Source organism: Micromys minutus (genome assembly GCF_963924665.1).
Source record: "Micromys minutus genome assembly, chromosome: 11".
NCBI classification, from domain to species: domain Eukaryota; kingdom Metazoa; phylum Chordata; class Mammalia; order Rodentia; family Muridae; genus Micromys; species Micromys minutus.
The window spans coordinates 21,552,081-21,694,287 of record NC_137980.1 but is presented as its reverse complement, the minus strand read 5'-3'; the positions used below and the strand labels follow the sequence as shown (position 1 = coordinate 21,694,287).

Below are 142,207 nucleotides of genomic sequence, written 5' to 3'. Positions count from 1 at the left end.
GCCATCATGTGGGTGCTGGGAATTGAACTTAGGACCTCTGGAATAGCAGTCAATGTGTGTGTGTGTGTGTGTGTGTGTGTGTGTGTGTGTGTGTGTGTATGTGTGTGTGTGTGTTTGTGTTGTTTTTAACCTAACAGAACTAAAACAAGCTTCAAGAAGTAAACTTTTAGAGATACAAACAGAGAAGAACAAACAGAAAGAGAATGTGGACAAGATGGAGAATTCTGAAATGATAAAGACCATGAAAAAAAATCTACAAATGGAGATAAAGATCACTACAGTTATTCAGCATGCATTCCAGGTAACATTTTTATAAATTAAGAACAGAAGTTACTGGACATGATAGTACATAATTGGAACACTTGGGAGAGAAAGGCAGAGGATCAGGAGTTTAAGGCTAGCCTGGGCTACATTAGACCCTACCTCAGTAAAACAGAAACAGGAAGGAGAGTTGCTTTGTTGATTAGGAGCACTGGTACTCCTCCAGAGGACCCGGGTTCAATTCTCAGTACCTATATTGCAGCTCACAGCTATGCATGTAACTAGTCCCAGGAGATCTAATCTCTTCTGGCTTCCCATGGCAATAGGCCTGGTGAGCAGAAGGCATGTAAATTAAAAAGAAAAACAAACAAGAAAACATAAAATTAAATAATTTAAAAAAGACAAAAAACAATCAAAAAAAGTCCATCCGCCCCCCCAGGCTTTCTCTGTATAGCCCAGGCTGTACAGAGATCTGCCTGCCTGACTGCTGTGATTAAAGGTATGTGCACCACCACCAGCAAGTGTCCTTCTATAGGCCAACATTTTTAATATTTTTGTACATAACAGCATAATACATATTCTCTAAAGTTTATCTAAATATTATTGAAGTAAGTAATTTACTATCATTTAGCCACATTTATCAGAACATGACCAAAATTTTCATTAATCATGATCCTAATGATTTTATCATCCACTCATTGTCTGTCACAGAAAATCTTTCCACTGTTTCAGAGGCTTAAACTTTGATGAACTAAATTCTTCTATTCATCTCTTTTGAAAATAAACATTGGCTCAGCGGTTAGGACCTCTGATTGGTCTTCTAGAGGGCCCAAGTTCAATTCTCAGCACCAGCTAGAGGCTTACACTGTAACTCCAGTTTAGGGGAACCCAGCACCCTCATATAGACTTACATGTGGGCAAAACACCAATGAGCATGAAATTACAAAAAGAAAACATTAGTTATAGTTAAGTTACTGCTTCACCACAGAGGGATGAGTGTGCAAAGAAACATTGCAAAGCTAGTCCTGACCTCAGGCAGCAGCACTTTCCTGTAGTCTGGGTAGCAGCACAAGTATTCTTAGAACCTACAGGTGAAGGCTGGAAACTTCATTCAGCATTATAGGAAGCAAGGCTGCCGCCCTGTTGATAGTGGGAAGCTGAGAATGGAGCACACTTTGTCCTGGTGCTCACAGTGCTGCAGACTGGTAGGTGCTCAGTACACATCAGAGGCTGTCAGTGCGAGCACGCTGGGTTCATAGCTCAGTCGGTAGTATTCATGTGACAGGCACAAGACCGTGAGCCCCAGCACACGTGTACTGTACAGGACGGCAGGTCCTTGTAACCCTAGCACTGGAGTAAGTGAAGGCAAGGAAAGTCTGAAGTTCAAGGTTCTCCTCAGCTGCAGAATTGATGCACAGCAAGTTCAGGGCCAACCTAGGCTACATGAAATTGTCTAGGAAAAAAATCAGAAAAGGATTTGCTAAAATCTTGTTAAATTAAGTACTTAGAATTTTTTTTTAATTACAGGGCCTTATTTTGGGGAGTAAAATCAACTGGGCAGAGGATCCTGCCCTCAGAGAGACTGTGCTACAGCTGGAGAAGAACCTCACCACACTGTAATTAGAATCCTACCTTGGCACTTTAAAGTTGGGTTTGTGCCCAAACTGTCGTTTAAATAGGAGAGGCCATGGGAAGTGTAAATAGTGGTTTTGGAACCATTTTTGCTGCTTTAATTTGGGGATTTTGAGTTGGTGATATGACAAGGAATCTTTTGTTTTAAATGTGTTCATTAAAGTGACTGTCATAGCCTTGGAAAGAAGCATCTGGTCCTGCTGCCACAGAAATTGGACATCTTTGCAAACGTTTTCCTGGCAGTCCCTTATGGAACATGCTTATGCATCTGTGCACTGCTTTGTCAGCCAAAAATTAGAAAAGCATCCGAAACGTAAAGTTGTGTTTGTTAAGTAAGGTTGTTACTTTTCCCCTTCTCTACTTAGCATGCATTTTACTTTTATAAGCTAAAGAATAAAAAGAATAAATGTTACTGTCTTGTTAACTAAAAAAGAAAACTTGCATTACTGGAGAGATTACCCAGTGGTTAGAGCACTGACTGCTCTTCCAGAGGACCCAGGTTCAGTTCCCAGCATCCACATAGCTGCTCACAACCACCTGGAACTCCAGTTCCGGGGAATCTGACTCCCGCTTCTGGCCACAGCCAGGCACCAGGCATACATGCAGAGCACATATATACATGCATGCAAAACACACATACATATAAAAAACAAATCTATTTAAAATTAAAAATTGCCATTTTATAGACTTCACGTTCGATTTTTGGATAACTCAAGAGTACTATTTGGAGGTTATGATGGTTAGTGTCTTAATTAGAGCTTTACTGCTATAAACAGACACCATGACCAAGGCAACTCTTATAAGGACAACATTTAATTGGGGGCTGGCTTACAGGTTCAAAGGTTCAGACCATGATCATCAAGATGGGAACATGGCAGCATCCAGGCAGGCATGGTGCAGGCAGAGCTGAGAGTTCTACATCTTTACCTGAAGGCTATTAGAATACTGGCTTCCAGTCAGCTAAAATGAGGATCTTATAGCCCACACCCACAGTGACACATCTACTTCAATGGGGCCACACCTTTAAATTGTGCTACTTCCTGGGCCAAGCATACACAAACCACCATAGTTCCTGTTAATTATCTGCCTATCAAAATCTACAACCTTCTGGGAGATGAGTCTGTGGCATTCCAGTTGGGGGTTATCTTGATTGCCTTAATCACAGTGATAAGACCTGCCCACTGTGGGTGGCACCATTCCCTGGCTAGGATCCTAGATGAGAGTAGAGAAAGGGAGCTGAGCAGCAGCATGTATCATTGCTGCTTTGACTTTCCCAGCTGTATCTCGATCTGTAAGCTAAAATTCTTCCTTTTATGTTTACTTTCTGTGGCTCTGACAAAAGAACAGTAACTTAGAAATGTATGGTACAATGGCACACACCTTTAATCCCAGCACTCAGGAGGCAGAGACAGACAGATCTCTGACTTGAGGTCAGCATGGTCTATGTAGCTAATGCCAGTGAAACCCTGCCTCAGAAAGGAAGAAAGAAAAGGGAGTTTTGCTGTTTAATCTGAAGTGATCCCATAGGGTCATGTTTTGAACACCCAGTCATTAGCTTGTGGCTATTTTTATGGCCGTAGTGCTTTTAAATGGTGGGTTCTGACTGTGGCTATCACTCAGAAGTATTACCCATGCTTGGCATGTACAAGGTCCTGGGTTGGACCTCCAGCACTGAGGGGAAGGGGGGCTTGCCAAAGGAGCCACTAGGAGTGGACTTCAGCCTGCTGCTTTCTATTAACTGCCTCTGCCATGAGAAGCACGTGCTCCTGAGTCACAGAGGAGCTCTTCCTGCTGCCTTCCTGCTGAAGTCACTGCTAGATGTTCTGTGTGGCAGTAAGAATGAGAAGGGTTGAGTTCTTAACATTTCTTTGTGCTCAGAACCTTAGAAGGGAAAGTTTGTTTGGGCTGATAGTTTCCATGGGGAAACAGAACTGCTCAAGAAGTAAGAAAGAGCAAGGGTTCAGCCCCACTGGGACTCCCATCTGACCAGTTCCAAACCTCCCAATAGTTCCATAGACTAATGACCAAGTCTTTAATGCATTAGCTTTTGAGGGGCACTTCAGATCTGAACCTTAGCAATACTCGTTTTTGGTTTTTTCTCAAGCAGTTTCATGTAGCCCAGACTGTCCTTGAACTCACTCTAACTAAAGCTGACCTTGAATTCCTGATCTTTCTGCCTCTACCCACTGAATGCTACAGTTCCATGTACCTGCATATCTGATATGCCAGCATCTTTCTAGTCAAATACAGAGATGAACTCAATTGGAAAATAAGTTAAAAGATATATTCAATAAATGATATCACTTGAAATATATTAATTTTTTTGTGTGGTAGGAGCTTTTTTTTTTTTTTTTTGAGATGGGGTGCTCTGTGTAGTCCCAGCTGACCTGGAACTTTCTCTTAGAACAGGCTGGCCTCCAATTTACGGAGATCCACCTGACTCTGCCTCCCAAGGGCTGGGATTAAAGGGATGTCCTATCAGGCCCAGCTCTATCTGTTCTTTAGATTAACAAAACATAATGGTTTGCCTAAGTTCAAATTCTGAATACTTCTGTTTCATTTTTATAAATCATCTTTCTGTTTATTTATTTATTTATTTAGCCATAGTGTATTGTCTATAGGTTGCTCTACCTTAAGTTCAAACATTATTTTGGAAAATCGGGAATCACATTAAACACAGCAATAAATAAATCTTTCCCTTTTTTTTTTTTGTTGTTGTTGTTGTTGTTGTTGTTTGTGGTGTGGAGCCCAAGACCTTGCCTATCATAAGCAAGCTATGTATCACTGAACTACACCCAGCCCTGATACATGCTCTGTCAGTCAATCTCAGTATCAGCAAGAAAGTTCCACCTTTTCCTAGGATTTTATTATTTCAGGAATTTCTTACTTGATGCTAAGAAATATATTAGCTTTTCCCACAGCCACTGGAATTAAGAACCCCAGTCTCAGTAGCTCATGACAGACATGTATATTTCTGTCTTCGTCAGCTCATCTGGCCACTTAGGACTTGAGCTGAAAGAGCAGCTACAATCTGAAGTATGCCACACAGGAACTTCCAAAATTAAGTCCAGTTACATGAGCGAAAGGCCACCATACAAGAACTACACAAGCAAAACGAAGGCTGCTTAGGGGAAGTGGACTAAGCACCAGTCACAGAAATAGACGTCTTATAATTTTTTTTATTTTTAAAAACAATTCTTTTTCTGGGCAGTTGTGGCGCACACCTTTGATCCCAGCACTGGGGAAGTAAAGGCAGGCAAATCTCTGAGTTTGAGGCCAGGCTGGTCTACAGAGCAAGTTCAGGACAGCTAGGGCTACACAGAGGAATCATTTTGAAGAAAAAAACTATGTGTGTGTGTATATGAGTTTGCATATCCCATGTGTATGCAACAGTCTGTAGAACCCAAAAGAGGTGTCAGTAGCTTCAGACAGCTATGAGTTATCTATCACGTGCTGGGAGCCAGACCTAGGTCCTCTGTGACAGCAACCAGTGTTCTTAACTGATGAGACATCTCTCTAGCCCCAGAAAATGTATTCTAAGTTTCTGAAGCATGGAAGGAAAATGAGCTTTTATTAAGGGGAAGTTTTCTGAATTTGAGACTAACCTGGTCTACATATCTAAGCGACAGGCCAACCAGTTGGGATTACATAGTGAGGCCCCCTCTCAAAAATAAAAATAAAATAAAGTTAAGTGATTCATCTCTCACAGAGGCCAGACAAGGCAGCCCAACTAGTAGAACATAGCCCATGTGCAGGCAGCAGTTTTTGGGATAGACCCCATTCCAATTGTTGGGACCCACATGAAAACCGAGCTACATAACTGCTGCATATATACAGGGAGGCCTAGGTCTAGCCCATGTATGTTCTTTGGTTGGTGGTTCAGACTCTGAGAGCCCCAAGGGTCCAGGTTAGTTGACTCTATTGGTCTTCCTGTGAAGTCCTTATCCCCTTTGGAGCCCACAAACCTTCCTCCTATTCTTCCATAAGAGTCTCCAAACTCTGCACTGTTTGGCTATGGGTGTCTGTGTCTGTCTGCGTCAGCTGCTAGGTGGAGCCTCAGAATGAGAATCTTACAGCATAGTTTTCATTAGGAAACTTGCAGTCTATCTGTACACAAACTAAAGACAGCCTAGAGTAGGGTCTTACATTGCTGGCAGTTTTCACTGTAAGAACTTGTGTACCTGGCTTCTGATATCATTTATTGCGTCCCTCTACATAGAGCAGAAGCAGGAATGCCAACTGCTAACACTTCAGCGTGGTTATTGAAGAGGATGCTCCAGTAGAAGGAATGTGGTTTAAGTGTATGTAAAAGAAGGGGCTGGTGGGCAATTCATACATAAGGATGATAGGAGAATGCACCCTAGAAATAAGCCACCAATCAAAAAAGGATCCAGAGCAAAGCAGGCAGTTGGACAGAGGAGAGCAGCTAGAGCAGGCAGTCTGATGGGGGAGGGTAGCCGGTGCCATCAGGTTAGTGGGTGAGCAGCTAGCTCTAGCAGGACACAAAACTTTGCACTTTTCCCTCCCCAGTAATTCCTCCATCCCCTGACACCACACACTGCTAACCCATTAACCTGGGGAACTTGCAACTTAAAGCCAGACACCTCCATGGTAGCATCTTAAAATGTTATACTACTCAACACCAATTGTGACTTTTTATCAAGAAATATTAATTTTCAAATGAAAATAACAAAAAGACAAAGAATGAAGTCAAGAGACCTAGTAGGTGGGTGGGAAAGACCAAGGGACACATTCAGGGTATACTAAAATGCCAATTCAAAGATACTGAAGAATGTTCAAGTGACATCTGTTATGCAAAGTCAGGGCCTTGGATGGGGAAACCTACCACCGTGATTCATGTGTCAAAACAAACACAGTGCTTCCTCCACAGGAGATTAAAAAACAAAAAAACACAGCTTATTCAAAGCCAAATGAGTGACCATAGCCACTAACTCAGGATGCCCTATAACACATTCCACTGTGATGGTGGTAGGTGAACTTTTATAGTCACAGGACTAAAGACACCCTAAATTAATGCCATTGCCAAATACCTTAGGTAGGATGTCGGATGGCCAGCAGCTAAGGCGAAATCTCTGCAGTTGTGAAATGTCCTTTGTAACCTCATGTATTTGGACCATGGACCTCCAGCTGATGGTGCTATTTTGGAGAGTTGTGGAATTTTAATATATGTTTTTAATTTAATATGTATGAATGTTTCGCTTGCATGTATGTGTCATTGAAGTTCAGAAGATGTCATCAAAGCCCGTGGAACTGGAGTTATGAATGATTGTGAACTACCATGGTGATGCTGGGAAATAAACCCAAGTCCTCTGCAATAGCAGCCAGTGCTCATAACCACTGAGGCAAGTTGTGGCATTTTTCAGGAGATAAAACTTTATGGAAGACCTGAATTATGAGGCCAGCCCTTGGGGTTTTATAGTCTGCTTCTACTCCTTAGGGTTTTCTGGTTCCTGCCTTCAAATGACATGTCACCAACGCCTTACACTCCCTCTGCCATGCCTTCCTTGTGAGTAAGAACTATATTCCCTCAACAACCCTTCCTCATTGTGATTCCTTCTTTTCAGGCATTCGGTCAGAGCAACAAGAAAATTCACTAATTCAGGTGCTATCTGATGACATGCTTAGCTTTGGGGTTAGTCATTGCTAGTGGTCCAATAATTTAGCTAATTAATGCATTCCAAAGATTTTACCTAGTAGTTAAAAACAAGTTATTTCAGATAAGAAATGGATGATAATAGCTACTTAGAGGACCGTATTAGTTAGGGTTTTACTTCTGTGAGCAGACACCATGACCAAGGCAACTCATAAGGACATTTTTACTGGGGTTGGCTTACAGGTTCAGAGGTTCAGTCCATTATCATCAAGGTGGGACATGGCACAACCCAGGCAAGCATGGTGTAGGAGGAGCTGAGAGTTCTACATCTTGTTCCAAAGACAAACAGGAGAAGACTGTCTTCCAGGGAGCTAGAATGAGGGTCTTAAAGCCCATGTCCACAGTGACACACTTCCTCCAACAAGGCTACATCTACTCCAACAAGGCAACACCTCCTAATAGTGCCACTCCCTGGGCTGAGAATATACAAACCATCACAAGAACTAAAAATAGCCTTGTATAATTTTAGCTCTTGGTCTACAGCATTCCAACTCTCCACAAGTCATAGAGGCTCTGACCAACCAGGCTGCAGAGCCTTGAACTTGGTGTGACTTTTGAAGGAAAGTCCAGTTCATACCAGAGATAGATCATCTAAATGGATGCTTCCAAAGATTCAAAGACCTGACTTCTCAGACCTTTGAACTCTCAGCCAAAGAGCTGCTATCCTTTAAAAGCTAGTGCCCATCCCCTACCCTTTCTTTTGGCACACAGCTGGCCAGAGGCCAGTTAATCAGACATGCCATCCAAACCTGTGGCCAAGTCTGATAACAAGACTCCTGTTGCATCCTGACCCAGATGTTTTCTAAAGAGCACTGAGAGTTAGCTGACATCACAGACAGGAGACAGAAGATGCCTACAGAGCTAGATTTTAAGAATGTTTTATTTAGAGAAGCTGTAGCATGGGACTGTATTAAAGGGTGGTTTGTGTGGGCCTTGGAATACACGATTTAACATTCTGCCAATAACACTAAGGTTTGGTGCATACTCACTGATACAGTGGCTTCTATAAACCCAAAGAAATTATCCAACACTGACCTAAACAAAAGCACCTGGATTGTTGTAGCAAGTGTGGAAGAAGGGACTGAAAAGCCTAGAGCTTTTCATGGGTCAAATGACCCTTTCACAGGAGTTATATATCAGATATCTTGCATATCGTATGTTTATATTACGATTCATAACACTAACAAAGTTACAGTTATAAAGTAGAAACAAAAAAACAGTTTGAAGGTTGGGGGTCACCTCAACATGAGGAACTGTATTAAAGGGTTGTAATGTCAGGAAGGTTGAGAACCACTAGTCTAGAGAATGCTAGGGTTGGTTGGGAATGCCCACCTAGCATGCACAAGGCCCTAGCACCATGTAAGCCAGGTTTGATGAGGCATACCTATAATCCCAGCACTCAAGAGGAGCAGAAGGGAGGATCAAAAAACCAAAGCCGTGCTCACTCACTTGCATAGCAAGTTTGAGACCATTCTAGGCTACACAACACTCTGTCAAAAGAAACAAAGAAAGAACAAACAAAGAAAGCCCCGGGAGGTAGTTGTTGAGTTTGAGCATGGCTGCCCTTCTAAAGATCTGAGTTTTATTTCCAGCACATAGCCATGCATAACTCCAATTCCAGGAGGACCTAGTGCCCTCTTCTGACCTCCATGGGCACCAGGCACACAAAAGGACCACAGGTATAACAGGCACAGCTCACATGATGGAAGTACCATTCTTCTGTAGTTCCTCTTCAAACTGCTCTTGCTAACTGAGGTGTGTCAACCCAGGATATGTTTTTGTTTGTTTGTTTGTTTGTTTAAAGCCTTTCTAACCCTGAGAAAGGCTTGGGAGTGCATGGGTTCAAAAACCTAGTATGGTAGCCAGCTAACTAGTAAAGACTTTCTATTAGCTTAAATATGCGTACGAGTAGTCTTCTCTGGGGGACACCTCACAACACAGACATTCATGAAGGTAAGTCATTCACACTCAATTTTTAAAAGATTTATTTATATGAGTACACTGTAGCTGTCTTCAGATACACCAGGAGAGGCATCGGATCCCATTACAGATGATTGTGAGCCACCATGTGGCTGCTGGGAATTGAGCTCGGGACCTCTAGAAGAGCAGCTGAGCCATCCAGAGCAAAGCACAGCTCTTGCTCCAAAGAGAAAGTAACCATGGCCAGAGAACATCAATTTGGGTTGCCCTGGATAATGTGTTCCATGGTGAAGTCACAGAAACTTCTATAGTTATGGGGGGAGGGGTGTCAGAAACTGTTTGTCAGATACACTGGTGAGAACATCAGGGAGGTTGTTCCAGCAAAGTGGGGGAAAAGAGGCTTTGCTAAAAATGGCAATTTTTAGCCTTGGTGGAAACTTCTGTGCTAGAGTATTACATTCACAGAGTCTTGTCTCATAGTCACAAATGTTTCCTCAGATACAGGGGTTCATAATGTTATGCAGGAGGTTAGCTCTGGGAAGAACTAACCAACAGGGCAGACACATGCACAGGAACTCACAAAATGGGTGGGCCAGCAAAAGGCCCTGAAACCGGGTTCAGAGATAATGGTGGTGGTTGGCTGGTGATAAAGATATAAAGATAGTGACCAGTCAAGTACAGACAGGCCAGCTCAGGCCAAGAAATAAGCTGTCAGGTCCGTGCTCGGCAAGATTGAAGCAACTTTAAGATCTCCCATGTGCAGAGAACTGTTATCCTTCCTCTAATAAAATCTTCACTTGTGGGCAGACTTAAATCCTAGGCATATTCTTGCATCTTATACATCTACCTATATATAACAAGCTGAATTCTGGGTTAAACCAGCTTCTGAGAAACACATACCCCTCTCCTAGAAGAACCAGCTTAAGGCAGGGGAAGAACAGAGAAAAAATATAGAGCCCACGTCAGCCAGGGTAGAGGCTGTTGCTGCTGGTCTCAGGGGAGGGTACATTTATTTATTTATTTTTTTGTGTATGTATGTTGTGTGTGTGTGTGTGTGTGTGTGTGTGTGTGTATACACATGCCATAGCATGCCTTCAGAATCAGAAGACAGATTTTCTCTTCTACCACAGGGGACCTGGGGGTGGGACTGAACCCAGCTCATCAGACTTGGTGGCAAGGACCATTTCTCATCTCACCCTCCACAAGCCTATGCTTTTTTTTAAAGATTGGATTTCTGTTTCTTTGCTAATTGTGACTCAGCTCTTGACAGCTGCTCTACTATTGTGTCGAGTCTGAATTTTACAACCCAAACTGCTGCTGGGTGGAGACCACCGGGAAACTACCGACTTCTCTATAAACAATTAGTTCTCAATATGCAGGTCTCTCTGGAACCCTTTGGCAAACCTCTACCTCCAAAAATAGTTACATTACAACTTATAACAGTAGCAAAATTACAGTTTGGATGCGAAACTAATTTTATGGTTAGGGGTCACCCACAGCATGAGGAGCTGTGTTAAAGAGCACAGCATTAGCAAGGTTGAGAACCACTGCTATAAACAGTAATAAGTGGCTACCACGGGGATTAATAACAGCCCAATATAGTTTGGGCTCCCGTGCGCACTTTGTGTCTGTCCCATTGGTCAGTCCTTCCCAGAGCTAACCTCTTGCATAACATTACCAACCTCTATCTGAGGCAACATCTGCAGCATTCCGTTTCTTCACAGCCCTGAAGCCCTGGTGTCAAGCCAAGTGCATACCCTTAAACACAGATGTGGTAGGCAACTTCAGTTTACATCATCATACAGAAAAAGAACATGGAGTAGTTTTCCCTGGCTGACTGAACTTGTAGCCGTGAGTTAGGGTGACCTCTCACTGCTTTCCTCCCTAAGGTCTCTGGCCATAAATTAAACTTAGGATGTCTCGGAATTATTTCCCATTACAGACAACCCAGACTATGAGAATATGGAGAGGACAGCCATGACAGGCCCAAGTCCCACCTTCTGCCACCAGTTCTTCTGCTCAGCAGACCAGGCAGATAGTGGAGACGTCACACTCGTTGTATTGGGGATGGTTGTCCCAGGGGGGTGACTGAGTGAATGACTGCAGCCTTTCTAGGGCATTGGGCAGGACCTTTGTTCTTTCTAGCAGAGCTCCAGTAAGGTAGTTACTATGTCTAACCTCTGCTGAGAGTTAGAGACCAGCCTGGACCAGTAAGTGCCAAACTAGCCTGACCTACCATGTGAGACCCTGTCCAGTGTGGTAATACACACCTGTAATCCCAGGACTTGGGAGGTAGAGGCAGGATGATCAGAAGTTCAAGGTCATGCTTGGCTACATAGCAAATTTGAGGACAGCCTGGGTTACATGAGACTTTTTCTCAAAAAGATAAGGAAGGGCTGGAGAGATGGCTCAGTGGTTAACAGTGCTGACTGATATTCCAGAGGTCCTGAGTTCAAATCCCAGCAACCACATGGTGGCTCACAACCATCTGTAATGGGATCTGATGCCCTCTTCTGGTGTGTCTGAAGACAGGTACAGTGTACTTATATAATAAATAAATCTCAAAAACAAAACAAAACAAGAAACCAAAATAAAACAAAACAAAGAATGAAAAAATTATTTAAAAAAAGATAAGGAACATCTGAAGTGTAAATACACAGTATATACAATTAAAAAAAAAAAAAGGAAAGGAGGGAGGGAGGGAGGGAGGAAGGAAGGAGGGAGGGAGGGAGGAAGAAAGGAAGGAAGGAAGGGGAGCCAGCCAGCACAAACAGCTTTGTGTAGAGTAAACTCCCTTGACCTCTTATTCCTTTTCTCCATGTTTTCTCTGTTCCCAGTGTAACTGTCACCCGGAGACAGGCGACTGACCTCTAGGTTACAGCAGCCAGGTCCACACAGTGAGTCCAGGGCCTGCCAGGGCTATGTAGCTTGACACTGTCTCAAGGAAAACAAAGCAGCCCCACTCAGAGCTCAGATCCTTTCCATGGCCAGAACTAGCCAGCACTGCGCTTACCCCTGCAGCATGGTATCCAACACTGAATTGGGTCAAAGTACAAGGCTGAGTCAAGGGCGAGCGCCCAAACTCTGCCAATGCTTGGCTCAACTCTGCTCTCAAAGGAGAAAGTCTTTGCTTTCCATTTACGAGATCCAGCTGGGTGAACCCAAGGCTTATAACATGAACTACCCTCCCATGTCTTGTCTGGGAGATTGTGAAACCCCACCCCTTCTTCTCCCAGGACAGAGGGCCTGCTCTTAGTCCTATAGTCCTAAAGAGGCAGGGTAGAGGGTAGGGGAGGGAGGGATGGAGAGAGGGAGGAGGGTGAGGAAGGAAGAGAAGGAGGGAGGGAGGGAGGGAGAGAGAGAACACTAGCATGAGTTAGAGGTCAACCTCACACAGAATTCCACCTTGCTTTGGAGACAGGGTCTCTGGTCTAAGCTGGTTTGTTTCCTAGCACGAGATTTACGTATGCACAGGACCATGCCTGCTCTTTTAACAAGTTGTAGGAACTTGAAGTGGAGTTTTCATGCTTACATAGCAAATACTGGCTGAGCTAGTTCTTGGCCCGGGGATGGGGGGCATATATATATATGTGTGTGTGTGTGTGTGTGTGTGTGTGTGTGTGTGTGTGTGTGTGTGTGTGTGTATTTACTTTTTAAAGTGTTTTTATGTTTTAAATTTTTATCTGTATTGGTGTGTTGCCTGCATATGTGTCTGTGCACCATGTTTATGCCTCTGTCCTGAGAATCAGAGGAGTTAAAGACAGTTGTAAGCATCCATGTGGATGCTGGGAATCAAACCCAGGTCCTCTGGAAGTGCAACTAGTGCCCTCAACTGCTGAGTCATCCCTTCTACCCCCAGAAATATCTATGACTGGCTGGCTCACAGACGGATCACCACTGGTTTTATTATAGAATTTAGGATATCAGAAGTGTTTGGAGTCAACACTCTTGACATTTTGCCTTCCTTTTCTGATTCACGGGAGAAGAAGTAAAAGGAAGGCGATCTTTAGGATCCGGCTGCTGTCTGCTCTTTTGTGCTGTCCTCACAAAGACCTTCTCAAATAGCCTGGTGGAAATCACATACCTTAAACTCACCTTGCCTTGCCCCAGCCCACCCCGGCCCACTCTCTCTAAACAGGGTCTCAAGGTCTCACTATCCATCCAGACTGGCTTTGAATTCAAGATCTTCCTGCTGAAGCGTCATCGGGTTGCTTCACTACACACAGTTTAAGTGTTGGTTCGCCTTAAGGTTCTTCCTATATAAAATATTTCCATGTTTGTGGTGTTCCAACAGACAGAAAGAAGCAGATCTCTCTGTGTGTTTGAGGCTAGTTGGTCTACATAGCATGTTCCAGGCCAGCTAGGGGTATATAGAAGGCCCTTCCAACGTAGGAGGATGTTTGTAAGACAGAGGCCTATGAGTTGGTACTTAGAACAGCACTTCTATCAGGGACTCTGTGCAGTTTCCAGCGCGCACACACATGATCACACACACATGTGATCACACACGTGATCACACACATGTGATCACACACGTGATCACACACACATGATCACACACATGCGCAATCACACGCGATCACACACATGTGATCACACACGTGATCACACACACATGATCACACGTAATCACACGCGCGATCACACGTGATCACACACGCGATCACACGTGATCACACACGTGATCACACACACACGTGGTCACACACACATGATCACACACACACACACACACACACATGACCATTTGCCAGCTCCAGGAGATCTCACGCTGTCCTCTGACCTCCACTGGCACAGCATGCATATGATGCACATACATGCACGTAGGCAAATCACTAACATACATAAGACAAAAATAAATATAAATTCACTCTAAAAACACATATCCCATGGGGCTGGAGAGGTGGCGGTTAAGAGCACTGACTGCTCTTCCAGAGGTCCTGAGTTCAATTCCCAGCAACCACATGGTGGCTCACAACCATCTGTAATGGGATCTGATGCCCTCCTCTGGTGTGTCTGAAGACAGCCACAGTGTACTTACATATAATAAATAAATAAATCTTTAAAAATAAATAAAAACACATATCCCTCTACCCTTGAGGAAAAGGCATTCTAATCCTTACCTAATTTATACATCAGTAACTCCAGAAGTTCTAAGCTATTACTTATATCACTAGTTGTCTATGGAAGGGATGTTTCCATTATTTTGGGGCCTATGGGAATGCTTGAGGATGATCCTCAGCCAATTAACAGCCTTCTACCTCAGCCTCTTTGTTTACTGCCAGCCTTCACCAGTGCTCCAAGATTGTACCCCCAGTTTACTTCCCAGACCTTATTGCCCAAACCCGCTTCAAGATAGTTAGGCTGGCCGCCAACCGAACTGCAGGTTCAGTGAGAAACCGTTCAGTGGACACTTCGCTCTCAGGGAACACCTCTCTATGTTCAGTCCACAGGAAGCAGAGGGAGCAGAGGACAACGTGCTGAGTGTGGTTCCCCTTCCACTACGTAGATCCTAACTGGTTATTTTCACTGGGTTTTGCCACAGACGCCTTTATCCGATGAGCCATACTACTGGCCCTGGTTTTGGTTTTGAAACAGGATCTCAAGTTGCCCACACTGACTTTGACACACCCTGTAGTTGGCATTAGCCTTGAACTTCTGACCCTTCTGCTACCACCTCCCAGAGACTGGAATTATAGGTATATGTCGTTAGCTACATTCTTTTTATTTGGTGCTATTAGGGATAGAACTCAAAAACAAGTGCTATAGTACTAAGTTATATTTGTATCCTCTAAATACATTTTGACTGTCTTTTGGGCTTGGTTTATGTGTGTTTGTACTTACATGAGTGTACTTTTGCTATTTCAGTTAGATGAGCTGATTAACAAGTCTTTTGAATCAGTTTGGTTTTGCCCCCACTCCCCACAGTAATAGAGTTACAGATTCAAGCCCTCATGCCTGGCTTTGTGTGTGCGTGGCATATGTGTGGTGTGGGCGTCCCTCCTGAGGCCAGAGGAGGATTTCTGCCTTCGTTTTGTCACTCTTTGCTTTACTACTTTGAGACAGGGTTTCTCACTGAACCTGCAGTTAGGTTGGCGGCCAACTAGCTCCACTGATCTGATCTTCCAAATCTACACAGCCCCAGTGATCTGATTTCCAAACCTACACAGCACTGCGGCTATAAGAAAGGAAGATGCAAAACACACTCATTTCACACTATGTAAGGGTGAAAGAAAAAGTGCCCTGACTTAACGTTACGAGCCAAAGGACTTCCAGAAATGCTGCCGAGTTCATTTTGAATTGGCTATTTACTGCTTGGCATGGGGCCTACCCTTACGAGTGGTCTGTTTCCCTGGTGAGACTTCCTTGAAGAAAATTGATTTTTCATTTGCAAGTGGCTATTAATTGGAGATAGTTTCTGGGTTGGGGATGAGAGTCCACATACACTTTTTCAGCTCGAGGACCCCATCTGGTGCGTATCCTGTGCATGCTACCACTGTCTTTTAAAGTTTATAAGTGTGCCAGCCCTGTTGTATCTAGATGGCCTTGATTCTCTGGAGTCCTCCATCCATCCCCTCTGTCTCTCAACACTTTTTTTCTCTTACTCTTTTGCAGAGTTCCCTGAGCCCTGAGGGGGAGGCTGAGTGTTCCAAGGTCTTTCACGATGCATATTGCCAAGGCTGTGGATCTAGGTATTTGTTCCCATCTGCTGCAGGAGACTTCTCTGAGGATGGCTAAGCAAGGGAGGGAATCTATGTAATTCCCAAGTCTTAATGAAATTGTTAGTGTTAGGAAGTCAAAAGAGGTGGTTTCAGATTAAACTTTGGACTGTGTTAAAATTACAAACGAGCTATCGAGGAGGAAAAAGGTTCTAGATAATTTGAGATGATGAACTAAATAGTTCAACCGGTTGCTGCACAACGTTGTAATTGAACGAGGCAGAGGTGAGTGCCTGGGCGGGAAGAGGGGCGGGGCGGGCGCAGAGGGGTGGAGCTACTCTTATAGCTCCTCCGTGACATCACACAGGCTCCGCCCCCACGCAGCCTACTCCCGATACTTCTGCGGCTCGCCTGCGCCCCGGAAGCTGCCCCTGCTCGGGGGTCACGATGGGCAGCAAGATGGCTTCCGCCACCAGGGTCGTGCAGGTAAAACCTGGACCGCTCCGGCGATTGGAAGGGAGGAGGGATGGTCCAGACACAGCGGCAGCGCCGGGAGGAAAGGCGGTGCCAGAGAATGCGTCGCGACCGCGGCCCTGAGCAGGGCCAGCGGGTGTGTGTGTCTGAGAATGGAACCTCTGGCTGCAGGTGGCCGGGAGTAAATAGAGTCTGGTACCTAGGGTTCGAGGCCCGCGGCGAGTGGTGGCCCCTGGTAGTGTCGGCTCGTTCCCGTCGGAGGTCGGAGGATTCCCCAGCACCTCATTAGCCCTAGTAGTCCGCGGACTACGCTGCTCCAGCAGTTCGGCCAATCGCCGTTTAATATTGTCCGTGATGTTCGCCAGCCAGCCAATCCGGAGGAAGGCCTTAGCGGGGCGGGGAAGGAAGCAAATTCTGGATCTGACCTAGTGTCCCTTCAAGGACTTGGGAAAGGCCGGATAACCGGCACCTTGAGCTGCTTCCTCACCTTCAAGCTGGTTAGGTCTGATCTTTTCAGGCTTTTGGCTAGAGATGCGGGAATGAGTAAAATACCATACTATTTACGTTTATTACTATTATGTGTGTTTCAGGGTTGATGTACTAAGCCTTTCTCCACTGTGCTTAGATAGGCAGCTGTGGTAACATTGCTAATCCACGCATCAGTTACTAACTCTTGACAGCGTTTGTATCTGCTTCTCGAACTGTGGTCTCTAAATAGGAGACGTAAAAATTCAGGAGTAAGGACACAGCCTTTTGTAATCAAAGAGTTTTAAAGATTCTGAACATGGAGTATTTTCTGATTAATCTTCCTTTTGATATGTGCTTTTTTTTATTTTTCCTTTTGCACAAACACACTTTCTCTCGAAGTTGTCTGAATGATGACCCTAGACCTTTGGAACCATTGCAATGAATAATCCTCTGTTACTCATTCCGTTGCTAGGCACTGAGCATTGAGTACAATTCCGCAAGTACAGAATAGCTGACCAAAGCCTGCTATCCATCCTATATAACCTCATACATAATAATGCATATATAGCTCAGTCTGGAGTGGGTAAAGGAGCAGACATGGTGGGCAAACACCATTAATCCCAGCACTCGGGGCAGAGGCGGGCTGATCTCTGTGAGGTAGAGGCCAGGGTGGTTTACCGAGTGAGATACAGCCAGAGTTCCGTAGTAAAACTATGTCTCCAAAAAAAAAAAAAAAAAAGTTAGTGTGTATGTAGGAATTGATATAGCAAAAGAATGCAGCCGACCTCTGAGCTACACATAGCACTTGTTACAAAAAGATTGACAGTACCAAATGGTGACATGGGCAGAAGGCTTTGAGACTCATATAGTATTTACTGCTAATTTATTATCTAAGAGCATCTTTATCTACAAAGCAACTTGTCAGAAAATGTTCTGTGAAAACTGAAGAGATAGCTCAGTGGGTAACATGCTTCTGCATTGGCCCGAGGTCCGATCCCAACCCCATGTGAACACAGGCTGTAGAAGCAGCCTAGAGCGTGAGAGGTGGAGGCTGGCGGGGTCTAGAGCTCATTGGCTTGCTAGACTGGTGAATGAGTGAGTTGTTGCTTCGGGGTGACTGAAGGAGATCCCGTGTTGACTTTTGAGCTCCTCCTGCATGGACACACCACATATGCACATAATTACATACAGACACAGATGCACACACATGTGAATCTCTGAGTTTGAAGCCAGCCTGGTCTGCATGAGTTCCAGGACATCCAAGGGCCATGTAGAGACTCCCTTCTTAAAGAAAAGAAATAAAGGTGTTATTTTCAGGCTGGCATTGATGGCTCAGGGATGAAGGGGACTTGTTTCTGATGGCCTTCCTTTGGTCACAGGGCGGAAGGAGGGAACCAACTCCTGGAAGCTTATCCTCTGACTTCCACATACACACACAAAATAAGCAAAAACACTTTATACATTTCTGTAAATAAAGGAAAAAGCTTAAATGAAGATTCAGCCATTTTAATAGACTCGGGAATTACAGATGTTCTCAGCTAATTTATATCTGGCTACAGTTTTTCCAGTGTTTACACTGTGGAGCCAGAACAAGTGTTTTGTTGCTATTTGTGTCTTTTAATTCTTACTGGCCTTAACTGTAGTAAGATTTTGCTTTCTCAGTTCTAACCAGTAACAACAGTTAATAATACGTTGAAATCTTGTTCAATAGAAAGAGCTGTATATGCCTCTGAATAGAAGGATGATTGAGTAATGCCATGCTTTTTTTTCTTTCCTTCAGGGGGCTGAGTATGAGCTATACTTTAGAATAGTATGGCAGTTGTTTTTGTTGCCTTTACTCAAATATAAATTTTGGAATTTTTTTTTAATCGGACAGCAGTGCTGGAGAGATGGCTCAGCGGTTAAGAGCACTGGCTGATCTTCCAGAGGTTCTGAGTTCAGTTCCCAGCCGCCACATGGTGGCTCACGACCTGTAATGGAATCTGATGCCCTCTTCCAAGTGTGTGTCTGAAGACAACTACAGTGTACTCATATTAATAAAAATAAATAAATCTTAAAGATAGGCACATTAAGTCTTCTTAATGGTTTAAAAAAGTTGGACAACAAATAGAGCAGATTTGTTTTTGTGGGTTATTTTGGTTGGGTTTTTTTTTGGGGGGGGGGTTGTTTGTTTGTTTTGTTTTTTAGCAGGTTGTGTAACTCTGGCTGTCCTTGAACTTACTATGTTGTCCAGGTTGGCTTTGAACTCAAGGAGATCCACCTGCCTCTGCCCTCCTGACTGCTGGGAATAAAGGTGTATGCCACCACTGCCTGTCTTAGAGCAGGTGTTTTTAATTGCCCAGTGTTTGTCATTGGAACAGTTGAGTAGTAACAGAATACAGGAAATCATACTAGATAAAAATCAGGAAATTTCTATAGTTACTTCTTTACCATTCTGTAAGTCAGGCAGCTCAAGGTCACATGTCTTCACTGTTTTTACTTGCTTACTTTTTAGTTTAATTATGTATGTATGTATGTTTGTCTGTATGTATGAGCCTAGAGTAGGCATCTGATCCCCTGGAGCTGGAGTTACAGGTACTTGTGAGCTGCCTGCTGTGGGTGCTGGGAACCAAACTTGGGTTCTCTGCAAAAGCAGAAAGTGGTCTTTGAGCATCTGTCCATACAGTTCACTGCGGATTTTGTTTTTGAAGATTTTACTTATTATTGTGATGTGTATGGAGGTCTGAGGACAGCTTTTGGGAGTCAGTTCTCTCTTTCCACTGTGGTCTCCAACTTGTCAGGCTTGCTTGGCAAGTGCTTTTGTTTAATTATGTGTATGTGTGTATGACATTCTTGTGAGTGCTAGTACCCAAGGAGGCCAGAGGTGTCACATCTCACTGGAGGTACGGGCAATTGTAAACCGTCCTGATGTAGGTGCTGGGAATTGAACTCGGGTCCTCTGCTAGAGCAGTACAGTACATGCTCTGGACAGAATGAATCATCTCTCTACTCCCGAGCAGTGGTTTATTTTAATGAAGGTGTTTAATTATGAGGACTAGTGTATTGTTGCTTTTGTAGTTAATGAAGTCATGTTTTTCCACATCTTATTTTCCTTCAGATAGTGAAACCACATGCTCCACTAATAAAGTTCCCTAACAGAAGAGACAAACCTAAACTCAGTGGTAAGTTTTCGTTCAGATATTTTTTAAACGTACCCATCATATTTAGAATGAATATGAGAGACAGTATTTCTCAACTTTATAATCGTGTAGGTTGTTGTGATTTAGTTCAAAATATTACCCAAGTAGTATACAAGTCATTGACTTTGCTGGGGTGGGTATAGAGTCTTACTATATATCCTGGCTGTTCTGAAACTAGCTCTGTAGACCAGGCTGGCCTTGAACTCACAAAGCTCCTCTGCTTCGAAGTGCTGAGATTATATAATTACTATATCCAGCTAGCAATTAACTTTTTATTATCCCTGTTACATTTATTTGTTTTATCTTGTTGTAGTTTTAAATAAATAAAAATATATGAGTAGAAATGTTTTTCCTGCATGTATGTATTGGTACAACATACATGCCTGGTGTCCACAGAGCTCCTAAGAGGGCAGTAGATCCCTGGAACTGGAATCATAGTTGGTTTTAAGTCACTGTGTGGGACCTGGGAATCAAACACAGGTCTTGGCAGCCAGTGCCTTTAATCACTGAGCCATCTCATAGTCCCTAAAGAGAAACTGGGAGACAGGCTGGGATGATGTTGATGCTGGGAATCAAACTTGTGTCCTTCAGGAGATGAATGTGACCTCCAATGACTGAGCTGTCTCTGGTAGTCATTTACTTCTTTTAAAACTTTTCTCACTTTATTTGTTCAGTGTGTGTGTGTGTGTGTGTGTGTGTGTGTGTGTGTGTGTGTTAGTACAGTAGAACTTAAGTGTGCACTTGTTACAGTGCATGTATAGAGACCAGGATGGCTTGTAGGAGGAGCCAGTGCTCTCCTCCTACCGCAGGAGTATCAGGGATCAGACTCAGGTTGTCAGGCTTGGTGGCAAGTACCTTTATCTTCCAAGCCATCTCATCAGTCCTAATTTACTTTCTTTAATCTACGCTGCCAGGCATGGATGGAGGCACCCACGTCTAGTCCTGGTTACTCAGGAAGCTGAGGCAGGAGGATCAGCTGAACCCAGGAATTTACGGCCAACTTGGCCAACAATGTGAGAACTCATCATACTGAAAACAAACAGCTGCAGCTGTGCCTCAGTGACTGTTTGCCTCGATTGTACACAAGTGCCTGGGTCCATATACATACATGTTTATGTGTGTGCATATATTACACGTATATATTTTTAGTAGTTCATGAATTGTTTGAAGCCATGTATAGTGGTGCATACCTATAATTTTGCACTCAGAAGGTTGAGGAGGACGAGGATTGTTAAAGCAAATTGAGGAATGGCATGATTTATTTATTTAAATAAAGTTTTGTTTTTTTAATGTATATGGGCATTTTTATTGGATATCTTATTCATTTACATTTCAGATTCGTGTATGGGTATTTTGTCTGAATGTGTGTCTGTGAACTGCATATATGCCTGGTACAGAAGAGAGTGTTGGGTCCTCTGGAGCTGGAGTTACCGACAGCTTGAATTCCCCTGTGGTTGCTGGGAATTAAGCCTCCTTCTTCTAGAAGAGTCAAGTGCTCTTCTGAGCCATCTGCCAGCCCCATTGACCTGTTATAAAAGATGATAAATCAAAAAATAACATTTAAAGATGCCTGGATAATTTTCTAATTAGTATTGTTGTATTTAATTTCAGCCTCAGAAGCTTTGGGATCTGCTGGACAAGGCCCCCACTCCTCTGTAATTTCACAGCATTCAAAAGGAAATATGTCCCCAGATTTACTGATGCATCAGGGGCCACCAGACACTGCAGAAATAATAAAATCATTACCTCAGAAGTACAGGAGGAAACCTATGTCTCAAGAGGAAATGGAATTTATCCAGGTATGTTGTTGCACTCTAGCACAAGATTGTGCAGAGTGCCTGTGACATTTGGGGTTTGCAATGTCCTCCTTTTGTTTTGTCAAATGGGATCATAACTAAGGGAGATGAAGAGAGAGGCCGGGCAGGGCTGCCAGGCACAAACCACAGTTGGGACCATCAGTAAGTATGGAGGACATGGGAAGAAATAAAACCATACAGAGGGTTTGAGATATAGCTCATTAGTAGAACTCCTGCCTAGCATGTGCCAAATGCTGGGTTCAGTCCCCACAAAACATAAAACCATATGAACAAAAGCCCCTTTGGGTAGGGGATTAGTAACTTTTCAAAGTCTAAAGGGCTTCTGAGACCATGGATAAATTTGAGGGTAAATGATGTCATCAATTATCCTTTTTTTTTTTTTTTTTTGAGACAAGTTCTCTTTATACTGCTCTGGCTGTCCTGGAATTTGCTAAGAAGACCAGGCTAGCCTCAGACTTGGAGATCTGCCTTCCTCCCCTTCCCATATGCTAGGATTAAAGAATGCACCACTGCACCCAGCTTTACCATCAGTATTGAGTCCTTTCTAGATCTGAATTTACAACAGTTACCCATAAGTGCCTCCAAAGCGTGTTAAATCTAGATTTTCCCCTTCTGAGAGGGTTTTTCTATGTAGCCTTGGTGATGATCCTGGAACTTGCTCTGTAGACCAGGCTGGCCTCAAATTCAGAGATTCATCTGCCTCTGCCTCTGTAATACTCGAAGTAGAATTAAAGGTGTGAGTCACCACTGCCTGGCTTTTTTTTTTTTTTTTTTTTTTTTAAATCAAGGGCTGGAGAGATAGATGGCTCGGTGCTTAAGAGCACTGTTTTTTTCTTCCAGGGGACCTGGGTTCAATTCCCAGCACCCACAAGGGAGCGCACAACTGTCTGTGACTCTAATTCCAGGGTATCTGATGCCCTCTCATCTGATATTTTACTGACATAAAAATAAAATTAAATAAATTATTAAAGAATCATAATCAGTTTTTAAAAAATGAAAAGCTGTCTGGGATTGGTGACTCACAACTAATCTTCACTCAGAAGGCTGAGGGGAGGATTTGCCATGATTTCTCAGAGGCCAGTCTGGGCTATGTACTGAATTCTAAGCCAGCTGGGTTATGGAGTGAGACCTGTCTCAGACAGCCAGAGCTGGAAGATCACCTCTTACTATGCAAACAATGGCCAGTTTTGTACTGACCTCGTTGCTTTATGCTTCTCTTTTCAGCGCGGGGGTCCAGAGTGATCGCTGTGGCTGCTGCTTGTCACCAGACAGAAGGATTAGCTTTACAATAAAGGACTTCCACAATGTCAAATGAAAAGTCATATATTAAGCAACCTTAATAAATATTCTGTAAGCAGAATGAAGTATAGAAACTCCAGGTGGTCACATGTATCTCCTACATTGTGTATCTTGGTCAGCTTCCCCACGAGCTGACCTGGACACTTATTAAAGTCTACATTTTTAAATGCTAGCCTGTTTACTTACTCTTGATTATGAAGTATTACCAGTGCTAAGCTATTAAAAGCACATAGTATCTAATAAATCTCCCCTTTTCTGTTTGTTTAGATGTAAAGATAATTTATGGAGCATAATTACTGTCATAAGGAAGTTTTTCTTTTCCCTGAAATTAGATGGTTAGTGAGATATTAAGATTTATTTTATTTATTGTAAATGCATACTTACTCTATCTGCATGTACCCCTGCGTGCCATAAGAGGGCGTCAGATCACATTATAGATGGTTCTGAGCCATCGTGTGGTTATTGGGAATTGAACTCAGGACCTCTGGAAGAGCCACTAGTGCTTCTAACTGCAGAGCCATCTCCCCAGCCTGAGTACCCGATTTTTTCATTCACAAGGTTATCTGAGTATAATGATGTAACCATAAGTAATAAAAATGCAAAGTCACTTAAGCTATCCAGCAGTGTTTGAGTGGGTTCTATGATACAGGAGGAAACTGTGCAGAGAGAAGTTTAAGTCATTCATCTAGTGTTTGAACACTGGTCGGCCAGCACTCAGAAGCAGGCCACTTCTACCTTATACTAGCATCTTTTTTCTTGTATCTATTTTATGTATGTTGGTACTCTGTGTGCAAGTGCACGTGTGTGCCAAAAGAAGGCATCTGATCCCATTGCAGATAGAGCCACCGTGTGGTTGCTGCAAAGTGGACTGAGGACCTCTGGAAGAATGGGCAATGCTTCTAGCTGCTGAGACATCTCTCTACCCTATAGTAGCATCTTAATAGTCCCCTTAGTCATTGTCTTCTGTTGCTATCTCAAACATATCTTTTAAGACTCCTAATTTTTAGAAACCTCAATTTCAAAGAAAGAAAAAATAGCCATATTGACAGCTATTCCGACTCAGAACTTTGGGGTTAGCCTATTAGTGGGTTTTTTATGTGCTAGGGGTTAATTGGTAACACTCTGGTGAAGCCATCTATTTTACCATGATATACCAACAAGCCTTCTTGATTTTCCTTGATCTTTCTGTGTATAATGTGGTCTATTAGCAGCCAAAGCAAACCTTTTAAAATATCATCTGGGGCTAGAGAGGTAAAACTACTACCATTAAGCCTGAAGACCTGACTTAGACTGTCACTGTGGTTTACCCACCATAATCAATAATCCCAATAAATAAAATATAATAAAGATTTAATCTGATTCTATTGTTAACATTCAGTGGACATCCAGTGACATTTGCACTGGCCTATCTTTTTTTTAAGATTTATTTATTTATTATATATAAGTACACTGTAGCTGTCTTCAGATGCACCAGAAGAGGACATCAGATCCCATTACAGATGGTTGTGAGCCACCATGTGGTTGCTGGAATCTGAACTCAGGACCTCTGGAATATCAGTCAGTGCTCTAACCACTGAGCCATCTCTCCAGCCCAATTCATTAGTTTCTAATCTCATAAGACCAAAGGCCTATTCCATAGTATTCAGTAGAACTTGGTTTTGTTTCCCTGGTCCCGTTTCTTCATAAATCAACCTTTAAGAACTTGAGGGTGGAATGGGGAGAGGGACCCGACTGGAAGAAGTGGGGAAGCGATCAGGATATAAAGTAAGTCAATAAATTAGTGGGGAGGGGGGAATGGATACACAAAAAGAAAAACAAAACAAATGGGTCTCTTTAAGAGGAGTTTGGGTGTCCATAAGAGACACAGCAACGCAAAGCAAGACCAGTGTAAGGATAAGCTTTCCGCAGTCCTACACTTCAGGTAAATTCCGAACTCAGAATCACCATGTCAGAACGCTGACCTATCCTTTGAAGTGAAGAATAGTCAAAACCAGTAACAAATGGACAGCTGACCCTTGTCTAGGACAACACAGAGCCTCCAGCCACGGTGCGCACGTGGCAGCGAGGGAAGGCACGGTTCACAGCCCCGCTCAGCTTCCGTAGGACTGGCCCCGCTCACAGCGGAAGTATGGGCGGGGCCAGTAGATTGTGTGCGTCCAGTGAACGGAAGTAGCTGTTGGGAGTTTTCAGACGCTTTAAATTCCTGGGGGGTGGAGGGCTTAGTTTAGCTGCTGGAGTCTGGCTTCTCACTCGCATGGCTGTGGACGTGAAGTCTCGAGCGAAGCGCTATGAGAAACTGGACTTCCTCGGAGAGGGGCAGGTGAGGCCTTGGGTTGTGTCGGCCCGCGCGGCCGTTTTTGCGCAGGCACAGCCTGGCTACCGCCGGCTGGTGCCCCTTGTCACCATCCGTGAGCTCCTCCCTTCTGGAGAAGAGGCCTCCAGACCTTGTAGCCAGGTTGCGAGTCCCCTCCAGGGTTTCTTTGTTCTTAAAAATAGGGGGGGAGGGGAGGAAATCCAAAACCAACCACTTGATAAAGACCTCTCACTGTTTTTCTTTCTAGTTTGCTACGGTCTATAAGGCCAGAGATAAGAACACCAACCAAATCGTCGCCATTAAGAAAGTGAGTTAACCTTTTTATGTTGTTTTCTCTCCAGTCTTTGTGCCTTGCTTGCCACGTAGCCCTTGCTGGCACGGAGCTCGCTGTTTAGACCCGCCTGTCCTAGAAGTTCCTGCTAGCCATACCTTTCTGGTTTTGGGGTGTTTTTGCAGGCCAAGCGTGGTCCACCACGCCAGACAACTCTTAAGAGAAAAATGCGTCAACAGTCGATTGGTGGCGGTCCGTCCGTGAGACAGTCTTGCTATGTGGTCCAGATTGGTTTCCAACTCTTGGAAATCCTGCCTCTGCCTCCAGAGTGCTACAGACAGGGACCATCTTTTGCTTCATTTTACTTCCTACAGTCACATTCTGTGGGAGTTACACGAACTCTATAGGCAACTGTATTTATTAATGTCTTGTGTTTCAAGATGGAACTCGAGCTGAACCAGTTTTTGTTCAAATAATATGTTAAAACGTTTTCTTCTATAAAAGTTGGTTGTTGGCTAATGAGGCAAGTATGGCAGGCGTCTTCAGTCCCTTTGGGTGGCCTGATCTTTCCAGGCCACTGGTTGTTAGATCTGTTATCTGTGCAGAAAAGTTTTCATCGGCATTAACAATACTGATAATAGTGTATTTTCTAAAAATATTTAAGTATTTTTAAATTTTAAATTCATTAACAGCACTTCTGATATAATTAATTTCCTGAGTGCCAAACACTTTGACTTACTCCCCCCCCCCCCCCAGCCTCACCTAACCTCCAAATAGACTGTAAAATAGGTAAAGGTGTCCGTGCTCCACCTTTGAGGTGCCTTGAAGCCAGTTGGGTGACTTCAGGATCTCATAGCTAGTAATGCAGAGGCCTTAGCACAGAGCTGCTGGTTGTTGTTCCTTCCTCTACTGAAAACTGTAGCCAGCTCCTCATATAACTCAGGGCCTGTTGTGGTTGAGCTCTGTGTTCCTCTGTTACTTGGAATCTGTCGTTTTCTTTGTAATGGCGTAACTCCTTTAAAGTGTGGATGATCATGATTGCATCTGGCGGCCTCCCAAGTACTCCTTCTCATTCATTTAGTATTTGGTTTGCTGTCTTTTCAGGGATTTCTGCAATTATCTTTGTTTTTAGTAAGGAATTATTGTGCTTGTGAGCCACAGCACATGTGTTGAATCCAGGACAATAGCAGTTCTTGTTCTCTTTCTGCCTTGTGGGTTCCAGGGTTTGGTGGCAAGTGCCTTCACCAAGTAAGCCATCTTGCTGGCCCCTGTTTATTTTTTCACTCCTCATATTCTTGTTTTCTAGCTTGTGCTCTGTAATCTACTGCCATAACTCAGTCTTTTGTCAAACTCATTGATTCTCTTGACTGGACGTTGTGGCTACTCCAAAGGCTTAGGCAAGAGAATCAAATGGCAGCATTTCCCAGCACTAGGGAAGTGGAGATAGGTAAATCCCAGAGGCTGGCTCCATGCAGTGTATCCTACATGGTTGAATGCCTTGTGAGACACTTTCTCACAAGAGCAAGGTGGACAGTGTCTGAGGAAGGCCTTGGCAGTGTTTTAAAAAATATTTTAGCTAATGTAAGCATGGCAAATAGTAGTCACTTAAATCTATATGATAAAGGAAGAACTTCATGGGATTCTATTTTTATTATGTGTCTATTTTGAGTTCTTTGCCATGTAAATTTCACAATCAATTGTCACTGTCTTATATTTTGTGCTGTAATAAGTGGCCTACTCTTAAATAGAAAGTTCTCTTTGTAGTGTACAGTTAGAAGAGTTTTCTTAAGGAAGAATAGTCTTACAGAGGTGATCTTTTTAGTAATCGACAGCCTTGTATGAAGAATAACTAGCACAGTGTTCTTTGGTATAGTCATTGCTTTCTGTAGTTCCTGGTGCTTATTCAATGTCAGCTGTTTTCTTGTATCTGTCCCATTTTGTAAGTTTGCTTTGTGAAAAATGTAGGATTATCAACATATTGCCAGCTATACATGCTATTTTCTGTTTATGTTACTTTTTTCTCCCAACTATACTAAATTGAAGAAATTTGGGGGAAATTGATTAGCATACCTACAGTTATCTGGTCCGTATTTAACTTGAAAAGATGGAAGGAGATCTGATTGTGGTGATTATCACATGCAATCCTAGCATTTCAGAGGCTAAGATGAAAATGTCAAATTAAGGCTGACCTGGACCACATATTGCAAAACCCTTTCTCAAAACCAAAGCAAAGCAAAACAAACAAGAAACCCCCAAAACACAAACTTAAAATTTTAAAAAAGGATAAGGTGAGTGATAGTGGTGTACTCCTTAAACCTCAGCGCTTGGGAGGCAGAGGCAGGTGGATCTTTGAGGCTAGCCTGGTCTACAGATTGAAATCCAGGACAGCCAGTGCTACACAAAGAAGCCCCGTGTCTTAGGGTTTTACTGCTGTAAACAGACAGCGTGGCCAAGGCAGGTCTTATAAATGACACTATTTAATTAGGGCTGGCTTACAGATTCTGAGGTTCAGTCCATTATCAAGTCAGGAACATGGCAGCATCCAGGCAGGCGTGGTGCAAGCAGAGCTGAGAGTTTTTCATCTTCATCTGGAGGCTGCTCGTGGAAGACTCACTTCCAGGCAGTTAGGACAAGGGTCTTAAAGCCCACACTCACAGTGACACGCCTACTTTAACAAGGCCACACCTACACTAACAGGGGCACACCTTCTAATAGTGCCACTCACTGGGCTGAGCGTATACAAACCGCCACATACTGTCCCAAAAAACAAAAGTGGTGGTTAGGGGTGGGATGGGGGGTAGGGAATATAAAGGAGACATTTTGTGCCTATACAGGTACCGCATGCTCTGGAGGTCAGAGAGTAACTTGGGGGAGTTCTGAATTCCAAATTGTGGGCTCAGGATATTAACCTCGGATTGTAGAGTTTGGCCTCAAGTTGGTTTATCAGCTGAGCATTCCTTCGGGTCCAAGATATTTATTATTGGTAATGTCAGTTGTTTGCAAGTTTAGTTCAGAAACTTAGTGTAGAAACTTGATTCCTCTTTGGTCTTGCTAACCATGTTCTGATTTCTGGTGGTCCTCATGAGCTACATATTGCTACATGTTTTTACTGTAGTTAATTTGTTTTGTTTTGTTTTTTTCTTTTTTTTAAAAGACAGAGTCTAGAACTCAGTATGTAAACCCTGGGTAACCTCAAACTCAGAGATCTGCTTCCCTGATTTATAAGAGTTAAGACGTAAAGAAATGTACCTCCAGTCCCAGCTGTCTTGATTTATTTGATACAGAATCTTGCTGTATAGCCCAGGCTTCGCCTCCTAGGTATTGGGACTACAGGCATGCACCACCATGTCAGTCCTGCTTGTAGCTAAGCTTTTGTGCATATAGATTATACATTAATTTCAAACATTTTGAATTTTTAACTGGTTTTATTTATAAATTTTTTTTTAAAGATTTATTTATTTATTTATTTATTTATTTATATAAGTACACTGCCACTGTCTTCAGACACACCAGAAGAGGGCATCAGATCCCATGACAGGTGGTTATGAACCACTGTCTGGTTGCTGGAAATTGAACTCAGGACCTCTGGAAGAGCAGTCAGTGCTCTTAACCACTGAGCCATCTCTCCAGCCCTTATAAAACTTTTACTACTTTATGTGTATCAGTGTTTTTTTTCATGCCTGTCTGCATACCACTTGTATGCCTGGTGCCATCCAAGGTCATAAGTGGCATTGGATCCCACTAGAACTGGCAGTTGCAAGCTGCTTTGTGGATGCTGAGAATTGAACCTAGATCCTTTGGAAGCAGTCAGTGTTCTCAACCCTTGCACCATTTCCATCCTCTACACAATGTTAATATATGTCTTGGTTTTTTTTTCTCCTTCATTCTCTCCCAGATCAAACTTGGACACAGGTCAGAAGCTAAAGATGGTAAGTATTACATATAATTTGATCACACGGGAGATGTTCTGATTTGAGGAGTGAGGAAAATGTCAGAGTTCAGCAGAGTTAGTGCAGTATCTTTAGAGACCCATTGGGGTCCTGTAACAGATTTTTACATTACAAGTCATAACAGAAGCAAAGCTACAGTTATAAAATAGCAACAAAAACAATGCCATGGTTGGGAGTTATTACAACATGAGAAACTGTGTTAAAGGGCCACAGCATTAGGAAGGTGAGAAGTACTGTACTAGAGAATAAAGTGAGTCCAGTTAGAAGCATCATGTAAACACCACGAGGAGCACTGAGATCGTGAGTGTGTGTGCGTGGAGGGCAGTGTGGGTGAGCACCTTGTCTGGACACCCTCACTGCTGCTTTGCATGTTGTAGATCATTGCTGTTTTGCATTTCTGGTGTTCTACTTGCTTTGAGAAATTCAAGGGTGCATGTTCCTAGAAGAACACAAAGTTTCTGTAAAATGGACACATTGGGAAAAGATTTATTTCTTATTCTCAAGCCTCTTAGAATGTCAGGTCCTGTTTAGCCATCAAGTAATAGCTATTATGAAAAAGTCATCATCTGAGAAAGTGCCAGCACTGTTAAAATGTAGATTTCTATCATTCATATTGAAAAAAATGGTTTTGTTAGTGCTGATTTACTATTAGCACACAGTCTTTCTCTAATGTTTGTAGGACAAGAGAAAAGGCCCTATTACCACATATTTGTTACATGTCTGTATATGCTATTGTAATCTCAGAATGATATACTAGAGAGGTAAGTACTTTGCCACTTCTCATATACTCTGTTAAGCTACCTTAAAACAATGAGGAGAAAACTTCTCATAAAAATAATTAAAGTTACTCTTTCTGTGTATGTAAAACTGTTTATTTTTCTGAATGACTTTTTCTAAACAATACATTTGTAAAAGGTTTGGGACTTCAGAATTTTTGTTTATTTTTTATATTCTTTTTCTATAGGTATAAATAGAACAGCCTTAAGGGAGATAAAGCTCTTACAGGAACTAAGTCATCCAAATATAATTGGTGTGAGTATAATCTAAGCTGTTTGCCCTTTGGGATCGTCCATATTCTAAACATGGTGGATATTGATCAGAGGCTCATAGTAGATTGATGTGGATAACCTTGCAGACAGTTGAAGGTTGATTAGCTTGAGGTGTATTTTCTATCCCACTCTTGCTGTGAGTGGTCTTTGCATTATGCATATAAATGAGGTAATAAATCAAATGTTCTCATACAGGCTAATTTTGTCAGAAATGATTTTGAATCCAGTAGTTAAAAGTAGCAGTTTACATTTAAATTGAGAACCTTTTTGCCTGTGTGAGGCCTGGAGTGTTTCATTTAAGTCACTGTGATTAGCACCAGAACTGCACATACGGATCATGCGCCTGGCAAGAGGTTTGTTACGAATTTTGCTTAGGAATTTTTGTTTGTTTTTGTTTTGTTCAGACAGGGTTTCTCTGTGTCCCTGGCTGGCCTGGAACTCACTCTGTAGACCCAGCTGACCTGGAACTCAAAGATTTGTTTGTTTCTTCCTCCCCAGTGCTGGAACCAAAGGCGTGTGCCACATGACAAGAATTTTTTTTAAACATTAAAACTTGTTTTTTTTTTTCCTTAAATTTGAGTGTGTAATATGCATGTTTGTTTATACATTTTGTCTATGCATGTGTATTTGGAGACCTGAGGTTTATATAAAATATATTTTCTATTACTCATTGAGGCAGAGTCTTGGTCAAACCCAGAGCTCAGTAACATGGACAGATTTTTTTTTAGCTAACTTGCACTAGAGAACTGTCTTGACCGTCCAAGGCTGGAGGTACAGGCACAGCACTCTTTTTACCTGGCATTTTCATGACTTCTGAAATCTGAACTTCAGTTAGTCCTTATGTTTGTGTGGAGGGGCTTTTACTGCTGAGCCATATCCCCAGTTCCAGGAATTTTTTTTCAACTAGAAACCAAGGTGGAATTTTCTTCTTCCTTTTTCGAGACAGGGTTTCTCTGTGCAGCCCTGGCTGTCCTTGAACTTGCTCTGTAGACCAGGCTGGCCTGGGACTGAGTTCCTCCTGCCTTTGCCTCCCAAGTGCTGGGACTATAGGCATGGATCACCACTGCCAAGAGCTGCGAAACTTTCATTAATTTATTTATTCTAATTCTCGAATTTTAGGGAGAGGACTTTTTAAGTTTTTAATAAGTTTGTTAAATGGGTTAATATTATTGCACCTGAGAATGCTGATTCCTGTTAAAAAAAATGGGGCAAATGTTAAATTTAATGAAGGATTCTCAGGTTCACAGGAAATTGCCAACAGTTTAAAAACTTAAGCCAGGCAGCCCACATTTGTATTATTTATTTATAATCACATGAGAGGTGGAGGCAGAGGTTGGAGGATTGAGCTGAAGGCCAGCCTGGACTACATACATAGCAAGTTCTGGATCAGCATGACATAAAGTGATATCTCAAAACTCCAAGGACTGGTGGCTGTATCTTAGTGGTAGAACATTTGCCTAGCACGATGAAGGCCCTGGATTTACCAGTAGTATGTTAGGGAAAAGCAAACTTAATTTTTAGAAATTACTTCAACAATGAATTCTAATATTATTAAATAGAGAATAACATTTTCTTTTCTTTTTTTTTTGGCAGCTTCTTGATGCATTTGGACATAAATCTAACATTAGCCTTGTCTTTGACTTTATGGAAACTGACCTAGAGGTAAGATAGAATTCCTAGATACTTATTCCTCTACTGAGTAAAAGAGGAGAGGGATCTGCATGGTTATTCTGCTTTGAGAAAATACTACTGCACAAAAAATGCCTAATTTTGCAGAAGTCAAAGAGATCTCTAAGTATTATGTATAAAGACTTAGATTTTATTTACATTTTACCAAGTTCCCTTTAACTTAATTAGTGCACATTAGACTTGACAATTTTACATTCATCCCCATATTATCAAAGGTTAATGTCTTCTTTCAAAAGACCAAGTTTCTTTGTAAAAGTTGCAGCCTTAATTAAGTCTCCAAATTACTAATAGTCCAAGGATTTAAAACTAAAATTCTTTTATACATTGCTGGTTTGAATCCAAATTTTATACTCTCTTTGGAAAGCAGTATAGTTTGTTATAAAATTAAAGACTTGTTTACTATCAGATCAAAGGTAAAAGGAATTTTTATGACAGCATCAAGCAGTCAATAGAATGCACTAAATATAGACCAGTAACACTGCTCTATCTTACTCCACAGTCCCCACACCAGCACCACTAATTCACCAGTACTGTAGTGTGTGTAATAATACAGTAGTGTTACAGTCATCAGTAACAATTGTGTGCTCTAGCAACGACTGTTTGTATTTATCCAAGAGAAAAACACTTGGTGTGTGTGGGTGTTCAGTAAAACTAGAAATAGCTAAAATGGGCTTTATCTAGAAGATACTCACAGTCACCTATACAAGAAAGTATTACACTGGAATAATAAGTCTGACAACAAACTGGCAAACTCTGTCCCTCTGTTGCCTTCAGTCATGGGCATACATTTTCACTCTACTTTCCCAGTTTCAAGACATACAGCTTTAGTCTAATAACCCCTGTAAGGAAATGCTTGGTCCCTTTAGTTCTACCACAATTGCTTGTGTTTCTTCTTTCCTTCCTTTCTTTCTTTTTTTTTTTTTTTGAGACAGCGTTTCTCTTATAGCCTTGGCTGTCCTGGAAGTCACGGCCAGGATGGCCTTGAACTCAGAAATCTGTCTGTCTCTGCCTCCCAGGTGCTGGGATTAAAAGCATGCACCACCACTAGGCAGCATTACTTGGGTTTCTTGACTGGTATTAAGTTTTAGGTCATGTGTCTGTTTTTGAGCAGCCTTTCTCCTGCCAAGAGGCTCAGGTAGAGATCAAGTCAGTCTTCCTTACCTTGTGAGCCAAGCTGGGATGATGTGGCTTCCCGAAGTATGCACTTGTTAGAAGGGGCAAGTGAAACCCACAGGTACTTAATCCTTCTAAGCCAGAGTTGTAGGGAACACAGTATTGCTTTCTCCCCAAACCAATGATGCTTTTCTTTAACCACCTAATTCTGGAAAGTCACACAGTGCCTTTTAAAGGAGAGTTGGATAATCTACCATAGAAATTCTTGAGTATGAATGCATTAAATCTGTAAGTTATTTGTTAGAGTTCATTTGGAGTAATGAAACAGCTGTATATTGCCTGTCTACTTTATAGGTTATAATAAAGGATAACAGTCTTGTTTTGACACCATCCCACATTAAAGCCTACATGTTGATGACTCTTCAAGGCTTAGAATATTTGCATCAGCATTGGATTCTACATAGGGTAAGATTCTAAAGATGGTCCATCTTTCTCTGAGAGGTCTTACGTTGTATTCCAGGATTGCCTGGAGTTTGCCTTGCAGCTCAGTTGGCCTCAAATTTATGATTCTTCTGCTTTGACTCCTGAAGGCCAAAAAGTTGTGTGCATGTTTCACAACACCTGACTTTTAATGTTGCTGCTTATATTTGATTAAACTTCTTGTCAGTGGTTAGTTGGGGTTTTGTTTCACTTATTTTAAGTGCATGTGTCTGAGTGTGAAAGTGAGTGCAGGTGCAGGACTGTAGTTTGCAGAACTCAGATGCCAACTCTCAGGAGTCAGTTTTTCTGCCACTTTGTGTGGTTTGTGAATCAAATTAAGGTCATTAAGTTTACTGCAAATGGCATTACTTGATGGGCCACCTTGCCAGTCAGTGGTTGCTTTTGTTTTGACTATAACACCTCCCCCTGTACCTTAGGCTGGCTCTGTGCTCACGATGATTACAGGTGTGTGCCATTATGTCCATTTTGATCTTGTCTAAGGTCCCCCACCCACCCACCCACCCTTTGGTTTTTAAGACAGAACTCAATCTGTAGACCAGGTTGGCTCTGCCTCCCAATTGTTGGGATTAAAGGCATGCATTACACATGGCTTTGTTCTCTGAATTTTAAAGTTAACTGGTGCTGGCCATAGCTCAGTTGGTAAAGTGAATGACCAACGTATATGAAGCTCTGTTTTCAGTCCTCAACACCACATTTGGTAAACCCTTAACCCCTCACTCTGGGGTAGAGGCAGAAGCATCTGGAGTTCAAGGTCATCTTTTGATGACATACTGAATTCAAAGCCAGACTAGGCTACCCTGTTTTAAATACTTAACTAAATAAATAAAGCAGGCTAACTAAATGTATCCCTATGTTGTTTTCCTCTAATCCTGCTTGATTTTGTTTTGTTAACTGCTTGATACAGGATCTGAAACCAAACAACTTGTTGTTAGATGAGAATGGAGTTCTGAAACTGGCAGATTTTGGTCTGGCTAAATCATTTGGGAGCCCCAATAGGGCTTACACACATCAAGTTGTGACCAGGTAAGAACACACAAAGGAGCAGTCTTCTCTGAAGACCTATTCAGAACTCAGGAGTGAGTCACTGGTGGTATGTCCTCAGAGTACAGCCCTTTTAATGTCTACTTTACCACAGCTCTTTCTGTGGTAAAAAATCTGACTCAGTCCTTCAACTGGATATTTTTACGGAGCTAAGTATTGAGCCTTGTGGATTGTCTATACGCAAGTGAGGTCAGGTGAAATCTTAGATGAGGCTGGAGCATATGGTTGGGCAGATTTATAACAGGAAATCCTCAACCCCCAAAATGCCCACACAAAGAACTCAAAACTCATTTGATATAAGTGTAAGCTACACATCTAGATGGCACAAATGTGCTCTACATTATTCTATAATATATATAGTTACCTGTGGCTTTTTAGGCCACATGGATCTGGTTTGTCTCCTATAGATTCCATCTTGTCTTGTCTCTCCCCCTCTCTGTCTCTTTGCTCCCTCACTAAAACTTTCAGCTCTGCCTTCTTTTTCCACTGCCCAACCATATGCTCTAGCCTTATCTGACTTACTGGATATCTAACTTAGGATATAACATGGGGGTCTTGGGCTTGATAGGCAAATGTTTTATTTCTTTTGTGTACATGGGAGTGGGAGCACTTGTGTGATTGGAAGCCAAAGGGACAGCTTTAAGTGTGGTTTCTTGAGAGCTGTCTGCATTGTGTGTGTGTGTGTGTGTGTGTGTGTGTTCAAGTATATGGGTGCTTATATTTGGTGGCTGAAAGTTGAAATCAAATGTGTTCAGTCTCTCTCCATCTTACATATGGAGTCTCACAGACCCAAAGCTTGCTGATTGAGTCAGTTTAACTACCTAGCTTGCTCTGGGCATGCCTGTCTCCCTGAGCATAGGACACCAAGGACAATAAGGTAGAAGCTGCAGAATATGCTAAGCTTGTCAAGAGGATGAAGAAGGTCAAAGATGCCAGGAACAGATTGTTAGTAGACATAGGCTGTCCTCCCAGAGAGCATGCTTCTAAATCTGAGTTCGCCCAAAAATGTGGATAAGAGCAGCAGCTTAGGGGCCAGACACAGTGTCACACCTGAAATACTCAGCACCTAGAATTCAAGGTGGGCCTTAACAATAGTGATCTTGAGACCAACTGTGTAAGACAGTTTCCAAAAATATATAAAAATAAGGGTAGGGAAGAACGAGTGAGCAAGAAATGGACATAGGTGGCTTTTAGAGAAGTAATATGTTAGCATGTTAATGGGAAGTCAAGTAAAGAGAAAATTTATGACAGAAAAGTAGAGAGAATTTCAGCATTTATATTCTTGAGAACTGGAAAGGCAGGGGCTGTGGGACTCATGGTGAGTGGTAGGATCTAAAACATTGAATGATACTTTATCTTTCACAAATTAGGCTTCCTGGGCATGATGGCCCACACCTTTAATTCCAACACTCAGAAGGCAGAGGCATGCAGATCTCAGTTCTGAGCCACCCTGGCCTACAGAGTGAGTTCTAGAAAAGCCAGGGACACACAGAAACCTAAAAGTATCTTTTATTTGCCTGATGAAATTCTGGAGGCTTATTGTCTCCGTCTGCTAATGTAGGCTTAGGCCCAGAATATTCTCAGCTTCTAAGGCTGCTGAAAAGCTCGCCCCTTCCTAGTTTTCTTATCTCTGGCTGGCTGGTTCAGTTCAACTGTTCTGGCTCAAACTCCTCTTCAAGCTGATTCAGTCTGGCTTCTGCCTTGTTCTCTGACTGAATTGCTCTGCTTGTCCTCATACTAACTCTGGCAACCTGTTCTAATCTGGCTTCCCATTCCCTGGCTTGTTCTGCTTCACCTGTGTCCAGCTTGTTTTCTCTACAGTTTGTCTCTACACTGTCAGAGTAAAGCTGCCTCCTGTCCTCTCCTAAGTAGCTTCCCTTTTCTCTCTTGTAAGAGGTGGGCATATCCTATTCTGTCAAATCTCTGAGTCATCTCTTTGCCCCTCAGCACCTTTCAAACATGGGTGTTTCCTTTTACCAACTAACTTTACCTTCATTGTTTGGGATTAAAGGGTTTACTAAGGCTGAGCCACACCACAACTAGAAACAGTTTTTCCTTGTAAACAACACAGTCTTGGACTTTACAGTGTGATCACTGTAACCCTGATAAACAGAAACCCTGTCTTGTAAAACAAATAAATTGGATTGTCGTATGACATTGTTTCTTTTTGTTCTCAGATGGTACCGGGCCCCTGAGTTATTGTTTGGAGCTAGGATGTATGGAGTGGGAGTGGACATGTGGGCTGTTGGATGTATATTAGCAGAATTGCTTCTAAGGGTAAGTCCTAAATTCATGTACACCTTTTAAGTATTCTTGATATATAGTTATCATAATTGTCTGGGTCACCTTTTTATCATAATCCCTATAGCAAGAAAATTGACAAGCGAAGTCAAGTTTGTTAAATAAAAGTTTGACAGATATGATGACATATAATCCTGGCATATGGGAGGCTGAGGCCGGAGGATCACTGAGTTCAAGATTATATACATAGTAAAACTGTCTCACAAAACGGAAACAGCCTCAGCTTTTTGGGAGGAAAAAGCAGAAAAGTTAAGAGTTTGGGGCAAATTATATAGTTAGTTTCACATCATTATGATAAAATGCTCGACAAGTCACATTAAGGAAGGGTGGGTTGTTTTGGCTCACAGCCATGAGTCATAAGTCGTAGTCCATAAATCAGAGAAGCCATGGCAACAGGATCTTGATTCGAGGCTCTTTGTCACATCCCATCCCCAGTCAGGAAGCAGAGGCAAATGCTGGTGCACCGCTCACTTTTGTTTAGTTCAGGGTCTCAGCCCCTATAATTGTTCTACCATGTTATGGTGTATCTTCTCTCTTTAAGTACCACCATTTAGAAACTGCCTAACAGTTTTGCTCAGAGGCTTGTTTCTGTGGTGATTGGCTTTAAATTCTATCAGGCTAACAAGATTAGGCATTACAGAGGTTGGAAAGATAACTTACTCAGTTGGTAAAATACTTTCTGCACAAGTATTAGACATTTCTGAATTCTTTTTGTTAGAGCTTGTACAAACTCTGGGTCCACACATAATTTGTTCAGGAACATTTAAGTACAATGCAAGGTGTGGTGGCTAACACCTGTAATCCAAGGATTTGGGAGGGTGAGGCAGAGAGAATCCCCTAGAATTTGAAGTTTGCCTGTATTACAGAGTGGGAATATTCCATTTAATCCCCCACCCTCTTTCCACACTCACAGCTGTAGTGGGATGGGAATAAGGAAGGCCTGGCTAATAAGTGAACTAATGTCTAACAATAAGCAACAGTCACTATTGCCTACCACTTGAGATTATCCAGGGCTGAAATCCATATTTCTGTTGAAAGAGACAGTTGAGGGTTGGATGTCTCTTCTAGTAACTTGCCAAAAACATGCTTTTGAAGGGCTGGACTACTGGCTCAGCACCTAAGAGGGCCCAAGTTCGAATCCCAACACCTGGTACAACCACCTGTAACTCCACATCCAGGGAATTTGATACCCTCTTCTGGATTCCAAGCTAGAAGATGACACAAACATGGTACACAGGCATACATGTAAGCAAATGCTCATACATAAGAAATAATAAACTACCCAGATCTCTTTTTACAGAAAGGGCAAAGGTGAAGGTGAGTTTGGAATGAAAAAACAATAAGTTGATAATGGAAATCAGTGCTTTTAACAGCTGTTAAAGTTGTTTGTGTATGTAAGCTCTCTCTAGGGTTTTTTTTATTACAAATTCTATAGCTTTTTTTTTTTTTTTTTTTTTTTTTTTTTTTTAATGTAACTACTCTCACTAACAATCTTGAAATGTCTGTTTCTATTTTCAGGTTCCTTTTTTGCCTGGAGATTCAGACCTTGATCAGCTAACGAGAATATTTGAAACTCTGGGTACACCAACTGAAGAACAGTGGCCTGTAAGTCTTTATGCATTTTCGTGGAAATGTACTTACAATGCTATAAGGTTATTTTGTTATGTGAATGCGGCCCTATGTGCACTGACCAAGACCCATGCAGGACAAGTGCTCTACCACTGAATTAACTTAAAAACTTGGGACTTCCAGCAGATACCTTGAATTACCACAGAGGTCCATCTACCTCTGGTCCTTAGTACTGGAATGTGTGCCACTAGTGCTAGGCATATTTAATGACTGAGAATACATTCTGTCTTTCTCTTGGCTTTTTATTTGTTTGAGACAGGGTTTCTCTCGGTAGCCTGGGTGTCCTGAACTCTTTGTAGACTAGGCTCACCTTGAACTCAAAGATCTGCCTGCCTCTGTCTTCAGTGCTAGAATTAAAAGTATGAGCCGCCACCACCAGCCTAATAATACCTTCATTTATGGACATTTATGTTATTAATACCTAGGTTAAGTATGTATATTTGTTAGATTATATGCACAATTATTTCCAGCTTTATGATCATTTTATTCCAACAATTCCCAGCTACTAAGAAAATGAGGCTAGAGGATTGCTTGAGCTCAAGAGTTTTAAGTGTGCCTGAGCAAGACACGTCTCTTTCAAAAAAAGATGACTAATCTGTTATCAGTCTATGTGGAGGCACAAGCCTTTTGATCCTAGCAATCAGAGGTTTGAGGCAAGCTACAGGACAACCAGGAGGTCCTGCACAAGCTGGCTCTTGCAAGCAAGTTCAGCATCTCATCTACAGTTTGCAGGGGAAATAGAACAGTCAGAGCCATACTGTGTATCCCAGACCAGGTTCCTAGAAACCTTAACTCCTTTAAGGCCCAGGCTCCAGCCCCAGAATTGATGTCTGCCTCTGAGCAAGGATGCACAACTAACACTCTTAAAGATTTATTTATGTATATGAGCACACCATTTCTGTCTTTAGACACACCAGAAGAGGGCATTGGATCCTGTTACAGATGGTTGTGAACCACCATATGGTTGCTAGGAATTGAACTCAGGACCTCTGGAATATCAGTCAGTGCTCTTAACTGCTGAGCCATTTATCCAGCCCCCTTACTTAGATTCTTAAAGTTAAAAAGCCTTTGGCTGTTTTTTTTTTTAAGATTTATTTATTTGTTTGTTTGTTTGTTTGTTTATTATGCATACACTGTAGCTGTCTTCAGACATACCAGAGGAGGGCATCAGATCCCATTACAGGTGGCTGTGAGCCACCATGTGGTTGCTGGGATTTGAACTCGGGGCCTCTGGAAGACCAGTCAGTGCTCTTAACCTCTGAGCCATCTCTCCAGCCCCACCTTTGGCTTTTTATTCCCATTGTAGCCCCAAGTTCTGAGGAGCAAATAAATGTGAAGAAAATGAATTCTGAGGGCCTGTGGGCGTGGTTTAGTAGTTAGGAGAGTTAGGAGTACTTACTACCCAACCATGAGGGCCTGAATTTGAATATTTAGCAACCATTAAAAAAAAAAAATAGTACAGCATGCCTTAACAACTCCACTGCAGTGGGGACCAGGCAGGAGTTGCTGCTGGCTTGCTGGTGCCAGCCTAACTCCAGGTTCAGTCAGATACATAGGCATACACACACCACACAGGTTCTTGCATTCCTCTCACCAAAAAAGATAGGAAAGCAGACATTTTAAGCAGGATTTTTATCTTGTTAAAACTAAAACATTTCTGAAGCTAAAGTTAATATCTAAGGAATTTTTTTTTGTTTCATTTCTTAATTTCCTAAATGAAGTTTTGGTTTTGGTGTATTTGGGGTTTGGTTTTCTTGTTTGTTTGACTGACTGACTGACTGACTAGTGCGTGCCTACTGCTTCCTGCCTGGTCTCTGGAGTGGTGGGATCCAGGAAGGCGTGACCATGCATGTCTGAGCTGTGCTCTGTGCTGGTGTCCACATGGTGCCGTGCTGCTTGGTGAAAAGACTTGACAGAACTCCTTCATGCCTTTTCAGAAGTGCTTGGCAGACACTTGTGGTTCCGTGTGCTCCACTGATCCCTCTGTCTCTCCATCACTGTCACACAGTATGAATTAAAGTTACTGTTAGGTCTTAACACATGTACATGTAAGACTTAACACTTTTTTCTTTTCAACTAACTAGACCTTTACCTCTCTTTATAAGATTCAGAATAATTTGTTTGCATGTGTAATATGTCAAGATTTTAACATACAAAATACTGTTTCTTGGAGAATCAGTTCTTTTTTTGTGTTGAATATTTCAAACCATGAGCCTATTTCTCATATTTTATATAGATGTTTATTTCATCAGCATTCTATAGCTTTCAGTCCATGAGCCTCTCTACACATTTTGTTAGACTTCTATGTGTGTATTTTTCCTTTGGAACGATTAAGTATTATCTTTTCTGTTCTTGTATTCACATGTTAGTTGCAAGTATGTAGAACTATGAATTTTAAATATATTTATGTTACATCGTATACCCTTTACATATTACCAGTTCTAATTTGTTTTTCTCTATAAGTAGTTTTTTTAGGATTTTCTACACAGACTGTCTTAACAGGCCACATTTTGTTTCTTTATTCCATTTCTGTGTCTTTGGATACTTTACTTAAATTTGAATCATTTTTTTCAGGACATGTGTAGTCTCCCAGACTATGTGACGTTTAAGAGTTTCCCTGGGATCCCACTGCAGCACATCTTCATTGCAGCTGGTGATGACTTGCTCGACCTCATACAAGGCTTGTTCTTATTTAACCCATGCACTAGAATTACAGCTTCACAGGTATGTCTGTTAGAAATCTTAAAAATTTTAATATCTTTTAAATGCCAGGAAGATGTATATCTTTTGTATATATATTTGTGTCCTTTCCTGAAGGACTATAAACACTGTGTTGGCTGGTATTAAATTTTGTTATGCATATACTTCTAAGAGTTCACATTGCTTAGGAGTATGTGTGTTTTTATTCCACTTAAATATATCAGATGAATTTTTAAAATTTTATGTGTATAGATATTTTGGTTGCCTGTATGTTTCTACACCATGTATGTACAGTATCCATAAAGGCCGGAAGAAGGCATCAGATCCCTTAGAGTTACAGAAGGTTAAAGGGTGGGTGCTGGGAACCAAACCTAGGTCCTGTGGAGGAGCAGCCATTGCTCCTCACTGCTGAACCGTCTCTCCAGCCCGCTTCATTTGAACTCTATTTTGAGTCAGTCAGGACCTTCTGTAGCTCAAGCTGGCCTTGATTTCAGTATGTAGTTGAAAATGATACCTACCTAACCAACCTCCCTCCCTCCCTCCCTCCCTCCCTTCCTTCCTCCCTTCCTTTCAGTGGTAGGTGGTGGGTGGTGAAGCAGGATTTCTCTGTGTAGCCCAGGTTGGCCTGGAACTCAGAGATCTGCCTGCTTCTGCCTCCCAAGTGCTTAAAGTTGAAAGTGTGAGCTGCTACCACCTGACACTCCTCTTCCCCCAGTTTGTCACATTTGGGTTTTTAATAAATTTTTTGGGTTTTTTTTTTTTTTTTTTTTTTTTGCTTTTAGGGTTGGTTGGTTTGGTTGGTTGGTTGGTTTTTAGAGAGTGTACTTGTTTCTCCATGTAACTCTGACTGTCCTAGAAATCACTTTGTTGACCAGGCTGGCCTCAAACTCGTAGATCCACCTGCCTCTGCCTTCTGAACACTAAGATTAAAGGTGGTGCCACCACTGATGGATTGGTTTTGGTTTGTTTGTTTGTTTATGGAAGAGGTGGGTGCAGAGAAACTGGAAGGAGTTGGGGAAGGGGAAATAATATAATCAAAATATATACTTCAAATTTTTTTATAAATAAAAATACCCTGATCTTGGAGAGAGAGTCTAGAATAAATAAACTACTGTGGCTGTTGGACAGTACTGGTATATTATGAATAGGGTTAGTTGACAGACTTGTTATTTGAGAGGAAAACCTTTTTTTTTTTTTTAAATGTATTTATTTTATGCATGTGGGTACACTGTAGCTGTCTTCAGACACACCAGAAGAGGGCCTCAGATCTCATTACAGATGGCTGTGAGTCACCATGTGGTTGCTGGGATTTGAACTCAGGACCTCTGGAAGAACAGTCAGTGCTCTTAACCGCTGAGCTTTCTCTCCAGCCCCCGGAAAACCTTTTTAAATTGTAAATTCTAGAATATTATACCCAAACAAATTTTCACCCATTCACAGTAGATTATTGTATTTGTAATTTATTGGTTCTGGTATGAGCTTTGTGGAGAGTGCCACTCCCACTAAACCCCCAAGTAACAGCATCAGCCAGTTGTATGATACTGGATGTCTATTTATGTATTATATCCAAATACTTGATGCTAATTTTTTGTTTGGGGCTATCTAGGATATTTACATACTATTTTTAAAATTTTCTACACATAGTACAAACATTTAAAGCATTCCTTTTAAGCTGGGCGTGGTGGTACCTGGCTGTAATCCTAGCACTCAGAAACAAGTAGGTCAGCTATAAGTTACCGACCAGCCCAGCCAGTGCCACACAGCAGTGCTCACTTTCGGGTTCTTTTCTTTGAAAAGGCGCTGAAGACCAAGTACTTCAGTAATCGGCCGGGACCAACACCTGGATGCCAGCTTCCAAGACCAAACTGTCCAGTGGAAGCCTTAAAGGAACAGTCGAATCCAACCATGGCAACGAAACGGAAAAGAGCAGAGGCCTTAGAACAAGGTAAAGATCCCCACTGATGAAAAACAGAAATGAAATGTCATCAGGAAGCTCTAAATGGCTCGTGTGTAGCTAGCAACTGGAAGCCAGTTAAGAAGTGAAGCCGAGGAGCTGTTTAAGCCTTATGAGATAGAGTGCAGGATCCTGTCCTCTGTAGCTGAGGACAGGAGGCACTTTTAAGTATGCCTGAGAGTTCTGAGAGCTGTCTATGTGTGGCTGTGTGAACATGTACCTTATGTGTGTGGAGGCCAGAAGAGGCTTCAGATCCACAGACAGCATTCGTCTAGGAACCATAAAGAGTAGAAGTCCTCTTCATCACTGAGCCAACTTTCTAGCCCTCCCCTTCCCCGCTACCCTTAGGATACAGGGTCCCACTATGTATCCGTGACTGGCCTGAAACTTACTAGTTAGATGAATCTGGCCTTTTTGAACTTTGCCTCTTAAATGCTAGAATTAAACATATTTAGCACACCCCCCGGTTTTGTTTTAACTTCGTTATTTTTTAAGTGTTTTGTTGTTTATTTTTATGTGCATGAGTATTTTATTTGCATGTATGTCTGTACCACATGTGTGCAGTCCCTGTGAAGGCCAGAAAAGGGCATCAGATTCCTGGGACTGGAGTTACAGGTGCTTCATGCACTGTGTGATTGCTGGCAATTGAACCAGGGTCCTGTGGGAGAGCAGTGGGTGCTCTTAACTCTGGAGCCAGTTCTGCCCTCCGCCAGCAGCTCTTACTGTTAATGTTAACCGCCTACAGGTCAGACCGTGATGGGTGCAGGAGTGAACAGCCCTTTTGTTTCACTTTCAGGAATATTGCCCAAGAAGCTCATTTTTTAGGTTCAGCGAACAATGGACAGTTTCACTGCTGAAAGAAATAATCCAAAGCCGAATAATGGAGAAAACAGTGAATTTTAAGTGCTATAGAAGAGAACTTGTAAATATTCTACAGATGTAAAATATGTAAAACTATGGGTTATTTTTATTAAATGTATTTTAAAATAAAATATTTGTGATTTATGACTAGATACAAGAATAACTTGAGTTCTCTACAGTGTAGTTCACAGTGCATTAGGAGAGACTAAACATGCAATCACTGGTTATTCTGCAGCTCTGGATGATATACCACTTTAAGATCCTTAGGGACAGTACTGAAAACAGAAAAATACTCTTAGCAGTTTTGCAGGTACTTAGCCCTACTTACTACCCAGAGTAAATAGCCTTGAAAAGATCACACTGACCCCTCCCTTGATGACCTCCACCATGAATTCACTGTGATCTTCCTGCATGTACAGCCAGGACCTTGACATTTTTCATTCCATTCCTTTTTACCCTCCCTAAGGAAAAGGCTCGAGGAGATTTGTGTTTTTCTTTCCATGGTTTTGTACTGTTACCTTCAGAGAACTCACCTTATGCAGCCTATGCCTTTGACCCTATCATGTATAGGCAAATGGATCTCTAAAAATTTGAGGACAGCCTGGTCTACATACTGAGCTCCAGGCTAACCAGAGCTGCATAGTAAGATCCTGTCTCTTAGGCTTAAATAAAAAGGCATACATAAACAAAAACCCTACTATAGCTCATACTATTGTTTTCTGTTTTGTACTTAGAAACTTTCTTTCTATATTAATAGATATTAATCTAGTTGACTTAATTACCATATGATAATATATTATGTAAGTAATGTTATTTACCTGTGCTTTGTTTGTGGACTGTTAATTTTCTATTGTGTAAATTTTATCATGAAAATAGCATGAATCGCCAGGCATAGTGGTGGTTTGTCTATGTCCAAATTTGGAAGGCAGAGGCAGGCGGGTTCTGAGCTCAAAGCCAGCCTAGACTTCAGAGTGAACTCCAGGGCTACATAGTAAGAGTCTCAAGGAAAAGAGCACACGTTTGGGTGTAGCTTGGTTGGTAGTGCATGTCCTAGCGTATATGAGCACCTGGCACTGTAAACAACACACTAAAGGTGACATAAAGCTCAACTCCTTTACAAGTGTCAAGTAAACCTGAGTCTCATGGTTTATGTAAAAAATTATGATTGATATAAAATTTATAGAAGAAAATCTTTACAATCTATGTAGTATCCATTTACATGGGGCCAGCCAGGTTTGGCTGCTCATGCCTATAATTCCACACTTGTTAGGCTGAGTCATGACTGCCTCAGATTAAAGGCCAGCCCAATTACAAGTAGTTCTCTGCCAGTCTGCCCTCAAAGTGAACTGCACCCATCTCAGAAAGCAAAACAAAAATAAAGTTTTTGGCATAGGAGCCTCACAGAGACAACACAGAAAACCAGTTAAGAGTCAGCTCCTTCACTGGATGTGCTAGGCAGAGGCAGACATAGATATTGGTGAGTTTGAGGATATCCTGGTCTAAAAAGCAAGCTCTCCGGCAGCCAAGGATATATCATGAGACCCCCATCTCATGAATAACACCAGCTGCTTATTTATTATATTGGGAAAGAATAGTGAGTAAAGAAAAAGCTCTGAGGCAGAATGGCTTGGTCCAGAAAGTTCGTTAAAAAGGGAGCCAGCCAGGGAAATGCAGATTAACAGGTTTGGTCATGCAAACTCATCAGTGTGCTCATCCTTGGTGCTGAAGATGCATCTTTTTATGTGGAAGAGTGCTTTGCCTGCTTGTCCATCTGTGTCACCAGTGTGTTGGTACTACAAGGCCAGAAGGCACAGTCTCCCAAAACCGCAGTTCCGTCATTGTGCTTTAGGTAAACCTGGGTCATCTGGGAGAGCCACAGTGAGCCATCTCTCCACCCATCCGTCATCTAGTGCTTTTAAGAACTACAGAATGAGTGATCTTTACCCTTGTGTGTCTGATGAGCATGCATGTGTGCACTCGTGCCACCGCATGTACAGAAGTTGATGGACAACCTTGTGTCTTTTTATCCTCCACTGCTTTTGAGGGAATATGCCACTTCTTGCCCAGGCTTGCTGACGCATGAGCTTCCAGAGACCCTTTGACCTTACCGTAGAGCCCCGGGACTTCAGGCATATGCTATTGCTCCTAGCTTGGTTTGGGTTCTTGGGTTTGGTGGCAAGTGTGTTAGAGCCATCATCCTTTCTCTAGGAGGAATCTTTATACTCACTGGTGTGTAAGTGTCTTTGGCAGAGTAGTGTGTTACTAACTTCTCCATCGCTGTCTCAGTTGCTATGACACAACACCCTGACATAAGCACCATAAGGAAAAAGGCCACCTTTTTTGCCTTAGGATACCATCAGAATTCAGTGCATCATGGTAGAGAAGACTCTGTAGCAGGCTGGCTGGTCTCACTGTATATGTACTCAGATGCAGAAAAGGAACAGCCTCAAAGACTACCCCAGACACAGTGACACTCCAGCCTAGGGGGAACATTTCACATTCAAACTACAACAAAGGCTTTAGGAAAAATCTGCTACCAAGCTCACAGTGTTTGTTGTTTTGGAGGGCTGGCCTGGAACTCAGAGATAGCCCATAGCTCAGGCTTTTGGTGCTGTTATCTCTCGGCTTAATTCTTTCTTCCCTACATGCCTTGAAGGTTATCTCAGGCTAGCCTTGAACCTGCCCTAAGGACCTAGCTCCAGAATAGTTAGGATGACAGGCATGGTCCATCACTCTAGTGCTTGTTTTTTGGTTTTGTTTGTGGTTGTGGTTGTTTGTTTTCGCTTTTAAGACAGGGTTTCTCTGTGTATCTTTGGCTAACCTAGAACTTACTCTGTAGATGAGGTTGGCCTCAAACTCGAGATCTGAATGCTGGGATTAAAGGCCTATGCTACCACTGCCTGGCTTAACTCTTGGTTTTTTAATGTAGCTCACATTTCTTTTATTGTGAGGGTCTTTCTACAAATTAGCAATGATTATGATTTTCAAATCTGACTTTCTCATGAGCCACTGTTGCTAAAACACCTTCAGTTGGGGAGTTAGAAACAATGTTTACCCTCCTACAGTCTAAAGGACAAACAGTGAGATTCCAGAGTTCACACTGGGGAACCCAATGAGCTTATTTATTAGTAAGGTTTTTACAAAGCAATGGATGAGTTTATAAGCAGGTAACCTTAAAGTAGCCACAGCAGAAAGTCTGTGTAGGTAGAATCCCCTCCTCTTGTTCCCTACTTAGAAATAAGCTGTCCCTCCCACAGACCCTAAGGCCATGAGCAATTAGGGCAGAACTGCATAGGCACTGGTGACTGGATACTCACTTGAAGGTCCCATGACCCACCCCAGCGCCCCCTTCCAAGAGCACAATCAAGCCCAGCTGTAGTGTAGGCGATGTCAGCTTGGCATAGAGGAGAGTGCTATGCAGCAGCTACTAAGAGAAATTCTGTTAAAGAGATAAAAGGGGTCTGGAGTTCAGTTCCCAGCACTGACATAGGGCAGCTCCCAACTGCTAAAAGCCAAGATGACGGTGCCGAAAGAACTTGTCACAGTTAAATGTGGCTGACATACTTCCGATAGGTTTTCAGGTGTGGTTGTCCTATGTTGCTTAGGCTGCCCTAGACCTTATGATCTCCTGTTTCCTAAGAGCTAGGATTACAGGTGCAGCTCCTAGCTTCTTCCTCGCTGTGTTTTAGTGATTACATTATACAATACATAGCCCGATCTCTGGGCATACTAAGCCGATATTTTAAATTTTTTGTTATTAGTGTGTATGTGCATAAACGTATGCATTCAGTGTGCACACGCACTGTAGAATGTAAAGAGAAGGATCAAACGCAGGTGGTCATGCTTGTCAGCACACACCTCTGTCAGCTGAGCCATCTCACTGCACACTTAGTTTTTAATGTATTCTGGGTTTCAAACAGGGTCTCTACAATATATAGCCCAAGGTGGCCTCAAACTCTGCCTCCCAAGTGGGATCACAGGCATGCGCTACCACGCCAGGCTACTAACGGGGTTTTATATTGCTTAGAGTCTTAATAACACGACACCTGTACTAGCCTTAACACATCTGTCTGTAGCTCCTGCTTGTGTGCAGGGTAAGATCCTGGCTGGATCAGATTTGATCTTTGCAGATTTTTTTAACCTTAAAAAAAAAAAACCTAAACTATAAAACACATGCCTTTTGTGCTTATAATTGTTTTTCTTTGATCTGTAGTGTTTTTCAGTAGAAAAATGTTGATGCTTGACAGTGACCCTCTGTTCCCTTCATCTATCCCCTACCTTCTACACTCTCTACCCCTGAACTTGTGTGGGTAGTCTTAGTGACTCTTCTGTTGTACACGTGTACTTGATATGTTAATGTCTTCCCTGGATAAATAGGACATTTCTCATGTATGGAGCCCATCCTTGGAGGTTTGTACAATGTTTCATTTAATAACCCAAATAGAAGGAGGACCAGATAATCTTTTTTTTTTTTTTTTACTAATAATCACATACTCACATACCACCACTCCTAGCTTTATGTAGGAGGAGGCCACAGTGAAGTTTGGAGGTCAGAGGATGACTCTTGGGAGTTGGTTCTCCCCAACCTTATAGATGCTGGGGATGAAAGTCAAGTCATCCTGTTTGACAGCAGGAACCTTTATTCACTGAATCACACCACCAGCTCTATTTTTGTTTTTTGAGACAGTTTTTAGCATCCAGGCTGTCCTAAGACTTGCAACCCTGAAGTATCCTGAGTGTTGGGTTTGCATATGTAATACCATATGCAACAGAAAAATTACTTCCTGTAAGTGTGTTTGCGCATGCATGCGCACATGTATACCAGAAGTCAGCCTTAGGTGTTCTTTGAGTCAGGGTTAGTAAGGTCTAGGGCTCTCCTACTAGGCTAGGCTGGCTGCCCTAGAAGCCTCAGGGATTCACCTGCCTCTGCATCTCCAGCAATCAGGTTACAACCGTACTTCAACTGTACCTGGCTTTTTATGTGGCTGCTGAGGACCAAACTCAGCCTCATCCTTGCATGGCAGACACTTTACCAACCCAGCTCCATAAATTTTTCCCAAGATTAAATATTTGTTTATAAAATTAACATTGAAACTCTCAAAGTATGGAAATTCATTTATAAAAAAATGTCAGCACAAATACTAATACATATCTTGTAAGATGTGTTAAAGGTTGCTTTCTTAAGCTGCATACTAAAATTAAACAGGAGGGATGTGATCAAAACACATATTAATACATGTATTAAGATATAATGAAACTACTTTGTAAATTACTATGCTAATAAGTTTTTAAAACATCTTGAAAGCATATAGCTTCTTAATATTGACATTTATGTAGTTGTTTTCTGTTTGGCAACAGTCTCTTAATGTAACCTAGCTACCCCTCAAATTCATAGTAGTCCTCCTGCCTCAGCCTCCCAAGTGCTGAGATTTACAAACATGAGCCTCCAGACAAAGTCTGTGCAATGCTGAACATCAAAGCCGAGGCTTGTTTTACTCTGTTCAAGACAGGATTTCCTTGTGAAGCATTTATCCTGGAATTCACTCTGTAGACCAGGCTGGCCTCAAAGTCAGAGAGCTGCCTGCCTCTGCCTCCTCAGTGCCAGGGTTAAAGGCACACACCACCGTGTGATGTATCGAGGCCTTTGCACACTAACTGAATGTCTACCTCTGAGCTCCATTTCCAGCTCCAAAATCTGATTTCTAGCATCTCTAATTCTAATTTCAAGTGGTTTACTTGTAAAATATATTTGATGGTAAAGAACAGGATCTTTTAAGAGTTTGTGAGCAGTCTGAAACTTTGTGAGGCTGCTGTTTTGAACAAATGCAGCCCACAGACTCAGAAACACGGACATTTGCATGTACTGGATCACACAGACCACAGAGTGCTGAAGCACCCTGCCAGGCAGTTTTGAATGGGAAAGTCTGGCTCGTGGGAATTTTTTCTTCGTTCTTTTTTGAGGCAGTGTCTTTGTCTTCCAGTGCCCGAGCAAGCATGTAACTAACCTTTCTTTGATGAGCAAGTGCTTCTTCTTTATCATTCAACTGTAAACACACAAGTTAGAAATGGACCAGTTAGTAAGTCATGGGATAGATGCAGAAACTGAGTTTTACGTTTCATCAAAATACTTCATCCTAAATGTTAGATTAATAGTATTTTAAAATAATCTTGACTTGAGTGCTGGGGGATTTAAGTTGACTCTTAAATTGACTTTGTATTCATGTTTATATATGTGAGTGCTGTGGACTTTGTGTTACGATTGAAGAACAACTTGCTGGAGTCTGTTCCTTTCCTTCTACTGGGTGGGTCCTGGGTTCGAACTCAAGTTGTCTGGCTTGGCAGCAGGCTCTTTACCTACTGAGCTATCTCACTAGCTGAAATTATGCTTTCCCTCCTCCCACGATAGGGTTTTTGGTGTAGCAGCCCTGGCTGTTCTGAAATTCCGTTTTGTAGACTGGGCTGGCCTCAGTCTGTTTCATTTATCTCCTGACTGCTGGGATTAAAGCTTATGCCACCACTGCCTGGCTTGTGCTGCATTTTTAAAAAAATTTTATATATGTGTGTATGTGCCATGTGTGTGCAGGTATGGAAGGCCAGAAGAGGGTGTCAGATCTCCTAACTATTCACAGGTGGCTGTGAGCCACGCAATGCTGATGCTGGGAACTCAGGTCTTCTAGAAGAGAAGTGCTCTCAACTAAAGTCTCTCCATCCCCAGGACTTTTTAAGGGGTGAGGGGTCAGTAACGAGGAAGCTCATCAGGTAAAGCACCAGGTAAGCCAGGTGCAGAGCCCTTGGAACTACGTAGAAGTGGAAGGAAAAGCTTAATCCACAGAGTTGTCCTCTGACTCCGTGTGCTGTGGCATGCATGCCCACGTGAACTTCATACATACAGGAACAATAAATATTTAACAATTCAACAAGTTAGTGTTACTTGTATTTAGTCCTATAAATCAACTAGAGACTGGGAAGGTTGTATGTAATCCCAGCATGTACTTATTTCTGAAAGAATATTTAAAGCTGTATCTAAAATTGTTTTTTTGTATTTATATACAAATAAATAAGCCATCAGAGTTAAAGTGTGTTTGCTCAAAGTACTTGAGTCAGTGTCTTACTTTAACCGCTGTCTGTGGAAGGGCTGTGTTAATGATTTAAGGATATTGTGACAAACACTCCAATGCCCGGAGCTACATGAATGCAAACAGCTGAACTGGTTGGAATGAGTGACTCACTCCTCCCCCTCAGATGTGAACTTTAAACCTGCACAGGAAGGGGTCTGCATGGCAGTAGAGACAGTTGGCGGGGAGATGGTAGAGAGTGGTACCTGGTGGAGAAGAGGACTTCAGAGACAAGCACAGTTTAGGATAGGAGGTGCCTGGATTAGCAACCAGGGGAGGGGGGCCTCACAAAAAGCAAGCAAAGGTCCTGTACTAACCGAATCTATTAGCATCTTAAAGACGTCTTGCAGATTGTCTTGGTCTTGAGCAGTCTTGGAACTGTTTTCTGAAGGGAGCATCCCCAGCAGTCTTTGCCCTAAGGTCTTCTTTCTCCTTTGTGCTGGATATCCTAAGGTTCAATAAGAGAATCTAGCTGAGAAAAATACACTCGCTGATTACAGTATACCAGTATCCATGAGCCAAGACTAATTTAACTCCTACGTCAGTCCAGAGGTAATTCTCACAAAACCACAAGGACCACTGTGGCAGGTGGTACTGGGAACTCGATGCTCAGGCCCCAGCTCATTTAGAAACCCAGGTCTAAAAGTGACATTTCCCTGTTTTCAGTGCCAGTTACTACCCATATACCCATGCCCAGCACCGCATGGGCCTGACAGAAGGGAGCCTTCACCTACTGAGCTGTGCTCAGTCTCCAACACTTGCTAAATTTAAAATGAGTAACAACTACATGAAAAATCTCGGTCATATCTCTGTCCAGTGCTCCACTCAACTTCATTATATCCCAAAGCAACTAAAACCCCCCATTCTTGCCACACGCGCCCCAGGTACCATCCTCTGCCAGGCGTTGCCTGTTGATCCACGCTGCCACTCTCCCACACATATCTCCTCGTGCCAGCCTCAGCGCCTGCTCATTTTTCCTCGTTAATTGTTGCTCGAAAGCAATTCTAAACGCATCTGCCGTTATGTGCGCTTCCTCCTTACTCTTCTGCAGAGTTTCCACCTGAAAGCATCAGAGAGCATCAGGGATGAAGCTGGAACGCTTTGCAGGTGGATCTCTATTCCTCCCCTCTAGTCCGTCTACTTTGTTTAGATCGGCGCTTTCCCATTCCCCCAGCACTCAGGCCTCGTGACTCTACTCCCTGCCAATCCAGCTCTTGAAACTCTTGGTCTGTTTGTCCTGCCCAAATCCTGGAGAAGGAAGAAGGAAGGACACTTTTTTTTTTTTCTGTTGCTGTCTTCAGACACACCAGAAGAAGACATCAGATCTCATTGCAGATGGTTTTAAGCCCATCATGCGGTTGCTGGGATTTGAACTCGGGACCTGTGGAAGAGTGCTCTTAATCACTGAGCCATCTCTCCAGCAGCTGAACCTCAAAGAGTCTGATCTATGTGATTATGTGCTGTACTTAAGGGGTAGCTAATGTTTAGCAGTTAGCCTTCCTGTGTGCTCAAAAGGCTTTAGATTCCTTATCTTCAAAAAGCTAAAACTGGATGGGTATAGTACATCATGACATTATCCCAACACTCAGGAGGCAGAAGCAGACAGATCTTTGAGTCTGAGGCCAGCCTGGTCTACAGAACAGCCAGAACTACAAAGAGAAACTCTGTCTCAGAAAGCCAAAAAGAAAAAGAAGTAAAATCTTTTAGAACTATGCTAAATCACACATTTGGTTATAAACATTCATAATTAAAGTCCAATTATAAGGGCAACTATCAGTTGATTAAATTCCTGGCCTGTTGATGCTAAACATGTCTTTCCTCCACAGTGGTTAGCATTCCGATGAGGGAACTGAGGCCTATTCTGCCCAAAGCCACTCAGACAGCAACCCATGGATGGCGCTAAAGCGCTCCAGTATGCATCCAGTTCAGTGCATAAAGGTTCCTTGTTCATCTATCCACTACCCAGTGTTTACTTATCAACTGATTTGGGGACCATGTATAAATGAGGAAGTATGACTTTAAGCACTGTTAACTACACAGGTAGACAGACAGAGCTCTAGATGGCTTCAGATTTCATGCAATGTACCATGCACATTTTGGAACCAGATAAAGGAAATCTAGTGCACAAGTTAATGCTGTCATATAACTCCTAAGATGAAATCCATTACCTCAAATACTGCCATTCTATTGCTAATAAAGAAACTGAACTAAAGCCTCTGCTGTTAGGCTGATGTGATACATACCTCATGTCTGAGCTGAAGAACCAGTTTCCGAGTGGATGCTGCCATTTTGGCACAAGAACAGGGGCTCCCTCCAGGACCATGACACAGGCAGGCTCCAAGGACTGCAAGCTTGAAACCAGAAGGATTGCCTGTTACCAAGTGCTACCAAGTGTCACGTTGCCTTAACCACATATAAATGGCCCTCCACATGCTACTCATGTCTCTGAGCCTAAAAAAGTGTGTGTATAATATTTTATATCTAATTATAATAAATATATTATAAATGATGTGTATAATATATACTTTTAAAGATGAGATGAGGGGTTCATGGTCTGAGTGGAAATGACCACAGATGAAGCTACAAGGACTTCCAAGAATTTCACCTTCCTTCCTTCTCGTTCTCCAGTAGTTTTGAATGTGCAGCAAGAATTTAGCCTAACCAAGTAGTTGATAGTAACTAACAGTTACCATGTGTGCTTCCTGTGACACATGGCCCTTAGAGCCTGCATTCACTGTGTCCCTTCCCCCTGACTGTGCCCCTGGGGATAGCAACCATCCTTCCACTCTTAAAAAAAAAAAAAAAAAAAAAAAAAGGCAATGTGGTCGTGCTCTATATTTTAAAATATTTCTTGGGAAATGACTGTGGTGAAGTTACCTGTATCCCTGCCCCTCAAAACTTGACCAAGGCTCACAGTAAAGAAACAGTCATTCTTGGTTGACCATTGTAATTCAAAGGAAAGCAAGAACCTTGTATTTTTCAATCATTTTAACAGCTATGCACACATTTTACAGGAATCGTCTTTGTATTTTAAAGTTTCATAAGGAATTTACTATAAAGTTATCTAAATCCAGTCTGCCTAGGTGTAAACGACTAACTATATGACAGGGAATGACTCCCCTCATTTTTCTCTCACACCATGTGTGATGTAGCACTTGAGCCAGAATGTAAGGGTTAATGTGTCAAGATACTAAGGACACTGCAATGCTTGTTTTGGTAACAGGTCCCCCCCCCCCACCCCCAGGTTCTCCAATGAATGGAAGGCATGCTGCTTGTAAATCCCAAGTCCCTTTGTCCCTCACTAGCACTGCAAGTCACAGACAACATGTCAGCAGATGTTTGATCTGAACTTGGGGAAGCTGCAGGCTCCCTTGATGCGGTGGGAAGCTCACTGAACCCATCCTGCCTTAGCCCGATGACACCTCTTAGCTGCCCTTCAGTGAAGAGAATGTAAGTCCTTGGAAAGAGCCAGCTACACCCAGCAGTGACGCTTGGCCCAAGCACCACATGCTGTGACTTAACAAAAACCCAGTGTGGTGCAAACAGCTTCCCATTCCCCAGAGTCCAGCAATTGCAACTCTCAGGCACGGTAGAAAGAGTTAGCAAGAAGCAACCTGGGCAACCCCGTGGGTCTCGTGCGCCCTAGTCTGAGTAGCTAAGTATGTTGCTGGCCTAGAACAGGCAGCAGGGAAAACAGACCATGTCCCCCCCATTCACCTTTCCTAGGTGCACATGTACCTCGAGACCCGATAACTCTGTAAAGCCGCTCTCTTCCTGACCCATGTTCTCCTGAGCCATCTTCTGCTGTTTGATATCAAGCATGGCGAGGACCTCCAAGTACCGCTGATTCAAAACTAGGAAGGGCCACATGCGACAGTGTTAGCTCTGAGGCTCGGACTACACCGTTCTATCAGTGCCATACACTCGTTTCTTCTAAAGAACACGTGTCAGACATTACCCACAAGACTGGGCTCCAGAGAACCTATCTGTTCTTAACTGTGTGAGCCATCTCTCCAGCTCTGTAATAGGGGAAACTTCTAATGGGGAAACCTCTTAACTTTGCCATCCAGACCGGTTAGTTTGCTCTAGGGAAGTTTGTAGACTTTTGGGGGGGGGGGCTCATTTTGTAACCAGGCTGGCCTGGACCTCACAGTGCTCCACCATCTGAGTGCTGGGATTAAAGACATGTGCCACCACCAGTCAGTGAAATTTTTTTTAAGGGAGCATGTAAGGTAAATTATTTTGAGCCTTTGAAGACTGCTGTGGGAATCTTTTTAGAATAAGAATTCCAGTACCAGTGGGACCGGAAGGGATGATACACTTGTGAACCAAAGCCAGGACAGTTCCTGAAAGGCATCATGCTAGGTCTAGTCTGCATTCTCATTGATACTCTAAAAGCACAAGGAGGGCAGTCGGTCAAGGGTGGGCATGTGAGCAGGAACAGAGGTGGTTGTTAAAGGCCACAGTCCCTTGTTTCAGCTCTTCCTCCAGGTCACTCTGTTCAGGCAGCAAGTGAAGTTATGTCTGCCACATAGGCAGCACAAGCCATGCTTTAAAGCACTAATAGAAAAAGAAGCACTGTGCTACAAACTTGCCTTTTCCTATTTCAGACAATGAGGGGACTAGAGTGAGATCTGTATACTGTATTCATGTCAAATGTGCAAGTTATCCAAATGCAGGGCTGGAGAGATGGCTCAGGGGTTAAGAACATTGACTGCTCTTCCAGAGGTCCTGAGTTCAATTCCCAACAACCACTTGGTGGCTCCCAACCATCTGTAATGAGATCTGATGCCCTCTTCTGGTGTGTCTGAAGAAATAGACAATGTACTCACATATATAAAATAAATAAATCTTTTTAAAAAGTCACCCAAATTCCATTAGATTTTTTTTTTCTTTTAAGAACTCTCAAGTCAGGCGTGGTAGCACACAGTTTTAATTCCAGTATTCGGGAGGCAGAGAGACAGATCTCTACAGACTAACTGCCAGGGCAGCCAGGGCTACACAGAGAAACCCTGTCTCCAATTAAAAAACAAAATCAAGGGGGCTGGAGAGATGGTTCAGTGGTTAAGAGCACTGACTGCTCTTCCAGAGGTCCTGAGTTCAATTCCCAACAACCACATGGTGGCTCACAACCATCTGTAATGGGATCTGATGCCCTCTTCTGGCCTGCAGTTAGAGCACTCTTATACATAAAATAAATAATTAAAAACAAACAAAAAAACAAAATTTCCTAGGAGACCCTCTGACTACAACAGGAAAAAGGGATTCTGCTTTCTAATGGAGAAGAGAAAATACTATCCCTCTCAATCCAAAGCGAGTGTAACGGGTGGTGTGCGGTTTGGGCAGCCTCTGCCCTAATCTCCTGTAGCACAGGTAGCTGCTGCAGGCTCAGGCATATCTGCATCCAGATCTCATCTGGGGGCTGCATGAGTTCAAAGAGCTGCTAAGCCACAGGATCTGGCTCTGGGTTGGTTTTGTTCCCTTCAAACCACCACGTGATAATCTCTGCTGAGGAGAGGAGATTGGCATCTTTTCTTAAAAATCTGTAAGGAAATTAATGCCACCATGGCTCTTCTCAGTGCTCATAACATGACTCATTATATAAGGGATTTGTAACATACCAAGTTTATAAGTCTGAGCTCACACATGCATACACAAACACACCCACACACACTTAGTTTCTCTTAACAGCATGTTCTGCCATTTTAGTTTGCTATTCGGAGAGAGGTTCTTACTTACTCCGTAGTCCTGATTGGCCTAAAATTCACTGTAGAGCCCAGACATTCTCAAACTCATGGCAATCCTCTTGCCTCAGCCTCTCAAATGATGGGCTTAGAGGTTGCCCCACTTCCCTAGCCTGTTATATTGAACCGGGTCAGAGGGGATACTAGAAAGAAGCCGATTCAGGACACAGCCTTCACTTGAAATATCAGAGGATCATAGGAATAGTTGAGACTCTAACTGCACAGCGCATCAGTACCACATTTACTTATTTAAACTATTTCTGTGTTCTTGTTTTCCCAGACAGGGTTTCTCTGTGTAGCCCCAACTGTCCTGGAACTCAATGTAGACCCAGGCTGGCCTTGAACTCAAAGATCCATCCACCTGCCTCTGCCTCCCAAGTGCTGGAATTAAAGATGTGCACCACCACCATCTGGTTTAAGGATACTTTATTTTTTGAAAATTTCAGACATTTACATGACGTACTGGTTGGTTCACATCCACTTCCTGTTCCCTCCACGAGCCCCTCCCAACTGCCACTGGTTGTTGGTTTCTTGAGACAAGGTCTCCCTACGTAGCCTTTGGCTCACTTTGTAGTCCAGGTTGACCTCAAACTCATAGAGATCCACCTGCCTCTGTCCATGAATGCTGGAACTAAGGGTGAGCACCACCACGGCTGACTGACTGTTTATTTTCAAATGACTAAGTTTATGTTGTATGGGTTTCCCCTTCATAGTCTTATTTAGGAAATCAAAAAGAAAACCCTAAAGCAGATAAAAATTTTCAATGATGCATTTCTTTTTTTTTTTTTTAAGATTTATTTATTATATATGAGTACACTGTAGCTGTCTTCAGACACACCAGAAGAGGGCATCAGATCCCATTACAGATGGTTGTGAGCCACTATGTGGTTGCTGGGATTAAAATTCAGGACCTCTGGAAGAGCATTCAGTGCTCTTAACCACTGAGCCATCTCTCCAGCCCGTGTTTCTTTCTTTCTTTCTTTCTTTCTTTCTTTCTTTCTTTCTTTCTTTCTTTCTTTCTTTTCTTTAAATGATATTTCACTTTGTCTGTATTGACAAGAGTGTTTTTGGCACAGTATACTTTATATATGCTGACCCAAAGAATCATTAAGATACAGTACTCACCAGCATTTTCAGACTTGAGCATCTTTATCTCTTCTGTTCTCAACTTCATATTCTCTCTGAGGACTGCATTGTCACAGTTTAGCCTGGAAAAAAAAAAAAAAACTAAATCATTAAAATAGTAACACCTCCTCTCTGAGCAAAAATATCTTTAATTTCTACATGTTACTACATTTTTTGTTGAAGGCACAGAAGTGCACATTTTGTCAAAGGATACTTTGTGGGTCTCTCTCAGTGGGTCTTCAGATCAAACTCAGGATGCTGGGCTTGGTGGCAAGTGTGTTTATCTATTGATCAATCTTACCTTCAGCTTATACGCTTAAAGCTTTTATAGACTTAGTTGAGAAAGAAGCAGAACCAGAATTCGTATTCATTCAATTCTCATTCACATTGATACAGTTTTAATTCAACTTAATAACTATTTGTAGGTCCAGGAATAGAACTAGTGAAGTAAGCTGGCAGGGGTGCTGAAGGTGGGAGGGATGCTGATGATGGGAGGGATGTTGATGATGGAGGGATGTTGATGATGGAGGGGATACTGATGATGGGAGGGATGCTGATGATAGCAGGGGTGCAGATGATGGGAAACTATGGGCAGGGGAAAACATTTGAGACATTGCTATACCTCCTGCTCAGTGTTGCTTTAATCTTTTTTTTAAGATTTATTTATTTATTTATTTATTTATTTATTTATTTAATGTATATGAGTACACTGTAGCTGTCTTCAGACACACCAGAAGAGGGCATTGGATTCCATTACAGATGGTTGTGAGCCGCCATGTGGTTTCTGGGAATTAGATTTGGAATCTCAAGTCAGTGCTCTTAACCACTGATCCATCTCTCCAAACCACTTTAATTCTTTAAAAAAAAAAAAAAGGCAACTCAAAAGTCCTTCACTGGGGGATGGGGCAAGAGAATGGTTGTGTTCCTAGGACCATCACTCAAAATAGTTGTAAGGCATAAGCAAGCCCAAGTGGCCATTTAGGACTGAAGGTGTAAAACACACACACACATACACACACATCAATATCAGAATCTTCTTGGAAGACAAGAGCTAATCCCTTGGAAAGAAATTCTGAAACATGTTACAACATGGAGGGACCTTAAAGGACAACTGAAAAGGTCTAGTGAAGGCTAATGAAGGATTTGCTGGGGCTTTCTGGATGCGGGGTAGTGATGGCTGTAAAATGGACTTCTCTCTGTGTAGCTGAGGATGACCTTAAACGTTCTATCCTCGGTCAAGCACCGACATCGCAAGTGTGTGCCACCGTTCCAGGCTTGTTTGGGGCCAGAGTCTTGCTGTATACCATGAGCTGACCTAATCCCCGCTTCAACCTTCTTAGTGTTATTACAGGCTTGTGCCACCACACCTGGTTTAATGTGATTCTGTTATTTGGTTTTGGAGATCGGATCTTGCATAGCAGCCCTTGCTGTTCTGATACCTCTGCAGTCTGGGTTGGCCTCCAATTCACAGCAATCCTCCTGCCTTACTCTTGAGTATTGGTGTTACAAGCATGCAATCCTGTGTGCGACTTAATAACACTGAACTATACCTTTTTTTTTTTTTTTTTTTTTAAATGAGACGGGGTTTCTCTGTGTAGCTGGCATCGAACTCAGAGATCCATCTGCCTCTTTCTCCACAGTGCTGGGGCTAAAATAATGCATTACCACTGCATGGCCGAACTATACATTTGTAAATGGTCACGGTGGTAAATTTTATATTAGAGTTCATATAATTAAGAGAAATACAAAGGAGGGGCCGCTGACGATGCAGCTCAGTGATGGAACATTTGTCTAGCCTGAACCCTATATTTGACCCACATCACTGCAAAAAAACAAACAAAAAAAGAGAGCAATAGGACATAGTGTCTACTGAGTAAAAATTAGATTAGTTTCCTTAATTATCCAGCATCAGAAGCTTAAACCAGACACCCAAGGGCTAAAGATATGGCTCGGGTCAAAAGCACACACTGCACATGCCAAGGACTGGAGCTCAGGTCCCAGCACACATGTCAGGCAGACAGAGTTACGTTACCTGTAGGTACCTCGAGCATCGGGGATCCAGTGCCCTCTTCTAGCCTCTGTGGGCCTCTGCACTCTTGTATACATATTCATATTTAGACATATATGTGTATAATTAAAAATGATTGAAGTAAATCTTTTTAAAATGCCCCTCAGTTGTAGTTTAACTGTATAACATGCACAAGACCCTACATTTAATTCCCAGTGTCATAAATATACAAACCTGTCATATTTTTGGATCCAAGATTCTTCAATATTTTTAAATCTATCCTGATCAAATTCCATTTCCCACTGCAAGGCATTTATTTCCTATAGAAAGAGAAATATTACCTTCAAATTTAAAAGGGGGGGACATTTCATAGAAAATTATCAATATAAATTATTTGGAGACACCAAAGGGTGAAATAAATCATTTCATCATATAACAATTAATAGAGCAGAAGGGTCTATGGCATTTTTATGCTGAATGGACTTCCTTAGCACTCAGAGTCACTTTGCCAAAGCTCTCTAAACACAGAAAAGAAATTTTAAACTGTTAGGGTTGAAAATTAGCTATACTACTGGGTGGTGGTGGCGCACACCTTTGATCCCAGTGCTCAGGAGACAGAGGCAGGCGAATCTCTGACTTTGAGGCCAGCCTGGTCTACAGAGCAAGTTCCAGTACAGCCAGGGCTACACAGAGAAACCCTGTCTCAAAAACAAATGAATAATAAAACCCAAAAAGGGGGCTGGAGAAATGGATCAGCAGTTAAGAGCAGTAACTGCTTTTCCAGAGGTCCTAAGTTCAATTCCCAGTGCACACTCACAACAACCATCTGTAATTGTAATCCCAGGAGATACAACATGCTCTTCTGTTGTGCAGTTGCACATGCAGACAAAATATCCATATACATAAAATACATAAATAAAAAAAGCTTTAAAAAAAAATCCCTGTACAGAGTCCAGATTTCTTAGTGCCCACTTCTGGCCATATAGAAACCAGAAACTAAATTTACACTTGGAAGTCTTAGCCCAAATGACCCCATCAAAGAACAATACAAGAGACATTGGAGCTGGAGAGATGGATCAGATGTTAAGAGCACTGGCTGCTCTTAGGTCCTAAGTGGTCCTGAGTTCAATTCCCAGAAACCACAAAGGGGTGTACAACCATTTGTAATGAGATCTGGCGCCCTCTTCTGGCCATGCAGGCAGAACACAGTAACATAATAAATAGATAAAAGGAAAAGAGAGAAGTGCCAAGTTGGCAGACCTTCTGCTACCAGAAAAGGGAAATAAAGAAACCATACTTTACCCATGTGACAATCTGGTTTAAAATATAAGCGCCCAAAAACCATCAAAGACTCAGTACTCCTTTCTTAGAGCACCATGAACAACACACCCATTACAGTGGTGAGCACAGGAAGTTATGTTTAAATATTATCAGATCGATTGTGTCAATGCTAACAGTTGCAAATACCTTCTCCAAAGATCTCTTTTGTTCTATAGTTTTTTGAAGCATTGTCTGTGTGTGGCTTGTGGCTTTGCCAAGCACCGCCTATGAAAAAATAAAATCAGCATCAGTAAAATTAAAGGGTTTGTTTTATTTTTATTTTTGTTTTTTGTTTGCTTTGAGACAGAGTTTATCTGTGCCTCAAACTCAAGAGATCCATCTACCTCTGCCTCCCAAATGCTCAGACTAAAAGGTGTGCTACCACCGCCCAGCTAAAATTACATTTTAAACATCCGTACTTGTACATGATAACATCTACACACTGTGCCCAAACGCACATTTTTTAAAAGATTTATTTTAGGGCTGGAGAGATGGCTCCGCGGTTAAGAGCACTGACTGCTCTTCCAGAGGTCCTGAGTTCAACTCCCAGCAACCCCATGGTGGCTCACAACCATCTGTAACGGGATTCCCATGGTGGCTCACAACCATCTGTAACAGGATCCAATGCCTTCTTCTGATGTGTCTGAAGACAGCTACAGTGTATTCATATAAAATAAATAAATATTAAAAAGAAAGAAAATTTTACCATGCTTTGAAGGATTTTCAATGCCTCTTCTTTACCTTCAAGTTGTCTTTGAGATGCTTCCAGTTCCGTTTTTAAAATCTCTACTTCCTGGGGACAGAGATTCGGTGAGCCTCAGTGTTTGCAAGGCATGGAACCCCTCTAAGTGACCACGTGGCTGGTCCATATCTGTCCTTAAACAAGGCTGTGAGTTCCTACAAATGCTGAAGTGAACCAGACGGAACTCACTGTCAAGCTCCAGTTGAAACAAAAGCCTGTCCCTCGCTTTTACCCCTTATAGACACATGCCTAATAATTAGGAAAAAAAAAAACATCTTGGTGTTGTTTTGTTTTACTAACCATCTAATAGCTTCAAACTTCTTACAAAGGCTGACCTTGGCCGGCTCATCCCCCTGCCACCACCTCCCAAGTGCTGGGGTAAGAGATGTGTACCACACCCATAAAAAGAAAAATCTCTACCCCGAATAAAATAAGCACATGGCCATTATACAACTGAACTGTCTACTACGGTTTAAATCTTGACACCTGCCTCCTGCTATGTTCTGTATTTTTGAGGTCTGTCCCCTACCCCAGCACAGCTGTAGCCATTTTGTCCCATGCCTGGCAGCTATTTCATCCCTGCTAGTCACCAACACAGAGAAATAACTTGACTCAGAACAAGGTCGTGCTGATCACATATCCTCTTAGGTCCTGTATGAGGTTTGCTTTTCTTTAAAAATTCCACAAAGCTTAACGTAGGACTGATCAAATTGAAGGTCAGTAGGAACTGTTGTCTAAAATGGCTTGAGTCAGAGCTGACCACTGGGCAGCCCTTCCTGTACCTTCGTATGAGCTCATCGTGGTTTTTTCCTTTATAAACTGACAGATTAAGATGTTTGTGGCCGTGACTCCGCCCCAGAATTCTGACCAGCAGTTCTAATGGCTCAGTATATCAGGTTGTGTGTTCAATAAACCTTTCCTGTCTAACTGAGATTAGTTAACTGTTCGTGTGATTTTGTAGGGTGACTCTTGGACCCCCAACAAGTATCATGAACATGAACTTATCTGAAACGGGAGGCTTAACGGATAAGAGGGAAAAACAAAAACAAAAACAACCCCAAACCAAAAATACTGCCACCTTTAGACACTAGATTAACTAAGTCTATCCAGGCCAAGACCGGGTCTTAAAATCCTTCCAAGGGGAACTGGCTGAAGAACACCACTTGCATTGTGGATGCAGCATTTACAGAAAAACATGCCTACGTGATGCTTTCCGTGTGTTTTCCTACTGTGATACTTAGTTTAAGGATAAAATCCAGTTGCTACGATGTTGTATCAGATTAAGGTGGGCCCCGGATCTAACAGCAAGTGACCCTGTGAAATAGGTGGTAGGGGCCGGGGCCGGGGTGGGGAGGTAAGACAGGACAGGGGACAAAGCTATGCAATGTGAGGCTGAGGAGACAGCCTAGGGACGCCATGGCCTATAGCAGCCTTCAGTGGCAGCATGGCATTCTAAAACCTTGATTTCAGACTTCTTCCCTCCAAGGCTTAGTTAGAGACAACGGGATCCTGTTGCCGCCTCCAGCTGTGATATCTAACCTGAGGAAGCAGGGTTCCTGTTTCCTAGAAAGGCCACAAGCTACTCAAAGCTGCCACACCCAGAGGGGCGGAGCTCAGAAGGGGCTCTTCAGATCACCTGGGTTATGGATCCTCTCTTCAAGCTGTCAATCAGGCCATGATCGTGCAGTCCCTTCCCCCTCTATAGGGAGCTACTGAGAAGCTCTGCTGTGGCCTCGCAGCCCCTCCTTCCCCTCACATTACAGGATAAGTCTGGATCCTACCGAGTGCTTCAATGTCCCTGGGCATGTAGACTAGTCTAGGCTAGGTCATGTGGTTGGAGCATCCCCAACCCTCTGAAAACTATGACTTGGAAACTCTCTTTGTTATCTGGAATTGAAGGCTCTCTCCCTTCAAGACACATCGCATCATGAACCTGGCCTCTCTTTTCCAATTTCTAATAATTTTCTGGTCTTCTGACTTCAAGAACATTACATTAACACAGATTTTTAGAGCCCCACATAGAGGAAAAGCATCTATAAGAGAAATACCAATTTTTCCCAGGGTTAGAGAAGCAGGACAGAAAAGGGGTAGGTAAAACCTGAAGGGTTGGGCATGCCTACATCAGAGGGCTTTTTAAGAGACAAGAACCAGGCTCAGTAGGGCAAGGAGCTTGCCTCCAAATCTGACTACCTAAATTCAATCCCTGGTACCCACAGGATGGAAAGAGAGAAATAACTCAAGGATATTAGTTGTTCCCTGATATTCACATGTGTGCTTTGGCAATACATACACAAAGAAGAGAAACATACACAGAATCGGAGAGAGAAACGAGGGGGAGGGGATGAGCGTAAGAAACAGAGGAGGCCTGCTGTAAAGTATGAACTCAAGAGATAAAGGGAAAAAGGGGTCTGCTGTAAGAGACAGGAATAACGCCCACTCAGTATCACAAGGACGTACCTCTAAAGCTTCATGAAGACGTCGCCTTAATTGTTCGTCTGACAATTCTGAATTAGAATCTATGGGAGGAAAAATAAATACTTTCTTTAGTTAAATACCAGTTATTTAGCTGGGCATGATGCCATGCTCCTTATAGCTTGACACTTGGGAGGCAGAGGCAGGTGGATCTCTGAGTTTGAGGCCAGCCTGGTCTACGCAGTAAATTCCAGGACAGCCAAGGCTATATAGAGAGACCCTGTCTCCAATGTGTTGCCCGCCCCGGCAAAATACAGGAAATTTGTTTACAAAATACTATTTCTTCCCTAAATTGCAAAGTGAAAAAAAAAAAAAAAATATATATATATAACTAATGGTAATAATATAAACTCTTAAGGACCCACAAATTTAAAAGATATGTGGTTTTGAAAATACAGCTTCTAAAAAAATCGCAATATGAAACTTATGTTAATGAACTGACTAATTACCACATGCGCAGGAAAACATGACTGTTCTAAGTCAAATAAGTCAATTTTTAATAGTTATCTCAAGCTTATTCGGTGTGGTAATAACAACACTTAGGAACCAAACTTTAACTTCTTTCCAAGAACAATGACCAGCAGGATGCCTTCTGTCACTTTAATTGCACATTTTATTCATTATTCCCAGAACCTACTGCACCTGCACTTGGTACCTAGTGGACCCAAGAACTGTTGACTGGGGTGGGGCCAGGGTGGGGCATAAACCTACAGAATGAAAAAGGAACCTTGGTAAGCAGCTACCAGACTCACACGCACATACTAGAGTAGACTAGCTACTGTGCCTCGTGATGCTGCAGTGCTCAGAAATAAAAGTTACTTTTGAACTCCACAAATTCTTTCAAGGGAATAAGAGGTGGGCCAGTGAGGTGGCTCAGCAAGTAAAGGTGACTGCCTCCAAGTCCGATGACTTGAGTTCTAGCCCCAGAACCCATATGGTTGAGGTAAGAATTGGCTCCTTCGAGCTGTGGTGCGCCTTGGTATGTGCTTGCATTCCCCCATCCCCCCAAAAAAATTTAATCTAAAAAAATAAAAAACAAAACTTAAAGAAATAAAGATGAAAATCTACTGCTGATATTGATTTTCCTGTGCTGGGAGAGTAAGGGCCCTGATTATATCCACAGGGAAGGGAGAACAGAGACCAGCAGTGTAGGTTGATGTCAAGGTGATACATGATTGGACAGTAGAGAGTGGGGTGGGGCCAAAGTTTTGGTAAGTCAGGGGAGAGAAAATTCAAGAGAAGCAAACATGGAGGCAGACGTAGATGTTTCTCTCGATGCATCTCTATGTGGATAAAGGTTGTTATGAATATTTTATAAGGGATGGAATTGTACTGATCATTTGACTTATCTAGGAGGGCAAATTATATCATACTAATTGGATCAGAATATTTTGGTGTGTTCTTTGATGTGGTGACTTAATTGAGTTCAAAAGAGGGTGTAATGGTGGGACGCACAAAGCCTGCCACAGAGTTGGAACCTGGGTGTGCAAGGTGTGGTAACAACCCGCCAAGGGAAAGTGAGTGAAAACAACACGCTGGGGCAGTCGTGGATCAACCAGATCAAAAGCAACCAGGGTGGGCAGAATAGACCACCCGGATCAAAGGAAGCCGGAGTCTGCACGTACGTGGGGCTGGCGTGGAGCCGCTGAGATAAAGGTACCTCGTCGTACTATGTGGCCCTTCTGATGCCAGCACTAGCATGGGATGAAAGGTTAGCACTTTTACTTACCATAACGCAGCAGTCTTACCTGTGCTGCTCTGCCGTCTGTAGTTGGGCGCTCTGCATCCGTGAGCATATGCATTCTGAATGCCAGTATTCCTGGGATGCTGGAAAATTGTTTCGCTTCTTCCATCTCCCTTTCTTGGAAACAGAGAAGGGTTCATTCCGTCTGACCTTTTCTTAGATACAATCGGACGTGGAACTTCGTAAATACCACCGGGTTTTCTTCCGAGGCCATAGCCTAGGTCACCTTCGATCATGTCATCTTCTGTTGCCCAGATGTCCTCTGCCTCGCTCGATGACCTCGACGCTTTGCTCATTAGCCAAATGCTGTTTTTGTCATAAGGGAAAACAGGCTAAGTGTAGTTAGGGAAAACAGTGGTTTAAAAGCAATCAGCAAAAAGAAGTTGGAGGAGGAGAAGGAGGAAGAGGAAGTGGAAAGAGGAGGAGGATGGAGAGATGGCTCAGTGGTTAAGAGCACTGACTCCTTTTCCAGAGGTCCTGAGTTCAATTCCAAGCAACCACACGTTGGCTCACAACCATCTATAAAGGGATCAGATGCCCTCTTCTGGTGTGTCTGAAGACAGCTACAGTGTACTCATATTAAATAAATAAATAAATAAATCTTTAAAAAAATAAATAAAGGGAACGGCTTTGTGTCCACAAGTCTGAGAGTGGTACAAGATTTGGACAGCTGTGAACGAGACTTTGCCTGACAACACAGTTACATTTTTGTAACTGCTGCCTTTGTCCATTACTGCAGGGTTAAAGGCACCTTTGGTTCTCTGTGGGGGCACATGGGTGAGGAGGGCATCCCTCTCAATTTCCTCCTTTTCTTTCTTTTTAAAATTATATTGTCATGTGAGTGAAAACCAAAACCCAGCTTTCCATCCATTTCTACCCATCACCCCAGGCTCTCTGAAGCTCTTGTGCGGACGGACCGAACATCTGCACCCAGAGCTCTGGGCTTTTCCTCCCCTGCATATTTGGACACCTGGCTCCCCAGCCTCTTTGGGTCATTCCTTCAGTGACTGTCACCTTAGTGGCCTTTCTTGAGATACTATCTACATCACAGTTTTAGAGGCAGTATACTTGCACCACATGCATGTGGCCCTAGGTGCCATGCCCAGCACTGCAAAAATAAAACAAATCAATAAAATTGCAAGCCACGGAAGCACACATTTATGGAAGCACCGGCTTGTAACTTCAGCACCGAGAAGGTAGAGTCAGGAAGAGGCCGGCCAGCTCACGTTCAGTCTGGACTACACAGGAAGAGCTTGCTTTATAACATAATATATAAATAACATGTAAATTAACATAAGATAGCTGGGGAGTGGAATGGAACCCAGAGGTCTTCCTGCCTGTGCAGAATTCTGGGACAGAGGGGAGGGACCACCACGCCCAGCATCTGCTCCCGTCCTTTATCTCTTCCCTCAATACTTATAACTGTGCAACCGATTCTTTCTCAGTTTACTTACATCTTACATGATGCCATCAGTCTGCCTGATGCAGCGGGAGAGGTAGGTAAGTGAAGCAGAAGGTGGCCCAGGCCTGCTCATGCGACTCCTCGCAGCGTCTCTGTGTTAGGCTAGGTCTCCCTGCACAATCTCCTCTGTCCCAGCCCAAACCTGCTCCAAACACCCTCACACAGAATGGATACGCCAACAGGTATCCCTGTCTGGCCTACCACGGTACCCTGGAACTTAACTCAGCTTCTAAAACATAGCTGCTGCTCAATAAAGATTCGTTAAGAAGGGGAGAACACACAAATGTAAAACGCTTCCCTCTAGGACAAGGACACACAAGGGCCATGGCGGCTCCATGATAGTCACCACAAGACTTGTCCTCTTTCCCAGGCGAAAAGCATCTTAGAGAATGCACAACCCCTGAAGCCCTGCAGTCCCCAGCCCACGGGGGCTACTTACCTGGTCACAGGGAGCAACTGCTGCACCGACAGGAAACTTGGCCTCCTCCCTTCAGAATGGAGTGCAGCGGCCTCAGGCTTTCAACACTGGGCATTTCCAAACAGTGGCTTTGCTGCAACTGTGTAGAAATGTTTTTACTTGTTATATATATTTTTTAAACTGTGAGTTAAAAAAAAAAAACAAAAAACCCTAGAGTCAAGCTTCAATTCAGTGAGAATAAAATATAAAGAATAGTAAGTAGATAAATAAAAATACAATCACAGTATCAATTTATAGGCAGATGAGACTGAAAATGTAAATATCCTGCTACTTAAGCAGGTGCTTTACTGGGATTTTCGAAGAAACTGAACCAGTCTTGGGCTTTTTGCTGAGATAACTCTTTATTTTTCACTTTTAAAACCATAGGCCGGCAATGGTGGGACACACTTTTAACCCCAACACTAGGGAAGCAGAGGCAGAGCCACTGAGGCAGAGGCAGGCAGATCTCTGACTTTGAGACCACCCTGGTCTACAGAGAAAGTTCTAGGAGAGCCAGGGCTGCACAAAGTAACACTATTTGAAAAAGCAAGCAAGCAAACAAACAAAATATGCAGATACCATATAAATCTCACATATGAATTTTTTGTTGTTTTTAGCTTCCAAATACTCCATAATTCAATATCACTCTTTAGGTGATTGCAAATTGAAACCATGTCGAATTTCATCAGAGACCCTGATGATTCTAAGTGCTGCCTGATTCAGACTCATGCCCCGTGAGTGGGAGAGCAAAAGCAAATAACTCTATGGAAATTGGCCCAGTGACTTCTTTTTCTGATTTTACAAGATATGGCTTCTTAGTGTAGCCCTGGCTGTCCTGTAACTTGCTCTGTAAACCAGGCTGGCCTCACACTCACAGAGATCTGCCTGCCTCTGCCTCCCATGTGATGGGATTAAAGGTGTGCACTATTATGCCCAGCCTGAATACTTCTATATTTTAACCAAAGTGGTAATTTGTCAAAATCCAGCAAATTGTATACTTGCTTTTTTGTACTTTTCACTTTGTCATATTTTTATTTGATGTTTTGCCTACATGTATGTCTGTGTGAGGGCGTTGGACAGTTGTGAGCTGCCATATGGGTGCTAGGAACTGAACCTGGGTCCTCTGGAAGAGCAGCCAGTGCTCTTAACCACTGAGCCATCTCTCCAACCCCCAAATTGTATACTTAAAGTGACATGTTTTATTACACAGATGTAAATTTTATTTAAGTTATATCCTACACCTTAAAACACGAAACATACAAGAAAAATTGCTCTATGATATAAGATGTGTGCCAATTAGTTGGGCTCTCCCAGAAAAAAAAAATCCTGTACCTATTATACAGCCCAGGATGGTCTTGAACTCCAGATTCCCCCTGCCTCAAGGCTCTCAAATGCTGGGCTTACTAACATATCCAAAAGCAAGTTTTAAAACCATGATGCTATCAGAGTCGGCACTCTCTCCTGACTCTCTGGCCTGAAGCTTTAGTTAGACTGTATTTAGTCCTCACAAACAGCCTGCTGCAAGACAAGGCTATTGTCATTAACTGCTGACAAGAAGTGGAGATAGGCCTCACGCCTGGTTGTAGATTATGGGATCACAGTCTACAGTTTCCAGAACTTACAGAACTGAAAACCAGTCTAAAACAGCTATGGAGAGAAACAGAGGAAGCATGAGACATCACCCTCTTTTAAAAAGGCATGGTATTTCCTGTAAAAGCACACCTGGGGGGGGTTGCTCAGTTGGTGGACTGCTTGCATGACATGCAGAAGGCCCTGTGTGGGACTCCCAGTGCTCCATGAACCTCGTGGGCAGTACATGTCACTCAAGAGGTAGAGGCAGGAGGATTAGAATTTCAAGGTCCTCCTCTGTCACACACAATCTGGAGATACACGAACCCTTGTTTGTTTTTAATCTAGTTTGACATACTTGTCATAGTAGCTAGGGAATTATTTATGGAACCAGGAACGAATGTCTTGGGAGATCACACCCTGCTATAGCCTCCTGTTTGATACACGCAATTTCGGGCCTTCACTGAGAATGAAGCCCAGTGATGGGATATTTGCCGAGAATATATGAAGTCCACTGATTTGCCTAGAGTATATGAAGCCCTGGATTCAATCCCCAAAGACCAAAAACAAAAAGGGGGGGGGGGAAGCCATGGTTAAGTCTAAATGTTCAACAACAAAGACAGAACTGGTCAATGCAAGGGGGAAGGAAGTTTCTGAGAGGAAGGTGTGGCCAACCATAGTGTTAGACAAGGCTGTTTTGTTTTGTTTTCTGAGACAGAATCCTGTTATACAGTCGAGGCTGACTTCATTTGCTGGGTGGCACAGACTGGCCTCAAACCTGCAGGTCTCCTGTCTCTACCTCCTGGGTGCTGCATTAGCAATCAGTTTAAGAATTTGGTACAGTTTTGATTTTCTGAACTTGGGATGCTCTGGAATTCACTACGTGGCCCAGGCTGCCCTTGAGTGGTGAGTGGTGGTCTCTCCTGAGTGCTGGGATAATTATCTTGCATTGCCATATCCCACAAGATTCTTTTATAACGGGGTCTTCCCATGGAGCTCAGACGGGCCTGGGCACTCACTATGCAGATCAGGTGGCCTTAAACTTTTGGCAAAACTAGCTCTACCTTTTGAGTTGGGGATTATAGGCAAGTACTGCCAGCCCAGCTCAGGAACATCTGTTAATGTAGCACATATATTCATATATTCAATGCCACGAGTTATCTTGCTATTCGGGGCTGAATATTAAAAAATGAGTTCCTATGCTCTGGTGCTCTGTTGTTTTTGTGGGGGGGGTTGCTTTGTTTTGTTTAACTGAAAATAAACCCAAAGTTTGTATACAAAGGGTAAGCACAACTCCCCCTAAGCTACATCCCTCTTTTAATTTTTTTTTTCAAGACAAGATTTCTCTGTGTAGCGTTGGATGTCCTGAAACTCACTATGTAGATTAGGCTGGTCTTGAACTCAGAGACCTACTTCCCTCTGCCTCTTGAGTGCTGGGATTAAAGGCATGCACCATCACGAGGCAGCTCTAATTTTTTAAAAATATAACTTTGTTAGGTATTGGCCTTGGAGTATTCATATGTGATGGTAAGAATCAAACTTTACTTTTGGGACACATTACTTCTTAGAATCACAACCCTCCCAGTGAGTTTAATATGTCTGATATTAATCAGGGAAACAGCAGGTTGTAGAATAGAGAAAGTGCTGCCTCAGGAATCTGGGCTCAGATTTTATGTCTGATCTCTATCCTGATTTGTGTCATTGGCTCAAAAATGGGTTTAGATATAATGACTGAACAGTGTAATTTGGTGAAGTAGATGTAAATGTGTCTTTTATTCAGCAGATGTAATTGTCATCTTGGAGACTTACTGCTGATTAAGCTCACCTTTTCTAGTTCTTTCTGAATTCTGTCTGTCTGATCCAAGTCAGCTGTCCTGACTCAAACTCCTGTCCAACCTGACTGATTCGATCTGGCCTCTCTCAGCTTCTCACTGAATTGCTCTGCTTGGCCTCAAACTAACACTGACAGTTTGCTCTAATCTGGCTTCCTCTCATTCTCAGCAACAGTATTCAAATAAATATTTTGAACTTGAGTATTAAGCAGACTTGGTGGTTGTACTGATTGGTTTTATGTCAACTTGACACAAGCTGGAGTTATCAGAGAGAAAGGAGCCTCAGTTGGGGAAATGCCTCATTAAGTACAACTGTAAGGCATTTTCTCAACCAGTGATCAAAGGGGGAGAGCCCAGACCATTGTGGGCTGGTAGACCTGGCTTCTATAAGAAAGCAAGCTGAGCAAGTCAGGGGAAGTAAGCCAGTAAGTGACATCCCTCCATGGCCTCTGCATCAGCTCCTGTTTCCTGACCTGCTTGAGTTCCAGTCCTGACTTCCTTTGGTGATGAACAGCAATGTGGAAGTGTAAACTGAATAAACCCTTTCCTCCCCAACTTGCTTCTTGGTCATGATATTTTGGCAGGAATAGAAACCCTGACTAAGACAGCTGCCTTCCTTAAACACACATTTCCAGTTGGACACTCTGCCTGTAATTCAAACACAATTGAAACCAAGTTCATTATTTTCCCCACCCCCATTCCAAGTCTCTTGTGGAGTTCTCTATTTTCTTAAATTCATTGTCTATGTTCCAAAGCCATCAAGTGAAAAACTTTTCTTTTATCCTAACATGCCTTCAATCCCCAAGTCTTCAAGTCTTACAATTATCTCCCCAAATCATAGAATTTCTGATAGCTTCTTCTGGTCTAAACCAATAAAGCCACCCTACACACCGTGCTGAGTAAATACTTTCTAAACGGATCTAAAGATGTCCCTCTCTTGTCCTAAGACATTCCATGGCTCCTATTGATTCAGAAGTTTCATTTGCTCCTATCTAATAGATTCTCCAAGATACTTGTTGAAGACAATTGAGAGAAGACAAATCCAAACGGGAAAATGTCGGCAGAAGGATCTACCCCCACCAGCCTGACAACTTTGCCTTAGCAAACAAGTTGATCAAACAGCTACCTACTTCCTGTCCGGCTCTGGAGAAAAAAAAACTAAGACACCCTCCTTAGTGAACCATGACCTGCTTCTCTTTGCTGTGGGCTTTATATATTAACTTTTAACTTTAGAATAATTTTAAATTTACAATAAGTTGCAAAAATTTAGACCCATACGCCCTTCACTTAAATTCCTCTAAATTTAGCATCACATCAGGGTACATTTGTCAAAAATTGAGACAAAAACACCGGTACAGGTTAAACTAAACCGCAGGCTTCCGTGGATTTCCTGTTTTTCTCGAGGTCTTTTGTCCGTTCCTTTTTGTCCCAGGATATTGAAACCTGGCTATTGCATAGCATTTCTTGCATTACAGCTTTATAGCTCAAAACGAATACCTAAATAATAACAAGAGACTGAGAGAGAGGCAGAGTTTTTGAAATCGGTATTCTCCGGTGTCAGAGAGGCCATTAATAGCAGGTCTACGGGGAGGGTGGGTGGGGTTGGGGGAAGGAGCCGGTTTGCCTATCTGACCACCATCTGCAGTTTCCACTCCTGACCAACCGAGCTCTTGACCCTCCCCACTGCTGTTCCCGGTGTCCTAGCCTGACCCTGGCACTCTGCGTATCTGTCCCAAGGATCGAACCTCGCCGCGCACCCCGCGCACCCTTTAGTGGCTCACCCCACTCCGCCAAGCGTCCTTGGGCCACGGGACTACGCGACCACCGCCAGGGACCCGAAAGGGCCGCCAGGTCCGGGTGGGCCAGCGGCGCGCCAGCTCTCCTAAGCCCTGTGTCCGTGCCTCCGTGTAACCGGATGTTAGCTGCCCTCCTCCGACTTCAGCTCCAAAGCCAGATGGACAACAGACGTACAAATAAAAGCCTGAGATTTAGAACAGACTAGGGCAAGGTGAGCATCAATACACGGAAAATTAAAGAGTCCCAACCTCGGGACTTCAGGAGCCCCCTAAGAGAAGAATGCACCCGAGGTGAGGTTCCCGGGAGAGGTAGATCTTGGAATAAGGCTTTCAGCATTAGAAAGCCCAGTTAGAAACCCTGAAGACACCCTGGGCCCAAGGGAGTGCTGAAGGCGGGGCAGGAAGGAAGAATGCCTGGAGAGCGCCTGTAGCAAAACCACAGACCCCAGTTCATTTCCTAACCCAGGTACTACCTCACACTAACCCACACTGGATCAACTTCATAACCTTGCTGCAATGGTTGTGTACCAATTCTCTGTGCCAACACACAGAAGGTTTTGTTGTGGTCACTTTCCCAGGCTTAAAGATTACTCTGGTAGAAAGAGATCCTTATCTTACAGTAACGAACTTCGGAATTCTTCTCCAGAGCCAGTCCGTATTGTCCTAAATTACTTAGACGTGAGGAAAACCCGACTTAGAATGGAATTTATCCTGGGAGACCTATGGCCTCTATCACGATCTGTGTGGAGTCTTTCTCGTGAACCCCACGCAATCACTTAGCGCCTGTACTTGATTCTATACCTGTACTGAAACTAGTGAACTACTTCGAGAGGTGTGAATTCAGAACTCATTAAAAACCAAGCAAACATATTTAAGACTGTGCGGCTTAGTAGTGTGTTATCACTCACGTGTTTGTGTGTAAACGTCTGCAGACGTACATGTTCACTAGAAAACTGATCAACTCAAAACCAAGAAACCAGGAGTCCTAGAACATAGGGAAAAGGGAGGAAAGAAGACACCGGTGTGAACCCCTATCCTCCATTAAGGTGCACACATGTACTTGCATACATCTATTCTACACACTGCACACACAGGTCTTTTAACAAATGTTAACTGTACACACTATCAGTTTTGGGGTGCTGGTGACCATATGCAGTGGCCTTGTGACGGTCTGGATGAGAACGGCCTCATAAGCTCGTATATTGGAATGCTCAGTCCCTGGGTGATGGAACTATTAGTTGGTATGACATTGTTGGAGGAGGTGTGTCACTGAAGGTGGACTTCGAGGGTTCCAAAGCCCAAACCAGGACCAGTATCTCCCGTCTGTGGGTCAGATGTAAGTTCCTAGCTACTGTTCCAGAGCTGTGCTCCCCACCATGATGGTCACCGATTCACCCTCTGAAACCAAGCAAATCCCCCAATCAGGTGCTTTCTTTTATAAGTTGCCTTGGTCAAAGTGTCTCTTCACAACAGAACAGTGAGTAAGCCGGGCTTTGTACATCTAAACATTTACCATCACTGAGACACATCCCCAGACTGTACATTTAAGTCACCAAACTTTCAATCTGATTTTCTTTCCTTCAGTGACAGGACTTCTCTATCCTGACTGTCCTGGGACTTGCTTTGTAAACTAGGCTGGCCTCAAATTTAGAGATCCATCTGCCTCTGCCTCCCTAGAGCTAGGATTAAAGGCATATGCCTTCAATGCTGGGCTATTAAATATGAATTTTAAAATGTAAAAATTTATCTAAAAAATAAAATTGAGATAATACGACCCTCATATAATTTAAAATATAGGATGCATGTGTGCAATGGAGGCCAGGGTTCAACCTTGGAGATTGTTACTCATGGAAAATTCCATCTTATTTTTAAGGCAGTTATTTTTATAATAATAAGGCATTTTAAAATAAGACATAGAATATTTTTAAAATATTTGTTCTTAAGATTTAGCTTGGAACTTATGAAGTAGGCTAGGCTAGCCCCAGAGCCCCTCATCTGTCTCCACCTCCCCAACACTCAGGTTACAAGCAAGTGCAGGCCACCAGACCTATCTTCTTAAAAAGGCAGGTTCTGGGAATTGAACTCTTGTCCTTGCAAACCGATAGCTATTTTTCAGTCTTATTACTTAAAAAAAAAGTGTATATACATGTTTTATAAGCATCAAATCTCTGCAAGAATATACAGGAAACCTGTAACATTCTTTTTCTTTATTGAGTAGTCTGTATTTACATTTCAGATGTCATCCCTTTTCCCCCAATCCTATCCCCCCTCCCATTACCTCCATGAAGGTGCTCCCTCTCCCAACCACCCTCTCCCTGTTCAATGCCTTGGCGTTCCCCTACACTGGGAAAGAAACGAGTCTTCGCTGGACCAAAGGCAGCTTCTCCCATTGATGCCAGAGAATGCTATCCTCTGCTGCATATGCACCCATAACATTATTTCTTAGAGGGAGGTGACCTGGAGAGAGAGGTGGGCTAGAAGGCTAGTATAACATTTATACTAAATAAATTCTGCATACAGAACAAGTATCATTTGCTGTATCCAGTGTAGGTCTGGGGGCAGATCTGACTAGGCGTGGCAAGGGAATGAAGCAGACAGACAGGAAAGCGGGGTATCAGGTGGACTGGGCCCTGTGATGGAGAAACCTCAGCACCATGTAGCTCACTTTGTTGAGAGCCAGGTTACTGCACAGCTGAGCAAAAAGGTGGTGTTATCACAGACATGAAAGGAGGTGATGTTTATGGTGTACAATTGGATCAAGGAGACAGGCTTAGCTAAACCCAGAGCAGTCTCTATGCCATAAATAAACAGCTAAGAAAGTTATGGGGACATTCTGCATGGTCACCATCCACATAACCACCATAGGACCTGCCATCTCTCTAAGCCTCTGCTGTGGGTCTGAGGCGATGGGGTCCACGATGTGGCTGTTCCCATGTCTGGTACACATTCACTCAGACTTGATTCACTGGGATCCTCCTCGGCTCCCCACCAGTGTTAGTCCAAAAGAAAAAATCTGAAGTGTATGTGGTGTCAGCTGTCTTTCTTGACCACTCTTTACTCAAGAAGCCACTTGCTGAACCCAGAGCTAGCCAATTCCAGCCGTCTAGTTAGCCAGCTTGCCCCAGGAACTGTTCCTGTCCCTAGTGTTGGGTTTACAGCCAAAACTCTTGTCTTCCTGCTTGTAAGCACTTCATTCATTGTGCCACCTTGCCAACCCTTAAACTGTTTAAGCCTACTTTCCATTACGTGTGTGAGTGCACACGCCAGCTCACATGCGGGAGTTGATTACCTGTGGGAACTGTTCTCTCCTCCGTTGTGTGGGTCCCAGCCTTAGTCAGGTGCTCCTGCTTACTCAGCAGCCCCCTCTAATTCTTTCAAACTAAAAGAGCAAGACTAACAATGTCTCCTTAATTTTCCATTTTTATTTTAAGAGATCAGTTACGTTTTAGTGGTTAAATTTAAGAGATGTATACTCTTTGATTGATTAGATTTATTATCAATTCAATTTAAGACAATTTTCAATCTTTAATAAGTTACACTCATATCTGAGATTGTTTAAGCTTTTTCATGAAGAAAAATCCGAGCAGCAGCTGGAGCTGCGACACAAGTTTTCTTCTGCTCATCCTTGGTCGTGTCTACGATGTGGACTGAGTGACTGGAGCCAGGCTTTCTTTCTTTCAAACAGTCTTTCTATGCAGCCCTAGCTGGCCTAGAACTCACTAGAGACCGGCTGCTGCCTCCTAAGATCTGAGACTAAAGGTGTGTCATGGTGGTGCCTGGCTGCCCAGTCTCTAAGTTAAGGGTTATGATCTTTGACCCATTGCTCAATCCATCTTGATATTTGGTTGATGTTGTCCTCTAGCTCTTCTGGTTCATTACTGGGCAGCTGATGCACAATTTCTTCTTTGTAAGATGCTATGGCTTCTTCATAAAGAACTTGAAAAATCTCACACTGAATATTGTCTTGTAGTTTCTTCTCATTATAACCCCTGGAAGGCAAAGAGAGGTTAAGCCAACACAACAGCATTAACTATAGCTTCGGGAACAATCTAGAAACTGGACACTTTTTTGGATATATCAAAATTTACCTAAAAACACCTCTCCTACTCTCTTCATGCAGAGGAAACAGACTAGCATGTATGAGAGACTTCTTCACATGAGTGCTAAACTGAAAATTATGAGACTGACATTTAGGTTTATCCAGATCAAGTGCTAATTTATTAGCTGCTCAAATAATTACCAATCAGCCAATATACAAGTCCCTACCTCAAGCCAGATTCTTGGCTATGAGACAAATACAAAGATCCATGGCAAGGATTTATGAGAAAGACAGTACACGAGAGGAAAGCATGGAGTACCATACGTCAATTGGACAACTCTATTTTGCCAATTTCAACAGTAATAAAAGTAACGTACACAATGTCTAGGCAGTATATAACCCAACTAAATAGCCAGTTAGAAGTTACAGGCCAGAGGACCACTACACGGTATCCATTTGTTGAAAAGCTACCAAGGCCATTTAAAGCCTTTGACAGGAATAGAAGAGTTTGATAATGGCTCCTGAAGAACCAGCCTGACTCTATTTTTGTTCCTGGAAGCCATTTTGAGCTGGGATCAAAGGTGTGTCACAAAGCTCAGCACATATCTTATTAATTTTCGTTCCCTGCTGTTGGTATGGGGATAATTTAAATGGACAGTGTTCAAACATAGAATATTAGTGTTTGGTCCTTTTCCTAGATAGAGGATAAAGCATGATAGTGTGGGGGTTTCTATCCAGTATATTTACTAACTCAAGTTTTCAGCTGAAGCTAGGCAGTGTTGGTGCACACCTTTATTCCCAGCACTCTGGGGACAGAGGTAGGTGACCTCGGAGTTCAAGGCCAGCTTGGTTTACAGAGTGAGTTACAGGAAAGCCAGGGCTGCACAGTCTTGGGGAAAATAAAACTCAGTTGAGGTATTCTGTTACTCAGGAAGTACTTACCTGGGCCTTACAAATGTCTTTGGCTGAGTTATAATAACCATAAGGTTATTATAAAACCAAATCCACAGATTTACAGAGAGCAAATAAAGCAGCTTTTCAAAGTGTCTTCTCATGGTAGGATCAGCCAACCTCATGACCCTGAATAAAATGTATTTGCTTCAAGATCAAAATCAGTGTTTCTTCCTTTTTCTTACCTTGTTTCAAGTCGTTTGTACAATATACCATTATCTGTTCTCAACACGAACACTATATGAAACCAGCGTTCAGGAAAGAAATCACAACCGTGGTAATCAACAATCACACCGCCCTCTCTCATCTGATGCTCTAACTCATCGACAACCTGTAAGGAACACACACAAATACAAAGGATGAGCATTCCAAAGAAGACGGAGGTGAATTTGCCCACGTGCTCGCCAGATGTACGCTCGGCTCAGTGGCACTTACCCTGTCCTCGTCTAGGATGGGGCAGCCATACTCCTCGTCATACCCGTCGAACAACTGCCCTGCAAGGGAGTCAGACCAGCTCGTTAGCGTTTCCAAAGCCGCTTTCACTGGCTTAGGTTAACTCTAGATTTGAGGAAACCCATGGAGGATTTCTCCAGGTCAAGAAAGGGCACTGACACAAAGAGGGATGGTCAACAAGCACCAAGGGCTACACAGAAAACTGGATCTTAACCTAGCAGGAAACCGGGGCTGCAACACATCCCAAACTCACTGTGTTTCCTCTGTGCTCCAGTCACCGGATGCAGACCACCCTGGATTTGAACTAGGAGTCCTCTGGCCTCAACCTCTGGAGAACTAGGATTACAGGATGTGCCACCACGCTCAACTCACATCAAACTTTTGCATTAAAAAAAATTGCCTAGCGGTGGTGGCACATGTCCTTAATTCCAGCTCTTGGGAGGCAGAGGCAGGCAGATGAATTCAAGGCCAGCCTGGTCTACAGAGTTCCAGGACAGCCAAGGCTACACAGAGAAACCCTATCTCAAAAGATACAAAATATTTTATTTTAAAAATTGTATTATTCTTGAGGCCAAAAGTGTTGAACGTAACTGGTATTATGGGTTGCTGGCTGTAAGCCATGAGGTAGTTCCTAGGAACTTAGCTCTGGCCCTCTGGAAGAGCAGAATGAGCTCCTAACCACTAAGCCATCTCTCTAGTCCCAAATACATGGGAATGGGGAGGGGTTTTCAAGACAGGGTTTCTCTGTGTAGCCATAGCTGTCCTAGAACTCAATCTGTAGACCATGCTGTTTTCCAACTTGGAGATCTGCTTGCCTCTGCCTATATGCCTACTAAGTGCTAGATTAAAGACATGATCCACCACAGCCTGGCCTAATAGTTTCTCTAGTAAAAGGTTTGCCTTCATCCCCCTTTAAGACAGGGCCTCACTAGATCTCTGGCTGGCACTGAACTCAAGAGATCCACCTATTCAGTTCTCTTGAATGACTATTGCTCACGAAGCCCTGGGTCTGTTTGCCAACATTAACTAAATCAGGCATTTGATCAAATACCTATAATCCAAGCACTCAGGATAATCAGGTGCTCAAGGTCCTTCTTAGCTACGAAGCAAGTTATAGGCCAGCCAAGGATAGAAAAGACCCTGCCTCAAAACCAAAACAAATGGCAGAGAAGACAAATTAGGGCTGTTGGGAACAGGGCTCAGTGGCAACATGCTTGCCCAACATGCGCACGGCCCTGCCTTTGGTTCTACCACTGAATTAAAGGGTGGGAGGACATTACATTTAACATTAGAACTTTCAACAATTCACAGCTAGTTTCAGGAGTTTTGGTTCAGAAGGTAAGACAATCTCATCCTCACTGTAATCTACTTCAGCCACTATAAGCACATGATACATAGTCCATTTCTTACGTATTTCCTTATATTTTGTTAAGGGTTGCAATTAAGTCGAGGGTGAAATTATCTCTGTTGCACCCAGTGTGACTTCTGTCTTCCTGGGATAAATGCTGTTTGCAAAAACATCAGCCTAAAAAAAAAAAAGAGCTGCCTTGGTGTGAAAGACTTGATAAATAGTAATGCTGCTTCTTCCTTGCCGACTGAGCACTAACTCGATAATCACCAATAATCACCGAGTGCTTGGGATGTTGAAAAGGACAAGAGCTGGGAAGGGCAGGGCATCCCTGGTCACATAAACAAGGCATCTGAGGCATCAACTGCAGCAACCAAAGGATGTGGCCTTTGGAACAAAATCCCTGTTCTGTATTGTAGTGGCTACCTTTCTCATTGCTGTGACTGCCAGGTCTCAAACCCAGGACAAATGACAAGCTGAACACCCTGTACAAGGTAGGGACTGAGGGATGCCGGGAGAGCCTGGAGACCTGGTGCACTTTGATAATGTTAAATAGGCACCTCAGTTAGCCATTTGCCTGGGTTTGAGACCTAACCTGACTCATGCTTTCAGATGTCTACCCTCTTGTAGGCAGGGAAGGTGAGGCAGTCTGGGGTAGGGGAGCTCGAACCTGCCACTGCTTCATGTGGTGACTAGCAGGAGGTAGAGGGGAAGCAATAGCCGACAAGGAGAGTTCCCAGCACCCAGCCAGCCGGGATCTACCTCCTAAAAGTTTCACAAACCCAGTGTCACTGTATAGAACTAATCTATGGGGTGGAAGAGAAGGCATATTGGTTAAGAACATGTATGGGAAGCTTACAACTGCCTGTAACTCCAACTTCAAGGGGGCATATACCTCTGGCCTCTGTGAGACTTGCATTCACAAGTACATACAGACAGACACATACACATAATTAAAAATAAATCTATTACTATTTCTTTAAAAGGTTTAATTTATGAGTACTCTATCTGCATGTACACCGGCGTGCCACAAGAGGGCATCAGAACTTACAACTCACAACTCACAGATGGTTGTGAGCCATCATTTGGTTGCTGGAAATTGAACTCAGGACTTCTGGAAAAGCAGCCCAACTGCTGAGCCATCTTTCCAGCCCCCCTTTGTTACTATTTTAAATCTAAAATACCCAAGTATGAAGCAAAACACCTTCAGTTCTGGCGTTCGGGAGCCAGACAGGCAGCTTTGAGTTCGAAGCCAGCCTGATCCATATAGCAAGTCCTGAGTGAGGACTTGTCTCAAACTCACAAATATGTGAACCTGTGGAGGCCATTTCAGATTCAAATGACAACAAATGGAATTTAAGAGGAACTGTGTTCAAGTTGTACAGGAATCAACTACACTTTGTATCATCACCTATAAGCACACAAGATGGTAAATGGTGTGTTCTGCCATAGCTCTTTCTCATATTCTCCTTCCTTCATTTTAACATCCTTTGCTAGAATAACATCACTACTTGACTCCTTTATTCTCCTGTGATAAATGTAGTCTGTGAGGCTTACTGCCCCTGTGTGCTGACCTAGGCCTAGTCCTGGAAGCCTCCAGCCTCCATACAATCCTATCCAGACCTAGAATGTTTTCAGCCTCTGAGCCTTACTGCTGAATAAGCTCACCCCTTCCTCCCTCTTTCTGAACATTACTGCTGGTTCAACACAGCTGTACTGGCTCAAACCCATCTCCAAGCTGACTGATTCGATAATGCTTCTCTCTCAGCCTCTGACTCAACTGCTCTGGCCTCACACTAACTGGCAATATATTCTAATCTTCTGGCTCCTTTTCATTCTCTGGTTTGTTCTGTCTTCACCTGTTAGAAACCGGCTTGCCTCCTCTCCTATACTGCTCTCTCTTCAAGTAGCCTCCCTTTTCTCTCATGAGAGCTAGGTGTAACCTACTGTCAAATCTTTCTGATTTGTCACTTTGAAACTCAATTAGACATTGCTTTCAAACATGGGTGCTTCCTTCTACAAATAACTTTACCGTTGTTGTTTGAAATTAAAGGTGTGTGCTAAGGCTAAGCCACACAATTAGAAACAGTTTGTTTGCCCAGTAAGTAACAGTCTCGAGATTCATGCTGTGATCGAATAGCCTGTAACACTGTCTTATATCCTGACAAACGTTTTCATCTACTTCAGATTTGCATTGCAAGGAGAGACTGAACTCTCAGTGACCACAGTACCCAAAAGAATTCAGGACTATGTTCTGGGTCACTCAAGTGTCTTGTTTATTATCCAAATTAACCACATTAATCACCAAACTCTAATCCACCCCATGAAGAGCAGACAAAAGCAATGCTGTTTCATATTTGTTGTTTGTAACCCATTTTTACCTGATTAGTTTTTTTGCTATGGCACAAAGCAAGCACCACTCAGAATTGGCAGGGTCAGACAACAATTTTTTCCTAAGACAGTGTTTCTCGGTGCACCCCTGCCTATCCAGGAACTTGCTCTATAGACCAGGCTGGCCTCAAACTCAAGAGATCTGTACACAACTTGTTTTTAAGGTATGGACATATCCTACTGTCAAATCTTTCTCTGACTTGTCACTAAGTTTGGGACTCAAGAAGACAAGCTTGATGAGTGGAAATCATTATCTTACTGACTTTATATATTCAAGGCTTTCTCCTGGCTTTCATGGGCACCAGGCATGCATAATGGTGCAGACTTTATATACAAACAACAAAACTCAACCATTTTTTATTTAAAAGTTATATGTCTAAAAATTAGATATACGTAGCAAAATTAACCTTTAGAATTAGAACCTAATTTATTCTAATGTTTTTTAAGTGTTTAATGAGTATTTATGCTTGCCTCCATGTACCTGTGAACCACGTGTATCCCTGGTGTCCAGAAGCCAGAAGGGGGCAATGAATCCTCTGGAACTGAAGTTACAGTTAAGAGCTGTGTGTGAGTGCTGAGGACCAAACCTGGGTCCTTAGGAAGACCAGGCAGTGCTCTTAACTGCTGAGCCATCTCTCTAGTCTCCTTTGATGTAGAAAAGAAGGTTCTAATTTTAGAAAAAGATTTATTTATTTAATGTATTAGTTCACTGTCCCTGTCTTCAGACACAGCAGAAGAGGGCACTGGATCCCATTACAGATGGTTGTGAGCCACCATGTGGTTGCTGGGAATTGAACTCAGAACCTCTGGAAGAACAATAAGTTATCTTAACTACTGAGCCATCTCTCCAGCTCCTATTTTGTTTTTTTTAAATTATTGTCTGTATATGGTATATTTAGACTACATAGATGTCAAAACACATGTCAATCTTTACATTTGTGTGATTTTTACCTTCTGATGAGTTATCTCTGGTCTCCAAAATATATACAACAGTTTTATTTTTTTTCTTCCTCCTCCTCCAAGACAGAGATTTCTCTGAGTAGCCCTGGCTGTCCTGGAACTCACTTTGTAGACTAGGAAGGCCTTGAACTCAGATCCACCAACCAGCTTCTGTTTCCACATGCACCACTACCTCTTGGCTAATGAAGGGTATTTTCAATCACATCAACATATTTTAATGAAACCAGTATAATATAAATTTTCAAACACTCATTCCAGAAACATTTTTATCAAAGAAACACGCACTAGTTATTGAAAGGATAATAAAGATAGGTCTGGTTCTAAGCAAGCTAGAACTGCAGACTCTTCTAAGAGCCTCCCACCAACATTCTGGCCCAACCTTGCCATTCTCTCCTTTCTTATCCTTTCCTAACATCAGTGAATAGTATCAAAAGGGAGGTGAGAGATACTGGAGACTGAGCAGGTTTCTCACATGAGGCTAGGGTCTCAGGTGGCAGATACTTACATAGCATGTACCAAGCCCTGAGCTTGAGCCCCAGCACCAAATAAACCAAATATTGGGGTTGGGGGGGGGCACACTTAGAAATGGCTCAAATAAAGGTATTTACTACCTTACCATTTAAGTTTGATGCCTAGGGTCTCAAGGTGAGAGCTGGTTCCTGCAACTGTCCACTGACCTCCACATGTGCCATAGAAAGCTCAGACCAATAACTGTGCAGAGTGTGTGTGTATATGTGTGTGTGTGTGTGTGTGTGGAGGGGGAGTTAGAATCAGGAGGTAGTAAGAAGACTCAGGACAAATTCAAGGTATGCCTTCCAAATATGATAATTTGGAGGTGTGTGCTTACAAAGTTTAGACACGTGTAACAAGTATCTAGAAAACTAAGCTTCCAAAATTACAAACATGAATCACCACCTTGAAGGTGACTAGTCCTGAGTAAACGGGACTGTGAAGAGAGAAAGAATTCCTAGACGACGGCTGCTATGGACTCAGGAATCACCTTAGTTTCAGTAATCACTTGAGGTTTTGCTAGGTTATTCCTTAGCTAGGGTAAGTACACAGCAGAAGTACTGTGCACATACTCTGTGCTAAAGTATATGCTTATTAGCATGTGAAAACCTGATTCTATTTGAAATGAATTCAATACCCCTGTATTATTCTACCCAGACCTATGTGTACCCTGGATTAGCCTTTGTTGGGCTAAATGCTACTAAACCAAGGGTAGGAAAACTTAGGATGCTAATAACAGTAAAACAATTCTATATGAGAAGGAACACCAAATGGAGAGTAATCCAAGACAGGGACAAAGGATAATATAAGCATTCTTATACACCCATGCTACTGAGGCACTCAGTCAGGAGAACCGTTTAAGTTAAGAAAAACATTTACTTTAAAAACTGAGACAGGACTAGAGAGATGGATCAGTGACTAATGGCTATTTTTCCAGAGGTCCTGGGTTCAATTACCATCATTCACCTTGTATTTTAAACCATTAGTGATCCATCCAGTTCCAAGGGATCTGAAAGCCCTTATCTGCCCTCCATAGGCACCAGGCATTCACAGCACAGTGCACTTACAGGAAAACACCCATATACATAAAAGAAACTGAGAAACTAGGCCAATGAGGAAGTTAAATCTAAGCATATAAATGAAATAAATTTAATTCATTATAGGAAGAAATCTTACCAAGTAGTCTCTCCAAATACATGTGTCATGGTTATGATGAACTAGAGATAATAACCTAAGAGTGACTTATACACAGGAGACTGGCTGGGTGTGGTGGTGAACACCTTTAATCCCAACACCCAGGAAACAGGCAGGAAGATCAATCTGTGAGTTCGAAGCCAGCTGGGCCAATAAAGTTACAGAATACCCAGTACTGTAGAGAACGAGACCCTGCCCCCAAATAAATAAACATCTAAAGACACTGGGGTAAGTAGCACAGTAGATATAACACAGACTGTAACATAACTGCCAAAGTACCAAGAATCATATTGATAAATGACAAGTTTATTTTTTATGCATAAAGAGCGAGATGAAAAACCATTACTAGTTCTAGTAAAACTGAACATTTCAATCAAAAAGCATAATAAGTATACTTATTAAATACCACTTTCTAAAGTACAGCTTTAAAACATCGAACATGCTTTCAGTACAATGGATCCAAGACCAAGAATACACGTTTCATGCATCAAGGCTAGATTACAAATTATCATAGTCATCATCATCATCATCATCGTCATCATCATCATCTTCACGTTTTCTTTTCAGTGCATTGGCTGACTCATTGGCTGTATTCTGTGATACCATATTAGTAGTAATAAGAATGTTTTTGGACCCAATTAACGATGGGTTAATAAGAACATTCTGAACTGCCGATGTTGCAGGAATGGAAGCTTTGACAGCAGGGGACTGAGAAGCAGGCATCTGCACTGTAAACCTCTGCCCCGTGAGGGACATTGGAGTGCCTACTTTAGCTGAAACAGACATGGCCTGTGGAGTTGGTGTGCCGAGTGTGGGAGTGCTCGGCCTACTAGAAACTGAACCAACACTTAGCCTTGGAACAGTTATTCTTCCTGCAGGAGTAGGTGCCTTTTTTTGTAAAGACTTAAGCCTATAGTTTGGAGCAGTTAAGCAATATCTATCAGGTGGCAATCTAGGACCTGAATATGGCTTGATCAATGGCAAAGGGGTTTGATTTCTTTGTCTTGCAATATCTAATAAAAAATCTCTCGGGGGAGGAGAAGTGAAAGACTGGTCAGCACGGCACTGGATTGCCAATCGCACATCATCTGCGTCAACAGTAGCTTTCTTAGCATGGCTTGAATAGATTTTAGCATCATCTAGAATTGTGGTCACATATCGGAAGGCAAACTCCAGCATCTGATTTATAACTCTTGGCTCATATTCTGTAATCCCCATATCCTTCAGGATTTGTGCCATCATCTGTGCATCTTTCGGCATGCTCTTGGGAGACGCCATCTTGCCAGACTCCATGATATCCGGTGATCAGACTTTAGGTCATTTAAAAAAAATATGGAAATTAGATCAAACCGAAATAGTTACTTTAGTAGCAACTGTGTTCAAATGTGTTAAAACTTTAAAAAATATATTTAAAATACAAAACATCAATCTTTTTCCTTAATTAAGCATATTTAAACTTCCCTTTGCTTAAACACAGAATTCCTTCTCTGCAATGTGGAATATAAAAAGGATGACACAAATAAGTAATAAAAGATCAGGGGAAAACAGGGGAAAATAAGTAAAACTACCACTTGGACTATATACAGTGAGTCTGGGCATGCAACCGTCACAGTGGTCTTTAAAAAATGATATAATATAGTCATATCCTAATTGTTTCAGTTCACAGTAACCTGTCCTTCCTGAGACACCAATATAATGTCTCATACATATAAAACCACCCAGATCTTTGTGTCTGCTGAACCCACGGCATCTTCCCTCTTCTTCATATTCTGATCTTATCTGTCCAGTCTCCTAACAGAAACTGTCCCAATCATTACAGTTCGCAACAATGCTAGTTATTTTGGGTTAGGGAAGGAAAAATGCCCAAAATAACTAAGTAATACTACTATATCTACTTCTACATGTAATTTTCTTTTTCATAAATTGCTCATTAATAGGACCCTCTAGCAACTTAGCAGTCCTAACATTCTAGTGATTTAAAAACAAAAATTCAACAAAGAGACCCTTACCTTCCCGAGCTAGATCTCCCACATTAATGTACTTCAGGCCAGATCTGGATGCAAGTTCTTTGCCTAGTGTGGTTTTTCCAACCCCTGGTGTACCTGTAAGAGAAGCCACAGAAAAATACTGTTCAAATACTACTCATTATATGTCAGCCATCTTATGCCCTTAAGGTTTCTAACTGATATAAAATTTTTAATTAGCAATCATATGTGAATATATACCACAAAGTAATAAAAATTCCCCAGAAAACCTGGTATGGAATGTATGCCTTTAATCACAGCACTTAGGGCAGAGGCAGGTAAATGAATCACTTGTGACTTCAAGACCAGACTAGACTACATAGTTTCAGGACAGCCAGGGACACAAAGCAAGACCCTGTCTCAAAACCAAACCAACCAAACAAATCCTCCAGAAATTAGTGAATATCATTCTGTATACTAATCTCCAGGGAGAGGCCTCCAACAATTTTGATGCTAATTCCCAGCATAAAACCAGGCACTTCAAATACACTATCATCATTTATTGCATTAATAAAAGCTTAAAAAAATTCAATGGGAAAAATGTAAGTAGTATGAGAAATATCATTACTACTATTCACCCCCAACATCAATGACTTCCCAAGAGGGAACTACTATAAACCAGTTTCTTACTTTCTGTGTTTGTGTATGCCTAAGGGATACTTGGTATGCATCTAACTGTGTGCATATCCACACACAGTATAGACACCCTTTTGCATAAATGGCACTATACACTGTTCTTTGCTTTAATCCTTTTATAGCTAATACCCTTAGAAGACAACCAAATGCATAATGTTCAAGCTTAAAATTACTGAAGCTAATTTGAACATTATAAGCAACCCTGAAAAATCATGTCTATATTCAGGAAAAAATATTTTTACTGTAATACACCAATCTCAACCCTTGATTTAGTATGTGCGAACTCTGTATTCAACATTCTTATTTTATAACTGACTTCCTACCATGTAGCTCTTGGTTTTTTCCTGATAGGGCTGGCCTTTGACTTTGCATCCTCCTTAGCATTGGAATAACAGACCCCCATCTAGTCTACGTAGTTCTGGGTATCCAACCCAGGATTTCCTGCCTACTAGTAATATTAAGTACTCTACCAACTGAACTCTATCACCAGGGGCTCCCTCTGTAGCCTACTGGCTTCAGAATCTTAAACCCTCAAGACACTGTCTGACCATGCAAATCAGGTATAATAAAACATTCCTCCTAAGGAATCTTAAAAGCTAAAGTCTGTAGAGCTGGGACAAACAACCTTAAGATTCATTACCTCACAAAAACTTTGCTTTCACAAACAGCAGCTGACTTTTTTTTTTTTTTTAAATAAAGGGAAGCACCTATATCCATTCCATTTGTACGACTGGCCTAAGATGCTAAGTGCTACAATTTAACATTTCTAATTGAAGCTCCGTAACGCCCCACCCACAATCAGGTCCACATCACCACAAACCTCAGAAACCTTAACACTGAAACAACAACAAAGCCCGTGACACGAACTGAATTAAGTTCAGTAAGAGTTACTTAGTCACGTCTCTTCCCAAGCATCCCCAGAACATCTCCCGAAACCTTTTGGGAAGTGTTTCTCAGAAGCAGAGTATTTAAAAAGGAGAGGGGGGGGGAAGGGTGACGACCAGGAAGACCCAAGGCAACCACCATTACCACATCTCCTAACGGCTAAAAACTGCCTCACAGCACCTTCGGTTTAAAAACTTCTAAGCCCGACCGCGACAAAGGATCAGCGAGTCCCCCAGGCAAAGATACCCGATTGACAGAGCCCGAGAGTCTGGCGGGGCAGTGGAGCAGGACCCGGCCGCCGCCCTCGTCCTCGCCGCCGTGCGTCCGGCCAACCGAACGAGCGCCTCCCCCGCTCCCCCTGCCCCCACCTCCAACGGTCGCGAGCGCCGGGTCCTGACGCGACGACAACACGGCACGTCGCGTGGCCCGAGGGGCCCCGAGGCCGAACACTCAGCGCCCCCGAGTCCTCACAGCACTCGGCAAACCCCGGCCCGGCCCCGCCGCGCGCCCTAACCGGTGAGCAGGATGTTTGGCAGCTTCATAGTCCTCCTCCGCACGCAGCCAGCGTCTCGGCTCACGCGCCTGCCCGACGCACTCTCCAGGGAGGAGCCGGAAAGGGCGGGCCGGCGCGCGCGCCGGAGGCTTGGTTCCCTCGAGGCCCTCCGCGGTGCTCACACGCACTTAGATCCCCCTTGGCATGCACCATGATTCCCCGGCCTCGAGCGCTACACTTGCCCAGAACGGTGGGCAGCGGGGCCCCAAGTCCCGCCTGCGTTTCGGGTCAGGCAGTACGCTGGACGCCTATGTCACTCGCTCGCTTGCCGGCCCCGCCCCTCTGGCTGCGTCGCGGAAGCGCCGTCAGTAAGGAAGGTCCCCAGGAGGCGGGCCACCCTAGAAGCCTGCAGCTAAGCTCGGAGGGCTGGGCGGCTACCTTTCCACAGGACAGCCTGGGCTCCATCACGTTTTTCCGCCCGCGAGGGGACGCAGCTCCCAGAAAGTAAGGACGCCGCCGCTTCCGCTTTTCTTATTAATGTCCTAGAGGCGTGAGGCCAGCTTCGTCTTCACGCCTACCTGACCTGTCCTCCCGACCCGCCCTCCAATATGGACTAGTGTAGAATGTAGGTGACGAGCCCTGGCCTGGAGCCATGGTGTGAGGTGTCAACTCCGTTCGCTGTTGATTGCAGAAACACCTAGGACTGACGTGTGAGCTTTGTGTCCCTGTCCCCTGAGCATTGTGAGAGGTGGAGGTGGGTCAGCTAGGGGTAGTCTTGAAGTTCTTTATCTCCTGCGTATTTCACGAGCCTGGTGTCAGAGACAGTTGTTTGTTTATCCAAGGGAGTGATTGTCAGTCTTGTTTTCAAAGAGCCCTGACCTTTGAGCATCTTTCTTAAGCAGACGATTTGTGTCTTAATCCTAAATGACAAGGGAACGTTATTAGCTTGTGGGCTTGTGTGTACCTACAACTCTAAAATAGACCAGCGAACCTTCCAATATAATAGGTTTATCCAAAGTGATTGATGAATCTGACTTCATTGTGTTTTTTCCTTTTTTAAAAAATTGTCCACTATATAATTTGCAATATAATATGAAATACGAATTTTGGCATTAATATGCTTATATGGGATTAGTTTTTCTTTATAATATAAGGTAAATCCACAAATATGTGGATTTTATGTTTTATTCATCGAGTTTATATGAAAAGCTTTTATTTATATTACACCACCCCACCACAAATAGATTATCTGATAAAATTATAATTTTTATAAAATTTAAAATTTACTTAAGGGTTTTACCATCTTTTTTTTGAGCCCATATTACGTGGTTAATTATGTATCTTGATATTGATTACTATTAATCCTCTACTCACAGTTTTTGCTAATTTGAAGTGTTTTTCTTTTTTCCCTCCAAGGTGATTATACTTCAACACACTTTAAATTGTATGCTACTGATGGGAACTGTTAAAGTTTATAATGTCAGAAACTTTCCTTAGACCAAAGGTGTCTTCCACAAAGGTATGATATACATAAAATGGCTTAAAGAGAACCACAAAAGTTTGTTTGTTCTCAGTGCCTTGTGCCTGTCAAAGTAGTGATGGGCCAATGTGTGTTGTAACTGGTGATCTGAAGTCTGGTAAGCTGCAAAACAACTATAATTATGAAAAGTCTCCCTTTTTTCTCTCTTTTTCTTTTTTAATTTTTCAAAAGTTTCTCTTTGTAGATCTTGGAACTCACTTTTGTTTTTAAGAGTTATTAATTTTATTTATGAGTACACTGTCACTGTCTTCAGACACACCAGAAAAGGGCATCAGATCCCATTACAGATGGTTGTGAGCCACCATGTGGTTACTGGGATTTAAACTCAGGACCTCTGGAAGAGCAGTCAGTGCTCAACTGCTGAGCCATCTCTCCAGCACTTGGAAAACTTACTCTTTAGATCAGACTGGCTTTTGCCTCCTGAGTGCTGGGATTAAGGGCTCAAACCACTATGTCTAGCTTTGTAAAAAACATTTGTAATCGCAGTTACAAAGAGTAAACACTCTTGAAAAGATATGTATATTGTTGTTGGTTAGCTTAACCACAGGCTCTCTCTGATGTTCAGTGTGTTATTTTTCAGCAGGATAGGAATTGTGAGGGAGTCCAGACTCATGCAAGGGAGCTGAGAGCTTTTTCCCTAAGGGGGACTCTAATTATTATTATTATTTTTTTTTATTTCAAGCAAATTTTATAACTTTGCTGTTTTTTTTTCTCATGGTAGATGGAAGTAAGAAATAAAACTACAAAATTATAAATAACATAAATCTATATTGTCTTCAGAAGGTTTAATATAAAACTATTTGCATGTACTTTTAAATATAGCAGAAAGAAAATAATTAGAACAACATTGCCAATTCTTTGACAAAGAAAAAATGAATCAGGTGGCTATGACAGCATTTTTTTTTCTGTACATCTTTTTTCTTCTACTTCTGATAATATTTCTGACCCTCTGACCAAAGGGTAAAATGCGAATTAGATTGATAAAATAGTTATCAACCCACATTTTTTCCCCATAAATCTTATTTTTATTTCTAGTTTTGGAGTCTATCTCTGAGAGGAACATTATCTAACAAGGAGTTTACAACTGTAATTAAGTCCCCCCCTTTGCTAATATTCTTCTCCGCCCCTCCCTTCTTCCCTTCCCTCTCGACATCTTGCTGAGCCTTGAAGAAAGTGTATTCTTGCTTCTTCCTTAATAGTCAGGAAAATTTTAAAAGCCAGGTGACATGTTAGATTTTTCTAGATTTAAAAGAAGTAGATTTAAAAGTATTAAAATCTACTTTTGGGGTGCTGGAGAAATGGCTCAGCAGCTAAGAGCTCTTCCAGAGGACCGGGGTTCAATTCCCAGCATTTATATGACAAGTCACAACTGTTAAGTCCAGTTCCAGTGGGTCTGACACCCTCATGCAGACATATATACAGGCAAAACACCATGCACATTTAAAAATGTAGTTTTAGACTTTTGTTTGTTTGATTTGAGGCAGGTTTTCCTCATGTAGACCAGGCTATCCTCAAACCTGCTGCTGCCCCTCTTGTCTCTGTTCTCAAATGCTAGACTTAAAAGCTGTGCTGCCATGCCCAGACATTTAGAATATTTCATTATCTGAAAAACCTTTTTAGTGCTGTTATTTCAAGTTAAAATTGCTCAATTCGCCTTTTTATATGTATTTATAAAATTTTTATTTATTCATTTTGATTTTAAGATTTCTTTTGTCTATTTTATGTATGTGAGTGCACTGTCACTGTCTTCAGACACACCAGAAGAGGGCATCAGATTCCATAACAGATGGTTGTGAGCCACCATGTGGTTGCTGGGTTTTGAACTCAGGACCTCTGGAAGAGCAGTCAGTGCTTTTAACTGCTGAGCCAACTCTCCAGCCCTCATTTTGATTTTTTTAAGACAGGATTTCTCTGTAGTCCTAGGTCTTCTAGAACTTGCTTTGTAGACAAGGCTGGCCTTGAACTAAGAGATTTTCCTCCTGCCTCTCCCTCCCAGATAATGGGACTAAAGGTGTGTACCACCACCACAAAGAAAAGAAAGTTCTAGAGAGAGCTGTGGTGAGATTAGCAGTTTCTATGTACTAGAACACGTGGACTTTCCTGTTCTGATGGCTCCAATATTCTTGCCCTAGACAGCTCCAGGAAAAAGACATCACCTTCCCCTGTCTCATCTATTGAAGTGTTGGTTGCTTAGTGCACTGAAAAGAAATACAATGTAGTCATAATCACCAGGATCAGCATCAGGATTCTTCACCTTTATTTTAACAGAGTTAGATGTGGGTATGGTGGCACATGCCTTTAATCAGAGACAGAAGCAGGATCACTGAGTTTGAAGCTAGCCTGGTCTACAGAGTGAGTTCCAGGACAGCCAGGGCTACATAGAGAAACACTGTCTCAAAAAAAATTTTTTTTTGATATGGATTATTTAAATGTATAAAGTGGCTCTTAGTTTGTGAATATTTGTGTGTGTGTGCACATGTGATGTGACTGTGTAGGCCAGATTATCACTGTCTTCCTCAATCACTATCTGCCTCTGATAGAGTTTCTCACTGAACAGGGAATCTACCCGGACTAGACTGGCTTGCTATTGGGAGTCTTCATATTTCTGCTTCCCCATCCATACTGGTATCACATGAATATGTGCCACACATGTATTTTTACTTAAAGGTCAGATTTAAGTCATCATGCTGCCATGTTCCCAACCCAGTTTGTGAGTGTAAATTGGTATTTGTTTCTCCATGCTTGAGGGTTGAGCCAGGCCCTCAGGCATTGATAGGTAAATGCTGTACTGCTTAGCCATGTCTTGCAATATTTACATTTTTTCATTCTTTTTTTTTTTTTTGGTATGGTTGTTTTGGCCACGTGTGTATGTGGACCACATGTGAACGTGACCCTGTTTCAAAAATCTTGGCTAAGTGGATAAACAGTTTGCAGAACTTTTAAGCGTTACAGTCATATTCTAAAGTAGTTCAGTTACAGAGGGAATAGATGTAAAAACAGTAGTAATTGTAGTTTTGTTTCTTCTCAGGTAACAGACTGGGTAGATCCATCATTTGATGACTTTTCAGCAAACACTGCTGTCACCACCATCACCACTTCATCTTTAAGTTTGACTAACTCCAGTCACAGAAGAAAATATTTGCCCTCCACATTAGAAAGTAACAGATTGCCAGCTAGAAAAAGAGGAAGGCTGTCTTTGGAACAGACTAATGGTCTAGAAACGTCAAAAGAACATCTGTCTGACAATGAGCCATGGGTGGATAAATATAAACCAGAAACTCAGGTATGCACTGAATAACATACAAACATGTTTGCAGTTTTTAGGATGGATGAACATGGATAACAACATTTTCAGAGTTTTATTTTTAAGAATCTGTTTTAGTTTGATGTGGTACCCCACACATTTAATTCCATCACTCAGAAGCCTGGTCAACCTAGTGAGTTCAAGGCCAGTCTTACCTACATAGCAAGTTCCCAGAAAGCCAGGGCTATATAGAGAGACCCAGTCACAAAATAAATAAGTAAAATGTAGTAGAGAAGAAAAAACAGTATTTTGTACTTTTTCTACCAAGTTATTCTGTAGTTGTAGCATCTTTTCTCAGTCTTTAATTTAACCCTAGACTAGAATTTACAAATGCTATACTTTTTTTCTGTTTCTTCTCCAAAATATATTGCTGGATTTTTTAGAAGTTTCATGATAAACAGAAGTACAAAAAATTGCCATGCAGTATATCAGCATGAAAATAGGGTTTTTCCATAATAGTATAAAAATTAAGGGGCTGGGGAGATGCCTCAACAGTTAAGAGCACTGACTGCTTTTCCAGAGGACCCAGGTGCCATTTTAAACACCCATGGGATAGTTAACAACGTCTATAACTACAGTTCCAGAGGATCTGATGCCCTCTGAGTGTACCACAAATACTCTTTGACATAAAGTATAAAACATAAATAAACATAAAAAGCTTAATAACAAAGCATAAATAAATAAATAAAATATAATCAAAAGACTCTATTATTATAGCATAACATATTACTGTTTTACAGACTTTTTAAAATTTATTCATTTTTTATGTGAGTGTTTTGCCTGCATGCACACCATTTGTGTGCTGGTCCCACAGAGGTGGAGAGTATTGGATCCTCTGGAACTAGAGTTACAGATGACTATGACTCACCATGTAGTTACAGGTAATCAACTAGGTTGTCTGGAAGAGTAGCAAGTGCTTTTAACTGTTGGGCTGTCTCTTCAGCCCGTTTTGTAACTTTTTTGTTCACTAAAATGTTCATATTAAAAGCTGCTGACAGGCTAAAAATGTTTTGAAATACTTTTAATCTCAAGTTTTTGTCTTAGCATGAACTTGCTGTACATAAAAAGAAAATTGAAGAAGTTGAAACCTGGTTAAAAGCTCAGGTCTTAGAAGTGAAGCCAAAACAGGTAAGTAGATGCATTTAAAATATTTAGCATCATTTGTTCTCTGAGTTATAAGATGTTAATCTTATTTTTCTTCTTTTTTGAGACAAAGTCTCACTATATAGTCCTGGCTGGCCAGGATGGTCTCAGACTGACAAGAGATCTGTCTGCTTCTGTCTTCAGAATGCTGGGGTTAAAGATTGGCTCATTCTATAGCCCAGATTTCCCTGGAACTGATTGTACCCTAGGGTGATCTTTATGATGATCCTTCTGCCTCATTCAAGTTGTGGGATTGTAAACATGAGCCATCATGCCTGGCAAGAAGCTAGTTTTTTATGATCACTTTGTTTCTACATCTTCATATTACTTCAACAAAAACTTCCTGATTTGTTATTTCCAACCTCTCTAAAAGCCTCCTAGAGGGGCCAGGAGATGGTTCAAAGAATTGGAGAACTTGAATTCAGTCCTTGGGTACCACATGTTAGAACAACAGAATCAGTTCCTACAGTTGTCCTTTGACATCATCTTGTGCCACACTCCTGCCTCCCCACAGCAAGTACCTAAATGGATGTCATTTGTTTAAAAAAAAAAAAAAAAAAAAACTCCAAGACTTGAAAGTTTCCTTATGTCCCAACGTCAGCCTAAAGCATGTAGTAAGCCAATGGGGTGCTAGTGTTTTTAGCATCTCCTTATTTCACAGTAAAGCCAGCAGTCAGTGTACACAGTAGTGGTTTAAAAAACACCAACTATATCTGGAAACAGTCCTCATTGATGTTAACTTGACGTTTTTGTCTCACTTCCTTATTCCACAATTATTCTTAGCCCCTCCTTAAAAGGTAGAATATTTTCTCTTCCTCTTTAGAACCTTTGAGCACATAGGAAAATAGAAGCATTCATATCTCTACAATATAGCCCTCCTTTTTTTGTAAGTTCTGTATATTAAAACTGACTCTGAGTGGTGCTGGTGGCATACATCTTTAATCTTAGCAGTCATGAGGTAGAGTCAGGAGGATCCTTATAAATTCAAGGCCAGCCTGGTCTACAGAGTGAGTTCAGGACAGTCAAGGCTACACAGAGAAACTGTCTCAAAGAAAGGAGAAGAAAATATTGATATATACTATAACATGCATGAAGCAAAACAAAATTCTGGCATTTTAGTTAGATGTGTTAGTGCACACCTTTAATGCCAGTACTCAAGAGTAAGAGTCTAGGTGAATCTCTTAAGTTCCAGACCAGCCATGACTAACATAGTTGAAGCCCTATCTCAAAACAACAGAAACCCTGGCATTTCAGCCAGACTTGAGATTGTACATGTACCTCACCATAACCTTTTGGTTTTTGTTTTGTTTGGTTTTATATATATATATATTTTTTTGAGTGCTCTGCGTCTCACTTTAAACTTTTATTCCTAATTTATTATATATACCATATTCTCCTTTTTAAAACTTACAGTATGCAGTGCTACCTGCCCTCAAAATTCTTTCTGCAGCTGCTATGTTTCATTTAGAACTTAAATAAGAACCAGGCAATGCATTTGATTGCTGTGTCTCTTAGTCTTTGTTTCTTTATCTTTTAGTTTTTCTCTCAGTATAAGACATTGACTCAGTTGAAGAGATCAGACCTGTTGATAGCAAGAGCCTCATACTTGGATTTGTGTATGTTAGCTTGTTTTCTCTGACAGTGTGTCCTGCATTTTTATTTTTCAAAACTTATGTTTTCCTCAGAGATGACCTCATTCTATTATCCAGGTTAGACTCAAACTCCTAGGCTTAAATATTCTCACTTCAGCCTCCTGAGTAGCTAGATGTATAGGCTTTATTAGATTGTTATGAGTCTGTGCCATGATGGATGTTGTAGATTATAATGTATTAGAAAGTAAATGGTTCTACTTTTTTGTTTGCTCTTTGGTTTTTCTTTGCCATGCTAGGGTCAACCATTGTCTTAATCAGCCAGGTAGGTACTCTACCACTGAGCTACATCCTCACAGCTTTGTTGTTGCTGGAGTTGGGATTTCATTGCATTCCCCAGAGAGGTTCGAATTCCTGGGCTCGTGAATCTCAGTTCCTCAGTACATGTTCTGCAGCCATGATCCTAGCACCAAGCTTCTCCTGCTGTGTTTGATATCTACTTTGGTCACTGCAGTAGGGAAAATAGTCTGACACATTCATTATAGACTGTCTTCCTCTCAGCTTTCACATAGACTTTGGGGAGAAGCTTTGGTGGCATCTGAATGCTCAGTTCCTCAGTAATCTGTTGTTTTTAACACAGTCTCAGTTGTTCAATTTAACCAGTAAAGACTCAGGAGCCAGATGCTTGAGTGAAAGCCTGCTAACTCAGGAAAGCAGAGAAAGCACCCGCTGACTTTTCCCTCATCTGACACCGCAAAAGGAAAAGGAAGCTCTCTAGGCTGTCTCAAAAACCCTCAAACTGAATGTCCCTCCTCTTACTTTCTGTGCATCTGTGTTATCTGTCTTCCTGACTTCCTTCCGCTTTCCATGATTTTTTCCTGTGTTCATTCCCTGGCAACTGGTTGCTTGCCTCTTGACCTATGTAATTCTGTTTACAATCATCAGAAAGCTCTTGGATTAAAGATAGGGCTGAGCTACACCACAGTTAGAAACAGGTTTTCCCAGTAAATAACATAATCTCAGGGCTCACAGTGTGATCAAATATCCTGCAGCAGTGATCATATATGTTTTAGAGTACATTTTCAGACTGTTCCTGAATCACTAATTTGGATTATAAAATGGCTACTTTCAAAATATTTTATTTTTATAATTATTAGCAGATGGCTTTCTATAAAAGTCTGCTATCACTAGTTAAGGCTGTCTACTTACTTTAAAATATAGTTCCCATTGGAAAATCAGGATAGATTTAAAAGTCTTACCCTTTAATTTTTCAAATAAAGATTTATTTTTATTTTATGTGCATTAGTGTTTTGCCTGATTGCATATGTGTACATTATATGTGTGCTAGGGTAGCCAAAGAGGCTAGAGGAGGCATCAGTCCTCAGGAACTGGGGTTGTAGACAGTTGTCACCCACCATGTAGTTAATGAGAATGGAACCCAGGTCCCCTGGAAGATAATTCAGTGCTTTTAACCATGGAGACATCTCTCCAGCCCACCTTTAAGTTTTTAAATAGACTTATAAAGACATTGTAAGTTCATAGCACATCTCAAAGATTCCTATACCCTGTGCCCTATTCATATTTCCCACTAAGTGGTACATTTGTAAGTTAATATTGATGAGCTTCCATTGACCTGTCTTTAACAGGTCGCATCATTTTTTACATTAGGGCTTCCTTTTAATTTTCAACTTCAAAGTGAAAAGGTTGATGTTTTAGTTGTTTAGAAAGGAACAGATTCTCCTTATTCTTGCTTGTGGTACTGTACAAGGGCTTGGTCCTAGAGACAACCTGCCCCCATTTTAAAGTTTGAGGCATGGTCTCACCTCGTAGCCTGTGCTGGCCTGGAGCTGTGTATGTAATTCAGACTGGCCTTGAACTCACAGCTGTTCTTCCAACTCAACCTTCTAGCTGTTGGGATTATAGGTAAGAGCAACCAATCCTGGCTCTGATGTACCTCTTATTTCAAAGGCTTTTAAGGTTTGGTTTTGGTCATCTTCCTAACCACAGTTAATAGTTTAGATTGGTCAGAGTCTGCTTTATCTTCTCACTCCGGACTCTCTTATTACTAGAGTGCATTCCCCCCCCCCCTTTTTTGTTTTTGTTTTTTTCTTTTTTTGAGATAGGACTTCTCTATGTAGCCTTGACCATCCTGAAACTTGTTTATAGGCATGGCTGACCTCAAACTCAGAAATCAGCCTGCCTCTGCCTTCCAAGGGTTTTGGGTTAGGGTTAAGATTAGGTTAGCTCGATTGAAGGTGTATGCCTCCATAGCTGGCTAAAGTACACACACACACACACACTCTCTCTCTCTCTCTCTCTCTCTCTCTCTCTCTCTATATATATATATATATATATATATATATATATAGTTTTGTTTATTTAATTTTACTTCATGTGCATTGGTGTTTTGCCTGCATATATGTCAGTGTGAGGTTTTCGGATCCTGAGGTTATAGACAGCAGTGAGCTTCCATGTGTGTGTTGGGAATTGAACCCAGGTTCTCTAGAAAAGCTTTTGTGCTTTTGACCACTGAGCCATCTCTCAAGCCCTACAGTGCACCCTTAATACCCCTATTATAGCTTAAACTTACATAAATATTATTGTTATTATTCTATTAGATGGGTAAAATTGGGCACGTATATACATTTATAAGTATGAGAAGTATTTTATTCATTTTTATGATAGTGTTGGGTATTGAACCCAAGGCCTTGTGCATGTATTTGATAAAAGTTTCAATGACACTAGTAATTGCAAGACATTCTTTAAAAAAAAATCACTTGGAAATTTCTAGATTTATTATGATTAAACTTAAATTACCTTAAATTTTTGACAAGGGCCTGGAAAGAGATTGTTTAGTGTTTAATTGCATTTGTTACTCTTTCAGAAGACTTAAGTTTGGTTGTGGTTGCTAGCACTCAAATCAAGCACTTGACAAACTGCTGTTAACTCCAGTTCCAGGGGATCTTCTGGCCTCTGTGGGCACATAGACATATGACACTTAAAATATTGGGGGAAAAAAATCTTGCTATAATTATCCCCAAATTTCTGATTTTAATTCTTCCTTCTCTGTGGGAATTTTTTTTTTGAGGGGTGGGGGTTAAGTCAGGGTTTTACTGGTTAGCCCTGGGTGTCTTGGCTCTGTAGACCAGGTTGGCCTTGAACTCAGAAACCTTGCCTTTGTCTCCTGTGTGTTGGCATTAAAGGTGGGTACCACCACCAACTCACTAAATTTTAATTTTTCATGCTATCTTTACTTCAAAATATGGTAAAGCAACCAGGCATGGTGGCACAGACCTTTAATCTCAGGTCTCTGAGGCCAGCCAGGACCATAGTGAGGCTATGTCTCCACCAAACCGAAGGGGGAAAATGGTAAAGCTGTGTTACAATTAGATGATGAAGTGGTATTCAGCTTTGAGATTCTGGTGAGAAATTAACTTTCTGATTCTCTTACTGGAAACAAAAGTTTTGTAATGTGGTTCTGCTTATGTTTTAGAGAATAGACCCCAACATTTCACGAGAAAAACATGTGTCTCCCACACACAGCTTCCTTTTTAGTCTAATTGATCTGTTTGAATTAATCAGTTCTTGTTATTCACACTAGCTATGCTTTGTAAAGTTGCTCAGTTAGAAAATACCACCTGTTACCCTGTTAAAAATACAGGAGTATATATCTGTAAAGCCTCCTGTCAGAATACTTTTGTCAGCCCTTGAATCATTTTGTTCTGCTCTTGCAGGGTTTTGGATGAGGAGGGTAGTAGAATCAGGGTCTTGTACTGTCTAACCAGGCATTCTGCCAGTAAGTTTCACACCAGCTCCAGCCCATAAGAGCCAGGAATCTCACTTAGGTTCATGCTTATGCAGCAAGCATTTTTCTGATGGAGCTGTATCTCCAGCTCCTACAGGTGAATTTTATTAATTGAAATAACTTTTTAAGAATTTTGTTTTAAATCTTGTGCCTTTTGTTTAGCTAAAGTTTAATTGTTTTAATTTAATTATTAAGTTGTCTTTGAGGAATATACAATATAGGACTTGAGGAGTTTTCAGAAGAAAACAATCTTCTCGATTCTTATAAAGTTTAGTTTCGAAATTTATTTATATATTTAATAGACCTTTGTAGAAATAATAAGTACAAAAAATTTGAAAATTGTGTATCATTCTAATAATTGTTTTTCATTAATGTTTGTATTTGGTTTTAGGGTGGGTCTATTTTATTAATAACAGGTCCTCCAGGATGTGGAAAGACAACTACTATAAAAATACTGTCAAAGGAGCTTGGGATTCAAGTACAAGAATGGGTTAATCCCATTTTACCAGACTTCCAAAAAGATGATTACAAGGAGTTGCTTCATTTCGGTAAGGTTTGCTTCACCGATGCTGGAGGACACAAGGAAAGCTTTCCTTAATGATCCAAGTGATGAGAGCACATTTCCTTCCGCACTGGTCAACTTGGCGAGAAAGGGAAAGACGCCCAGATAGAGAGGCGAATGGGAGTCTTAGAAAGCTAAACTTGAACTCTCTTTTTATTTGTTGAGTGGTTGATTATGTGTCTGTGTGTATGTGTGTACACATGTATATAGACAACATAGCGTGCTGTGGCTAACATGAAAGGCAGGTCTGTTCTTCTACTGTAGGTTCTGAGTTATCTCATCTGGCCAGTGTTTGCTGTTTTGAGACTTACGTACTTAGTGTTGTCCCAAACTCGTGATCCTTCTGTTTCCACCTCCCAAGTACCAGGATTATAGGCCTGTGGCACCACACTAGATTAACTGGGTCTCAGGTTTCATTATTTATGGGAGAGTTACACTGTAAGGTCCTCAGTTTCAGTATAAACGAAGCCTTACTTCTCAGTAAAGTAGCTTACACCATTAAATACTTGTTAGAATAAAATCACTTCAGAACATGGTAGAATGACTTTATACTAGCACTGAGGAAGGAGACAGGTATCTGAGCTCCAGGCCAGACCAGTCTAAATTGTTCAGAGCAACTACAGCTACATAGTAAAATCCTGCCTCAAATATTAACATAACCACCCCCAAAACAAACAAACAAACCAAGAACAAATCAGAAACACAAGGCACAGAGTCTTTGGAGGGAGCTTTAAACATTAAAAAAATGATTATAATGGTTACTGGAGAGATGGCTTAGCGGTTAAGAACACTGACTTCTCTTCCAGAGGTCCTGAGTTCAAATCCCAGCAACCATATGGTGGCTCACAACCATCTGTAATGGAATCTAATGCCCTCTTCTGGTGTGTCTGAAGACAGCGACAGTGTACTTATATATAATAATATATATAATTATTATATAAGTATATATAATATATATAATTATTATATAAGTATATATAATATATATAATAATATAATTTTAAAAATGGTAGTAAGAAATTCAAACTTTTACATATAGCTTTATACATAGGCTTATATATTTTAACACTGTCATCTTAGCTTTCATTCCTTACTGATGCTGTGGGTGTCTAAACTGAGGGTGGCCAAAGCTCCTAAGATGCTTACAATAGAAAGGAGCTATGTAGAAGGACAGTTTTTATTTTAATGTTCACTACTCCTCAAATTCTCTGGGATCAGTCAAGTTGCTGACACATACCTTTAATTACTGAGGCAGAGGCTGGAGACTTCAGTGAGTTCAAGGCCAGCTTGGTTTATACAGTTAGTTACAGGCCAAGTAGGGCTACATAGTGAGACCTGTCTCTAAAAACTAAACAGAACCCAAACAAGAATTTTAATCCCAGTAGTGAAGCTAGCTGTGGCTAGGTACACCTTTAATTACAGGACTCAGGAAGCAGAGGCAGGAGGATCTTTTTCAGTTTGAGGCCAGCTTGATAATTCCAGGACAACCAGGGCCGTGTAGAGAAACGTGTCTCATAAAGCAAGACAAAAATTCAGAAGTGATATCCTAATCTGAAGATAGCATTCCACCTCCATTCCCTCCTTCCATCTTCCATGATGTTCCCTGAACCTTGGAGAGGGTGATAAGAATATTGTATTTATAGCTGTACATTCCAGAATCCCTCTTAATCACTCTAACCAGGCATGAGACTCTGTGGCTCTATTCATTTGTGGGTATAAACACAATTATTTAGAATATTATTTGATGGACATATCATAGCCCCTTAGCAAAACAATAGCTGTGGCTTCTCCACTGTGGGCTATGACTTTCCCCAGCAATGGGCTTTTGCCTAGGTTTATATCGCTTTGTATTATTATAATAAATAAGTAATATTTTGAATTACTTGTATTTTTTTTCTGTGCAGCAGACCATAAATCCAACTATGAAGCAGTTAGTGCCCCTACAACAGACTCACCACTATTACACTACTGAATACTTTTTTCCTGAATGGTATAGCACATGGTGTCCATAACTGAGTAAGATTTGAAGATAGTTCTCCCACAGTACCCTGCATAGTAACTTTCGGCGTTATTAAGCAAGCTAGCCAGCAGGAAGGAAACATGTATCTTGGTTCCTGTTTGATGTTTCTATGTTCTAGAGTGACCAAAGCAATTAATAGCTCTTTTCTTTCTTTTCTTTTTTTTTTTTTTTAAAGATTTATTTATTTAATGTATATGAATACACTGTAGCTGTCTTCAGACCCACCAGAAGAGGGTATCAGATTCCATTACAAATGGTCATGAGCCACCACGTGGTTGCTGGGATTTGAACTCAGGACCTCTGGAAGAACAGTCAGTGCTCTTAACCATTGAGCCATCTATCTCTCTAGCCCTCCTTTTTCTTAAGAATGGGTTTTACTTTTATCTTTATTTTTAGGTCCTCTCAAAGAGCATCAGCAAGTGCTCTTTACTGCTGAGCCATTGCTCCAGCCCAACAGCTACTTTTTTTCCTCTGGAATTTGCTCCATAAACCAGGCTGGCCTCAAACTCACCTGACTCTGCCTCCCAAGTAAATTAACTACATGTTACTTTCATTGGCATAGAAAAATTACTATTATCCATTATAATACTAATCTTTGAAATGATATTTTATATTAAAATATAAAAATTATCCATTATACTAGTCTTTGAAATGATTTTATTTTATATTAAAACCACTTCAAATAATTTTAAGATAGTCTTCAGTATTGTAAGTTGTATCATATAAGTGAATTTGTATATATGTAAAATATTAATGTATATGATTTGAAAATAAAGTGATAAATATATTTCTTTTCAGAATCAAACTTCTCTGCAGTTCCATACCAATCTCAGACATCAGTCTTCAATGACTTTCTGTTAAGAGCCACCAAGTATAGCAAGCTACAGATGCTTGGAGATGATATGACAACTGATAAGAAGATAATTCTGGTTGAAGTAAGGACTTTTAAAATTTTGCTAGAGCTGTTGTGTGAACAATTATGAGATACGTTAATAGTAGTCTTTTAATAGTAGAGACCTGAAGACTTTTTGAGTGAGCATAAATACAGTAGCATGGGTAAAGTAGAGTAGCCATGTTAACATAGTTTCAGCTATAATGCCATTTATATAGAAAAAGCAAAGGAAATATGTACAAAGTTAACTTCCTCGGTGACTATAAATTTTCTTTAATTTCTCTGAAAATTCTGATCAAGAAACATTGAATAGTTTTTACTTGACAAATATATAAGTTTAAATATGCAATAAAATATCACTGAGCTAATATTTGTCCCATATGTTCCACAGGATTTACCCAATCAGTTTTATCGAGACTCTAATGCTTTACATGAAATTCTGAGGTAGGTGTCAGTGAATCCAGTGTTCTAAAACCCCAAACTAGGGGTGGGGTTGTAACTGGTACAATATTTGCCTAGCATGATCATGCTAAATTGCTTGAATTTCAACATTATCTTGTTATTTTAGGAAGTATGTGCAGATTGGTCGGTGTCCTCTTGTATTTGTAGTCTCTGACAGTGTAAGTGGGGATAATAATCAGCGGTTACTCTTTCCCAAAAACATTCAAGAAGAGTGTTCTGTTTCAAACATTAGGTAAGAAATTGTTTATTTTTGTTGTTTTCTGAGACGGGGTTTTTCTGTGTAGCCCAGCTGTTCTAGATCTCACTATAACCAGATTGGCCTCAAACTCACAGATCTACTTGCCTCTGCCTCCAGGCACTAAAATTAAAGGCATGCACCACACTGCCTGGCTAAGAAATTTGCTTTTAATGTTTACAGACTATTTTTAAATTAATCATTTAAGCATCTTTTGTTCCTACAGTTTCAATCCGGTGGCACCAACAATTATGATGAAATTTCTTAATCGAATTGTGACTGTAGAAGCTAGTAAGGTGAGTGTAATTTAAGACTTCATTTGTAGCTATGGAAAGCACAGTTTATATGTCATGTAACTTGGGGAAATGGTTTGATGGATTACACTTCAGAGGACACTCTACTGTTATAGAAATAAGCGTCTTAGCATTGTGTATGTGTGTGTGTCTGTCTGTGTGAAAAGTTGGAAGCAGTCAGAGTATGTAGCTGCATGCTGTAATCTTTGCCTAGCTTGTGAAAGGCTCTGGTTTCAGTCCCCAGCCCTGCCAAAAAGCTAAAAGTTGTATACAAAACATTAATGACATTAGTACAATTTTTCCTTATTGGGGAAAATATTTGTTAAAAGATATCAATGACACTATTTAAAGTGTTATTACATTTTTGTCTACTTTGTTTGTATTTGTGTATGAAAAGCGTGGGTGTGCCAGAGGACACATATGGAGATCAGAGGACAACTTGCAGGAGTTAACTCTCTTCTTCCACCATGTGGCTCCTAGGGGTGTAACTGAGGTCATCAGGCTTGGCAGCAAGTCTCTTTATATACTGATCCATCCTACCACATTAAATCTGAATGTCTGCATACACTTAGAGACATTGAATATATTTATAGACACATGCAAACAAAATGTCTGGAAAGATACTCACTATATGTTATTTGTTTGGTATGGGAAGATAACTTTTATAAGGAATTTCTGAGGGCTGAAGAAATGTCTTAGTGTTTAAGAGCACTGGCTGCTTTTTCAGAAGATCTGAATTCAGTTCCTAGCACCTACATGAAAGCTCTCAACAGTAATTCTAGTTTCAAAGATTTGATGCCATCTTCTGATGATTGCTGAGAGCACTAAGCACACATGTGCATACAGACACATCAAATTAAAAAAATAACACTTTGAAAAATAATTTTTGAAGCACTTTTGGTTAATAAAGATAAAGTAAATATGTAAATGGAAAGGATTATAGTACAGTTCTATTTTTCTGTGATAATTTTCATAAAATTTGATGTGGGATGGACTGTGAATAGTCAACCTGAATATATTTTGTCAGTGAACTAAGGACTTTATGAAGAGATAGAGGCAGATAATTAGTCTCACAATACAAATAGTATGCTAAGTCGATGGAATATAATTATATGTGTGAACTTGCATACATATCCTTACAATATAAACATTGGTCTTAAACATGTGTGAGATGGCCTTGCTTGTATATGTGCATTTACATAGAATAAGAAAGAAAATAGAAACTTAAATTTAGCTAGTCTAATTACAAAGGTAAACAGTATTTAATGATCTTAGAATTATACCTTATGCTAAGTCGTTGACACATCATTCATAGACAGACAGGTTTTTAACATTGAGGTTTTTGTTGTTGTTGTTGTTGTTGTTTGTTTGTTTTTGATAAAGGATCACCCTAGGTAACCCTAGATTAGAATTTAGGATTCTTTTTCCCAGCTTTCCATAAGCTGGTGACTACAGTCAGTTCTACCATACCTGAGCTGTGGAAGGTTTTAAGACACTCAATTTTGAAAAAAAATCTAGTTTATATATATTAAATTTTATGTATAATTTTAGTGGGTTTTAGTTTGTGTGTTGATATTTGTGTTTTAACAAAACAGTTTTCTAAAATTTACTTTCATCCTTTAGAATGGAGAAAAAGTTGTTGTTCCTAATAAAACTTGTTTGGAGTTGCTCTGTCAAGGATGTTCTGGTGATATCAGAAGTGCAATAAACAGCCTTCAGTTTTCTTCTTCAAAAGGTAACTACCTAGAGAAGACACATTTATAGAGCATTAATAGGTGACTTTCTCTTTAACAGTCATAAAATAAGTCAAATTAACCTTTTTTATGGAATGCTTAGGGATCAAGCCCAGGATCTTCCATATGGTGGACAGGTATTTTGCCACTGAACTGTCTATTGACAGCCCAAACTAGACATGAAGTAGTCCCTCCTAATCTATGGCTTAACTGCTTGCAGTCAGCACTGTCTGAAAGTTTTTATAGAATATTCTAGAAGTAAAACAATTCATAACTTTTAAGTTTCACATTTCACCAAGTACTGATAAGATCTTCTGGTGTCTCATGCCTGTGGTTCCAGCACTCAGGAGCCATAGGCAGGTGGATCTCTTGAGTTCCTGGCCAGAATAGTCACCTCAAAAGTTTCAAGACAGCCAGGGATATGTAGAGAGACCCTGTGCCAAAAATAAATAAGTAAGTAAGGAAATAAAATCTTCTGCTAGCCATCCTGGGAAACAAATCATCTTTGACATCTGTGTGTCTGTGTGTATGGAATAGGTCTGGAGAACTTTCTGGCTTGGTTTTACCTTGTAATTTTTTCTCTTTTTCTTTTTTGCCTCAATCTCCAGCCTGGCCAACTCTACAGAGTAGGTAATTTTATTATGTGTATATCTCTCTGTATGGGTTTGTGCACTTGAGTGCTGGTTCCTGTGGAACCTAGATCCTGGAACTGGGGCTATAGGTGGTTATAGCACACCTTCCACGTGCTGATGGTGACATGCACATGCACCCCTTCCCCCCAACCCCCCAACACACACATAGAGGCACAGACATATTTGTTTAAAAACCCACTTGAGACAATACATGATTCATTTACATACTGGTTTGGTACTTGAATTTTCTTAATTATTTGTAACATGGCTAAGGAAAGACTTAGCTTGTACATGTGAATGATTATATCTTTCTGTGCTTTCATCTTGCCTTTTACATGTATTTCCTCCATTAGATACAAAAGGATCCCTACTCTTAACATAGTAAAGCAATACTGCATAGTACTTACCAGTAAGCATTTAACCAATTGTTTACATTGAAGAACTGATCTTGAGGAAAAAAACTTATTTGTTGATCACTCAATTCATCTGAAATCCTGGTGTTCTTATTCACAGGTGTAACAAGTCTATTTGTGTGTGTTAACCATAAAACAGTGGTACTCTAAAAGCAGTCTGTATGCTGTTATTTCTCTACAGATATAAGTGCTTAGATTCAGTACAGGAAGTAGGGGATGGAAATCTAAAGTGAGACAATTTGGAGTCCTGACTCATAAACACATTATTGTTCTGAACTCAGAAAGTTTAAGAGAAGAAGAGAAAATTTATAAAAATCACTTATTTTTATTACTCTTACATATATATATATATATATATATATATATATATATATATATATATATATATGTTGGCACATCTATGTCATCTCTGGCACTTTTACCTGCTGAGCTATCTCACTGGCCCATCTCAGCTCTTTACCTGTAGTAATTGTCTCCTACATCCATAGAATTCCTGCCTGTAAGAATAGAAGTAGTAACCGTGTAGCAGCCATCACAAACAGTGCCTTGCACATAACTGTTAAAAACAAGGCGATAACATTACTATGTTATTCTGTCTGGAAATTTGTGATGCCATGAGATACTATTTTTATGGTGTTGGAGATTACTACATAGTTTATTCTACTTTTCAGTGTTATTTCAAAAATTCATATTTTACGTATATGGGTGGTTTTGCCTGCATGTATGTCTGTGTACCACATGTACCCACAGATGCCAGAAGAAGGCATCATATTTCCTGGATCTAGAGTTACCTATGTGACCTGTCCTGTGAGTGCCAGAAATCAAGCCTGGATCCTCTGGAAGAGCAGCCAGTGATCTTAACTGCTGAACCATTTCTCCAGCTTCTATTTTGAATAATGGCATTTCATCACTTTTCTTGTTTGTTTTCTCTTTTGGCCCTGGCTGTGTTGACAAGCATTCTACAGACCAGGCTGGCCTCGAACTCAGTGATCTGCCTGGGATCAAAGGCGTGCACCACCACTGCCCAGCGACATTTTATTACATCTGAGTAGTCAGCAACAGTGAGGACTCTTCACTAATGTCACATTAAGTTACTGCTTGGTAGAAAAAGGTTTTGGTTGGAATACTTAGTATAAGTATTTGAAATATTCTTACTTTAATTTTTTTAAATTATATTATTTAGGAGAGAACAGTTCATGGTCAAAGAAGAAAAGAATGTCTCTGAAATCAGATGTGATATCAAAATCAAAGCAAAAAAAGAAACACAATAGTACTTTGGAAAATCAAGAGATTCAAGCTATTGGTGGAAAAGATGTTTCTCTTTTTCTCTTCAGAGCTTTGGGGAAAATTCTGTACTGCAAAAGTAAGAAACTTTTCGGCAGTTTTATCTTTGATGTTTATAACTCTTACTACAGAAACAAGATACTATTGTTTGAAATGCCTTGTACTTTGTTATGTTATAAGGAGCTAGGAGCCCCACCAGATTCTGCATAGCCAGTGCTAAGATATAGCAGGAGAATGTTTTTACTTATATGGAGCATTTCTGACTGGATTAAACATAAAACCACAGGCCGGAGAGATGGTTTAGCGGTTAAGAGCACCAGTTGTTCTTCTGGAGGTCCTAAGTTCAATTCCCAGCACATGGTGGTGGCTCTCAACCATCTGTAATGAGATCTGATGTCCTTTTCTGGTGTGTATGAAGACAGTTACAGTGTACTCATATAAATAAAAATAAATAAACTGAACTTTAAAAGAAAAAACATAAAGCCACTACTATAAGCCATATCCATGTCTGTAAATTATAGTTTCTTGAAGATAACAGTTCATCTAGAACAGCAGTTTTCTTTTCTTTTCTTTTCTTTTTTTTTAAGATTTATTTAATGTATATGACTACACTGTCACTGTCTTCAGACACACCAGAAGAGGGCATCAGATCTCATTACAGATGGTTGTGAGGCATCGTGTGGTTGTTGAGAATTGAACTCAGGACCTCTGGAAGAGCAGTTAGTGCTCTTAACCTCTGAGCCACCTCTCCGGCTCATAGACCAGCAGTTTTCAGCCCATCACTTGTGAGCTCTTTGGAGGGTCAAATGACCCTTTCACAGGGGTCACCTATCAGATTTCCTGTATATCATATATTTATATTATGATTTATAACAGAAGAATTATAGTTATAAAGTAGCAATGAAATAATTTTATAGTTGAAGTCACCACAACATGAAGTATATTAAAGGGTCACAACATTAGGATGGTGGTAAGAGTTGATAGCCCGAAGCTATTGTAATACTTGGGCAAACACTGGGTCTTAGGACAGGTGCCAAGTAGTTTCAGGTTTCTTTTGCTCCTCTTCACTAAGTTGCTGTCCTGATAACCATAGATGTTCACTGTGCTCATTTGCCGTCAGTGTTACTTGTTCCAACTGCCTTTCCCTCCTTTCAGTAAATCCGAGACTTAGTAAATATATATATGATTCTGTCAGAAAAGACTCAGCATTCAAAATGGAAATGCCAATGTAAGGAAAGTGAAGTGTCTACTTAGGTGGTGCTAAAAATGCTCATCTGCCTGTGGGACTGCTCACCTTCCAGCCTCACTGTCCATTCTCACCTCATACCTCGCTTTCACTATTCCTGCACTGTTGGGGGCTTTCCTGCTTCTGAAGGGAGAGCAGCATCTTCCCAGACAGTAAATACAACTGACAGATGAAATGGGAAATAGTTTGAGGCCCGTCAGATTTTAAATTTAGAAAAGATATAATCCAAAATTCAGAATTCTGAATTTTGTCTTTGGTTGTAGTATAAAGTACTCACTTGTTTTGATGTTTTAATAGCTTCCTTAGTATTTGGACATAAATATACCTAAAGTATTGAAAACCAGCATATGAGAGTGCTATAATTATAAAGATTAATAATCCCAGATATTCTTTTATAGGAGCACCGTTAGCAGAATTAGACTCACCTCGCTTGCCTGCTCACTTGTCAGAGCATGACCGGGATACTTTACTTGTTCAGCCTGAGGTAATTTACTAATGCTTTGGACTTTGCTGAGTATGTATTGTATATGTGTATAAATATCTGCTCACTGTATTCGCAGCACAATTTATGTATACCTCTTTTTATAGGAAATAGTCGAAATGTCACACATGCCAGGAGACTTTTTTAATTTATACCTTCACCAAAACTACGTAGATTTCTTCGCTGAAGTAGATGATCTTGTGAGAGCCAGTGAGCTTCTGAGTTTTGCAGATGTCCTCGGTGGTGACTGGAGTGTAAGACCATTTGACTTAAGTATTTTTCTATGTTTGTATTTCTTCAGGAAAATGTTGGACTTTACCCTATTTTACATATTTTGTGACTCTTCTCATTTAATTATTCAAGCTAGTGTTTGTAATAAAATCTCAGGGTATCTGATTTTTTTGAATGATATAGAGCACTAATTTTTTCTGATGTTCTTTTCTAATCTTTTTTTGGTTTTGTGTTTTAAAGATTTGTTTATTTTATGTATATAAGTAGCTGTCTTCAGACACAGCAGAAGAGAATATCAGATCCCATTACAGATGGTTGTGAGCTACCATGTGGTTGCGTGGTTGCTGGACATTGAACTCAAGACTTTTAGAAGAGCAGTCAGTGCTCTTAACTGCTGAGCCATCTCTCCAGCCCCTAATCTTATTCGTTTGTTTGTTTAATGTGCATGACTGCGTATATGTAAACCATGAGGTCAGAAGAGAATATTGGATGTTAGGATCAAACCTGGTTCTTCTACATGCGCAGCACATGCTCTCAACCACTGAGCCAAATCTCCAGCCTCTATTTTCTAATTTTAAAATTAACATATACTCAAGACATTTTTAAAAGATTTAATTTTTACTATGTATTGGTGTGTCTGCATGTGTGTATGTGTACACTGGAGTTATAGACACTTCTGAACTGCCTGACCTGGGTTGTTGTTAGTCAAACTCAGATCCTCTGGAAGAAAAGCAGCAAGTGCCCATAAGTGCTGAGCTTTCTCTCCAGACCTGTAGAAAATTTGCAGTCATTGAAAATTAAAACAAAGTTTTTAAAATTACTATAAAATGTGCATTGGCTGGAAGTGTGGCCCAATGTTAAAGCACATGCTTAGGATACACAACACCCTGTGCTTGATTCCTCTGGACTAAAACCAGTGATCTGTGTTTAATTTCTAATTAACATAGCAGCAGGTAGATGTCAAAGGACAACTCTGTTCAGCTGATCTCTTTCTACTTTTATGTGGATTTCAGGGGTCAAACTGAAGTTATTAAGCTCACTTGACAAGTGCTTTCTCCTGCTGAGCTGTTCTCCCATACCTTTTAGGTTTTTGAAATATGTTGCTTGGGTTGGGCTTGAACTCTAGGACTGAAGTGATCCTTTTACCATTCCTACCCCTAGAATCTCAAACAACAGGTGTGCTAATGAGCCTGTGCCAAAATTTCTTATATATTTTCATAATATCTTAATACTGTTCTGACCAGTACAACAGCTACTTAATTTTAATTTAAAATTCAGTTTCTCAGTCACACAACTGCTTTGCAGCACTTGGTAGCCTTGTGTGGCTAGTGTCTCCTGCACATAGTGCCTCCTGCACATAGCCCATTTGTAAGACATTCTCATCATTGTAAGAAGTTCAGATGGACGCGCTGGTCTGGCATATTAGTATTTTTCTGGTTATAAATATGTCATTAGCAATCATAATTAAAGTTAAAAGCCAGGCAATGGTAGCACACCTTTAATCCCAGCTCTTGGAAAGCAGAGGCAGGTGGACCTCTGAGTTTACTGCCAACCTGATTTACACAGTGAGGTCAAGGACAGCCAGAAAAGCAATCAAAACAGAATAATAATTAGGTTAAGAAAAACATTTATAGTTTCTCAGTTTTCCTTCATTTAGTTGTTGGGTTTTTTGTTTTTGTTTTTCTTTCTCTTTCTAAGACAGGGTTTCTCTGTGTAGTCTTGGCTGTCCTGGAATTCACTCTGTAGACCAGGCTGGCCTTAACTCAGAGATCTTACTGCCTCTGCCTCCGAAGTGCTGGGACTAAAGGTGTGAGCTGTCACACAGAACCTTTTTAATTATGTTGTAGTAAATAAATATTAAAAGGTAATTATTCTTCGTCTCGCGCTAGGGTCTGCTCCCCTGGGGTCAAATGGCACTGTGGGGATCTCTATCTCAGAGGCTTCAGGCCACCTCCAAGAACTCAGGGCATGGTTCACGTAGTTTGGTGTGATTCTTAGATGTGAATACTTGATTGAGTTCAGAAGATGTACTGGTGGAACGCATAAAGCCTGCCACAGAGTTGGGATCTTTGTGTTGAAGGCTTGGCAACAACACGCCAAGGGGAAGTGGGTAAAAACACTCCAGGGCGGTTGTACCCACCAGGGACAGAAGCAACAGGGGCGGTGGAATGAACAGTGCCTGAGTTCTTAGAGGTGGCCTGGAGTGCCAAGTGGTGTGGGGACCGAACATGTGTGCTCGGCTCCATACTGGAGCGGCGTCCTCTGAGTGAAACCGAGGGGCCAATAAAGGGATAAGCTCCATTTTAATAATTACTACAACACAATTACCACGTTTTCTCATGTATGAGGTGCAGTGTGGTGTCAGATTCATGGACACATTGCATAGTAATCAACTTAGTAATAGGCATAGCCGTCACCTTACAGTTTTAGCATGTATAAGCATAATTGCTTCTTTATTTTGAGAATCTTAAATCTGTAGATAAGGTGTAAAGCAGTAGGTTGAAAACCTATGTACCTTTCACCTTTATTTACTTTTTTCCTACTTTGTTATATTTGCCTAATCTATTACATATATATACTAGTTTTTAGTAAAAAATGGGAAAATAATTGTAAAAATACATGAATAATGACCATTTTTCTAAAGTATAATAATATCATCACACTTAATAAAGTTGCTGTTGAGATAATATTAATTTAGGTTGGGCATGCTTGTAATTCTGGTACTCAGGAGGGTGAGAAAGGAGCTATCAAGGTGAAGACTAGCCTGGCCTACTTAGAGGAGACCTTGCTTTAAAAAGCAAAAAGACAAAAATAGTTTAGTAATTTATTATTATTTTTAAAGATTTATTTATTATATATGAATACACTGTAGCTGTCTTCAGACACACCAGAAGAGGGGGCATCAGGTGCCACATGGCTTTGAGCCACCATGTGGTTGCTGAGATTTGAACACAAGACCTCTGGGATATCAGTCAGTGCTCTTAACCACTGAGCCATCTCTCCAGCCCTTATTATTATTTTCTAGTTGCCCTAAAAATGTTTCTTCCAACTCTACCAAAGACTTTGCCTACTCCACCAAAGGCCCTGTTCAGAAGTTTATCCAGTGCATTTGATATTTGTCTCAGTTGAATTTGTTTTAAATAATTTTGTAGCAGCCTTTGACGATGTTGGAAAATAAATATGCAAAATACACACAGGCAGCTCTTATTTATGTGTCAGTACTAACAACAGTTACTGTGTTTCACACGTGGTCCACATCTTCTTTCCTTTGCTAGACACGCTCTTTACTCAGGGCATATAGTACATCTGTAGCTACAAGAGGTGTGATTCATTCCAATAAATCCCGGGGATTCGCTCACTGCCAAGGAGGAGGATCAAGCTTCCGACCTTTACATAAGCCCCAGTGGTTTCTAATACAGAAAAAGGTAACGTTGTAATGAATTATGATGATATTGAGTTACTTTATTTTAATAATGTAGGTGAAGGGCCATGAGGTTGATGATATGGAGGTAGAGGGAATAGAGGTCACAGCAATATGTAGCTGTGCTACTTGGTTAATGCTTTTGGCTGGGTGGTCTTTGTAAGTATTTTTATTATTATAGAAATTACCTGAGAGAATTAAATGGCTAATACAATGGGGATTGAGATAAGCTATAATATTTAGCTATAATTGAGATGAGCTATAATCTCAGCACTGTTGGTCGAGGTAAATGGATCATGAGTTCAGGTCCACCTGGGCTAACTACATAGTGAGACTCTATACACTAACTTTATCATATATGTATTTTGTCTCAAAGCCGGGTTTTTGTTTGTTTTTTAAGAGTCTTGTCCCTGAGTGTTCCTAAAACTTCTGATCCTCCTACCCTGTGCCACCTTGCTTAGCGTACTATTATCTTTTTAACAAGTAAGAACAGTATATAACTCATTGCTAGTAAGTTAGCTCCTAAGCCCCATGATTTTTCTAGGGATGGTGGTTTATGCCTTCAATCCCAGAGCTCAAGTGGCAGAAGCTTGAACACCTATGTGAGTTCAAGGCCAGACTGGGTTACATGGTGAATTCGGAGATAGCCAGAGCTACATAGAGAGATCCTATCTCAAAACAAAAACATGAAAATAACATAGTGCTCAGTGTGGTAGCTTATTTCTGTTATCTTAGCACTGTTCAGAGAAGCTGAGGCAAAATAGTTACAAGTATGAGGCCAGCCTGAGGTACATGGAGAGAGCCTATGTCAGAAACCTAAGATTAGATAAATTAAAATATTAAACCTTAGGATATAAATGTCAGTATGAGGCGCTGAGCTTGAGGTTTGTTCCACATAACTTGGGATAGAGACTCAGCCTGAGAACTTTACTGAGTGTTGACCACTGTGCAATAATCATCATAGGTGTTTTTATCAAACACGTCAAATTGTATAGATCAGACATTGAGAAAGGAGTCCATACTGTGAAACATCTGGTAGATGCAGACGTATGAGGCTGCTGCCAGTGTAACATGATGTTGATAATAATAATGATAATAACATTAACAGTAGAACAGTTAAGAATTACTATTTAAACAGCTTTTTAAAAAATTGTATTTGTGGGTGTGCATGTGTGTGTTGGGGAGAGGAACATAAAGAGATCAAAAGACAAACTTAGAGTTTCCTCCCACTATGTGGATCCCTGGGATTGAATTCAGGTCACAGGCTTGACCACAAACACCTTTATATCTTACCAGTCCTAGATAAACATTTTAAATATATTTATATACTCAAAGGGTAGAATCAAGAAAATTGTAAGTTGGAGACCATCCTGGTTGCATTAAAAAAAGTATCTTTATGGTACATAAATTTACAGACTTGTAGCATAATAAACTATGAATTTATAATCTTTTGTTTGTTTTTGTTTTTGCTTGACTTGGGTGTTTGGTTTTTTTAAATTTTTGTTTTATAAACTTTACTATTTAAAAACTTACTGATAAATAAAAATATCACATACCCAAATTAACCAGACCCAAAGTATTAATAAACTTATATACAGTAAGAATTGGCATTTGCTTCAAACTGGATTTCACTGTGTAGGTCTGGCTGGCCCATAACTTGTTATGTAAACCAGGCTGGTCTCAAACGTTCAAGGATCTACCTTTCTCTGTGTCCTGAGTGCTGGGATTAAAATGTATATGCATATAATCATCTTTTGAATTTTTTTACTTTTTTTTCTTTTAAACAGTATCGGGAAAATTGCCTGGCAGCAAAAGCACTGTTTTTTGACTTCTGCCTACCAGCTTTGTGTCTTCAGACTCAGCTCTTGCCATATCTTGCTCTTTTGACCATTCCAATGCGAAATAAAGGTAACAGGTTTCTTTTCCTACAGAGTACTCCTTACCTACCAGTTACGTTTTAATCCGTAGAGGTTGACAGTTGATTTACCTTCCTTCTGGGTTTTTTTTTCTTTTCTTTTTTTTTTTTTTTCTTTTTTAAGAGATCTGCCCGTCTCTGCCTCCTGGGCTATGGGAATTAAAGGTGTACATCACCACACCCGGGTACAATTATATTTTTACTTTATTTAGTGTCTCTGAGATGTGAGGGACAACTTTCTGGAGTTGGCTCTTTCCTTCTACCATGGGGCCCCCAGGATTCAAGCTCGGGTCATTGGGTGTGGTAAGCAGGCACTTGACTCACCTCACCAGCCCACAGACTTTTATTTTTTTTAATTTTGGATACAGGGTTTTTCTGTGTAGCCCATGCTATCCTCTGTAGACAAGACCAGGCTGTCCTCAAACTCACAGAGATTCTCCTGCCTCTGCCTCTCAGGTGCTGGGATTCAAAGCGGAAAGGAATGAAGCCACCACCAGCTTTTTTTTTTTAATGTTTTTTAAAATTTATTTGTTTATTATATATAAGTACACTGTAACTGTCTTTTGCCCTTTTTATTTTTATGCTCCTCAGTGGAATTTGTGGGTCATATGTGATTCTTAATTTTTTGAAGACTTGCCTTACTAATTTAAAGTAACTATTTTATTAGCTGTTTGGTGGCATCTCATTTGTTTGCTTTCCCCTAAGGATTAATGATGTCAGAATTAAGGATAATGATGGTGCTTGCTTATTGGCCATTCCTATATTTTATTTAGAAAAATAAAATTTTTCTGTTTGCAAAAATACGTGTGAACTTTAAAGACATTAAATGAAGTAAGTCCGGGTACAAAGATAAAATACTACATAATCTCTCTTAGATGAGGAAAATTCATAGACAGTAGACTTTTGGTTACCAGAGACCAAGAAAATGAAGTGTTAGAGAACATAAAACAAAGTCTTATACAGCATGGTAGCTACTATTAATATGCATTTGAAAAATATGAGTTATTTTTATTTATTCATGTATTACGTGTTTATTTATGTATATGTGTATATGTGCTTGTGTGTGTGCCAAACCTTCACATGAATATCAAAGGATCCTATGTAGTGGGTTCTGGGGATTGTACTCAGTTCATCGGGTTTGGTGCAGGCTCTTTACCTCATTGCACTGAGTCCTCCTGGTGTTTCCCAAAACCCAGGTAGTATGATACATGTTAGATAGCTTGGTCTAGCTATTCTATAAGGTAGACATACACACATGAAAATGTCATGTACACCATAAATATGTAGTTTAAGTTTGTCAATTAAAAATACATTTTTTAAATGATGGCTTTTAAAACTGTTAAAATGTCTTTTCAGCTCAGATTTCTTTTATCCAAGATATTGGAAGACTTCCTTTGAAGCGAAACTTTGGGAGGTAAGCTGATCATTTTCTAAAACACTCGTACTGAAATGTCTACTGAGTGTGTTTAGCATACAGTCAATAAATGCTGTCCACAAAATACAAAGCACTGCACACAAATCTTTATTTCTAGCACTCAGAAAGTGTAGATTTTGGATCTCTGAGCTCAAGGCTAGCCTGTTTTACAGGACAGACACAGCTATGTAGATAGACCCTGTCTTAAAACTAATCAATCAATTAATTAAATTTTTTTTTCAAAGAAACTGGGGCTGAAGAGATGGCTCACTGGTTGGGTACTGACCAGAGGACCTGAGTTTGGTTCCTAGCGTCCACACTTGGCAGTTACGACTTCCTTGTAACAAGCTAGAGCATCTGACTAACGTACCCATAGACATAAAATACAAATAAACTACAGTGCTAAAAATACAAAGAAGGTAATGGTAGATCTGTGGTTTTGAGACAAGGTCTCACTGTGTAGCTGAGGGTAGACTCATATCATAACCTCCCAAGTGTTCACATGACAGGCTATACCAGCACACCTGGACGAAGTTGGCTGCTTTAGTTTCTTTTTGGAGACAGACCCTTTATGTAGTTTTGGCTGGCCTAACTCAGGTCCAGAGCCTGCCTTTCCTCCTGAGTGTGGGATTAAAGGTGTGAGCACCGTGCCCAGCTTTAACTTCTATTTTACTATATTACATATTTAGTTGGACAGTCTGTGATTAGCCTGTAGGAACTCTGCTGAAGACAGTAACACTCCTGTAGCAGAAATGATTTACTGACAGTTGGGCATTTATTTGTATTTTATGTATGTGTGAGTGGGAAGACCACTTAGGCTATAATTTAAAAGAATCTCCTGTTTGGTTTTCATTGATGTCTTCACTGTGAACTTCACAGGTTGAAAATGGAAGCCCTGACTGACCGGGAGTTTGGGCTGATAGATCCTGACAGCGGGGATGAATCCCTGCACAGTGGGGGACAGCCTGCTCCGGAGGCTCAGGGTGAACCCGCTCAGACTGCCGACCCAGAATCCTGCTCTCTTCCCTTGAGTCAGAACAGTGGGAGTGATCTGCCTGCCAGCCAGCCTCAGCCCTTTTCCTCCAAAGTGGACATGGAAGAAGAGGAGGAGGAGGAAGACATAATAATAGAGGACTATGACAGCGATGAGACGTAGAGAACAGCCTGCTACTTGAGAGATCGGTTTTAGTCTATTCAGTGGGACTGGAACAGCATTAACAGGCCTCTGAAGGACAAGCAATTGTTAATTGCTCAGTTCCTCATCGTATTCGTCACAGCAGCTGACGCCTGTCATTTTGAAGTGAAGCATGTCTCAAGTACTCAGTACTTAGTATTTATTTAGTGTTGTGTATGGTTTAAGGAGGACAGGTCACGGTGTGAAGTATGTATGAATGTTGTGCTAAATATCAGAAAATGTGAAGGAGTAATCCAGAATATACAGACTTTATAGGCTGTTGTAAATTTGATTTATAAAACAGTTTAGGATGCAATTATGAGTATAAATAAACTTTGTGCCTTATTTACAGTTTGCATCTAGCTTCTCGGGTACCGTTTTGGTATGTGGTACAGTGGAATATTTTAGATACTTCTGAAAGTATTTACATAATTTATATCAAAATTAAAAATGTTGGATTTCATCTTGTTTTTCTTATCCTTTAACATTACCTACCGTGCACTGTCTGTCTTGGGTCCAGGCATAAGTAGAGCAAATGCTCTAAATTGGAAAGGAGCAGGTAGCACCTATGCTGTGCTTGCTTCCTGGCCAGGCAGGCGGGGCGCTGTGGCTCGGCCACGCCCCAGGAGCCCAATCCCAGTTTCGGTGCCCGCAGCAGCGCGTGCTCTTCCGGCGGCCGCGCAGGTGAGTGGGGCCGCGATGCGGCGATGGGACGCCGAGCCCGCGGGGAGAGCCTTTCGCCCCGGGCACACATCCCCGGAGCCGCCTCCCACCCGCGGCCAGGCTGAAGCGGGAGCGCGGGGCTCTGGGGCGGCGTGGGCGGGTTTCGCTGCAGCGACAGGTGCGGCCGGCTGGACCGCCGCCGTCCTTCCGGGCGCTTGGTGGCGCCGCCCTCGCCACTTTCCCGGCTGGCCTGACTGGGACAACGGCCACCTTGGGGCGGAAGCCAGAGTGGATTTTCCAGAGAAGAAGGAGAAGGCGGGACACGCACCGGGTGGGTATAGTCGCGGTGCCGGGAGGCTAGATGGGGGCTCCTGGAGGGAATGCTGGGTGTCCGCTCGCGGCTGCGGCTCCGCTGCTCCCCGCCCCATGTCCCCAAGTATCTGAGGCAGTCCACTCACTTTCTGGAGGCGACAAAAGTTTAGAGGCAGCTAAAGGGACGATTGTACATGTGTAAAGGTAACCAGGCTTGGTTCCTGGGACGCTCAGGGAACCATTTCTCTGGCCACAGCAGTGGCATTCCTAAGTCCCTGGCTCCAACAAAACAAAAGACCTGCGATCGAGCTAGATGGGTCCTGGGGGCCTCAGGGGCAACCTGTAGGACGCCCGGGGTATCTAAGATGTGGTCAAACACTGCTGAAGATTCCTTGCTGGGTAACACAGTTTGCTCTACTAGTCTACACATTTTTGTGTTTTATTTAAATAATAAAGTGAGGTAGCTCAAAGGAGCGGCTTTCCACAGGTGAAGATGAGCTGAATCCGTTACAGTGAGTCATACTTTTAGGAGTTAAATTAGCCAGCGGGATGCCGTGTAAACCATATATACCGTAGAGACCCCAAACCTTGTTCGGTTTATTTGTTGTGTTTTTTGCTTTTACATTCTTGAGCATGTGTTGAATGTAAATGTTGTCTTTTTTAAAACAACAAAGAGATAAAGACTGAAAGGGCAAAAATAATTGTTGTGCTAGCTGGTTTTATGTGAACCTGACACAAGTTACAGTTCTCATAGAATGAACCTCAGTTGAGAAAACGCCCCCCCCCCCCCCAGTTTGACCTGTGGGCAAGCCTGTGGCACATTTGCTTGATTGGTGATTTACGTGGGAGGCCTCAGGTCAGTATGAATGGTGCTGTCGATGCAATGAGAAAACATTGCAAACTGAGCAAGCCAAGAGGAAACAGCTGCACTCCTCCACCGCCTCTGCGTTAGCTCCTGCCTCCAGGTTCCTGCCCTGACTTCTCTCAGTAATGCTTGTGACTTGAGTGTTGTAAGTTAAAGTGTTTCTCCCTAAGTTATATGTTCATGGTGTTTTACTGCAGCAGCAAAAACCCTAAGACAGTTGTCACTCAGAGAGCTTCTGGTCTGCATTGCACACCTTTCTGGGTTATCATGGTTAATCCTCTAGGCTTGGGGTGTCTTCTTGGAGGACCCTGAAATTTCTCCCTGCACTCCTTCCTCTGTGTTCCATCTATTGCAATGGTCCAACCCGTGGGGCATGACCTCTAAGGGATCAATGACCGTTCCACAGGGATCACCTAAAACCATGGGAAAACACAGAGATTTACAGTATAATTCATAACAGTAGCAAAATTACAGTTATGAAGTGACAACACTAATCTTATGGTTGGGGGTCACCACGACATGAGCTATATTAAAGGACTGAAGCATGAGGAAGGTTGAGAACCCCTGATCTGATAGGTGGTTGTGTCTGGTTTGGTGGCAGTACCTACTCTCTGGACAGACTGCATCAGCACTCTTGTGACTGCTGCTGAAACTCTTGTGAAATCTACTATTCTCTGAGGATGGAGAAATGAATTTACCATAAAGTGATCAGATAGATAACTAGCATTTGCTCTTTTTTTCTGGAAAAAAAACTTTTTTTGTTTTTGTGGGTGTTTTGCCTGCATGTATGTCTGCACCATGTGCAAGCAGTGCTCATGGAGGTTGAAGAGCTTGGTAGGTCATGTGGAATTGGTGTTACAGACGGTTGTGAACATCCATTTGGAGACCGGGAATCAAACCCAGGTCCTTTGACAGAACAGCCATAATCTTTAACCACTGAGCCATCTCTCCAGACCCTCTGGTCCTGCTTCTAAGAAATCTGTAGAGGAGGACTAGGACAGGGATGGGGAGGTGAACTCTGACTGGATTAGTGTTAGAGGAGTAGTTGTTGAAGCTGATCTGTGAAACTTGGAAGTTCCAAATGCTACTTTTCCCATTTTTGAATATGTTCGTCCTATTTTACATGTCCTGAATCTAGAATGTCAGGGCCTGAAAGTCTCCCCATGATCCTTTGGGCCACATATCAACAGCTTCTTTATGTCAACCCCCACCTTCTGGTGTAAACTCTGAACACAGCATCCAAAGAGATCTATTAAGTCAGATTGGGTCACTCCTCAACTCCGAATCCCCTGATGGCTTCTTACAGCCCCTTTGCAGCCAGCGGATCTAAGGTCTCGCTTGGCGTTGGATCTGCTGTGGATCCTGTTGCTTCCTTGCTGACCTCTCTGATTTCCTTAGCAAGTTAGGCGCTGTAGCTGTTCTGTTTGCCTGGAGCACTCCTCCCAGACGTCTAACTGGTTTCCTCCTCCACCTTCGACTTCCCGGGATGTGCTTAAGCTGTACTTCGATGCCCTCCTCTCTCCTCCTTTAAGACTTTGAAATTATGCATTTCACTGCTCCATCACCAGTCACCACAGTAGACTCTAAATTCCATAAAGACAGGGAACAACCTCTGTGTCTGAGTCGTGTGAGGGTCTCAGCCAATCTTTGCTAACTAATGGGTCTCCATTTTACAAGTAAAATTAGGCTTTAGGATTTTCTAATTGCCCAACACCTTAAAGGTAAGAGCACCCATTTAAATTTGTCCTGATATCAAGTATTGTACCATATGTCTGTTGCAGTAAATATTAAAAAACATAAAGTGGTTTATCTCTTTATCTGCCCTGAGGTCTCACTCCTCAGGCCCAACCCCCATACAGAGCTCACACCTCTGGCGCCCGGTCCGAGCCGCCACCAGGGCCCTCTGCACAACTCCCTTCCCTGATTGTTTTCTACCACCTGTTCTCTGTCCCGGGGTGTTTCTCTACCCCAAAATCCAACATAAATACAACTCTACAGCCTGATAGCTTTTCATACAGGTTTGTATATCCAACTCAATCCACAAACCCTCTACACAACAAGATTGCATCAAATAGACAAAGATACAAACTGCCCTTCTATGTGAGATATTGGACCTATAAAATCCTTGATGTTCATAGCTATTTACTGCCAATCAATCCCACCTGGGTCCTGCTGGTCCTTGGGAACCTCCATGTTGCCACAACCTCCACCACCTTGTCCTCTGACCTCTCAGACCTCTCTTCTCTCCACCTCCCTCACCCTGCCCAGTCACTGGCTTTCCTTTATTTTACTAATTAAAATGGGAAGGTAATACAAACAGCTTCAGGACAATCTATATATGTCTACTTGAATATCCAGTAAAAAGGTATAAACAAGTTGATGGGAAAAAGGCAGTGAGCCTATAACCACCAGCAAGTGGTTTTTTTTTTAATTTAGGTCATTGCTTTCAACAAGGAAGACTTAGTCAAAGTGTCTTTTTGACAGTTTTTCCAGGTATATCAACTTCTAATTGTTCTAATCCTAAGATGCTTTAGTTGTCTATGGCAACAGCAAATTGCCTTTAGATAATTGCTCTGGGAACCGTGGTATTCATTGTTAGTGCTGCTGCTGTGTGTCACTGGTTCTGGGGAGCCACCACCTGTGATGTTTTTACCCATGAGAGCTCAGTTTCTGAGTCTCACGCCAGCTGCCAGTATTTGAAGAGAAAAGCCAGCCCTTCGCACTTTTAACTCTTTTATATTTGCTTGCATACACCAGTGCATGACATAGCTGCAGTCCCCTAGAGGCCAGGAGAGGGCCTCAAATCCCCTGGGACTCTGTTATAGCCACCTGTGTGCCCTCCTCCCCCCAATGCAGGACTGAGAGTCAAACCCAGTCCCTTCAGAGGAGCATCCAGTGCTCTTAACCTCTGAGCCAGAGTTCTAACCCCTTAGCTAACTTTTTGATTAGGAAGGGAAAGGCCTCTTGCTTGTTGTGTTTTAAGACTGCTTTCATGGCCCCTTAGCCATTTCCGAAGCAAAATGGGTTAATGAAAATGAAGAGTGTTTGCTGAGCCATACAAAAAGAGTGTGCTCAGACTCCTGAATATTTTGATTTTGCTGTCTAAAGACAAGACTGTACTTGGGAATATATTAACATTCTGCATTGATCAAGCTTTTGTTTTTCTATTTTGTCGATAAGAGTCATACATAAATTAAACTCAAATGCTTTATTATATAAAATCCAAAACTAATATTTAAAACTGCACTAAAAATGTCATAGAATACTAAAGTATATTTCTGGATAATCTAATTGTCACGTGTGTTTAAAATATGTTATATATTATAAATGATATATATTTATCGTTTCATATACAATAAAGCAGATATAATCGTGTTTGCCACCTGAATACATTTTGTAACTAAGTGAATAAAATAACTAGATTTTATTTATGAAGGATAAAGCATAAATGATACCTTCCTTTAACTTTGGCCATAGGTGTGAAAATCACAAATGTCGTCAAGTGATGGAAGGTCCAGGATTCGGGACAGGAGTTATAGTGAGGTTCCAAGGGACACGCCTTGTCCAGACGGTACCGTAAGAACTCTCCAGTCTCTTCACAGCAGTGAGCTGGCTGTGAGCGCAGATCCTCTGCCTCCTCCTCCTCTCCCATTACAGCCACCGTTCGGCCCCAGCTTCTACTCAAGTGACACAGAGGAACCAGCCGTGGCACCAGACCTCAAGCCAGTAAGACGCTTTGTTCCCGACTCCTGGAAGAACTTCTTCAGAGGGAAGAAAAAGGACCCAGAATGGGATAAGCCGGTGTCAAATATCAGATACATCTCCGATGGTGTGGAGTGTTCACCTCCAGCCTCTCCAGGAAGACCACCCAACTCTTACAAAGATCCTTCTGGAGGGTCACAAGGCAGCTTTAATTCCCAGCACGACGCCATGTTTCCCCACGACCCCTATGCATCCTTAGACCGGCGCACGCAGACGGTGCGGACATACAGTGAGAAGGTAGAGGAATACAATCTGCGCTACGCCTACATGAAGTCGTGGGCCGGCCTGCTGAGAATTCTGGGTGTGGTGGAACTGCTTCTGGGGGCTGGCGTCTTTGCGTGTGTCACAGCCTACATCCACAAGGACAACGAGTGGTACAACTTGTTTGGCTATACACAGCCCTATGGCATGGGAGGTCTTGGCAGCCTCGGCAATACGTATGGGGGCTATTACTACAGTGGCCCCAAGACCCCTTTTGTACTCGTGGTGGCTGGATTGGCTTGGATCGCCACTATTATTATTCTGGTGCTTGGCATGTCCATGTATTACCGCACCATTCTTTTGGACTCTAACTGGTGGCCGCTGACTGAGTTCGGAGTTAATGTCGCCTTGTTTATTCTGTACATGGCTGCAGCCATCGTCTACGTGAACGATACCAACCGCGGTGGGCTCTGCTATTATCCATTATTTAATACGCCAATGAATGCGATGTTCTGCCGGGTCGAAGGAGGTCAGATCGCTGCCATGATCTTCCTGTTCGTCAACATGATAGTTTATCTCGTCAGCGCCCTCGTCTGCCTAAAGCTGTGGAGGCACGAAGCGGCCCGGAAACACCGGGAGTTCGTGGAGCAGCAGGAGGAGGTATGTTCGGGCTTCTCAATACCTTTGTTTTGCCTTGCCTTCTGTTTCTCTGACTGTTAAAAACCCACCATCCTCAAGGCTTTGTCAGAGTCATTCTATACTGCCTGTGTTTTTAAAAGAGCTGAACTTCAGAGGGCCTTTCTCAGTGTCTTACTCTGACCGGGATATGCCTCTGCTGGTCCGCTTGTTACTGCGGACAGACACCACATCACAGGAGCTTGTTAATTAAATGCATTGTGGTGGCTGACTGATGCAAAGACGAGTCCACTGAGTTTGGGTAAATGATAACGTAAATTACATAATATATCTTATGTGTATATAATATAAAGACAATATTTACAATACATAAAAAACAAATAACAGATTAAGTGTCTCATCAAAGCAAGTTCAGGAACAGCTTTGAATTTTTTTTTAAAAAGATTTATTTATTTATTTTATATGCATACACTGTATCTGTCTTCAGACACACACAAGAGGATGGCACCAGATCTCATTACAGATAGTTGTGAGTCACCGTGTGGTTGCTGGGATTTGAACTCAGGACCTCTGGAAGAGCAGTCAGTGTTCTTAACCGCTGAGCCATCTCTCCAGTCTGCTTTGATTCTTTCCTACGATAAAATTAAATAAAAGCCTATGAAATATTTCACTGATAGGAGGGAAGTATGCATTTAAATACTACAATTTACTTTTTTTTCCTCCTGGAAATGACAGTAAGTAAGACTGGAGCTGGGTGGCTCAGTCAAGCATGAGAACCGGAGGAGTAAGTCATCAGGTCTCTTTAAGAAGTAAAAAGTTGGCATGCGCCTGTACCCAGTGCTGGGAGGTAGAAAGTGGGGACAGGAGGCCCTTAAGCTCACCAGTAGAGCCCTCGCCTCATACAGAGAGTGGAAGGCACTTTTTGTAGACTAACAGACTAGGTTACCATCCCAGCTCCACATTTATAGTCCGGAGGCTTGTGAACCAACATCAACAGATTCAGACACATGGACACACATCCACAGGAGTTTGGCTAATAGGAATAATGGCTTACACCTGTAACCTCTGCCCTTGGGAATTTGGAGCAGGAAGATTGTGAGTTTAAGTCCAGCCTGGGCCACATAGTTTGAGGCCAGCCTGGGATCCCAGACTCAAAAAAGCAAAACCAGAAAAGAATATGGTGGCCGTGTTTGCATTAAAAACAAAGCTCAAATGACTGAGTCCAGGTGAGCATGAAGCTTATCTGACTTTGATGGTTCATCGTCATTTTGGAGAGGTGTAAATTCCAAAATAAGAAAATACTGCATTGGTTTCTCTTTCTTGGATTTTACTAACTGGAAATAATCCATAAGCAATGAGAATAACATAGAGGAAAAATGATGGTAAGATTTAATATGTTACCATTATGTAAATACAAGTCACATTAAGAAAAAAAAAATCCCATTTTAAAAATAAGTTTGACAGTAGCAAACACTTAAATGTAATCAAGAAACTTCTCATGTCCTAGAATTATACTCATTTGTCACAAAATATATTTGTCTTTCTAGAATTCTGTATACAAGTTACTTCTAAAAATGTACGTCGGCACTAGAAGCATATTTCAGAAATTTAAGTCTATGTAGAAATTGAAGGATCTTAAGTTGTTTCCTGTTGGTTTTGCTGTATAACCCTATGTATCAACCTGGCCTTGAATTCACAAGCTCCTTTTGCCTGAGCGTTGAAGTGGTAGTGTTACAGGTGTGTGCTACCATCCTGGCTAAGACTTTTAAATTCTAATGTGTGAGATTCAAAACTGGGAGACTTTTTACCCTTTTTTATAATGTTCATGCTAGTTTAGTAATAATTATTTAAATGTCAAAGGTCTGCAGTAACATGATTATAATTATTAGCATTATAATTTTTTCCTTCAACAAAAGCTAATTTTATACCAGATGGTGGTGGTGCATGCCTTGAGTCCCAGCACTCAGGAAGCAGAGGCAGGGAGATGTCTGAGTCTGAGGCCAGCCTGGTTTGCAGATCGAGGTCCGGGACAGCCGGGACTACAGCGACAACTTGTCTGGAAAACCAAACCAAACCCCAACAACTCACCTTGTTTTGTTTGAGAGGAGCTCCCACTATGTAGTCCATGTTGGTTTACAATTTACCACAATCCTCCTGCCTTAGCCTCCCAGAGAGCCAGAATTACAGGTATAAACCAGCATGTTTACCTTAAAACTTTTTATAAGATTTTTTATAATATTTGATCAAATTTGAATTAAATTTGAGTTATTGACCATGACATAATAGACTTTTTTTCCTATTAATTTTATAAAGGGACTATATCAACATTTTAGTCATCCAGGGTGCTGGGCATAGTAGGTGACACCTGCAAGTCCAGCACTGGAGACAGAAGCAAGAGGAGGGCCACAGATTGAGGACAGCCTGATCCATGCAGAGTTCTAAGCTAGTGTGGGGTACATAGAAAGATCTTATCTCAAAACATTCAAAAACAAAATTAAGGGGCTGGAGAGATGGCTCAGCGGTTAAGAGCACTGACTGCTCTTCCTGAGTTCAATTCCCAGCAACCACATGGTGGCTCACAACCATCATCTGTAATGGGATCTGATGCCCTCTTCTGGTGTGTCTGAAGACAGCAACAGTGTACTCAAATACATGAAATAAATAAATAAACATTTAAAAACAAAACAAAAAAGCAAAATTAAACACCCAAGATAAAGGTAACCATAAATAAATAAGATCTAAGTAATTCAAGCAACTTACCTAATAGTTACCCCATCCCACATCTCCAGATCCTCTCCATGATCCTGGCTAACACAGAGCCACAGTTCAGAGAAGTAAGGGCAAACATGTATGGAGAACAGTCATCAAAGAGAGAATTGGCCTCTGGAAACTGGAATTGAGCTAGGAGTGCAAATGGATGGAAACTGTTGCAAAGTAGCTTCTAAGTTATACTTGTATGTGTGCTGTCTGTGAATGTAATGTGTACTTGTGTGTGCAGTGCCCAAAATGGCCAAAAGAAGGCAAAGGACCTCCAGATGTGGATGTTACAGGTAGTTGTCTACAAGAGCAGTAAGTAAGCCTTACTTCATCTCTTCAGCCCGTTGACGTCATTTTAACTCTTCTATTGTTGCTATTCCAGATAAATGCCCCATCGTTGTCATCGAAAAGGAGAATGGTAAGAGCACCTTAACTTGAAGTTATGCTGTTCCTGCAGATTTGCTAAACACTTGTATTTGTTGACAATAGAATGATCCATGTGTGAAAGTACAGTTGGGAGCTCAGGGCTTTTACCTTTTTTTAATATTGATATTTTATGTACACTGGCATTTCGCCTGCAAATATGCCTGTGTGAGGGTGTTGTGTCCCCCGGAACAGGAATTCTAGAGCTGTTGGGAGCTGCCATGTGGGTGCTGGAACTTGAACCTCGGTCCTCTGAAAGAACAACCAATGCTCTTAACCACTGAGCCATCTCTCCAGCTCTGACTTTCAGCTTTTTTTCTGATACTAAAAGGACCAAATTAGATGTTTTTCCCTAGAACCCCTTTTCATTTTCTTTTTTTTTTTAATTTATTTTTTTTTAAGATATATATGTATATATACATAGAAAGAGGGGGGGGTACACTGTAGCTGTCTTCAGACACACCAGAAGAGGGCGTCAGATCCCATTACAGATGGTTGTGAGCCGCCATGTGGTTGCTGGGAATTGAACTCAGGACCTGAAAGAGCAGTCAGTGCTCTTAACTGCTGAACCTTCTCTCCAGCCCCCTTTTTTATTTTCTTCCATGAATTTTTTTTTTTTTTTTTTTTTTTTTTTTTGGTAAGTGAATATGGTTGGTCTTCCTCATATGCTTGTTTATTTGAAATAAGTCCTTGTTGTATAGCCCAGGTTGGCCTTTAATGCATGTTGCTTCTGCTTCTGCTTCCTGTGGTACAGAACTCTGGGCTTACTAACGGTGCCTGGCTAATTTTCTTCAATGGAAGTCATTCTTCCTGAGGTGGGAATGTAGCTCACTTGGTACAGTGCTTGCCTAGCATGCAGGAAACCCTGGATTCCTTCCCTGCACAAGCTGGGGATAATGACCTTGGCCATAATCTCAGCACGGGAAAGCTAAAAGCCAGAGAATCCGAAGTTCAAGGTCATTGCTGAGATAAAACACCCTCGCCATAAGCAAGCTGGGGAGGGAAGGGTTTATTCCACTTGCAGATCCACATTGCAGCCACCATGGAAAGAAGTCAGGGCTGAAACTTAAGCACACTGGGCTGGACAGGGCCATCTTACTGGGCAGTGCCGTGGTAGCAGCAGTTGAGCTTGCTGGGGTAGAACATGTGGGCTCCTGGTTATTCCCCTGAGGCAGTGGGATTTACCAATAAAATTCATACAGAATAGAGTCAACTTTTAAGCCAGGAAGATGCTGAAGAAAGCAGCCCTATATGATCAGCAGTCAGTGTTTCTGCTTGATGGGATATACAGGGGGCAGGGCTATTAAGATCTGCTAGAGAGCTCTAAGGCATCTCTTCCACACTGCCTGCCTAGGGGCCAGACAGCATGTCCAGGGTGTGTTTCCAGGTCCTGGAATACTGGAATAGTTAGGAATAATGGTACAATATAGAATGCCCTCCCCCATACACACTTCTCAATTGCTGGCATAAAACACCATGGCCACGACAACTTGTAAAGAAAAAAATTTAATTTGGGGCAGGAAGAGAGAAAGATAAACTCTGGGAGTGACATGGCCACTTGAAGCCTCAAACCCCCCAACCCCCGTGACACACCTCCTCATCCTTCCCAAGCAGTGTCACCAACTGCGGACCAAGTATCCAAGCACATGAGCCGTGGAGCCATTCGCATCCCAGCCTCATCAGCAAGACATACACCCTTGTCTCTGCTTTCTTATTCTGCCTCCACTTGGGTTTTCTTGCTTCGGGTCTCAGTACCTGGCCGTGATGTGGTCTCCTCCCATCTGGCTTGTGGGTCTGGAGCTTCTCCTTTCCACATACCTTTTTCTGGGCTAGTTACCAGCCCCCACTAACCACGCCTATGCTCTCCGGTGAGGTAACAGCTGATGGCCTTGACAGTGAGCTAATGTTAAACCAAACCCCAAGACCAGTCCCAAAGCAGGGAAGTGGAGTTTTTAAAGGCTGCCATAGCAACAGAGGGCAAGGTTCAAATCCCTTCATTGCGATTCTGCACTGCTTCTAGAACTTTGGGGCAGTTTAGCATGTGAACAATATACATTTAAGTAAACAGGTTTCCGCATATTATTCATTTAAAGCAGTGTTTTTCAACCTTCCTAGTGTTTTAACTCTTTAATAAAGTTCCTTATGTTGTATGACACCCCCCCCCAGCCATAAAGTTATTTTTGTTGCTACTTTGTAACTGTAATTTTACTACTGTTATGAATTGTAATGTAAGTATCTGTGGTTTTTGGTGGTCTTAGCTGACCCCTGTGAAAGGGTCATTCAACACACACACACACACACAAATGGGTCAAGACCCACAGGTTGAGAAACACCAATTTAAAGTATCAGGGAACTTGTGTTACAGTGTAGTGCATTGGTTGAACACTTTTCTGGCAGGCTCAAACTCTGGGTTCCATCTCCAGCTTCACAAAAATTAAATACTTAGTGTTCAATACTTAGAGTTTAGTTGTGGGTTTTTCTGGTTACCTGATGTGTGGCCTTTGAGGGTTTACATTACCCTCTCTGAACCCTCCTGGCATCTGCGATCCTTGGCCAGTGTTCCAGGTACAGTGCAATTGAATGCTGACCTGCCTTTGATCGCCTGTTCTAGAAGATTCCTACGTCCCTTCTGCTGGCTTTGAAGCCTGCCCCAGCCATTTTCTTTTCTCTTTCCTGACTGTAATATTTTTATTGAAGGGTGTGGCTGTAGTCCACCATCTCATGCCTGTAGGTTTTCCTGAGCCCCAAGGCCACGCAGCTTGAGAACACTCACACTCCAAGTTCCCTGCCTTTCATCAAGACTGACATCAGAAAAGCTTCCTTTCTGGAGCATTGTTGTTTTGTTCGAAATTTTATGAACCAGGATCTTGCTATGTAGCCCAGGCTAGCTTCCAGCTGATCCTCCTTGCCAGTCTCTCACGTGCTGGGACAGGTGTGTACCATTGCACCTTACAGAAAGCGGCTTTCAGCACGGTTTCTTTGCTTTCTCCCCTTCAGACAGCGCATCAGTGTCGTCCCCTCCCCCTTCCGGCTGCTTCTGGCTGAGTGACAACTGTGTTTCTTCTTCTTCCTGCTCCCTCTTCATTTCCTCCTACTCTCTGGGGTGGATTCTCCCTTGTTCACCTGAGTCCTTGTCCTCTTCTCCTGCAGTGTGAAGTGGCCACCGGTGACCAACAGAGAGACCAAGAAGTTAATTTCAAAGAATTGAAAACAACAAAAATGACTCCTGAACTTCTGAGTGGACACATCCCTCCCGGCCACATTCCTAAGCCCATCGTAATGCCTGACTACGTGGCGTGAGTCCGCCTCATTTGGCCTTCATCTTCTAGTTTGCTATCCAGGATAACACGCTGGAAAATAAGAATGGTACTCAGGTCTGGTCAGGGAGCAGTAAGCTGAGGAGTTTCACTTGTTCAGCTTGTTTTAGTAAAAGTTGCAATGTTTCCCTACTCTGTGTTTAGCTCGTTTTAGTAAAAGTTACAATGTTTCCCTACTCTGTGGCTAGAACCCAGGGTCTGAGCGTGTTACGTAAGCACGCTACCACAGACCTCCTGCAGTGTAAGGTTGTCACTCTGGTCTGATTTTTCCGTCAGAAAATATCCTGTAATTCAGACGGATGACGACCGAGAACGCTACAAGGCTGTGTTCCAGGACCAGTTTTCAGAGTACAAAGAGCTGTCTGCAGAAGTGCGGGCCATCCTGAGGAAGTTTGACGAGCTGGATGCGGTGATGAGCCGGCTGCCACATCATTCTGAAAACCGCCAGGTCAGTGTCCACACTGCCCAGAGGAGAAGTCAGGATTCTCCAACGCCTGTCTCTGCTGTCTAGTAATGTGTTTGGGATCTTTGAGGTAGCTAAGTAGCATCTCCACTCATGTTAGTAGAACAGTGAATGCAGAAGGCCTTAGGCTTGATCCCAGAACTACAAAAAAAAAAAAAAAAAAAAAAAAGGAGGGGGAGGGGGAGGGGAGGAAGAAGAAAAAGAAGAAGAAAAGCTTAAATTATATAACATAATGTCTTTAAACATCACTACAGTCTTTTTGTCTTTTTTTTTTCTTCTGGTGCTGAGGATCAAACTCAGGTCAGACAGAACTCTGTCATCCTCAGCCTTCAGTTTAATAACCTTTAATAACCTTCAGTTATTAAAAATTTTATCTTCTTATTTAAGTAAAATATGATTTGCCAAAGATGTAGACTGCCAGAGTGTTGTTGAAGGAGACAGATGGCCCACGCTGAGTAGAATAATTCCACGAGGGATTGTGGGACAGTGCAGTCCTGCCTGTCTCAGCCCCAAGGCGAGGAGAGGTCTGTGGGGAAAGCCTAGAGCAGAGCTAAGCCTCTCAATGGCCACCAGGGCTGAAGCAAAGGAAAAAGGCACAGTGGAGACCATAACTACGGAGACGAAAGGAAGTTTTCTTTGAAACATTCTTTTAAAGATGAGGTGGGATAAATCCGGCAGTGGTGGCACACCTTTGACCCCAGTACTGGGGAAATAGAGGCAGTTGGATCTCTTGGCCAGCATGGTCTACAGAGCAATTTCCAGGATAACCAGGCAGATCTCTGAGTTCCTGGCCAGTTTGATCTACATACAGAGTTCTAGTCCAGTGAGGACTACATGGTGAGACAAAAACAAGCAACAGAGCCACCTAGCTGGTCCCTCATGTAAAATATTTTAAAATGTTTAAAAGAATTTATGTATTTGAATACACACACAAACACGAACAGATTTTTTTTCTGAGAACCTACATTAATGAGGGGATGTCTTTTTTTTTATCTTGTATGTTTAATATACGTTTAAATCACTCTTGAGTATGAGTTATCTGAGACAAATGTGTATATAGTAATGACATTTCCCCAACTCTGAAGCAGCAGAATAGTATTAACTAAGAAACTCCCGTTGCAGGAAGCAGGAGATGTCCAGTCAGCACTAAAGTGGCATGTCACTTATCACTGTGTGGGAAACACTTAAGATCCACAGGTAACCAAGTTTAGAGGTCTTCAGAGGTGTGCAAGAAGAGCCACTTGTGGTGACACAACCCTGCACTCCCAGGTGTTTGTGAACTTAGCAGAAGCTGCTGAGCCCAGGAATTCTAGGCCAAGGGAAGAACGTGAGCTCTTAGAAGAATTTGTGTAAGGAAAAACAAGGTATTAGAGACAGAGACATTTGCACAGTCACCTGTCTTACTGGAGAGTCACCCTCTTTATACATCTTCTATTGATTATAAAATTTATAATAAAACGAGAAGGAACCTTATGTTAACTGTTCTCAGCAATAGCTGAGTATTGGATAGCCCCAGCCTTTTACCCCTGATTCACCAGGAGGGGCTTTGTAAGGACAGAGAGGGTGTTAACAGCCAGTGCTGAGGTCTTTACGCACCAAGCTCTTTACTAGAATCACTGCAAATAAGTGACCATCCTGACAGCCATTTGAGGTGGCTGTGGACATTATTTTCAGGGAAAAAGAATGTTAAGATAAATAGCTAACCCAGGGTCACGTGGCTACTTGTCACACTCTTGGAAACCAGTGCCTAGTGTATAGATGTTTGTCTGGTGAATTATATTTTTTCACAGCAAGTATTTTCTGTCTAGCTTTGGGCAAAAAAATAGGGAGCTTTGATTTTGAGGCAGGGTGTCCCTCTGTAGCCCACACTGATTGTGAAATTATAGCGGGACCTTACCCCCTCCATGCCGGAATTACAGGCAGATGCTGCCACGCTTGGTGAAGTAATTTTCTGTTCCAGTTCCTAGTGTGAATTTGAGTAAATACATGTCTCAACTAATAAAAATACATTGTTTTTAGGAACACGAGAGAATTTCAAGAATTCATGAAGAGTTTAGGAAAAAAAAGAATGTGAGTAAAGCAATTTTCTTGGCCCCCATGATCTTGTCCTGGTACCTGGATGATAACTGAGAAGTTTCCAGTTAATGTCTTTCCATTGAGTCCCTACTGATCCCGACAGTCCGTGAAGGTTGAAGTTGGAAAAAGCATGGGAGAAACATGTATTCATATTTCCTACACTTACCTTTTCATGTATTTTGGCTCTTTACAGTACCCCTACTCTGTGCACTCCCCTTGGTTTTGCTGTGAACCTAAAACATGGGGTATTTGGTGTTGAGAGGAGAAACAAAGCTGTTCTAATCATGCCGGTCACTTCTCTGGGCAATCCTGCTGTGTCAGCTGTTTTCTTTGATGTTGTGTTAGTATTAAGCACTGAGGAAAGTGTTACTGAATGGTAACTGTTTCTTTCACAGGACCCTTCATTTCTGGAAAAAAAGGAGCGTTGTGATTACCTCAAGAACAAACTTTCTCACATAAAGCAAAGAATTCAAGAATACGATAAGGTGATGAATTGGGATACACAAGGCTATTCCTAGACACTGTTCGAACGTGTTCATAGCCTGTGTTTTCACTGCCTTCGTATGTGGGTCTCCTGGGTGAGAAGCAGATGCCTCCAGGTCATCTTCTGCTCGGTTTAAACACACCTTAGATAAAAGTGTGATCTTACTCAAACATTTCAAAACAGTTTCAAACCCACAAGGGCCTTTCCTGGGATGGGAGAGGCGGTGTATTCAGCTGCGTATGGTTTAATGTTTTTCTCATTAACAAGGACTTGAAGCCAAGATCAGTTGTCACACTCTGTGATCTTGGGCAACTTGATCAACTCTGTGCCTGTTTCTGCTGTAAAACGATACCTACCTCCTAGGGCAGTGATGAGACTATAGGGGCTCATCCGGAACAGAGCCTGCCGCTGTAGAAGAACCACATTCGTGTGGGAGTGCTGTGGATGTGTTGGTGGAATGGATGAGTCTCAAGAAACAGTCCTTAGTGAGCAAGCATCAACAGCTAACCAAAGCCCATGTCCCATAATGTCCTTGAGCTTTTCGCCTTGAGCATCTGTAACCTAAACTGGGTGTTTTCCACTGTTGCCTGTGACTTGTTATGGCTCCCTACGGCCTCCATGTCACAGTCAGGCTCACTGTGCATATATCCCCCTGTCCCATGGCCCACACTGCGCAGGTGAGAGCAGCGCCTTCCAGGTTCCTTGGATCCCCTCCTGTGACTCACTAGCACACTTCATCTTACCAAGAGTCATCTTGGCTAACATTTGATCTGGGAGAAATGTTTTGCTATTTTCTTAAAACAAAACCAAAAAAAAAAAAACTGTAAGAAATATTTTTTTTTTGAAGAAAGTTGTTGGTGGGCTGTAGCTACGGCTCAGCAGTTGAGAATTTACCTTCGAGGCATAGACGGGGCCTGATCCATAGCAACATTTAAAAAAGAAAAAACAAAAAGAACCCCCCAGAAACCCCAAAAGGTGGCTGGAGAGATGGCTCAGCAGTTAAGAGCACTGACTTCTCTTCCGGAGATCCTGAGTTCAATTCCCAGCAACTACATGGTGGCTCACAACCATCTGTAATGGGATCCAGTGTGTCTTCTGGTGTGTTTGAAGACAGTGACCATGTACTCACATTCATGAAATAAATAAATCTTTTTTTAAGCAAGAAAATAACAAACAAAACAAAACAAAAAAAAAAAAAAAACACAACACTGCCTTTGGCTTCTATTCAAGAGAATCTATCTAGTAATTTCCCTGGTGTGGAATTACAGTTTCTGCCCACTACAGCTTCCAGTCAAACAATTAACCCATCAATGTTCAAAGGGTTTTACACAGTAGTGAAACCAAGGTAAAAAATGGAGCAGGCAGAAGCCGGAAAGTTCTGGCTGCTGATGACCAGGCTCCTTTTGTCGGGGAAACTGGTGCTGCTCTTGCAGACTAACTTTTGTAGTGAGACCTTGTCTCAGACAGGAAACAAAAAACTAATAAGGAGGAAGGAGAGGACAAGAAGCTGAGGCAGAAGGATGTCAAGTTTAAAGCCAGCCTGGACTTCAGAGCAACCCCCCCTTTAATGTAATATATTGCCATTTTGTACATTTAAAAAGTTTAGGTTAGCATTAAAATTAAACATTAAAGACATTTAACTTTGTGAGACTTTATTTTGCTACAGTTGTAATGTTAATCTTTTAAGACCGATGCTGTAACAGTTTCTCTTAATATCAATACATGGATATATTAAAATGTTATTTGCCTGATGTTTTGTCTTTGCTCCTTATTGGTTAGTTTTGAAACATTCCTGTGGGCTGGAGAGATGGCTCAGAGGTTAAGACCACTGACTTCTCTTTCAGAGGTCCTGAGTTCAATTCCCAGCAACCACATGGTGGCTCACAACCATCTGTAATGGGATCTGATGCCCTCTTCTGGTGTGTCTGAAGATAGCAACAGTGTACTCATATAACTAAAATAAATAAATCTTAAAAAAAGAAGAAGAAGAAAAACATTCCTATGTTCCCTGAGAATGTTTTGAGAATACTCTTCCTTAATCAGAAAATAAACTGGATGGCTAGAGAGACAGTAGTTAAGAACACACACTGTTCTTGCTGAGCTGGAGAGACCAGTGGTTAAGAATACAGGCTGTTCTTTCTGAGAATCTGAGGTCTCTTCCCAGCACCCACTTATGAAATATAAGGGGGTGAGGGGGGCCCCCTGAGTAATTATGACATGCAGTGGATCTGATATAGAGAGTTTATTGGGAGAAGGGAGAGGAGTAAGGACTGGGAAGAGATTGAGGCAGGCAATGTAGGCAGATAAATACCACCAGGCTAAGAAATACTTTCTGGAAAAGAACTGGGAGGGAGGTCATAAATACCCCTAGGTCACAGTGCTCATGTGATGTCTCTCCTGTTGGAAAGAATTTAATGGCAAACCAGGCATGGAAATGCATGTGGTGATCCCAGCACTTAGGATCCCAGACCCAGTCAGAGGCAGGAGGATCCTGGGAAGTTGCAGGCCCACGAGGACTAAAATCAAAAGCAACAACAAAACAGGTCAGGAGAGTCATTGAAAGTACTTCAAGGTGAGTTCTCAGAACTCTGGGTCATTCCAGCTCTGGAGAGTCAGAGACAGGGATATCCCAGTCTGGTGTGCGCTTGGCGAGAACCAGGCCAGTTAAAAAAAGGAAAAAGAAAATCAATTAAACTGCTGGTCGGTGGAGGTGCACAGCTTTAGTCCCAGCACTCAGGAGGCAGACTCAGGAAGATCTCGAGTTTGAAGCCAAACTGGTCCGCAGAGTGAGTTCCTGCACAGACAGGGCAGAAAGGTAAAAAGCTGGCCTACAGTGGCACAGGTCTTTAATCCAAGAGCTTGGGAGGCAGAGGTAGATGGATCTTGAGTCCAGCCTGGTCTACAAAGTGGGTTCCGACTGTCTCAAAACATGAAAAAACAAAACCCAGATTTCTGTGATTTTGCTTTTATTTTGGGCTAAAGGTAATTTTATTGAAATGAACATCTTTGTGTTTACTTATTTTAATGTAATTTCATTATATTGTCTTAAAGTTTTTGATGTTCATATTAGATGATAGAAAGAACAAGGGATGAGAAATAGATCTAAGTCACGTGATCTCAAGCAAGTCCACCCGATTGAACACTGAGACAGATGACAGGGTACAGAGGCCTGTTGTAAACCATCTGAACATCTCCAACGACGACAAGACAGACCTAGATACGAGGGTACCGCTCACTGCCCCACTAGCTTAGCCTACTTGGAAAAGTTCCAGGCCAGTGAGACCCTATCTCAAACAAACAGTGAAAGCTTGAGGGACAGCACTCTAGGGTGTTCTCTGAACCCCACATCAGGTGCTCTGGCATTCGAGGGAAAAAGTGGAACAGGAGAGATGGAGGAGGCAGTGTGGAAGGAGGATGAAGAACACAGTAAAGCAACGTTGCAGTAAATATTAAAAAAAATTAATTGGTTTATCTCTTTATCAGCCCCAAGGTCTCACTCCTCAGACCTGGTTTTAGTTCGTAGCCCCGCGCACCTCTGGCGCCCGGTCCAAGCCGCCTTCACTGCGGCGCGCTCCTCGACCAGCGAGGAAAGACGACCACCACCAGAGGATTCTTCTCAGATCACTCTTTATTGTGGGAGCCTCTTGATTAAAGGGAAGAGCAGGAAGCGAGGGGCCCCCGAACTACCCTAGCTATCCCCTTATATAGGAAGAAGTGCATACGGGGCTTGCCATGATTGGTTGTCACCAGTCTGCTGACACCAGAGGCCTCGGGATTGGCCGGAGATAGGTTATGTACTGCGCATGAGCAGGGTGCAGCGCCTTAGCTGACAAGAGCATTACTATATATGGAGTTGTTTACCTCAAACCATGAGGGAGCCAGCACCATCTTGTAATGGCATCCGCATTCGGCTTCCCACACTTCACGGCCCAACTTGTCAGTGCAACTCCCTTCCCTGGTTGTTTTCTACCACCTGTTCTCTGCCGCTGTCCTGGGGTGTTTCTCTACCCCATAATCCAACATAAATACAACTCTACAGACCGGTAGCTTTTCATACAGGTTTATATATCCAACTCTCAATCCACAAACCCTGTATACAACAAGATTACATCAAATAGACAAAGATACAAACTGCCCTTCTATATGAGATACTAGACCTATAAAAATCCTTAATGTTATTAATTAATCCTTCATAGTTATTTAATGTCAATCAATATCACCTGGGTCTAGCTAGTCCTTGGGAACCTCCATGTTGCCATGACCTCCACCCTCCGTCCTCTGACCTCAGACCTCTCTTCTCTCCACCTCCCTCACCCTGCCCAGTCACTGGTTTTCCTTTATTTTACTAATTAAAATGGGAAGGTTCAGTTGGAGTCATATGACTAGGCAGCCCTTCTTGGGGAAGTAGAATTAGCATTAAAATACAAACAGCTCTAGGAAAATCTACAAAGTAATGTGTATAAAAATACCACAGCAAAGCCCATTATTTTGTGTGCTAACATAATGAATACATTTTTCTTTATTTAGTAATATTTTTTCTAGATCGATTTCTCACTATCTAGCCTAGTCTGGCCTCTGACTCACAGTGACCCACTTGCCTCTGCCTCCCAAGGGTTGGGGAATAAAGGCATGCATCACCATGCCCAACTAAAATAAATAATTTTCTTTTAGGGCCTAGGATGTAGCCCTTAGACTTCCTGCTTCTGTCTCTGAAGACCCTTGCAAACAGGCTGTCACATGGACTGTGCCTGAAATGCAGACACAGGTGCTTAGGTGTAGATGATATGTGACTCTCTTCTTTGTCACTTAAAGCATGTTGGTTAGACATGAGTTTGCAGAAATATATAAGGACAAAGGGCCCCCAGATACACACTTTCAAACTTAGTTCCTTGGCCCTGTAGATGCTTTGGAATAAGTTACTGCAAGGCATTGGACTCGTGACAGGTTGAAGTGTTTCACACAGATTACTCTTTACCCACGGCACCATGTGTGGAAGCAATTACTACAGTAGTGATCAGTTATAGGGGGTTTTTGTGGGAGGATTTATAAGTCAAGGACTTTTAAACGTTTTATTTATTTGCTATTTTATGAGATTTCATTATGTTGCCCAGGTTGGTTGCCAACTCCCGGGTTCAAGTGAGCCTTACTCCGAAGCCCCAGGTAGCCTGGATTATAGACAAGAGCCACCACACTTGGAAAGGCTCGTAGCTCTAATGCACAGAAACTAAAGCTGGCTGACTTAAAGGGAAGAATTTTTAACCACCTACTGTACATCTTACAGAACTGCAGAAAGTGTGGGGAACTGAGGTCAAGGCCACACAGGAGGATCAATGTCCAAAGCCTGATGAGAAAAGTTCTCCTGTGTGTCTAGTGCGCCGTTAGCCCCACCTTAGTGCTGGACATCTGTACAGCTCAGATGCAGAGTGAGATGTGGACTGATAGGCGCAGGTCCCATGCCAGGCAGCCGACTTTGGGAGAGCAAGCACAAGGGTGTCTTCTGGAATTTGAAAATTATTCTATGTGCTGCTTTGGATGGAAATTTTATCAGCATCTTAGTCTTCTCTCTGTCTGTGGGTTGTTACGAAATACCTGCAGCTTGAAATTCAGTTCAAAATTCTAGAGCTGGAAATACTGAACGGCATGGAAATATGATCCTGCTGAGACTGCTTGGCCACATCCCATCACGGCAGGGAAAAGAGATAAGAAGAGAGCAAGCACACAGGGTAAGTCTTCTTTTTTCCCCCCCACAGGGTAAGTCTTTATGACAACTCATTCTAATAAGAATTATGTCACTATGGGCTGGAGAGATGGCTCAGTGGTGAAGAAAACTGACTGCTTTTCCGAAGGTCCTGAGTTCAAGTCCCAGAAACCACATGGTGGCTCACAACCATCTCTGAAGACAGCTACAGTATACTCATATAAATAAAAAAACAAATATTAAAAAAAAAAAGAATTATGTCACTAGTGGAGGTCAGCACTAACCTCTTGGGGCACAGTTCCAGGCATCTAAGTACATGCATTATGGCCACTTCTAGAGAGCTTGTTTGGAGGTTTTGGCAGGGGAGCACAGCTATTTGTATACCCTGACTGAAGACCACTCCACTCCTCCTCTTCAGCAGAGTCCACTACTTAGGGAGGGACCCACATGAAGCAGTGAGGGAGGAAGGGGACACCTGCCTAGCCAGCCAGACCAGCCTAATCAACCCTGGTGATCTATGGGGTGATAGATGTCACAGCCAGATCACCCTCACATCCTTAGAGCCACTTCTTAATGGTACCACCACCACTGTACCAAGCATCCAGCACGAACCATGTAGCTGTGATAAAAGCAAAAAGCCACTGACCAAGGCCAGCTCAGTCAGTCAGCAGGTCCCCAAGGCAGGAGTGAGGATTGAAAAGAAAAAAGACAATTAGACAACATTAAAACATGACT

General features: G+C 41.9%; 8 protein-coding genes across 13 annotated transcripts in view; 5 read left to right on the top strand and 3 right to left on the bottom strand.

Annotated features, from left to right (window-relative positions):
* The window catches only part of CENPH (centromere protein H), a gene marked incomplete at its 5' end in the record, with an annotated part of 10,385 nt that extends 8,365 nt beyond the window's left edge, over positions 1-2,020 (top strand). Inside the window, 2 exons of the mRNA XM_080925109.1 lie at positions 138-301; positions 1,789-2,020. Of these exons, the coding sequence (XP_080781235.1) occupies positions 138-301; positions 1,789-1,881 (257 nt within the window). The 3' untranslated portion in view covers positions 1,882-2,020. The remainder of the gene's footprint in view (positions 1-137; positions 302-1,788) is intronic.
* Positions 2,021-16,527: 14,507 nt separating this feature from the next.
* On the top strand, positions 16,528-23,555 carry KGD4 (alpha-ketoglutarate dehydrogenase subunit 4). 2 transcript variants are annotated; one of them, XM_080925741.1, is made up of 4 exons: positions 16,528-16,632; positions 20,186-20,249; positions 21,879-22,066; positions 23,309-23,555. In XM_080925741.1, the coding sequence occupies exons 1-4, from the start codon at positions 16,594-16,596 to the stop codon at positions 23,324-23,326; spliced, it is 309 nt and encodes a 102-aa protein (XP_080781867.1). In that variant the 5' UTR covers positions 16,528-16,593; the 3' UTR covers positions 23,327-23,555. The 2 variants fall into 2 exon arrangements, with proteins under 2 accessions (XP_080781867.1, XP_080781868.1); XM_080925742.1 differs by lacking the exon at positions 16,528-16,632 and adding an exon at positions 19,049-19,087.
* A 1,967-nt stretch (positions 23,556-25,522) lies between these two features.
* On the top strand, positions 25,523-46,094 carry CDK7 (cyclin dependent kinase 7). Of its 2 annotated transcripts, XM_080925141.1 has the most exons (12): positions 25,523-25,703; positions 25,945-26,004; positions 29,864-29,897; positions 30,883-30,950; positions 32,561-32,629; positions 34,124-34,234; positions 35,175-35,293; positions 37,489-37,588; positions 39,131-39,217; positions 41,816-41,965; positions 43,739-43,886; positions 44,692-46,094. In XM_080925141.1, exons 1-12 carry the CDS (start codon positions 25,638-25,640, stop codon positions 44,718-44,720), a joined length of 1,041 nt encoding a protein of 346 aa, XP_080781267.1. In that variant the 5' UTR covers positions 25,523-25,637; the 3' UTR covers positions 44,721-46,094. The 2 variants fall into 2 exon arrangements, with proteins under 2 accessions (XP_080781267.1, XP_080781268.1); XM_080925142.1 differs by lacking the exons at positions 25,523-25,703; positions 25,945-26,004; positions 29,864-29,897 and having other exon boundaries at positions 30,889-30,948.
* An 8-nt stretch (positions 46,095-46,102) lies between these two features.
* Positions 46,103-74,260, bottom strand: CCDC125 (coiled-coil domain containing 125). The gene is made up of 13 exons (XM_080925140.1): positions 74,128-74,260; positions 68,928-69,045; positions 67,031-67,332; positions 65,268-65,326; positions 62,775-62,861; positions 62,216-62,293; positions 60,983-61,068; positions 58,741-58,823; positions 55,610-55,725; positions 54,115-54,222; positions 52,760-52,931; positions 52,189-52,319; positions 46,103-50,800 (listed from the first exon to the last, which is right to left on the bottom strand). The coding sequence occupies exons 3-13, from the start codon at positions 67,320-67,322 to the stop codon at positions 50,489-50,491; spliced, it is 1,524 nt and encodes a 507-aa protein (XP_080781266.1). The 5' UTR covers positions 67,323-67,332; positions 68,928-69,045; positions 74,128-74,260; the 3' UTR covers positions 46,103-50,488.
* Positions 74,261-76,464: 2,204 nt separating this feature from the next.
* On the bottom strand, positions 76,465-90,130 carry AK6 (adenylate kinase 6). Its single transcript, XM_080925803.1, has 5 exons — positions 90,048-90,130; positions 87,998-88,090; positions 79,568-79,626; positions 79,318-79,463; positions 76,465-78,131 (listed from the first exon to the last, which is right to left on the bottom strand). Exons 1-5 carry the CDS (start codon positions 90,073-90,075, stop codon positions 77,939-77,941), a joined length of 519 nt encoding a protein of 172 aa, XP_080781929.1. The 5' UTR covers positions 90,076-90,130; the 3' UTR covers positions 76,465-77,938.
* On the bottom strand, positions 86,274-90,066 carry TAF9 (TATA-box binding protein associated factor 9). 2 transcript variants are annotated; one of them, XM_080925800.1, is made up of 3 exons: positions 90,048-90,066; positions 87,998-88,090; positions 86,274-87,298 (listed from the first exon to the last, which is right to left on the bottom strand). In XM_080925800.1, exon 3 carries the CDS (start codon positions 87,279-87,281, stop codon positions 86,487-86,489), a length of 795 nt encoding a protein of 264 aa, XP_080781926.1. In that variant the 5' UTR covers positions 87,282-87,298; positions 87,998-88,090; positions 90,048-90,066; the 3' UTR covers positions 86,274-86,486. The 2 variants fall into 2 exon arrangements, with proteins under 2 accessions (XP_080781926.1, XP_080781925.1); XM_080925799.1 differs by lacking the exon at positions 90,048-90,066 and adding an exon at positions 89,902-90,039.
* RAD17 (RAD17 checkpoint clamp loader component) lies at positions 89,945-120,206 on the top strand. 2 transcript variants are annotated; one of them, XM_080925798.1, is made up of 17 exons: positions 89,945-90,049; positions 91,443-91,545; positions 94,595-94,849; positions 95,915-95,998; positions 101,799-101,955; positions 104,788-104,924; positions 105,273-105,325; positions 105,450-105,575; positions 105,805-105,874; positions 107,495-107,606; positions 109,833-110,012; positions 111,578-111,663; positions 111,768-111,914; positions 115,167-115,316; positions 117,100-117,220; positions 118,584-118,641; positions 119,521-120,206. In XM_080925798.1, exons 2-17 carry the CDS (start codon positions 91,504-91,506, stop codon positions 119,795-119,797), a joined length of 2,055 nt encoding a protein of 684 aa, XP_080781924.1. In that variant the 5' UTR covers positions 89,945-90,049; positions 91,443-91,503; the 3' UTR covers positions 119,798-120,206. The 2 variants fall into 2 exon arrangements, with proteins under 2 accessions (XP_080781924.1, XP_080781923.1); XM_080925797.1 differs by lacking the exon at positions 89,945-90,049 and adding an exon at positions 90,409-90,530.
* A 4,941-nt stretch (positions 120,207-125,147) lies between these two features.
* Positions 125,148-135,808, top strand: MARVELD2 (MARVEL domain containing 2; the record flags this gene model as incomplete). Of its 2 annotated transcripts, XM_080924894.1 has the most annotated exons (6): positions 125,148-126,278; positions 129,394-129,429; positions 132,585-132,730; positions 133,028-133,199; positions 135,234-135,284; positions 135,686-135,808. In XM_080924894.1, the coding sequence occupies 6 exons, from the start codon at positions 125,148-125,150 to the stop codon at positions 135,806-135,808; spliced, it is 1,659 nt and encodes a 552-aa protein (XP_080781020.1). The 2 variants fall into 2 exon arrangements, with proteins under 2 accessions (XP_080781020.1, XP_080781021.1); XM_080924895.1 differs by lacking the exon at positions 129,394-129,429.
* Between the last annotated feature and the right edge of the window lie 6,399 nt (positions 135,809-142,207).

Coding starts and splice junctions, on each gene's coding strand:
- AK6 (XM_080925803.1), bottom strand. CDS start 90,075: ATGAAGCTGCCAAACATCCTGCTCACCG. Junction 88,091..90,047: donor GCCAAACATCCTGCTCACCG/GTTAGGGCGCGC, acceptor CTTCTCTTACAG/GTACACCAGGGGTTGGAAAA. Junction 79,627..87,997: donor GGGAGATCTAGCTCGGGAAG/GTAAGGGTCTCT, acceptor ACTCCCTTGCAG/GGCAGTTGTTCGACGGGTAT.
- CDK7 (XM_080925141.1), top strand. CDS start 25,638: ATGGCTGTGGACGTGAAGTCTCGAGCGAAGCGCTATGAGAAACTGGAC. Junction 34,235..35,174: donor AGCATTGGATTCTACATAGG/GTAAGATTCTAA, acceptor TGCTTGATACAG/GATCTGAAACCAAACAACTT. Junction 41,966..43,738: donor CTAGAATTACAGCTTCACAG/GTATGTCTGTTA, acceptor TTCTTTGAAAAG/GCGCTGAAGACCAAGTACTT.
- CCDC125 (XM_080925140.1), bottom strand. CDS start 67,322: ATGAGCAAAGCGTCGAGGTCATCGAGCGAGGCAGAGGACATCTGGGCA. Junction 62,862..65,267: donor GTCTTCATGAAGCTTTAGAG/GTACGTCCTTGT, acceptor CTCTGTCCCCAG/GAAGTAGAGATTTTAAAAAC. Junction 61,069..62,215: donor AAAAGAGATCTTTGGAGAAG/GTATTTGCAACT, acceptor CTCTTTCTATAG/GAAATAAATGCCTTGCAGTG.
- RAD17 (XM_080925798.1), top strand. CDS start 91,504: ATGTCAGAAACTTTCCTTAGACCAAAGGTGTCTTCCACAAAG. Junction 105,875..107,494: donor TGACTGTAGAAGCTAGTAAG/GTGAGTGTAATT, acceptor TTCATCCTTTAG/AATGGAGAAAAAGTTGTTGT. Junction 111,915..115,166: donor TCCTCGGTGGTGACTGGAGT/GTAAGACCATTT, acceptor TTCCTTTGCTAG/ACACGCTCTTTACTCAGGGC.
- KGD4 (XM_080925741.1), top strand. CDS start 16,594: ATGGGCAGCAAGATGGCTTCCGCCACCAGGGTCGTGCAG. Junction 16,633..20,185: donor CCGCCACCAGGGTCGTGCAG/GTAAAACCTGGA, acceptor ATTTTCCTTCAG/ATAGTGAAACCACATGCTCC. Junction 20,250..21,878: donor AGACAAACCTAAACTCAGTG/GTAAGTTTTCGT, acceptor ATTTAATTTCAG/CCTCAGAAGCTTTGGGATCT.
- TAF9 (XM_080925800.1), bottom strand. CDS start 87,281: ATGGAGTCTGGCAAGATGGCGTCTCCCAAGAGCATGCCGAAAGATGCA.